The sequence below is a fragment of the Notolabrus celidotus genome, chromosome 9 (genome assembly GCF_009762535.1).
Source record: "Notolabrus celidotus isolate fNotCel1 chromosome 9, fNotCel1.pri, whole genome shotgun sequence".
Classification (NCBI taxonomy): Eukaryota; Metazoa; Chordata; class Actinopteri; order Labriformes; family Labridae; genus Notolabrus; species Notolabrus celidotus.
Genome location: NC_048280.1, coordinates 21,309,964 through 21,414,657, shown reverse-complemented (window position 1 = coordinate 21,414,657; position 104,694 = coordinate 21,309,964). Strand labels below are relative to the sequence as shown.

The following is a 104,694-nucleotide window of genomic DNA, read 5'->3' as shown; positions in this document are numbered from 1 at the left end:
CTCCAGTTTAATTACCGTGAACTACTCCCAGTGCTCCTTCTATCTCTCTAATAGCATTTCCACTGCTGTCTGAAATGGTTTGTGGGTACTACACAAGGCCTTCCATCATTTAAACTGTCTGTTTGGGGAACATTCACACCTGAGCTGGAATCACTCAGCCCCTCTGCAAAAATTAAGTATGCATTTGTCTGATGTAGGTGCAGTTGCACTAACAAGCTGAATGGCCTTCGGTAATCCTCAGGCCTTGGTCTTCTCTTTCTTCCTGAAAGTGCTTCTCTCTCTTTTTTTTCATCTGCTGTCAAGGCTGACAGCTCCACTGTGTATATCAGCATGTTCACCTGGGGGAGCAGAAGGGCAGATAGAGATAATATTGACAGAAGTTGTAGCCAGACGCAGATAAATGATGTCGCCAGGGAAAAGACAGAGGAGCGGAGGAAAATGTACGAGAAATGCAAGGCAGAAAAAGAAGGTGGAATTTGAGTAAGAAAAGAGGCCAAGGCAAGGTCTGAGTGCACAGAAGTAGGGCTTGAGCTCAGGCTATATTGATTCTTTTGGCTTTTTCTGTCACCACCTCGGAGGACGCAGTTGGCTTATGATGTATGGCTGCTTCATTCTCGGCTGCTGCAGCGGGGGACACAAGTCTGGAGTCGGGCACTACAGGGACCTCGTGTTATGCTGCTGCTGCCGGTACAGCACGAGCAGGACAGACCTTTCCCCCCCTTACATCACAACTCCAATGGGAGCTGGTTTATGCCACAGAGAGCAAGAGAGACATTCAACTGCTTGGTGACCCTTATGAGCGTGACTTGGTGTTAAACTTCACCAGACAACAGGCAACACAAACTTGTCATCAATTAATAAAAACCATACATAGATTTGAATCCTCCCTTGGCATGAATACATTCATTTTGTTCTAGCTGTTGCAAGAGCTGAGGTGAGGCTATGTGCAAACATAACACTCACACTCACAGATGCTCACACTTCAAAGCTGTGATGCCTGTCTCTCTCTGTGCAAGGCAATTTGCTCTCCCCAAGATCTCCCTCACCGGCAGCATATAAATAAGGCTGGCACCAAGCGGTCAGAGCCCACAGTAACTGCCTGCCTGTCAGGTTACATAAGGGCAATGAAGTTGTCTGTCTGTCCCACACACCTGATGAGTGGCACAAGTGTAGAGTGTGATATGCATTATTCTCCCAGGCTCTGAAGTTGTAGCTGAGACTCGCACACAAACACATAACAAGGGTTATTGGTATTGATTTAATGCCCTGTACTCAACTCCGCCAAGCCCTGGTTTGATGAAGCTTTAATTCATCAACACGCTCCTCCTGTTAAGGTGTCGGGGCGCAGATCCAGTGTGAGCACTGTCTTCAGTGAGGGAGGATTCAGATAAAGTATAAGGCCAAACACGTACACATCTGCTCATCAACATACATCTACATGCAGAAGTGAGAGGTCATTGACAGGACATGGATACTCACTGACTCTCCGTTTGGAGCTTCCAGCTGCTGTTTCCCTCATCTTACCTTTCAGACGAGATTTGCACGTAATCCTATTAAGTCATGGGGTTAATAGAGAAACTGTTGCTCATGATTTAAGTTCTTGATGCAGGGGTGTAGACTCCCAGAATGACTGCGCCCGTACACAGATGGATCACTGCCAAAGTCACCCTGATCCAGCCCCCCAGGTGTGTTGTGCATAATATAAATTTCACAAATTAAGTCATCCATCTCCCCTCTCTGGTTAACACTTCTCAGGCTAACAACAGTTAACTGCTTTCAGAAGTCTTAAGCATCTGCTAATAAGGATTATATGGAGTGTAACTGAGCTATAAATTGTTGAAAGGTGCACAGCCGTTCAGCGTGAGCGGAATAGCAGAACACGCCTAACACCACCTCCTCCCTTCAAAATGTGTTTGCTTCATAGAGCAGAGACAGATTATTTTAGAAGGAGATGGTTGTTGTAGTTTCTTTTATAGATTGAAGGCATAATATTTGTAAATTGTGTTCATGGCTAAGCTATAGCTGACTTTTAGGCCTCGTGCCAGCTCTCAACAAGTGTCTCAGTCGAATCATGAAAAGAGCGGTTTGTATGCCAGCAGTTATTACTTTACCAAGAGGCTCGGCTGGTAAAAAATGGCCCTCACTATCATATAATTAAGTCTGTGCGAACACTAGCACAGCACTAAACAAATGCGCTAATACTTGCTACACTGATTAAAACTGAGACCCTGCTGCACTAATGCACTTATAAAAACCCTGCTGTAGACATAATACCAGCGTGTGATTGCACTTTACTCACACTGTTATTTTATCCGTCCTTTATTCTGCACCACAAATGCTCATGAGCCGGTATCTTAAAATAACCAAACTTCACATAACCCATTTTCTTCAGCCTTTTTGTCAGTCCTGATCTTTCCTGATCACTTAATCCTTTTTAGCATGGCTAAAGTAACTAAGGTGTGTTGACAGTATGGGGCTGAACCGCACAAATCAGATTCTTAATGTATGAAAGAAAAAAAAATGTGGAGCCTTGGCAAATCTTTGGCTGTTGTGTCCCAAAATGTAGAGAAGTTGCTCATCTGCTTCACAAGGGGGCACTGTTGCCATTCACTTCATAAACCAAGGTATTCTCACACATTATTTCCATTTTCCCCTCCTTTTAGATGATATCATACATGAAAAAATTATGGTATTCCTTATAAGAAGGAGGGACATATTAGCAACAGCTTCCTCATTTCTCTCTTGGTTAAAATTAGCTGAGTGATCCAGGGGGCAGTTGCTGTATTGTGCTTGCAGCACACTGGGTCCCTGTTAATTTCCTATCTCAGTGGTGAAGCAGTCATTATCTGAGGATGGGCATCTACAATGCATAATTATCCTGGGAAAAGGATTTCAAACTGTGGGGAAAATACTGCTTTCAGCGCAGGAGCCTGAATAGACAAAAACACTGGTTAGCAGTTAGTCACTGCCATTATATCTTTCTATTTGCTGTTTTTTCAAATGCCCTGTTGTGATTTGGACCAACCATTAACAAAACAATTTAAAAATTGCTCTCTTCTCGCTATTTTCCCCATATAATTCTATATTTTATTGCTGTTTTAAATCTAATTTCCAAATGAGCTCGCTGGCTGGAGACACCAGATAAAAGGGTGTGTAATATGAGTAGACACTGGGCAGGACAGGTGAGTGGACACAAACACAAACACTTGGACACTGGTGAGCACAGGTACATACACAGACACACGCACATAAACAGAGAAAATAAGTTGAAGCTGTGCAGAAATGCGACACGTTTCACTCACTGTTCAGTCGATATCAGTAATTACTTTCTTTTGTTTCAAAGGCAGCTTTTTGGGGGGTTAGCGGATCGTTTTAATCATCTCTTCCTTGGTGAAAAAAGCCACGGTTAAGTCTAACATCAAACACTGTCTGAGACGGTCCATTTTATCAGCACAGGCACGCTCACTTTCATGCTCTGACTTATGATTTTGATGAATATGAGGGCTACTCGACCCTGATAAGAATCCTCTTCCATTGTCAATCATTTTATTACAAGTCGAAACATAAATTACTCAACATAATGTCACGTCAATGTTATCTCTACCTCTTACATGTCGATCAATACTGCGGTCAATACCTCTCCATTGTAATGTTTTAAAACCAGACCTAGCTGCCAAAAGTTTAAACATATCCTGAAAGAGAAGCAGTTTGACCCCGCGGTGCTAAGAGAAGTTATGTTCTCTTATGAACCCCATGAACTTGAGTGCTCTTTCATTTCTCTGCAGACTACCTATCTTCTTGTATAAATCCTGCAGAGATTGAATTGATGCCCAGCTGTTCTGTGCAGAAAACTCAAATAAACTCAATCATATCAAACCAAAAAGAACGTTATTAATGACTTGGAGCAGCTTCACTCACATACACACAGACACACACAGAGACACACAGAGACACACACACACACACACACACACACACACACACACACACACACACACACACACACACACACACACACACACACACACACACACACACACACACATTCTGCCTGTACTCTATTCCCTCTTCCCTGTTGCAGTGGTGATTGACCCTAGCGGGCAAGTGAGGAAGAGGCCAGATTTTGAAAATACATTACACCCTAATAAGGTTATCCTCCCTAAGCTGATAAAGGTTAAATAAAATAACAGAAATTCTCTCTGGATCGGGAATAAGCGGATGACAACACTGTGCTCTGATTTGTTTCTGGTGTACTGGTTTAGCTCAATATAATTGGCCATACGGTCTGTAGAACATAGGTGATTTGCAGATAAGTGGGTCTGCATGAGGCCTGGTTCAAGCTAATGCTTAGCCCGTAACGTCAGCCAACGTTCTCCTTTTTAGGTTCAACTCATTAGACTTGAGTGCTGCAGAAGGAGCAATCTGATAGAGGTATACTTGCAACTCCTATAACCTGCCCTGCATGTCTAGATCTAAGATGTCTCAAATGAAAGCACCAAAACTTCATAGAGAACTTAAGATTGTTATTAGAATTTGAACATGCGGGTGCTGGGAAAGTGAAAGAAAGAATACTCAGATAGAACAAATATCATGATACATTTTAGGCTTTGTTACTTCTAACCTGTCACTGTCACTTTGGTACCGTAGTTTGGTATTTTCCCTTATCTCTACCTCCTCACTTTCAATCCCTTCTCCAGAGCTGTATCATTATTCCAGTACCAGTGCATTGAGTGTCCCAGTTGGCTCAAGATTACAGCAAAGATAACAGGAGAGAAAATCCCAGCCAAAAGTTTTGAGCTCTGATCATGCATTATATAGTTTGCATCAAAACATTTACAGTCTCAATGCTTCAGTTCTGATCTTCAAAAAGACCTAAGCCATAGACTATATTTTCACTGCTTTTCTGCTATAATTATTCTGCCTCTTTTCTGAAGGCTATTCAGTCACTTAGATAAATCTTTTAGATCAGAAGGCCAACAAGAAGTATGAAAGAATTTGTTGAATGCCATGGCCTTGGATGCTGTGGTCTGCAGTGTATTAGCTGTTTGGATGTTAAACAGAAGGAGTCTTAAAGCTGCCTGCAAAATAACCCCTGAAACCTCAGTGCAAAAAGACAAGCAGAACAGCACTTCAGTTGACAGGAAGCATTTAAAGGAACCAATTCTTCTATGAGAACAAATCATCAGCTTCATGTTAGTCCATTATTGTCTTATTGTCTTCCCCCATTAGCTGTAAGCATCAGCATGCAGCTGTCTTCTCTTTCAGCGTACTTGACCTCCCTCAATTCTCTCTCCTCCCTCTTTCCATGTAGTTACCATCTTCCCGTTCACTCTACATCTACATCCCTTTATCATTTCTTTCCATCTTATGGAGTCTGCAGTGATCTTCGTGAAAGATGTAGCAGCCATCATGTCTGTGATGGAGTGCTTTAATTCGTTTATAATAGAGGCATGTAGATGTCATTGATAAGAAACACATTGATTGACCTCGTGAATCCAGCCTCACAGTATAGCTGGGTTAATCTCAATGAGTTGTTTTATATATCAGGAAATACACTTACTCGCTGTCTTTTGTGGAGTAAGATCACAGATACATCTGCTCTAATCACGAGACTTCCTCCAGCAGCTGTTAGCTTAGCATACACAGACTCAAACCAGAGGGAAACAGTTAGCCTGGCTTTCTCCAAAAATAAAATAATCCATCAAAGCACTTTACAAGCTCACTAACATCATTTGTGTCTCTTTAAATTCCATACCAAAATATAAAATAATTAAAAAATATCTGGGTTTCTACGAGGGGTAATCTGCCAGATTGCATTGCTTATAGCTATGTGACCTAGCCACAGCAACCTCATCTATTGATTTTTTCACTGCCTTTTCAAGTTCAAGCTCACATCTTTTCCATTTTTTTGTGGGAAACTGAAGTGACCACTTATAGTTGAAAGCACAGTACTGAAGAGGAGCAGAGGGTTGGTAAATGCCAGGTAATCAAAACTATGCACTGTACTGTAGCTAAGCAGCTATGTGGCTAAATAATTACTGGGCTAATGAGATAGTTAGCCACGTTTCCTTTTATGGGAGATTTTATTTGAGGTGTAACTGACCAGAGGTGTCTAATTATAAGGCTAGGTGTGAGGAGTGCTTGTGGGGAGCGAGCAGCAACCTCCGTTTTAAAAATATGAGTCCAATGTGGAAGTGCTACAAACTGCAGTTCATCGAGGATCCGCTTGAGGCTGGCTCCGGAAGTACCAGGAATCACATACACACCAATTCAAAAAAGCCTATATTTACAACAGAAATAAACATGTTTACAGCCTGGTACAAAAGACGAATGTAGTCTGGATAGCTCCTTTCTCGATTGGCACACACTGTACGGGGGGTGAATTTTATTCTAATGCGGCAAATTCGAAGATATTGAGATTACGAGTCTTCCAATGAGAGGCACAGCTTACTTGATTGACAGGCAGGAACACTGTAGCTGTTGGCTAGGAGGCTCAAAGCCCGCCTCTTTACTTCACAATCACTCAACAGCAGCAATGTTGCTGCGTCAGACGATTGGCCTTAACACAGCGCTTCAGAAACAGATGGGTGACGTCACGGATACTACGTCCATATTTTATACATAGTCTATGGTGGGGAGCCATCCTCAAGTGGTTATAGAAGTTTTTGTCACTTCACATTGCCTTAATTTTAGTTTCCAGAGGTTGTTGCTCAGTTGTCAATGGTAACTTCCTTGAAAGCAAATGTAGTTTTTTTGCTAAGCTCATTAATGACTGTGAATGGAAAATAAAAATGAGCGCTGGCTAAAGGATAGTTCAGCATTTTGAGAATTATTCTGATACTTTTTAACCTGCTACAGCTAGCAGCTTGTTTGGATAGCTTAGTATGAAGTCTGGAAACACAAAGGAAGACCTAGCTTGTTATGTGCTATGGTAAGAAAGTCTGCCAGTCCAGGAATAGGAAACAATAAGAACCACTTTATTGTCTCCATAGGGAAGTTTAAAGTAACAGCTATCAGCAGAACAGCTAATCTTTTGCTAAGATGAGATAAGCTAACTGGCTTTATATTCGGCAGAAATAAGAGGTATCAATCTTGTCATCTCACTTTCTGCCAGAGAGCCAATTGGCTTATTTTCCCCAAATGTTGCACAGTTTATTTTACAGGGTGCTGTAAATAAGCAGAGAATCTACTACAGTGATTTAGTGGAGATTTCAGTTTGCTAATTATCACAGAAAAAGAAACAGATCTGTTATAAAGAGTTTCTTGCCCTTCCATTCATCAGCCTGTCTTTACAGTATGCAGCTTTTTTCTTAAGCAAGCATGACTTGTTATTTAGCCCCATCTTCAGAACTTTATTGCCAGTTGTGTAGCTGCAAATGAAGCACTTATACGTCTGTGCTGCATCAGTATTCATCAGGAAGCTGCTGTAGTGGGAGAAAGAAAGCATTGAAAACTAAAATAAAAGAATCTTCAGCCAGGTTTCTGATTTCTCACTTTTTTTTGCGTCTTTTTTCCCCTCATGGTCTCTACTCCCCTCTTCATATCTATCCCCGTTGCTCTTTTCTCTCCATTACTCCACTACACTCACTCATAGACATCATCATCATCTTCAACACACCCATTCTCACTGTGTGTATATAGGCCTCCCCCTTCTCATCGCTATATGAAAGACATCCCTCCTCCTCTCTTCTCTTTATTCCTTCTGTTTCCCCAACTCTCTCGTTATTTCTCACTGTCCACATCTCCTCCTGCCTTCACTCCCCCCCTCCTTTTCTCTTGGTTTTCTCTTTCGCTTGTCTCTCTCAGCATCTCAGCCTCGCCTGATGTGTGGTTGTAAGAGGAGGTGTGTTGACCTGACATTGGGTTTGTTCAGCACGTCGGTCCACAGCTGCTGGAGGCCGTGTGGGGTCCTCTGGGGTCGGGGGTATTGGTTGTGGAGTGTGGTTCTCTAGCTGATACACTCACTCTGAATACAAACCTGCAGCTCACCTCTGAAGGGAGGGAAAAGATAGGGACAGGGATGAGAGAAAGGGGGAGGGGTTCAAAACTATCTCTACTTCTCTCCATTCATCCCTCCCACCTTCAGGTCCGTGTTGTCTCCCTCGCTCCATCCGCCTCCACCCATCCTCTTCTCTCTCTCTCTCTCTCTCTCTCTCTCTCTCTCTCTCTCTCTGCCTCAATGCATACATAAAGCACACAGACTCAGGGTACTACAACGGCCCTGGGCAAAGACCTAAAAATACAAGCTTCAACACACCCTTACGTGAGGCTACACACGCGCACACACACTCTTACACACACAATCTTACACACATACACACACACAGATCTGGCGATATCTCACTGAGATTCCCAGAGCAGCTCTCTACCTTTGCACTGAGCTTTCTATGATGCTCACCTTTACTCAGACTTTCTTTTCACTAAATAAATCTCTGTCCGCATTTCCACTGCAGTTTTTGATCTGGGCTTAACTCTTTTGCTTTTTTTAGATGGACTACAAATCAGACAGTAAGGTGTTTTGTTCTCCATTTACTTTAAGTTAACTAAAAAAATTTTAATACATACAACATAAATCTGTAATGAATTTACTGCTGATACTGCAAAAAGATAAATAATTTCATTAAAATAATGCATTCTTATCAATATTCTTTGATTTGCTGACACGTCATCTCGGTCCGTAATAAGTGACGTCCAGTAATGGACCCTCAAGTCTGACAACAAGTCTAGACCTATAAGTTTTCCAATTGTTTTTGACTGTGCAGCATATTTTTAATATTTATAATTCATTAATATTATTTGCAGTTGATTTTGAAACAACTGTTAACACCAAGAAATAAATAAGACCACCGCAACCGTTGCAGCAGATTTGCTTGAGCAGCGAAATACTCTGTTTTACGGTAATTGATGAAGCACCAGTGCACAGTATTTCATGTGCTGAGTAATTTTCTAATTGGTGGAGGGGTAGCAGGTTGTTGTGCAACCCTGCAGCACCCACTGAGAGGGGAAACACTTGCTCATCAGACAGAAAGAAAAGGGGCTGGGGGGATGGGATGGGGTTGGGGTGGGGGGACTCTGATAAATTTTGAATCTCTTTGAGATGTGCTGCCAGAGCTGAATGTCTGAATTTTCAATGAAAACCACTTTTTTTCCTGAACACTTTTTGACAGATACATCTTGCTGCACTGCTTGCTGTTTCACTTTTTTTGCTTATAATGGTGATGTTTTACTGAGGTTGGCCTTCAAAATCCTTCCCCAATGGTTTGATTTTCAAATAGCTCTCCTACTGGAATATGTACAGTTCATGTAAATGTGATTTCGGGTCTGGGGAGACACATCAGGTTACATGCTGTGTCTGTCTGCATGTCCACAGAGAATGCATCAAGAAACTCCTTTATTGGCCCCTTCAGCACAGAGGTTGGTATTGTATAAAGATATTTGCATAATGGATTTGCACACCTTACAGAGACTTGTAGGAGTGCGTTCGAATGTTGAAGATGGTTGGATTTGGTGGATTACAAATGGAATTGTGGAGATGCTAGATCATATTATATCTTGGAAAACTGGCAAAATATATTTACATCTGTATTGTGTTGAAATTATGAGGAGAAGAGTTTCAAAGATTATCTGTCAGTCAGAAATCAGTTCTTCTGCCTCTCATTTGGGAGAACACTAATCATTTAATCAAACCCTGACAAACAAATCCCATTTTCTAACACCAAACAAAAAGGAAAAATACCTGGTGTGGTTCTGTTGTTTTGTTTTATCTGCAGGAGGTGTGTTGATGGGTCATCTGCCCTGAATTCTAATCTTTCAGTAGTGAGAAAAACCAGGGCTTTTTTTTTAGAGCTCCTGTAATCCGAAAATCCACCCATGCCGTTTTAAATCACCACAGGCAGCGAGAATAATGAATCTTTTGCTATGTGTACGTCATAAACATGTAAACGCATTGGGCCGGGAGGTGCAAGAGTAATGAGAGGCAGTCTAAACAGTCTGTCATCATCTATGCCTTCAGAGTGGCTCCTTTACCCAGGCCTCTGCAAAGTATATTGGTAGCATTATAGCATAGCGGTCCTCAATTTATCAATAAAAGAACCAATGTGTCACTCCGGCAAACACACAGCCGGCATTTGCATCCCAGATAACGAGACCTGTCATGTGAATTTTATACTCTGTCTCCTCGCTCTGTTTGTGCCGTCCCTCTTTCTTGCTCTCTTGCCTTGCGTTTTTCTTCCCTTTGGAAATTCGGATGAAAGCTTCTCCCGTGGCCACTGCAGCTCTTCATGGACCTGAGTCCACTGTAATATTCTGATCCCATTCTAGTGCAATGCTGATAAATTATTCATAATTTTTCATTGCATTATATCATCTCTTTTACTCTATTCTTTTCAAATCTTTCTCTAGTTTATTCTACTCCTGCTCGTCCCTGAATGCCACTTGCACAACTCTTTCCACCAACCTCCCATTGTTGCAAGGCTGCCTGTAGCAACTGCTGATACTAACTCTGCTTCTAGTTTAGTTCCACTCCTTTTTTTTTCTTTGGGAGCCTATGTCCATTATATTTTCTTTCTACCATCTCCTTTTGCAAGAATAATACATTTTCTGAAAGCACAAACTAAATTTAACTCCTGTTTGAATTGCTGACATTCTTCTGAGAATGTGAAACAGTGTTAAAATACAGTAAAAATACACTGTTGATGGACCAATCCACAGAGGTAAACAATAGCTACAGTAGTGAGCAGCTCTATAATCCCTATGCGCAGGACTCCATACAGCCCTGTGTATTGTGTGTTTACAGCGTATATGTGCCTGCTGCCGCACAATAAAGGACAGGCTACAGCTGTGAGAGAGACAGAGATCCCATCGCCAAATCCAATAAGAACAGTAGAATTTCATTACAGATGTTCAGCCTGGATATGACGGCTCCATCAATAACAACCCCACATATGAGGCAGAGGGATGAGCATGACGCAGTCAAAGTCGCACAGCCATGGCAGAATCATATCGGATTGTTTCACAGTTCCACAAGCCTGAGTCCTCCTCTCCCTCCTTACGTCTTTCTCTCTGACCTCTTTGTTCTTGCTGATGCCCTCTTTCATTCCCTCTGTCCCCCTTCTCTGGCTTTCACCTTCACTTTTTCCACTCTTTGCAATAGAAATGTCCAGTCCTTCCTCAGTGGAGCAAGGAATTACATCTCAAGTGGTCTGGTTCAATACTGCCGTTCACTTCTTTCGCCAGACGAAAAAGATGTTTGCTTAAAAAGATATATAGCTCTTGTTTTGATTTCCAATTACAGCCTTTCTCTCTGTCTCTGTTGTTTCTCTCCTCTCCCCTGAAACAATTTTCACTTGTCTGTTGGGATGTCATAAGTAACACCATTTCCTTAGCAATAAAAGTGACACTTTAACAATTAAATTAAAAGAACAACATCATTAAAGGGAGAGAGAAAGTCTCTTTTGTTCTTTTTAGAGAGATATAAAAGACGACACAACCCTAATTGGCTCTTTTCCAATCGCACAAGATTTTGCCAGCCTTTCCCTCTAAAAAAAGTACTGCCTATTATTTCTAACACGTTATACTGACAGATAAATGAGTCAGTATTGTATTTATGTATGTATACCATAATGCTGCAGTCGATCAGAGATGCTTGGACTCAAGTGCACAAAGGTTTCATGAAGGTCAGACTAACTTCACAGGACACTGAATAGACAGAAAGGACAGCAGTGTCTGGCTGAGCTGTCATCCATTTAGAAAGTTTTTTTTTTTTTGAAAAGCCAGATAAAGTAATAGAAATGTTTGTCGAACTTTTACAGGTTTCAAACTATATAACTTTTTTTAAAAAGCATCAGACATTTGCTTTTTCTGACAAAAATGTTCCAAGGATACCTGCCACTTCTTTCTAAAAACAGGCTGCTGTCAATACATTGAGTTACTCCCAGGGCTTCAGAGCTCCGTATGTGTATATAGGATGCAGTTTTCATTCTACCGTGTTGTATGCAGTATGTCATGTATGACCCTTAACTTAACTTGACTTTGAATGTTTCTCTGTCATGACAAGGGCAGGCGTTAACCCTCCTGTTATGTTTGTTTCTCTGGAACAGCAATAATGTTCCTGGGTCAATTTGACCGGGGGCATATTCAATTATCCAAAAGTGTCAGAACTCCAAAAAATCCCAATACACATTTTTTAAATCAAATTTTAACTCCATTCCTAACCATTTAAATCAAGATTTAGTCCATTGGTGTCTTTAAATCTCACAGATCATAGTTCAATGAGGATAACTCACTCATGTTTCATTAAAATGAATGTAAAAACTTTTTTAATGCACATTGGAAAGCCCTGAATATAAATCCATTGGTTTTACATGACATACATTTTTGTTGATTTTATTTAACATTTTTAATTTTGTTTTTTTATGAAGTGATTTGATAAATTAACACGACACCTCTTCTGTCACATGCTAATTTTTATGCTGCATTTAGCTGGTTTGGAAGGCATATATTGCCTAAAATAGACTTTAAAAAGGGTCAATTTGACCCGCAACATAACAGGAGGGTTAAAACGACAAATGTTATATCGTTGATGACTGCTTCATCAAATGTGTTTCATACTAGGCTATGAATTAACTTAAGTTGATATGTAATAACATGCTGAATGGTGCAATTCAGTGGTGTGATACGATATCACCTGATGCCATAGCATGCAGTAGGATATGATGCAATACTAAACAACAGGATACAATATGTTGGGATTCAATACCATGTGGTGCAATACGATATGATACAATACTTAACCATGGGTTATGATATGATACAATAAGATATCATGTGATATATTGCACATGTAATAACATACAATACAGTGCAATATGATATTATTAAATGAGATCATTATAATAAGGTAAAATATGATACAATATAATAAAACATGTAAATATACTACATAATAGATATGACTCAACATGACACGGTTTGGTCCAGCATACCTGAGTCTTTGCATGAGTCCAGGTGGAAGGCAGAGCAGCCCAACCAGAAGAACAAAAAAAAGCAAGATGTGGCTTTCTTCTTCCAAACCCAGACTGAAATCCACTGGAGAGGCAGAAATATTTGTGCACCGCCATCATTTGAGTTGCATGAATGCAGGGTTTGAAGTTCATATTTTTCAATTACCCCTTGCTGCCGTGTGGAACTGGCACCACTTTGGCACTGCTTGACCAACCTTTGTTTTATTTAACTTGTTTGCAAAATACATTTAATTGGAAGCATGGGACAAGATGCAGAAATGCGTTTCAAATGTTCTCATTAGCAAGTTTTTGACATTTCAAAACACTGTAGCATCACTTGTTGAATGATTGAGACCGTTGATTTGCTCTTTTTTAATTTCAGTCATTATGTTCCTTCTAAAGTTAATTATTATAAGAGGAAAGAAACTGGTTGAAATACCAATTCTATGTTGCTGTGATGAGCTGATTTATCCAACTAATCTTCTTTCAGATCCAGCCTTTCTGTTTTTTTTATCACTGTCTAATCTGAGTTAACAAAAAAGCTGAAAGGCTCCTCAACAGAAACTAAGCTTTGCACATCATGTAGAGAAAGCTGGACTCACTGTTGCTGCATCTCTCTCTCATCGTGTTTAGTCCCTACAGCTGCTATTTATATTGTATTGCAAACCCATCAAGCAGAAAGGATTTCCAACATTATATAACACATTAACACCTTAAGTCAAACAAACAAAAGCATGAAAACAACTAGGCTCGCTGCTCAGAGGGATCTATACTACACACTACAACATGAGTAATACACTTCTTTGAATTTATTTGTCTTCTGCTCCTTCTCTCATCTTTTCCCCCGTGTGATTTATCTTCACAGTGTATTACAGTGCTAAGGAAACATGCTGTGGCTGGGATTTTTCTGCACCAGCATTGACAGAACTATCATTCTCAGCTCATATCGCAGAGGTTTTTGAGAGCCATTAGTGGAAGCCATACATATTTATCAAGAATCAACACATCCAGGCTGCGTATCAAACTTGATAAACTGGAGTTTATATCAAACATCCAGCTCTGTCAGGCGTGAAAGTGATATATTTTCAAGCACATCTGTAACTATTAACAGATACTTTAGTTGCAGATCTTCTCCGGCTGTCAGCAGGCAGTCTGCTGTACTTTCTCTTGCATGAAGCCACTTTAACAACTCATTACCAGCGTTTACATCACTTCCTTGTGGTAATCTCATAACAAAGACCATGGTACACACTGTGAACTCCACAGTAGCAGATGTATCTCAGACAAAACTCATTGGCACCTAACTTAATACAGGGTAAAGAGTTGATATTGCATCAGCTTCAAACTGCTGCAGAGAAGTGAAGAGGAGAGCCCCCTGCACAAAAACAGGTGGGTGAGCACAGAATGGAATGATGGGACGGCAACAGGAGCCGTCTGCGATTGGAGCGTTTCTAGCCCCAGTAAACCTTTCTTCTTCTGCGCCATGTGCAGAGTGTTGATAAGAGACATCCCACTGACTCATTAATCAACTGTGAAATGTACAGCTACCTGCCGCTTTCTTATTCCCTGTGCCCCCAAAACCCCTCCACTTCTCCTCTCCTACCCGTCTGTGAAGAGAGGAAAACAAACTGGACTCCACAAGGATTCCTATTGAAAAAAAATGCGCTGGTTGCAAATTTTTCCTTCTCAAGATTTTTTTATACTCCTTCCTAATCATTTCCACATGCACACAGCCGTGTATACAAACACATTCACTCACAGAGACAAGTGTAAAAACAAAGTCAGTTTTTAAAACACAGGAAGGCAAGGACACAGGGGCAAAAAACCCCACAAAAAACTCTCATGCCTTAAGTTGAGCAGCTGAGCACTTTGTTCTACACACAAAGACACAGGTCTGATGCATTTCTGTCTCTGTAGCTTAAATTATGATCGTGCACAAAGATAACCGTGTCATTTTGACTTTGCATCAAACATCCAAACCCAGCTGCCACTGCTCACTTTTCTGCTAAAAATGCTATATTCTGCCACTTCTCAAGCTGTGCCTCTGTTCCTGCACCAGTAATATCAGCCATTAAATTCTTGAAACATTTCCAAATTGTGCCTTGTTTGTATGTAGGTCTCTTGCATAATACAGTAATGCTGACCCCCCCCCCCCCCCCCAAAAAACAACAAAAAAACTCAGTGGAGGAGAAGAGGGAGGAGGGTTAAAAAGAAAGGGGGACTTTTGAATTTTGATGAGTTTATTTGCATTTCCTACTTGTCAAAACCCTTAATTTATCTGCCAGTTCTGATCATCTTTATGGGAAGCCGACTATATAATCCCTCTTTGCAAGTCATCAATTTTTCTGAAAAGTAAGCAACAAACTGACCAAATCAAATTTTGATTAATAGGCAGGGAGGTATGGACAGCATTGTTCTGTTGACAGCTGCACAAACTGGAAGCCCAGTGAGCTTTTAGCCATAAATTTTCTCTTGGAGCAGATTGTAAAATTATACTCAACAGGGCAGAAATTCATTTTCATTTTGCATTTGTAGAGCTGGAAATGGTGCTAACAGGAAAACGTTGGGATTTAGTGAGCCACAGAGACATGAAGGACTCTATTTGCTTCCACACAAAGAGTGAACACCAAGAAAAAAAATAAACATTTGAAGCTGTCAAAAGGGTTGAACATGAAGTGTCAGTCATTGACTTATCACAGTACATAACCCAGAAACATCACCAAATTCTTCTTATCATCCAAGCACAAATGCTGCAGTCAGTTTGCATTTTACCTTCTCCAGTAATAATCCTGCTCAAGACTCTACTGAGTTCTAAATTATTCAGGGACAATGTAAAATACGTAGAGTTGAAAGGAACAGCAGGTAAAATAAAGCCAGTGTGTTAAACTGGACAAATGCATGTTGCAATATCAGCTTAAATAAACTGTGTCTGTCATTACTTGTAAAAAATAATAATGTTTTCAAGCCTAAAAATGGACCTATGTCTGTGTCTGAGACTTGAGCTCTGGGTAGTGTCTGTGATGAGGTCTGCACTGTATTACTGCTGTATTGCATTATGGACTGCCGAGGCTGTTCTTGCCAGAGGTTTGGCAGCTCTGCTTCATCTTTGATGGATTTCTCCCTCTGAAATTGTTTAATGTTCATGGAAGTCTGTTTGATTCTCAAACGCAGAGCCTGAATTTTACAGTCAATGTTATAGACCCATGTTAGACAAATGATGATTTGTCTAATTTGAACTATTTTATACACTAGTCCCATTTCTGATTTGACTAACTTGGCAGACTTACTCTCCAAACCATGTATTCTCTACTTTAAGATTAGTTTCAAACAGCTTGTAAACTTTACCACCACTACAATATTATTCAAGCGACTGCAGTATTGCCAGGAGAAAAAATCTGATCAAAAAATAGTCCAAGAGTTGTTTGTGTGTGTTTTCAAGACAGCCAGCACACATTGCTGATACATTCAGGATCCTTTTATCGCTGAACATACTTTGGTGGTTTGAAATGATGACTGATGTTTCGAACGTTTGATAATTTCTTCGGAGACAGGTGGAAATTTCCCCAAACTGAAACTGAGTGCCGGTATCTTTTGACACACAAAATGATAACAAGACGGACCAAAAACATCAAACACTGTGTCGCTGTGCAACTGTGGAGCTTATATCAAGTTTTATACATATTACAAGTATTTGACATTGTTTATCCTCAGAGGCCCAGAGCTGTACGCTCACCAGTTTAGAAAACCTCTGTTATTCCTTCTAGACCTAACCACAGCCACTGTAAAAAAAAAAAGTTGAGCAGAGTTTAATTTGACATCTGTTACTGTGAAAGATTGTGAGTCTTTTTGAAAGCCGGAAACATGGAGCAGTTTGCTTCAGTAGCATGCAGCTCTGTGGCACAACATTATATTTGATCTTCTGCCTGAAGACTTAAACATTTTGGTGATAACACTGATCTGCAGAGATAGAAAACATCCATTCACTGTTCGGAAATAAATCTGAATACATAAACCTACTAAATAACATCTTTCATTTCCAAACATGCCATGTTTAGTTTGAATCTTTTTCAGATGATTTATGATTTGAGCGGAAAAGCAATGCATCAGGGTAAAGTATTATTCTGATTGTATAGATATAAAAAAAAGTTTTCTATTTTTTTCAGTTTCAATGTTCTTGCTTTCCATAAAATGTAGTGCAGAATAAATCTAATACATATTCTGAAGTATTTGTATAAAAGAAGACATCAGCTTGTCATTGATAACAGAGAAAACTTTCCACCAAACTTTCCTGTTTCTCTCAATGGTAATTCTACTTGTAGGTGAAGATTTTAAATATGAAACTCACATTCTTACATCATTTTAGTTGCTATCCATGAAGAGGTCTCTTCTAACACAAGGGGCAAAATTCCCAGGGCTTGTTCTGTGCATTTATTTAAGTAATCTCAGCTTTTGTCTTTAGGGTATGTAACACATTTGCTCTGTTTCTGTGCTGTAAGTATGTTAATCAGTTGAGAGGAGGGATAGTAACACATGGTAGAAAGCAAATAACTATGGAAAATAACTACTTGGCCCAACTTCTACTCTTTTGACTTCAACACTGTTTGTAATGGAGCCAAAGGGCAAATTGTGTTAACCTCTGTTTCTTAGGAGGAGGAAAAGAGAGGGACAGAGATTGATAAGTGATAAGCAGGAAAGGGCCTCAGAAAGGGGCCTCAGAAAGGGTGAGAACCACCAGGCCAAACTGGCACCCCAAGATGTCAATGGAATATTGTATGTATGTGTGGTAAATATGAATCCACCAACGGTTTTATTTTGCACAAAAAATGATGATCAGGGGATTTGTCCAAAGGCCAATATGCCTGCACGCTGCCCCTCCTCAAATGACCAGTATCATGTTCACACTGCCTCTCTAAAAAATTGTTTGAAAAAAAAAGGATATCAGAGCTTAATCAGAATGATTAGAGGATATATTTAAAAACTTAAGGCTGGACCGTTCAAGCTGTTCCCCCTTTTCACAGCTTGTATGCTAAGCTATGCTGATTGGCTAGCAAAAGCTTTAGCTTACAAGAGGTGTTATTGAACTTTGTATCAAAGTCTTTACCGGGAGCAAAGACACATATTTTCTAAAATGTTAACTTTTTTTTGACCACATTTATTTGAAGGCCAGCTTTACTAAACAGTGGTCAACTCTGACTTTTACAAGACAAATTCACATTTTTTATATGAAATTGTTTTCAGAAATATAAATGGAGATCTTTACAGGGCTAGTTTATTTATTTCTTCATTTTTCAAGTGGTTGTCTGGTATACTTGCCAATAGTCAGTGTATTGGCCACAGGGGATGCTGTCAGCTCAGCCCCTGTTTTGAGCAACTAGCCAGAGAACCAAAACAGAAGGTAGGCTATCAACCACGACAGACAAGCAAGTGGACCACGTAATTTAGCTCTGATGTGTGATTTTTTTTGGATGAATTTGTGATAAAAAATAAGTTTAAGAAGACTCGACAGAAGCGGCCGTGTCTGCTGACTGTAGCTGTAGCCGACGGCTTCTCTTTCCTTGAATTTTGACGGGCAGTTGGGCAGGACGAAGTTTCTACTGCCCCCGATGGTGTTTCCAGTTCTAGATCCAGTTCTTAGTACTTTGAGTGTTTTTCACGTTAAGCTAATTTAAATATGCCAGCATGGACGCGCTGTTTGTTGTAGAAGGCTCCGACGTTTTGACCATTGACAAAACTGTCAAAATAAGTGGAGATGGGCTTGGTTAAATGAAGATGGGCTTGGTTAAATGAAGTGGGGGAGAATTGACAGCCCGTCGGTACGTGGTTGCAGTCCTAATGCGCCATCAGTCAGAGGATGCACACAAGCCGCCGTTCGTACTCTGCAGCACACCTCCTCCCTGCCAAACGCTTTATTTAGCAGGGGTTCCCAAAGTGTGGGTCAGGACCCCCTACATGGTCGCGAGATACAAATAGGGGGTCGTGAGATTTCTTCCAAAATTATTTTTTTTGTAAGTTATCTAAAAATAGTACCTTTTACACATTATAGTAAAAAAGATCAACAAAAATAGTAGCTAACCTTGAAATAAAACCTTGAAAATAGAAAAATGTAATGATTTTTCTGCCTTTATTTGTTGCCAGATGACTCCTAAGTTTAGGGTTAGTGAACAGTGAATTATCAAAAGCATCAGTAGTAGTAGGTTAAGTCATAACGGCACAGGAAAACACAGACATATGCTCATATAGGTAGGCTAATTATCTGCAGACCAGCTAAATGAAGCCACATTAAATCACTTTGAGGGACAGTGGGGTCCCAAGTCTTTGGCATATATTTTGTATATTATATATATTTTGGGGGTCATGGGCTGAAAAGTTTGGGAACCCCTATGTTTGAGGACAGTACTGTGTACATGTCCTTGGGCTAAAGGCATGTACCAGTATACTCCTTTTTAGGTGAAAACCTAATTTCGTTTTTTGCTTTAATCCCTGCGAAAAACAACTTTTTTTCAAAACTCAATAAGTTTGAGCTTATCATTCTGCTATCAAGTCTCATAACGTATATCTTGTGTTGATCTATGACTGTTAATAAAAGACACTGAAACAGAAACATGCATCAATTGTCTAACAAAGTTTTTTGATTGAAATTTTATTCCAGCTAACAGGTGTTAAACCTGCCCAAAGACAGGGGTCGGCTGCTTGTGAGAATGGTTGAACGCTTGAAGAGGTCTAGAGTTTGGCAAAATGCAAAAACTCCAACTGTCTCAGGTTGAAAAAACTCTGCAGCTGCTGTTCTGCTGCTGTGGGAAAGTCATCCTCTTCTTCTGCTACCAAAGCAGCCGTGGTATGTCTCCCAAAATTTGTAGACCAAAAATAGTATTCCAATGTTGAAATCTGTGTTAAAATCGGATACATTTTGAAGAGGTATTAATATGTGGAATTTGTGATTAAATGCAAGTTTACTATGGACAATCATGTGATTTAATGTTTATTTAAAAAATGTAGTTAATTGACATCACTAGTCATGATGCAATAAAAAATCAACGAGAGCTTAACATTTAGTTTGAAGACGTACTTCTATTCTTTATGGTTTTCTGATTTAACCCCTGAATATCGAACAAAGATGATGACAGTTGCAATTGGTACAGGGAACTTTGGTTGGCCGAGTGTTTCATATGTGAGCTGCTGGTCCCCGCTGATTCATACAGGTTCTGAAGTATTGTTGTTACCAAGTCCCAGTCCTTGTTGCAGGTAGTTTTTTGGTTTGTAGGCATGAGCTCACAATTTACACAACTGCACCACCAGGTAACTTGGAATTGCTTCTTCTCTAGTGTTAGCAGAGAAGTTTCTCCTCTCTTTCCTTTGGTCCACTGAGCCTCATTCTTCCTTTGTAAACTCTGTAAAGTGTGTAACTTTGTAAAGGGGTCACTTGTGTCAGCAGCAAATGGCATGCCATTGTTGCTGACACAATCACTAATTTATCTTTTGTTGTAGTTTTGTCTCTTTGAAGCCTGCAGACCCAAAACAGCTGATCAGAGCACTGCAAGCAGAAGAACATGAACATGGCCGGCATCCCCTGTGGCCAATACACTTACTATTGGAAAGTATCTCAGACAAGTACACATTAAAGAGGAAGCTTTACCTTTAAATGTGTATCAAGAACATTTGTATATACTTACAATTTGTGCCTCTTAAAATATTCAGTAAAATGAGAAGTGGTAGAGTTTAAGTCTGGGTCACAACAAGCCCTCTCCAAATACCTTACAGTTAATTGCACTATGCATCATAACCTCTGCTCTCCGAGGGGGCAGAATGAACTCCCACTCTTGCAATTCCAGCTGCTCCTTATTAGCTACTTTCCTCCTGCATGTAAACACAGACACACCAGTGTTATAATAGCTGACCACACACAGTATGATAAACACACACACACGCACGCACACACACAAACGCGCACACACACACACACACACGCACGCACACACACACACACACACACACACATGCGCACACACACACGCACACACACACACACACACACCACACACACACACACACACACACACACACAGGTTATGGCTTTCCAAGCAGTTTGAGCTCATTTAATCTCATCCCTGTATACATTCTTTGTGATTGAACCTTTATAGACAAATATAAACGCAGATAATGGAGGCCTTTCTTTAGTACCAATACAGAGCCATCTCAGCGTACAGTAAAGTTCATTAAAGGTACTGATGATATTGTTTGGTTTAAATGAAAGAAAGTGAGGTTTATATACATAGAGACAGAAATGTACACATGTGCAGGTTGACGTTGATCCACAGATGTCAACAACAACATCTCAAATGACCAAGAACCATAAACGTGTAACTTCTGTAGTTCTTTCCTCCGCCTGCTAACAAGAGCTTACTATAGTACCCAAATGAAAGAGTTGTACGGTAGATTGATTATGGTCACGGATACTATACCAACACTTAGAACATTGAGTAGGTTTTACAATTTAGAGTTTACACTTGTGTTGAACAGACAGAATGTAATCATCCCCCCTCTTTTTCCAGCCTCTAAATTTGTGGTCTGCTCATCCAAGAGAAGATTAAGTCGAGAACCAATTCAAGACAAAAAAAGTGTGACTGAAAGCAGAAATATGTCTCTTCTTTCTCTCTCTCTCTTTGTACTGCATTTACCTCCTGCTCAATCTCTTTTCTCTCTGTAACAATTTCATTCCTGTCAACCTTGTCTTCATTTAATTATGTTGTTCATTCCCCGTCTCCCTCCTTCGGTGAGAGAAGTGCAGAAGTCTTTGACATGATCAGCTCCAGTCCTCAGTTTTTTGGTTCTCAGTCAAAGAGAGTCTTTCCCAAAAGTGGCCATCACAGTCCCTTGTAGGGTCCTTTAAAGTCATGTGATTCATCACAGTTGTAGTCCGCTCTAACATTACACCAAAATGGACAACAAATTCACAACTGTAAATTCTGAATATTTCCCGCATCTTTCCTTGGTTTTGTTTTTTTCCTCCTTCTTAAATGCCTTTTAATGTCAACTGCCCAGAGAGTCAGCCTTCTTAATATCAGTCTTAGAAATAACACCTTCTGCTTTCGGGATCAGCTTGTGGGTGGATGACCTCTTTTTTTTCTCCTCCTGGCACTTCTATAAGGCATGCTGGGCCGCCAGGACCAGAGCCAAAGTCAGGCCGGGAGGCAGAGCCCAGACGTTGGCACTCAGACAACCGGAGTGATCCTCTGGCAGGCCCCTGGTTTCACCCAGGCCACCGTCTCTTGGTTCAGGATACTGGGCAGAGAGAGAGGACACACAGAGGGAGAGAGATGTGTAAAGGTTAGACATGACTCAGTCACTCATGCTGCTTTCTTCTTCTGGCATTTGATGAGGAAGAGAAGCAGTAGAGGAGGGAGATGAGGCAAGACAGGATCAGAGTCAGGGAGAACAAGAGAAATTCGGAGTCAAAAAGTCAGAGAAAGAGTGAGAAATTACATGTATTCATGGCAGAGACACTTTGGCACTAACATTAAGTGTTTGATCCACCAAATGTTTTGATATGTGAAGTATAATTCAAGCCCCTGCTGCTCAGTATGCTCTCTGCTTCTTAAACAAGTTGGCAACAAAGAAAAGCTTCTTGTGAGGACTTTTTCTTTTTTCTGCAACTCTTTAAGGTTGTGCCAGCAAGTCTCTAAACACTTTTTAAAGCTATCATTACAGACTTTATTTACAAGAAAAACATGCTACCAAGCCAAAGACACACTACAGAAGCCAGCAGCAGCTGTGGTTTTCCTTCAATATTTCATGAGGCATAAATTACAGCAAGTAGAAAGCGAACAAAACCCTCTGTAGTCCTCTTGTATGCAGTTTGACTGTGCATTCAAACACATTAAAGTCTTGTTTCTTGTGTACAGGAGAAATAATAATATGTACAGTAGTAAATACAGTTGACCGAAATTTTCATATTGTAGCAGGAATCAATGGGAACACATCAGTACAGATATTAAATTCTTCGCCTCCAGACCACCACTTTTATTTCTAAACCACAATGGCCTTATTATGTGCTCTTCTTTAAAATTGTTAGCATTTGAATACTTTTTCAATTTGCTCGGATTCTTGTAGCACAAAGCAGAACCATATGCCTCCAAGTCAAAAGTAGTCTCGCTCAATTTGCAGAGGCACCATTTTCAGTCCAGCACAGCAATAAAGAAGCACATCATAAGGAACATGAAACATTTTCTCCTCCTCCTCTTCCTTCTCCTCCTCTACCTCCACCACCGCCATCCCCTCAACTCATCTTCACCGATGTAACCTTTGCAGAGATTGCTCTTTGGTCCATTTCCCTGTACACAGAAAAAACATCTATTCTGATGTTATCTACTCGCACCTCATCTTCCAACAGAACAAGGCAACATATAAACTGGAAAATAAATAACCAAAGGAAGAAAATGGTGTGAACTATAGTAACAGGAGAGTCATATTTTTCCTGTAAAGGGAAAAAGAAGGGAGAGGAAGGGAGTGAAAGGAGGGCATTTAAAATAGCTGCGCTTATTGCAGTACCTGGGAGCGAGCATTCACGCTTCAAATGCTACCAAGAAATGGTTAAATGACAGTTGCCAAAAAGAGGAAAAAAAAAATGGGTAGCTTGACAATGCACCAAACACACCCGCGACTAAAAGCCAATTAATTAGCAAGGGCAGTGATGTGTGGTAGCAGCCTGTTGACATGAGTCCAGATCTCTGGTTGCAGCCAATATCCACACATACACTCAGCTGGTGAGAAGGCACACACACATACACACACACACCCATAATCACATGGGACAAACACAGGCATACACTCGCATACGTGATAGAACACAGACAATGTCAAAACATGCACTCATTAACTCGTGCTTAAATACATGCACAGAGGGAGAGAGAGGATGGAAAACATTCACATGCATTTATTAACACTGATTATTAAAGTGTATGACATTTGTCAATGAACTAGTAACTATCTACACTCGAGGACAACAAGTATTTTCAATAGCAGTCAGGTTATTGTCAAATTTATAGTGCAGTAGAGCTGTTTTTCCCAGGGCTATACTTATCGAATAACCCTGAGTTACGTAGTTTCTGTCCACAATCAATTTTATCCAATTGAGCTGAAAATCAACACACAACAGTGTTACATGGGAACACAGGCAACACCAGTTTCCCAATGGTCATGCGACTGGGGGAAAGCGTTCTCCTACAGTATTTGTTTTATTCTGCAATGGAAATGAAACTCAATATGCTTTAAAATAAACTGTTGACATTCAAGAATTCCTTGCACAAGATTATATTGTGTGAGAACATTAAAATTCAAATCGGGATTACAGCTGTGAGACACACAAAATCCATCTTATCAGTGGGGCCCACACCAAATCTGTGAGTTTACAGAACACAACTCTGCGACAATTGGAGCCTAAAAACCCACCCACAGAAAACCTTAGATATTTACAGTGAGGATTGATTGCAGTGACCAGGATCAACAGATTTACAGCAGCATTTAAATATATGGAATTACAGCATTTTCAAGCACTGTAGACCTTTTTATTGACTTACTCTTCTTAGCTCAATATTTAAGCCCAGTAATTAAAATCCAAATCTGCTATATTTAAAATTAATGAATCAAAGCACAGTCTGCATATAGATAATAGAGGGTTCTTCAACATTCAGTACAACAAGCTGTACGTTGTTAGTTTATTCATAAATATTTTTATTTATTACATTAATCTTTTATTCATCCAGAAAATGTTTTGAAATTAAAATCTCTTTTAGAAAAAAAAACCTGACCGTATCAGCTCACCATGTAAAATTTACGATATAAAGAAATGATAACGTAATAAATACACAACAAAAGATTCAAACACCAAAGATTGACAGTGCACTGCAGAAATGGCCTTTTGCTTGCATTTCATTGGCAAAGAATCTCTTTGGGTGACACATTTCCCTCTTAAAATAAAGCAGGATGAGATACTTTGTGGACAACACCACTTACACATATACAGGACAACATAATTGAAGAGGTAAAGTTAGTGTTATGTCCACAGGGAACACCAGAAATGACGCAAAGCTCCTTACAGCACCTTTCAATATTTCTAATGCAATTGTTTAAAGCCCCAGTGAGGAGTTTTTGACTGGTTATGAAACTGACTGTAATGAACACTGATGCTTCTTTATGACCTACAAAAGCAAATAGGAACACCAACAAAGGACTGACATTTCCTATAATGTAATTTTGATGCCTGAAACCGCTGTGAGGGGTTAGGTGCCAGGTGTCTCAGCAGGCTGAGGAGATAGACTTTTTTTCTACTTTTCCAAAGCAAATATTCAAAGTGAGTGATACATTTCACTATTAAAGGACAGTATGATGAGACACTTTGTCATAAAACATTACATATTCATTTAAAGGAGAAAATCAGCGAAAATATAAGAGAAACCAAGTTGACCAAAAGCGCGCCAAAACAGACACAAAAAGAAAGTTCCTCACAGGAGCTTTAACACAGGAAATCAAGACTTGATTACTTAAAACTGGGGTTGGTAGCCAGATTTAGATTCACTGTTTGTTATACTGGTCAAAATGATCTTTATATCCCGATGGCAATCAATATATAATGTGTTCTTAAAAAAGAGTGAAAAAAAGCCGCTATCTACAGCCTGAGTAAACCTTGGAAAACACCAACTAGTCTCTGCCATCAGGAGCCAAATTATGAAACCAATCAAATCCTGTCCTGCCATTCTTTCCGCCTCCTGCACGTACATTTCATGTTTGTTTGTGTTTTCTTACCGCTGAATGAGACACGAGTTGACACAAAACACAAATGATGTGCTGAGGACCGGTTTTGAATCAATCACGATCATATGGTCGCGAATCAGCGGCGCTCATGCATGTGGGCAGGGGCGTCGTTTTGGAGGAGCTCCGAGGGGAGGGGTTAGACGAAGTCCTGAGGACATGCTACATTAAAATTCATGCTAGTTTTCCTTGACTACCAACCCTAACTTTAAATACTTGATCACTACGCTAATCCAAAGCTGCAGTCTAATTAGGCTTCATACTTTCCTTGGTGAACCACTGCAGAACCTTGTTATCATATTGGGAAACATATTGTATTTCTCCATATAAACAGAGCCTGACTTGTGAAGACTAACACTCTGACTACAGGGCTCTAAGGACCAAGCTTCAGCCCACATGTTTACACACTGAGTAAGGGATAAAAACCCACAACCACTGGCAATGACATTTAGAATAATTATGCATCTAAATAAGCTGAATATGTCTCTTCAGCTTACAAGCGATGTATGGTTGACATGAGCAGTTTATGAAACAGCTCGTCTAGAAATGTTCCTCATATCAAAGGTGAGTCTAAGTGTCACGGTCATCTGTCTTCCATTCATCCATCATCTTTCCCCACATGAACTTGCATATGTAGGTGTGATCCTGTAGGGCCTACACTGACCGTCATGAGATTTCAACTTGGACAGTCAGTCTTTTGCCAAGAGGACCCATACCAAAACAACACTCCCCTAATTTATCTGCCAGGGAAGTTTGACAAGTTTTAATTGCCAGCCATAGTTGTCTGAGAACGCTGGGCCACCCAAAATGTCCCTACCAGCTCCCTCTCTAATTATAAACTTCCTGCTTGAGTAATCACACGTCTTATTGTTTCCTAATTACCATTTTTACAATAAATTAAACACCACGCTGCAGTGAGACAGGCGCAGAGCGGTGCATCAATACTGACGTACACACACAGAAGCAATTCCATGATCCATTCCCTCACTTGCTCGCTCTCTCCCTCACCAATACCTTTCCAAAACATATACACTGTTATTGTTATCAGTGCTGCTTGTCCATTAATTAACTGCTTTGCAACATTTTTTAAGGTTTTAATTTGCCGTCTTCACAACAATGAGTGTTCCTCCATAAAAGGACAATGCTGCATGATTCGGCTGCACTGTGACCATTTAATGGCTGTGAAAGCCCCTGGAATTACTCAAAATAGACGTCTTAATGGGAATCATTCATTCAGCACGCAAATTTGCATTCATAAACACTGCATGCTGCTTGGATTTTTGTGTATGTCTGTTATAGTCATTAAAAAATTACATAAATCACAACATCAGCAGTGTCAGTGTCAGTGGGCAGAAGGTTTAACAGTACATATTTATACTATAGCGTCTAATACAGCAAAGCTTTGAAACTGGATCTCCTGCAGAGGTGAAAAACATCGTTAGTCTTACATCAGAGGGCTGCATGGCACATCTAAAATACATCTGTAAAGCTCAACAATATTTCATAGTGGAAACTAATCAACCTCAACAGCCAGATAAAAAAGAGAAAATAGTAAAACACCCCTCCTGGCCAAAATGCAGTGGAATATTTCAAGCATGTTCAAAAGAGACAGAGAGAGGGACAGTGTTTGGCTGACAATATGCTTCTGTCATTTTCACATTTAATTTGAAGAGGAAATGAAGTACAGTCCCATTAAAAGACAAACTCACATGTATTTTTGCAGCGCGGCAGAGTGATGTTTTCTGCTCCAGACGGTGAACTCGGTTAGAGCCGAGTTGACTGCAGTCTTCAGAGTAGACTGCATTCAGCAGAGAACAGGCCCTGGGCCAGTATTTTAGAACCTCTAATCCAGATTAAAACCCCCACCTCCCATTTCTTTCACTATTTCATTGTAGGGGAGAGAAATATAATATTTCAACCAAATGTCATCATCTTGGGTGTAGCATAAACTGTCTTATCATAGAGCGTCTGTTCTGAGTGCCAATTGCTTTAACAGGCATAAAGATTGAATGTGATGTGACTGTGAATGCCGCAGTGTGTTTGGCTTCGTGATTCCGTCTCTGTACAAAATCCCCCTTTCATGGGAGCATAGTGGGGGAGTGGTTTTGTGTACTTCTTCTTGTAAAGGTCATTTTAACAAATTATTGCTAAGTAAGTTGCTGGAACCTGCTGAACATGGATGGCTATATTTGGGCTCCATCAACATGAGAAAATCATCCTTGCATAAATCTCACACAATGAGGTGACCTATATATTATATATAGACTCCAGGATTAATAGTCTTGATTCAAAAAGCCTACCTGACTGACAAGCAGACAGTAGATTATGACTCTGCATTTTGTATGTGAATTGAATGTTTGTAACATCCAAAGCAATGAAAAAATCAACGCAAATCTGTTACCTTTGGGATGGTGACGAAGGGAGGTTCTGAGGTGCCTGCTGACCAATCCGATCCTGTCTTTGTGGCCACTGAGGAGCCTGGGACAGACACATTTTTGTTCTGCATGTTGTCTATCCCATAACCGAAGGCCTGGATGGCATTTCCTGCAGGGACAGATATAAAGTCATTTGTTTTTGACTGCCGTCCCAGCAAGAAGCCAGCTAGCAGACAGACAGCTCTAAGTCAACTTCTTGGTCCCTTGCCCAATCTTTGGCAACCGAGGGAGCGAGGGAGAGCGGAGAGGGACTGAGGGAAGGAAGGAGTAAAAAGAGCACAGAGAGCCAGTCTTTTTGCTTCGTCAGTAAGCTTGAGAGTTGTTTGCCAAACTAATCAAAGACAGCAATCGGAGGTTTGACTGTTAAATCTTTCATGGGGGCGGATGTAACAGAAATCTGAAAAAACAGCCAAACTGCTGCATGTTTAATATTTTAAGCCCTGCCTTGTTTTAAATGCCTGACATGTTTATTTTTTTAATTTGTCCAGCAATTATCCCTCTATAAGAAATCCAGCTGAGACACAATGAACACATTTATCAAACGCAAACAAGTCGGGTTCATGTCCTCAGCTCATTACAAAGATCCTTTTAAGTTGCAACAGCCGTTCTCGAGTTGCAAAGAGCTGACCAAATAGTGGCATAATGTCTGCACTCGAGATGATGAACACCAATTTGTTTGTCGGCAGTTCTACACTCAGAAAGGGAATCTTTTAAAAGTAGCGAATCAATCAGCTCAAACAGAAGACAGCAGACTGCATGCTTATGAGTGCTTGTGTATCTGCCTGCACATGCCTTGTAAACGTGTGTAACTTCTGTGTCTGGGTGCATGTGCGAGTCCCTGCAAAAATGTGATAAATCCTTGTTCAGTCAGCTTTTCAGCCAGATATGGTAAAATCAGGGCTGAGTACCTTTTCACCGCTCATCCATTTAAAACACTGGGCTTGTTTCTCTTTGTTCAGCCAGAGAAAAGGCAAGGCATGTAATTGCTTGGCAACCACCTCCATTATAAGGTCAGCATGCAGAGATGACTTTGAATAGATTTGCGACTGATCAAATTCAAAACAATCCCAACAAAGGAGAAATGGCGTTTCCCCTCCAACACCCAAAGGACAAATGGGATACTTGTAAAGTGAACATGCATAATAGGATGAACACATATGCACACACAGTCTTTCGCACTCATGATGCACGACCCCATAGATTTGTCTGTCTTTTCCTCCTTCTACCCACACAGTGCTGAACACACCCACGCAAGTCCATATACTGTAAAGTAAAAGCATGCACCTGCACACTTTACTTGTACAAAAGCAGCCTTCATGTTCCTCATTCTGTTCAACACACCGATAATTTGGGCTGCTGCTGGAAAAATAAAAGCACAGAGAGGAACAGAGCTCTCCAGTGAAGCCTAACAACTCTAATGCCAGCAGTGAAGAGCCTATGTAGTACTGCTGAGACAAGAAATGTTACGCATCTGTTTGTCAGGGTCGGCTATTGCTAGCTTTGCCCCTACAGATGCTGTAAGATGGGGAAATAGTCATAAATCAAACCAGTTGGCTTGAAGGCCTCTACGCTGGATGTTTTACTGCACCCAAATGTTCCACTGAGTGATTAAGCTCATCGCCAATAGCAATTCAATTTTTTAATGACTTTGGATAAGTTTTCCTCTAACCCCTGGACATAGCTTACCTGCAGGGACAGATGGAGTAGATAAGGGATGAGAGAACAAGAGGAGCAGACATGGAGGGAAAAAGGAATCGGGGTTCAGACTGTGTTTGGACTACAATTATAATATCCTTTCTGCTGGGCTGTTTTCTGCTTGTCCTGACACACATTTGAATAAATACTGAAATTATTCTTGTCTCCCTCTCTTGTCTCGCTTGGAAAAAAAAAAGTTTTGGTTTGTCAATCAATGTAAAACAGGATTTACTCTGTGGTGACAAACAGAGAAAACAAAAAATTGATAGGGGTGCTATCGGGGGATTTATGAGGGTCATTGGAAGCTGGAGGATAATTTGTTTACATGTATAAATATATGTATGCATAGCTCTGTATAGTAGGTGTGCATTTGTGTATATTCTCTGCTCTGGTGTGTGGAAGTTTATCGCCTGTTCCCCTTGACTGCGGAGAGGAGATGCTGCATTTTGTGTTATTTTTCAAGACGCCTCCTCAGCTCCCAGCTTCATCCCTCATCCTGCACACTCAGCTAAAACGGTACCCCAGCAATCTATTGAAATGGTCTGAAAGCATTACCCACACAATGGAACATGTTAAAGGCAATGGTGTCTTGTAGCAGTGATGACACCGCTCGCTCTGCCACAGCAATGAAGCTGCACGCTGCTGTATTTTACTTCTCAGTGAAAAAAACCCAGAGGATGTTTGAGGTAACCACTCTGTCATGCTGCACCTTGTGTGTTATGCATGAGATGTACAGATGATGTGTATTTAGCATCTCTTATTATTTCATTTGTGCAAGATATGTTCCTTCATGACATTTTTCCCCCATAAGGGATAAGCCCTTTAACTTTTCCAGATTGAATGTGGAAATTACATGCAAATGGTTTCTTTTGTATTAAAGTCTGGGCAGATCTAGCCCAGAGGAGGGATGAGAAGTGATAAGAAATGACTAGTTTCTGAGAAACTAAGACGATTTAATTCCGACTTAATCAGCAGGCGAAGGAGTGTACATGGATAAGTTGTATCAAACTATGTAGCAGACAAGTTTTCAATAGGACTCTGCGGAAGTTTTCATCTATGTATCATTTATTATTTATTACTCTGCACATGCACACATCCGTCTATATTTCTACTCAGTTCTTGATGCTTTATTTCCTGTTTTGTCATACCCATGCTCAATGAATAATTCATTATTTTCTGTTAAATTTATGAAAAATTAAAATCCAACCTTGTTGTTGACAAGCATAACTAACCCCACCCGTCATTATCTCTACATTCAGCTCCCCCATGACCACTGTCATCCACTCCTCAACAACAACACTTCCACAGCCATCTATCAGCAGAGCGGTGGGACATAGGAAAAAGAAGCTGACATGAAACATTAAAGTTGCATTCAATCGAAGTTCATGGCTCACTCTACCCTTACATGGCAGCAGTAAGAGTAACTACAGCATGACACGCTTGTGCTCTTATCAATAATACATGACTGTTAGACCCATATCAGTTTCACAAGCATGCGGAGTTTGTGTGTGTGTGTGTGTGTGTGTGTGTGTGGTGTGTGTGTGTGTGTGTCGGAATGGCTCACTTAGGCATGTGTTATCTGTGAAGTAGCCCAGGAAGTTCAAACACTCCTCCTCTTGATTTCCGCTGCCCTTACAGGTGCACCATGGGGAGATAGTCCAGTTGGAGTAGCTGCTGTCGACGTAGTTGGGAGTCATTTCTGTCCCTGTGAGGGCAATAATAAATAAACACAGACACAAACACACATACATACATTAGGACAAACAGTTTCGGGTCACTAATGGACAATAATGGACCACATTTATAGCAGATAGTATAGAAAATGGACAACAAAATGTTAGTCATAGGAATGGGTTTGCACTGTTTGAGTTTATAGCAAGGTGAAGCATTTTGTAATGCTTTATTTTAGATGTAAAGAGGCCATTATGTTAGGTTTATTTTGCAAAGTAGGTGCTTTAGGAAGTGTGTGTGTTTGTGTGTGTGTTGTGTGAATATAGCACTGCGCTACAAAAACATTTTACTTTTTAAATGTCTCTCTGTACCGATGCTTTCAGCCAGAGTCAGGGGCGTTAGATGCACTTTGTGCAGCATTTTCCAGAGAAATCCCGGAAGCACCGTGGCATATTATCACTTCATACTGCTCGATTTATGACACACAGTGGGGAAGCAGTGAGTGATACTGAAATATGGACCACTCCAGTAACCACTGTGTCGGATATAAAAAAGAAAAAGGTGATTTCATGAAAATTTGCATTTGAGTTGGAGTTCTGTGAAGCTCTGGGATTGAAAAATATGGCCCATGCTAGTCCTCTCATAGTGTTTGAACAACATTTACTATGAGCAAACAGATGGCCATCAGGTGTTTAATTAAGTAAACGCTCCCCCTGCTCTCTACTCCCTAACTATCTCTAGCAGTGATCTGATGTCCAGTGTACCCTGGGAGAAGCAAGGCCAGGAGGGAAAAAAGTCTCATTCCCCTGCTTTTCTATAACTATGGCACTTTATCTGAAATTTGAGGAAAATATGTGGAATTTGGAGTTAAATGTGTACTTTTTTCTTTCAAACTCTAAGCCATGCCTGCACTGACCGATGAGCCTTGCGTAGGAGGCCAGGCAGGCCTGGTGATTGTCTTGGTTGGGACAGGTGCTCACTGTGTGGGGAGTCATCCAGCAGTTCACCCTGTAGTCAGCCCGCCTTGACCTGCAAGCAAACATCGAGCAAAGCATAGCACAAACAGAAAGAGAAAGAGGCAGAGAGTCAGTCATAAGCCATGACATATGACCATTCACATACACCGATTCAAAGCACATGGTCCAATTTTTGGCACCATTAGTCCCCTAGAGCAGCTGCCAATTGTGACCAACATCAAACTGGGAAAGTATATGCAACATCTGCTTCCGAGCCACAACAACAGGTGGCCTGAATAGCAACCAGGTCTCACTCGCCCCTCTGTGCCAACAAGCTATTACTACATTCACAGCATGCGATGTGGAGCCAGCAGTCGCGCATTTGTGTAAGGATGAGAAAGATATGATATGACTTTTTTGGCTGTTAACTCCATATTAAACCGGACATCTCCATTGTCTCCCAAAGTCGCTTTGCCCACAAACCAAGGGACCTTATAAAAATAGTATGTTTTGTTTCGGTGTGTGTTTTGTGATAAGAGCTTAAGTCTGTGGAGGCCCCCAGGGTGGCATGCTAATCCACTTAAGTAGGTTTATTGGGAGTAGCGTGTGCAAAGTTGCTCTGTCTGTACTGTTCACATCACAGCTGCCCACTAAGTGAATCACAATCCATTGCACATTTCTCTCTCTCTCTCTCTCTTCTCTCTCTCTCTCTCTCTCTCTCTCTCTCTCTCTCTCTCTCTCTCTCTCTCTCTCTCTCTCTCTCTGTGCCATGACTCATTTACTCTGACCTGGTGTGACCACTTTTTGCAGCCTTAAGTTCAAAGGTACTGTAATGTCCCTCAGGCTGTTTAGTGTCCCCCCCCCCCCCACACACACACACACAGACAAACAAAGTGACAGCTCATTTGGCTGAATGTGTTTCCTGGCTGGTCTGCAGTTGGTTGCTAATATTTGGGCGAGTAGTGCCTGATAAACAACAGCACACTTGACTAATTTATGATAGCTGCTCTTAAGCCTCATCTTCTTTATTTAATCTGTTTCACAGCATAGTCATTTGTTTTTAAAGGGTGCTATGGGATGGGTGTCTGATGGCAAAAAACGTCATGGTCAGGTTATTCATTACTTTAAAAAAAATTGAATACCATCCTGATGCTAGCACGCATGCCAGCCTTTATCTTAACCCATGGGCGTTGGTATGTCCGGTTTGTCACAAATACTGTAAGCAATTATTTCTACTGTTTGGAAATATGAGGCAGGAGTTTGTTAGTGTAACAGAGTTAAAAATGCACTTTATGATTGAGCTGGTCTTTATTAATACTAGTGGATGTTATCAAATGATTTACTTTCATTTACCTTAAGTCTGCTTTGATTTAATTCTCGAGCATTAAGTTTGTACACTTTTGGCTTCTGTACCTCTTGGGTCTCCGTAGCTCCTCCTGTCTGTCCCTCACAGTGCTATTATGCTACACTGAGGGAGCAGAGGTGCAGAAAGCCCAGAAAAAGACAATTTGTGTGTTGTTATTGTCTTCTACAGAGCGAATAAATGCTGGAAACCAGTTCTCGTTTCAGCTCCTGATATGCCCCAATCACATCTGTTACATTAGCTTAGCTTAACATGAACACTAGATACATTCAAAAATAAATATCCCTATTCTAGTTGGTGAGGTTTTTATTGGTGCGTTTAAAGTGCTTGAGAAACAGATTTATTCTTCACAGTTGGACAGTATCAGGCGTTTCCACTCTTTGTGCTAAGCTAAGCCATCTTACCCAGATGTGTTAAATACGTGATCCAAATTGGTCAAAACCCCATAACAACACAGGGTCAACTCGATAACACAAGTCACAAACTTAGTCTCCATTGGCATTCTGAATAGGAAAACATTGAGGCAAAAAGCATCAGTTCCCATTTTAGGCTGGTCTTGAGAGTTGGAGAAATAATGACAGTTACTGGGCACAGTTCGGAAAGCAGCCTGAGGAGCTACTGAGCTCCAACCATCTCCAATAGGGAAAATTGGAGTAAGATCCTGTCCTGCAATCCAGGCAACTGCAGCAGAGCTGGTGAGAGCATCTCTGAGTTGCCAGTTGCTACAAAGTAATTTGAACCACAAGCAGGGATAATAGCAACAATGCTGTGACATTTGCCTCATTTATGTTCAAAGGTGTGTCAACCGCAAAGCTCAAAGAAGAAGAAGAGCTGAACGAGAACAGAAATGTCAACGTGAATAATCTTCTGAAGTCTGATTCATCTTGTCTAACGTTATCTTCAATTGAAATGTTCAGTTTGATGGGAATTATAACAAAAAAGCAGGCTGATGTTTAACATGACCGTAAATTGAAATCTTCATTTTAATGTTAATATGGAAATAGGAAACTTATAAGAATCTGTTGTTATGGGAGCATCAACGACCACATAAGCGTGACCACCTGCTTACTATGCATTATCCATTAGATATAGACATATAGATAGATATATCTTTTTTTTCTATCTGGTGAATAATAAGGCTTTTAGTTTGTTCTCCTGTCCCCAACACATGTATGCAAGGTCAGACATTTGCTAACCAGGTTTTATTATTATTGTTATTCTTGTATCACCGGCTCAGTTAAAGCTCATTCATTTATTGTGAAGCCTAAGCAGACAAGATGCAAGATATGTAAGTAATAAACGCAGCACGTTACGATGGATGTGATTTTAATCACAGAACTTCAAGTACACATTTTTTCAAATAGAAACAGTCCTTGACAAAGTATTTGAGTTCTGTCTTTGCGTTAGATTCAAATTCACTTCACATATCCCTTTACAGAAAATAAAACCTGTAAAGGATTCATTAACTCGTTGACTATTTATATAAATGCTGAATTGAATTATATTTAATGAGAAGCCCTGACAGATGCACAGCATTGATGCACTGGTCAAGAGATTCATATTAAAAAAACACCAAAGTGCTGATGTTGCACACTGCTGCATGCCACAGCAGCCTAAACAGGTGAATGTTAATGTCACACAAATTTACATACTGCCTCGTCTTTTAATATGCATTGCAGCCATATCACTTATCATACGTTCTTCAGTGGCGACACTTGATCACTTATTCATCATTTGAGCCTTTTTCATAAGATTCTGGAGTAATTGGATTCGATGAGATGCATTGTAATGAAACAGAACTTCTACCTGCATGTTTAACTGCAGGAAGTTGATCTGCTTCTTCCAGCAGGAGGGACACTGACATCCAGGAAACTCGGAGTGGAGGGTTCATGCAGTCATAACACAATGTACCAGACACAGAGTCCTTCTTTTGTTGCAGTGAGTTGTGCTTACTGTTATGCCCCATCTCCACTCTGAGAATAAGGAGAGCGCAGACAGGCAGATTCGGCTGAGGGGGAATATGGGGTGATGAGGTCACAATCCCTGTCTCTGCCTGCCTGTCTGTCTTTCCGCCTGTGTGTGTGTGTGTCTCTCTCACCACAGCAGAGATGCGGTCAGTGTTGTGTGATAGGCTCAAGCCTGCAGCAGCAAACCCCACTCAGACTCACTTCATTACTTCAACTCCATCTCCATCCGCCCTCCTATCAATCACCCGGAGAGCCTCTCGATGTGACATGCTGCTAACATCACATCTACAGCCATGCTTCAGAAAACTGAACATATGGGCGCTCTAGCAATGGCTGGAAAGACTCAAATGATTGCACACGCACACAAACACAAATAGCAGTGAACATTACATAATGTTAAATCACAGAGGAGAGACCACACATACACAAATCTATCCCTCTCCGCACCTGTCCTCCTCACTCAAAGCCCTCTCTCATCCTTTCCTGTTCCCTCTTGAAAGAAGCCACTTGTTCCCACAATCATGGCAGGGATGATAAAAAAAGACACAACAAACAGCGGGGAGAGAAAACAACTCTTTTGTGCCTGTATAAAGCAACCTGTGGAACCACATTTTTATTTTTGTATCCCTCATGAGCAAAGGTATTTTTCTGCCGACCAAAAAATGTGAATGTCAGATTTCTGTAGGTAAAGAGCGCAAAAGATTAAAGAAAGCGAACAAGCGGTGTGTTTCTTTTAGATGCAGAGCTCTTTCAGACAATGACGGCTTAAAAACAGTAATTTAAAGTTTAGAGAGGTGTCCTGAGTGTTCAGACAATGGTGTTCCAACACCGGGATGCAGCAAATTTCATGGCTTCCACTGGCTTTCCATTATACCTCGGCAAAGCGCCACTCGCTGCTGAAATTACAGGCTGTCTAGCTCAACAGAGTTTTATGGTCATTCAGCCACTCAGCCCCCAGGGAAGTGGCAGGGGAGCCCCCACTGAGGTAGACTTCTTTCAACCAACCTGACACTTTAAACACAGTTATTCGGCTGAGCACTGAGTGCCTGTCTATCCAGCTTGGCAGTAATAGAAAACTAATGGCTTTTTATATGGATTCTTATTCCTATCACTTGATGCCCGTGACAACAATGTGACTCAAATCAGATGAGTGTCAGTCTTGGAAAGCATTTTCTCATGAAAGAGGAGGCGGGGCAGGAAGAAAAACAGCTATCAGAAAGCAGAGTCCTCTAATACAGCTTCCTCTCTATGTTAAAAAACAACGGTCTATGAGAGTCCTATCTGGTTAAGAGACTTCCCCTCCCCACTCCGTTTGCAAATATGAGTTCTTCTATGGATGATAATTTCTGTTAAATGTGAAATTACAGCTCTTCACTGTTATCACTTATCACTCCTTCAGTCTTCAGCCCAGAGAGGCTTTAAAAACCATATCTCAGAAAGCAACAATAACCCATGACCAATAGCTGCCAACATGATGGAAATTACAAGAAGCAAATGAGAGAAACAAAGGATGTTTCTCAAGCATTTTCCTCCTTCTCTTTTCTTTTCTTTTGTGTTCTTATGACCTTATCTCCTCCTCCTCTCCTCTCTCATTAAAGTCCTGTTGTCACTCTCGTATGAGCTCCGGCTGCCCGTGTTCAAGTACAAGCTCACAGCCAGGTACTTGACCCTGGTTCAATCAACAAGAGTACATTGCTGTGTCCTTTTTGTCACTTCATGTTGAATGCTAAAGCAAAGAATACTACTTTCTAAAGCTAAGATTTGGCTTCACTCATTTTGGAAACTATTCAGCATGGTGCAGCAGAGCTCATTATGTCACATCAATTATTATAAAAGCTGAACAATAGAGCACTGACCTTGTGGGTGGAGTGCTGTGAATATATTTTGATTAAGGGGCATAACATCTTTCAAACTTATTTTCTTTCCACTTAAGCAGACTTCATTGTTTTAGAATTTGGTTGGCTACAGTGCATTCTGCTCCTGCTTTCCCTCCTAAATCTCTGCCAGTGACCCTGACTCTGTCTCTGTGTTGCTCCGGTCAGAGGTGATTATCCGTTCCAGCCACAGCTATTTCTGCTTTTTTCTCTTAAATGTGCCTTGACAGCGGCCTGCCTTTTCTCTGGCAGCACTGTACTCATTGGGATTCCCGCTCAATACTCTAAAAGGGCAACGTGGACAGATGGCATTCAGTCAAAACACAAGGCAGTTTAGCTTAGCTGTCACATGACACAACCTTTCGCCCTCTTACTCAGCAGAGAATTGAAACGAGCAAAAACTGTCTGGTGCCCTAACCTCCTCTGCATGAATAAGCAGAAAAGTAATAAAAAACAGCAAAGAAGTGAGCTTGCATTTTAATTTTATTATCCAACCTTTTTTTGTTTTTTTTAAAGGTGATTGGATTATTCTTTATTTGGTGACCAGCAAAAATGGTCTTGCATTTTAGTGATTATTCTATTTTTGTAGGTCTCTATCTGTGAAAAAGCCATCCTCTGCAGATGTCTTTCAACCCCTTCCTGAATGTTATTTAATCGGGATAACGGCTAAACCAAGCGTGGCACACGCAGAACCCAAAACTGTCTATTTAGTGAGGGGTGAGTAGATTATTCAAGGTTATCTAAACTCCCTAAATACTCTGGGAACAAGGCAAACAGCCATCCCACAGACAGAGTGTGCATGCCAAACAAATGGATGAACTATCCCTGAAAAAGTGACAGTTAGCAGCACACTGCAGAACAGATATTTCCTCTTATTAAATACCTATCAGTCTTATATCAAACAGTTCTGCAGTGAAATAAGTTTACATGCTGCAGCGATCAGAGAGAAACTTTAAGTACAGAGGGCAGTTTGGAGTAAGAGTGATAAAAGTAAAAGATGAGGCCCTAATTGATACATTGAAAACCACACATCGACCATTGTGGAGATAAGTCTGAAGTCTTATTGATAAGTTTGCATTAATAATAGATTTGGTGCAGTTAGAGGAGGAGATTGTGATGGAAGGATGAAGCCTATAGTCTGTAATGACTGCAGTTTTCCGCTATACCATGTTCCCTCAGAGATTACGGTTAGGAAAGTAAATGGACATATACTAATCCATGTATTGGAATTAAATGCACAACGCTTTCTTTCCAGCTCCTGCCCCATCGTTCTCATTACTTCCATTCCTTTCTCTCTTTCTTACTTTCCTCTCGCTGTGTTTTTCCGCTCTCATGTGTAGTGGGAAAAGCTGAGCACGTCCTCCGCTGAAGCTGAGGCCTGATTAAAGCCGCACACTGCAGCAAACTGTACTATGTATGAGGAAAAGGTCACCAATTGACACATGCTTAGCTTGCAAAACCAGAGCTTAACAATATCAGAAAAGACACTTCTCCTTTATTCCATGTATTGTAACTAAAGGAGATAGAAACAGTGGAGATATTACTTTGAGCACAGACTCTTAAAAGTAAGCACAGGGAAATCTTTCCTGTGTGTGTGCCTGCTTTTATACTGCCTTGTAAGGACCCTGAAGAGTGAGGACATTTTTGGAGATGAGCTCTGTTTTTTTAAGTTTTTGCTTCTTGGGCAGGGTTTTTTCAGAGTTATAGTACATGTAGATTTTGTGCTTACCAGTCAATATTTGTGTCAACAATGTGTGTCTAAAAATAGCAGGGGTTTCAAGAGCATTCCTCATTTGTCAATCTCATGTGGCTTTCTCAATGCATTTTAGTCAACTGTCTATACATGCCAAGAAACAGCTCGAGTTTCACCTCTGCTATGTGCCTTTGAACACAATTTGAAGCATATTTGTCTACTAAAGCTGTTTCTTGGCATGCACACAGAAACATTTTTGGAGCTCTTCCCTCAAAATTGTCCTTAGTTGACTGCTCACATATGTCCTCTGACAGCGTGAAGTCTTCTCTGTCGGACAGAGGAGTCTCAGGAGGCTGGACATCACGTAAGAAGGACACTCTAGTGCATTCCAGTTGCATTGCTTAACAGTGAAATGTTTACAACATAAGCCAGACTAAAACAGCTGACCTCTATTATCTTGCTCTTCCATATGTTTTACTTTATTTCTTATTCTCTTCATTTTAGTTTCTCCCTCAACCCCCTGGTATCTCTTTAGGTTTGAAAATTCAATACTGTTATCGTCAGTGATTGCCATGAAGTTCATTTTAAAAAGCTGGCAGACGAACAAACAGTCTTAGGCTTTCACAACAGTTTTGCCTTTATATCAATGCTACAAGTAACTGAATAATCCAAAGTATCAAAAAATGAGGAAAAAAGATAATGTCGCTCTTCTGGGGTTCAAAGCAGTGTTCCCGCATCAGGTACTTCCTATCAAGATGTGCTATTGAACCAATCTGCACATGTGTAGAGCCAGAATCCTGGGCACTTGTCAACACCATGACCATTATTTGATAGAGTATATCAGTCTATTGAGATACGCTCCTCCTCAAATCTTAATTAGCAATTTTGTAATAGAAATCATACTGACAATACAAATGGAGAGAGTAGTGGTGTGATATAAAGTGACCCTGTCCTACCGAACTATGCTCAGATTCTGACATTATATTTACCCCTGTTTGTAATCAAAAAAAATTAACATATAATTCGATTTAACAGCCTCTTTTATTGATTTGAGTTATGGTAGCAATTTTTGATAAGCAGCAAAATTTGACAAAACACCAGTGGCATGATGTAAATGTCATTGCCCTCTTCAACTCACTTGAGGTAGATGTTCTCAGATATTTTCTACATCAGCTAACCCTGACTTCATACACAAATTTTACGAGGGGGCTGGCAGGAAAGATTTTGAGCGCAATCAGGGTGAAAAATGTTTGCTGCTTCCATTCACACATGCAGCTCACCTGGAAAAATTCTGGAAATTTTACGAGTTTTTTAAATGTGTGAAAGCACTGTATGTTTTCTCTATTAACTTTGACCAAAGTGAAGTTGACCTACACTTAATGCCCCAACAGGTCTGTGTGGAACCCCCCTCCCTCCACATCTCACCAGCTTTATAGACTGTTTTCAGTGTCTTCCAGCTCATTTTTGCTTGACAACAACATAAGCGCCTTGTGTTATTCAATCTTTTCATTATGAAGTAAGATGTTTTAAGGGAAAAATGTATCTAGATGCCCAGTACTGAACAGCAGATTCTGTACATTTATGTGTATCTGGGGAGAATTTAAAAGTGAGTTGAGACCAAACCAGAACTGAGAGGAGAATTAATATTTAATTAATTTTGTTGGGTGGCCAAAGCTGTCACAACCAAGGGTTTCCACAATGTCTTCCTGATGCTAATGTTTTTGCTAATTCAAATTTGAAAGGTAAAAACAATGCCAACATTTTGCTTCAAATAACCAAACAGAAGAAAGGCATATGATGAATCAATTTTAAGGTATAATAAGATGAACGTTTCATGTTGTGGTAGTTAACGCACTTTTCACATATACAGTACACATTTCAAGTCTTTCCATTGCCTTAATGAATCCTTTGGGTCATATTTGAGTTTAGCATACCCTCAAACTTACACAGGCCACGGTTACATGATGTTTTTAAATTTCGAATTAATTATTCAGAATTAAATAATTCGGAATTAAAGTATTCTCCTTCGCCTTAACATGGAAATAGTAATTCTGAATTGAGGTTTACATGGAAAACATGATTAATCGTTTTTATTCAATTCTGTTCAAGGTCTGGTGGTTGGGAAGGGTTCTTATTGGACGGGGTGTGACATATTTACGTCTACCGGAAGAAAACAGACTCCAGTTCCTGCTTCTTTTATTTTTGGTTACAACATGGAAGACCACACAAAAAGTACAATTTTCCCTTTGATTTTGATTATAGTTTTGAATAAGCAGCTGGACACAAAGATACTGCTTCACTTTCGTCAGCTGAGGAGGAGAAGAGAGATAGAGGACCAGAGAAGGGAGGCGGAAGACCATACTTTGGTGAATCAAAGCCAACGGTTAGCCAACGGCTGCTCTACCTCAGCCCACTGCCACATCCCTCTCTTTTCATGATATCCATTTCTTCTAAGGCCTATTAATTAAATAAATAGTCTCGGCTTGAGTCCAACGTTTGATCCGGGCAGCCATCCTGGAATATGTGCCCGCCAGCACGGAATATTGCGTAATTGCGACAGGAAAAGGGAACGAGCATGCGCAGAACGACCGGAAATTAATTTAAAGCGGAATTAACGCATACATGATCGAGGAATTATTCAATTTGGATTTAAAATATGAATAAACCAGCCAGTTACTTCGGATTTAAGTTTAACCCGGAATGGTCATTTTCATTCAGAATTAGGTGTTTAAAAGGTCATTTTAATCTTTTTAAAGAGGATTTAATTTTTATTCCGAGTTAAAGGGGAATTAAAAGTCTCATGTAAACGAGCCAGAGTCAGCTCTGATATTTTACCTTCTCTGTTGCAATCATAACCTTGTGCAAAGACGTAGGTCATTCACTGAGAAATTGAGAAATGCATTTCCACATGGTCTAGTCTTGGTTGTTCATTAAAGTCTATCAGAGTGAACTGACCAATGTGTTCACGGGAGGTATGAGAAGGGTTATTGGACAGGGAATGCACTGAGTGTGCTCACAAGTACAAGAGCCAAAAGTGTACTTTGTGTGTAAAGAAGTGAGAGACAGAAAGTGAGAAAAACTGATGATAAAAGTACAACAGCATCCTGATTTCTTTCAGCCTTGTCTCTGGTGCTACACGGTAATGCCATCTGGGCCAGTCATTCTCCCAACACAGTTCTCCCTCAGTGGAGGCTTGAGTTGTCAGATACAGAAGCGCGGACTGTTGATTTAGGCCAGTGTGTGTGTGTGTGTGTGTGTGGTGTGTGTGTGTGCGTGCGTGTAAAATGTGTGTTAAAGCGAAGTGCAGTACTTTGTGAGTTTTCTGCAAGCAAAGGCGACCTATTAAAGCATATCTCCAAAAGTGGGTCAGGTTACCTGTACAGTGATCGATTGTCTCCCAGCTTCCCACTTTGATAACTAGTGGCCAAAGAACTCAATCAAAGAGCACCAAGAGAGCTTAGAGACCAGGGGATATAAATCAAAGATAGAAGTGTTGCATTGATTGTTTTGGCAATCAATACTCTACACATATACTATGGATAGGGAGTTTCTCTGCCTGCATACATGCATGCACACATGTGCTAACACACACTACACCACCCAAAACAGCTCATCCAAATATAGCTCTATGGTCCCACATGAATAGATGTTGGATCTATTGGAAGGAGGGTGAGAACACAAGGTGGGGAGGCGAGGGGAAGAGAAGTAACAAACAAGGGGATGCTGTTTGTGTCAGTCAGTGCAGAAATATGGAAGGAAATACGTAATAACTGCAGCAAAAGAACAACCAGGCGTGAGAAATAAGAGCTGCTCCATTAAGTGCTTGTTCTCTGTCCATCTACAGTCCCAACATCTCCAGAGTATGTCAGCAATTTCCTCCACAGAGACCAAGGGGAGAATGAAATCTTTCTGTGCAATATGGCACCCAAGCTGAAGCCAAAATTGTACATTTGAAAGCCTTTCAAATAATTATTTTTTGTTTGATTGAGCTCTGGGCTCCACCTGGAACAATCTGAATAGTCTCCAAAGGTGCTTTCACAGCCAATCTGGCATCCACTGCTCAAGGTAAAGCTTGAAAAAGAAAGCAAATGTGAGACTTTTTCCATAGCTACTGTAAAGTTAAGAAAGTGCTGGTCTTTCCAGGCCTTAAATAAATAATATAACTGTTAAGTATACATTTTTAAACTTATTTTGACTTGGGAGTGTTTTGGGCCATGACCCTTTCTTTGTCAGAGTGTGTTGTAGGGTGTTGAGCCCGTGTTTGCCATGGCCTGCAGGGTCCTCAGCAGAGATCCATAGCTGTGTGACCAAACCACTGACCTCCAACCCACTGCAGTAGCTTTACAGCCCATATCGATTCTGTAACTCTACCTTGCTTTCCCTTTCCTCCCTCCCATTATCTCTCCCTTATTGTCTTTGTCCTTCCATTGCCTTCTCCTCTCTCAATCCGGCTCCAGTATTAAATCAAATAGACTTGGAATACTTGTATTTCCCTCCTATTTGTAGTCAGACAGGGCATCCTTCTGGGAGACAGGCTTGTTGTTGAAGGGTTCTCCCCTGCTTTTACCATCATATCTCTTGGAGGGTGAAAAGAAAGTTTCTTCTTGTAGCGGCATATGTGTGAAACTTCTGTGTTTAAAAAGTTCTTTGGTTGCTTTTCACAAAGCCAATTCAATTGCTTTCTTCCCAGAGGTGCATAAGCATTGTGCTTGTTAATTTACTGCGGACTCAAGGCATGCACCTTGTTCAGGCTTTTTCAAGGTCTGTCCAGGACATAAGACTGTCATGGAATACAGATGAGGGACCTGGACACAGATAGAGGACAAATATAGAGTATCTCACAAGATGGTGGTGATAATGGACACCTTAAGGCAGGATAAAAATCACCTATCAGAGAACATTGTCAAGCCCGCCTCTAACCAATGACATCTCACTTTAATTGAATTGTTTGGAGAATCTCTTGCATGGCAGCACTTTGTCTCTGCAGGAGAACGCAGCGTGCTCCTGAACACATTATAAGTGACATGTTCAAGCTCAAAGTGGTTGTGTGTGAATGTGTGTGTTTCTATATGTGTGTGTTACTGCTGAATGGTTGCTGGTGCAGGCCAGCATGTGTCCATAATGTACGTGTGCGTGTGCGTGTGTGTTGTCTGTGTGGTGTGTGTGTGTGTGTGTGTGTCTGTCTGTCTGTCTGTCTGTCTGTCTGTCTGTCTGTCTGTCTGTCTGTCTGTCTGTCTGTCTGTCTGTCTGTCTGTCTGTCTGTCTGTCTGTCTGTCTGTCTGTCTGTCTGTGTGTGTGTGTGTGTGTGTGTGTGTGTGTGTGTGTGTGTGTGTGTTGTGTGTGTGTGTGTGTTCATCGAGCTGTTGACCTCAGCGGGCATAACGCAGCCACAGATAATGAGCTTTAACGTTCTATTTCATCTTTCTCACTAAGGAGGTGCACAGCAGACACCTGCAGGCCCAAAGGTCACAGAAAGCAACTCAGCCTGAAAACAGATTACACAATGCAGGCAAGCAGGTAATTATTAAGACAATCATAAATCGGAGAGGAGGCGATGGAGTTTCCCAGCTTAGCAGCGTGGCGATCAGATTTAGTGTCAGAGAAGAGGAATTGGGTTTTTTGCCATTAACGCTCAGCCTCTAAGGCTCTGTGGAAGAGGATAAATCTGACGCAGCATTGATAAACTTCTCACGAGGAATTCTTATGCATGGCTAGCAAGGCTAATTCGAATTTCATGTGACTGTAAATCCTTCCTATTTCATACAGAAACAATTGATTCTGGCTGTTATTCAAAAGAGAGCAAAACAACATTGAACACAGATGTGGCTCAACATTTTTCAACACATAGATAAGCTCCTTCATTCTTTTTTTTGTATTGTCCCAAATATATACAAAATGCAATATAGTTCAAATACGCTTCAAGTAATTTTCTCCAGTGTGTTCGTTGTCAAATGTTTCCACAACTTGTCTTATTAAAAGCAGTCCCTGACAATAATTCAAAGTGGTTTTCTGAAGAAGTGGCTGCTGTCTTATTTTCTTGCAATTAGATGCTATCATCTCCCATGACTATTAAACTTCGACAGCAACTCACAGACTGAACCCAGAAACTCTGACTACACAAGTCATTGTTTGTTACTGAATTGAAACGCTGACTAATAATCTGTCACACTGGGACATGAAAAAAGTTTCCCTTCTGATAGTTCTCATCATGAGTATTAATTTTAGCAGTGAGAACACTTTGGTCAAACCCATTAAGCTCATAAATGGGATTTTAAATGCTTAGAATTATTAAGATGTCCCACATTTCTTATGCTTCTGACTAATGACACAGAGCAGATCCCCTTTAACTGGCTGGATGTGATGACCAGACATACAGTACATGTTTCTTGGGAGTTAAAGGATCTTGGACAGCTGATTGGGCTGATGTACAACCGCTGTGTTTCACCTGCTCTCAGCAGCACTAACACAGGGAAACATGTCACGGCTGGGTAGGTGTGAATTGAATCCGGCCGCTTGAATCCAATAGCGGCCCCATACTGGCAACGTGATCCGCTAATGTTTTTTCAGCTTAATTGAGCGTTGCCCTTCAACTTAGCTCACATCTTCATCCTGCGTCTAATAGCTGCAGCATCCCTGGAAGTCTAATTACTTTGCTGGCAAAGTTACAGAAGAGAAATATACAACTTCAGGATGTCACAGGAGGGAGGACTCTGCTGTCAAACAGGAATGTGTTTGTTTTCAATTTCCTTGTTCCTTATTTTCCATGAATATAAGAAGATAATGACTCTTCAGATGTGTTTGGCGGTAGCTTGTCTCATAGACAAAGCACTTCAATCTGTCTGTAAAATAATGAAACATGCATGCACATAATAAAAATGTCTGTCCTGCTGACCCCCATGCTACACACATACAGAACAGAAAACATTTTTCATTGCCTTTGCTCCTCACTTTCCAAAACCTCCCACCCCCTTACCATATCCCATTACTTTACCTGCAGAGAGAGTCTTGGCGGCAGACCCTACGAAGCTCCAGACAGTTGGGTTTCTCCTTATCTTTATATGAGCAATCAGGAACAATCGTCTGCCTGCGACGCTCCGCGCAGCCTTCACTCTGGCAGGGGCAGAAGAGGAGCCGGTGGCTGAACTCAGTTGGCACACGGTCCAGGAACAACCTCAGAGCTTTGTGGCAGCGCTTCTGCTGCAGGTTTCACCCTTGTTCGGGTCCTCCTTGCTGCAGGTGGCGATGTAGGCCGAGCGTTGTCTTTTGCAGCTACCGTTGAGGTTGCAGGCTTTGGCTGCGTCAAGACAGGGGTTGCAGTTTTTCTCTGGATCGAGACATTGGAAACCTTTCGGGGCCACAGTGAGCATCCCTGACAGAGGTAACAAAGAGAACCTATTAGGGAAATGAGTTAGAGGTCCAATGTTTAAATTACTTCACACATCTAGATAAATGTCCTTTTTTTGTGGTATTTTTAAGCTTTGATCAACAACTGGACCTCATTCTTAAATCTCCACCAGCAATTAATTTAAGATATTACACTGAAGCGCTTAGGAGATGATACAGCAGATTTTTCATGTAACCTTTATTTTACCAGAGATATTCCCATGTGGATATAAAATCCCTCCATTAGGCAGCAGAAAAGTTTAACCTGAAGAACATTCAACACACTGAAACCAATAGAAACAAGATAAAACTTGCAATGTTCAGCTATGAGACATGTCCAGTCACAAGTCCAGCAATCTTTTGTCCTGTTTTTTAAACTTTCCCAGCTAATAAAATACTGCAGTTTGAGGTGACCCAGTAGTTCAGACTAAGAAATGGAATTAAAAGCAAGCACCACATCAGACTTTTAGGAGGAGAGAAGGTACAGAGGAAGGCAGTTCATGTAGTATGTATGGCCTTGAAAGAAAAAATCTACAATGATGATCTACATTTCGCTGTTTCTACCAACAGTATGCCAGTGGAGGGATGCCTGTAGCCCACATCCACTCTACCTGAATTATTGATTCAGTCTGTTTCAAACCTTGAGTGAACTATAAATGAATTAGGCTGTGCTTCCAAATTGGATGTGCATATTTTATTCATGTACAGGTAATTCTACGGTAATGTTGCTAGAATGTCTAGTTACCTTGATGTACCCCAAATAATATTTCGATTTTTGGGGGATAATGATGAAAGTATTATAATGGATTATTATAATGGAAATAAGAAAAAACTCAGAACATATTAACAAGAAGCTCAGTGATATGAGTTCTGGTGGGAGGGAGACATCCTTAAATACTGTAACAGCTTCTACAATGCATGCTAGGCTCAAGGACCCTGTAAACGCTGTATTTCTCATGTTATGTTATTTTGTATGATCCACGCATTGCATGGTTCAAGTACAAGATCGAGATCTCTTTTTTCAGTGTACATTACAATTAACCCTCAGGCTGTACATCATGTTTGTGGAAAACATATTATATCATTAGATGGTCCGTATATACCACAGTATTAGTACAAAAATATGACTATTCCTGAGATATAGCGTTAATAAAGCTGAATGGTGTTAACTTCTGGTACCCCTCTCTTGTATTCAGGCTATATTAGAGACGTTAACCTCCCTCCCCTGTAGATAATGATATTTCAGAGGTCGTAGCAGCATGGTGACACCCAGTGAGATTCATCTCTTATTCAACAGAACCAATCTCACTCTGTGTCTATCAGACAGCCCCGAGCAGGAAGAGGAGCACTTATTTTAGTGGGGGTGTGCTAGAGATACTGTATTTTTCCCAAGTTCTGCGTTGTATGTTATCAATCCTAGAAATGGGGTTACATGAACACGTCACATCCGAAAAAAATGAGGAAAAAAATAACCAAATAGATGATTTCAAGCTTTTAGATCATGTCAGATAAAAAACTGCCAGTGAATAAAGGTAAAAGCATAACATCAGAGTTCGTCACAAGAAGAAGAAAGCACACTTTATCTAGCTTTTACCATCGCTTTCATTGAGATGTATCAAGGTTAAATATTTCAGGCACTTTGATAAACATGCAAGGTGTTAAGAGATGTGTCCTGAGTTCAGCAGATGTGGGTGGTGAAAAAAGTGCTGTCTTCTTCAGTGTTTGTCACAGTGCCACCAGGGAGAAAGCTTCCTTCTTTGTTTGAATGTTTAGACCATTAACTTTTATGACTCTTATTAGAATAAGACTTCATTGTAGTATCGAACACAACATGTTCATCCTTGCTCTCTCTGAGGGGAGAGGATAAATGCAGCACAACAGATGTCTGGCAGCATCAAAAACTCTTGTTAGTGTGAGAGACTGACGGAGCAGATGGATCTGTGCTCAAATCACTTACTTATGTTGCAGTTAAGAACTTTCAATCTTTTAGGCAGAAAGTGAGATAATTAGCTAAGCTAGGAGCACTTTGGTTTATGTGTGATTACGTTAAGAATTCAAAAGAGAGATGACTTTTTGCACTGTGCAGGAAGAGACCGAAGCAGGGCCAAAGTTTTACTTAAGTGGGCCAAGCCGGGCTGTGGCGGGCCTGAAGGGGGGCGGTACAGTCCAGCTGGAAGGAGAGGTTAGCGGAGCAGGCTGTCCAGCGGTTCAGGAAACATCACATTGATGGATTGCAGCTCCTAAATCTCCCTTGGCCATCTGCAGGCTCTAATGTGGGCCACAGGGGGGTCTGGGATGAAAAGAGAATAGGCGAAGGATGAGCTACTAAGATTTATCTGACCAAGCATGGCTGAATGCGCTTCTGAGGCTACAGCGATTGACGAGATTTTACTACCTCTGATTGGGAGGCTGAGATTGAATCTGCTGCTCAACCCCAAAAATATGTCCTAGGGCAAACACAAGACACAAAGTCCATTTGATGCCTTGTGACGTGCTTACAAACAAACAGGAGGATGCTGTAAGAGCAAGAGGGGGAATAGGAGGTGGAGGCAGGAAGCAAAGACATGGAGCTGGGAGTGGAAATGTGCCGTATTGTGTTACAGAGTTATAATTGATTTTCCAAGAGCATTACAATGAAGGTTTCAGCAAACATATTGTGCTATAATGCGAGGAGAAAGGGGTTGATAAGCTAATGATACAAGACGTACATGTAAAAATGGAAAAAGCTTTAAGAGGGGCGAGGAGTCTAAAGCGGTTGATTACAGTGGCTTATCATGACAGAGAGAGAGATGAAAATGAGAGGACTCAGACTACCAGATTGGACGGACAATTACAGAGACATGCTGGAGAGCTTTTAATTAATCCAGCCTATAATTCAGGAAAGATGTGCACCTTTGGCTCAGAATAATCAACCCAGTCCATCAGCGATGCAATCAACAGCTCTCAGCATCACAAGAGTTTGCACATGTCTATTAAAGCACCTTTCTGGATGTTGTACTATACATTAAGGAGCGGAATAAGTGAATGGAGTTCTATATGGCTGGATGGGTTTATTGATTGACTAATGGCTGAAATAAACACAGTACAGTGTCCATGAGTGCAGAGAAAGGAAAAAAGGGTTGGTTTTTTCTACGACATGCTGGTACCTGTTAGCAGCAGAATATGAATTCAGAGAAGTTTTACGTGTGCATGGAGTACAATGTGGCTATTAAATGAATTTGGAGTGTTTGAATTTGTCTTTCACTGTTTACTCACAATTGTGTAGTGTACCTCAGCCTCCTAATGTTTATTTGAAGTCAACTACAGTTAAAGCACCGTCATTGCTTTCCTTGATCCGACCGTTTGACTGTAAATGGGCTTTTAATAGGGCGCACTCCACTCTATGGGCGCCATAAATTAGACCCCACTGATGGTAATGTAGTGGAAATAACCATCTATTCTTTCCACACATACAGTAAAGCCCTCAGAGGGAGAGAAAGAAGGACAGAATGAAGAGAGAGAAGAGAGGGGGAGAGAGTTAAGATGTGAGATAGGGGACACCTATAGGGAGACAGACAAGGAGAAAACAGAAAATTACCTTAGACCTGTGCTCTAGTGTGAAATAAAATAGGGGGATAATAAAGAGAAAGAAAGAGGTGAGGGAGGTGGCCAAAGCACAAATGAATGAGAAGGAGTGGATAAAACATTCACGTATGCTGTCTCAGGATCTGTATGCTTTTTTCCCAAAGAGTAAGGGATCTTCCTTTTCACGGTAATTGCTCTCCGTCAGCCTAATTTGAATTCTGCATTTCATATATCATCCCATACTCAAGGGACGCTGCGCTGCAGAGGGGAGTTCAGCCCAGGTTAGGAAGAGTCTCTTGGCTCCGGGTTTGTTCTCAGTAATTAGGAAAGGTGCCAAAGTTTGGATTTAATACGACCCTGGGTGAGCGTGCAAGAGCTTGTTAGGGAAGTCTTTAGTTCAGACCCCGAGGAGCATGTCAAGCATTTCCGTGTCAAAGGCCTCCTCAGTCATTAGCTCTGTACTCTGTGTTTGCAGCGGGGTCTCCAGAGGGGAGGTAGAAGGGGGGCACTGGATCTACAACATCATATCCCCAAGCCTTACCGGGCAACTTGGAAGCAAAGACGTCATCATAGAAAGAGCAGAGGAGTTCATGAAATCTTCTGTTCCCAGGGATAAACTGAGTTTTTACCTCGGAGCAAGAAATTATTGCTGCAAAAAGAAGCGGTGTGCAGATGAGAGGGAGTAATGGGAGATGGAAATGATGAGAGGAGAAGACTAAATATTTGTATGTGAGGATGAATGTATGAGTGTGTGTGTGTGTGTGTGTGTGTGTGTGTGTGTGTGTGTGTGTGTGTGTGTGTGTGTGTGTGTGTGTGTGTGTTTGTGTGGATGTGTGGGAATGCATGTCCAAAGGAATTTTAAATCATTGTAAACACACTTTTAAATACTTGAGCTGTTTATGAGAATCTGCCTTCGAGTTCCTCTGGTGAAATTCAAAGAGGAAGCATCCTCAGCGGCCCCCTCAGTCTTAATATGCATGCTGTTTAGCTCCTTCAGCCGTCACGGGAAATGCATAATGTACTGAAGTAATCTAACAAGATGTGTGTGTCAGGTGAACCAACATAATATTGTATCAATATCATTGTTCTTAACTGACTTGCAAGTTGGGATGACTAACAAACTCAAATATTTCTCTTTTGTTTAATTCAAACTTGTTAGAAAATCGCTGACTGTAACAAAGAGTCTCTGATAAGCCAGCTTCGTGCAACAGCTCTCATTACTGACCCACAGAGAGACATGCAAATGCTGGGCTGAGGGTAACTGATAAGAAAATTCACAAGGAATAATGAAGCATATAAACAAAGTCAAATGAACACACACAGCCAAAATCACAAGAAAAACAAGCCAATCTTGCACAACCAACACTTGCACAGATACACTTAGACCCCTGCAGAAAAAGATCTGAGTGTTTGCCTAAGTAATAGTTATTGTTCTGAAGACAATGTGAAAATGTCAACATTTCAACAGCATGCTGAGCACGGCTGTTGCACCGGTCCTTTCAGCCCCCCTCCTGGCTGCAGAAACAGCTTTCTAGATTTAATTGGATGGTGGGCACACTGAGTGAAGAGGTGAGAGGCTTACTGCTTTAGAGTTAGAAGGTCTAAACTAAAGGATGTTAAACTTAATTCCTGGAGGGAATGCAGGATTCAACACTGCCCTCTGCTCCTAATAAGTTAATTAGCTGAGTGCTGGGTCAGGAGGACAGAATACATTTCATACAGAGCATATTAACAAACGCAGTCAATGATATCTGCATGCTCTGTGTAATACAGCATTTATCTGGCCTTTGATAAGGGTCCTGGTGCATTGTGTAGGAGGACTCTCTGCAACATCCTTCATACATGATGACTTATTGATTTGAGCAGAGGGTTATTGACTCATACACCAGTTGTGCCTTTACACCATAAAAACAAGGGTTTTTAATGTAACTCTTGATCCAGATTCATTCAGTGGGGTTCTGCTTTCAAGCAAAAATGATCTTTTTCAAGATCATCAAATATGAAACTCTCTTTTGCATAAAACAAACAATATCTGGTCATTTGGGACTGCTATTGTGATATACCATCAATCTGATGACATCAGCTTGCATTCTTGCTGACTGAAAAAATGCATTTTAAGTGTTTCCAGAAATCCAGAGAAAATAATTGATCAACCATGACAACTAGTTGCTCTACCACTATATAAGCAACAACTTTTTGTGCAATAAAAACACAAGCATCATGTAAACTCTGTGGGCTGAGGAGATGTCTTCCATTGGGCAGGCTTGGGGCTGTAAATAAGACAAATATGCCGTCCTGTAACCTCTCCATACTTCATCTTTTTGGTTGATTTTGTTACACTCCCACTGGTGTTTAGTCCAATTTGGTTAGAACAGGGAAAATATGCATCAATATTACTTACTTCACTGAATTCTTTGAACTAAATGGTTTTGGAGCAGAGCACTGATTATCAATAGATTTCCTTTGGGAAGAAATCACTCAGCACTCACTATATTTGATGATGATGAAGATTCTTCCAGGGGGGAAAAAGTACGTGCACCTTTCTATTTGCTGAATGCTCTCTTTAGCTTTACACTGAAGAAAATAGAGTAACTGTAAAGACATGGCAAGATGGGTTTTAAGTTATGTCAGAATTCATGGCTGTTAACTTTAGTGAGTAGTAAACATATTAAAATTAGGGATGCACCGATCCTACTTTTTAGGTCCTGATACCAATATCGATACCTGGGCTTTGGTATCTGCCGATACCGATACTAGCCAATCTGATCCCGGAAATGATTTTTAACAATCTCTATTCCTTAATGTGAGGATAGAATCATGTTTTTGCAACTTCAGGCTTTTCTGACTTTGTCTGAACAATTAAATCCAAAAACCTGTCAGTTTTTTTCACACTTCCATTAATCCATTAATAGAAGGTTTTCTTCCTTCTTTGTAGTAGGCTACAGCTGACGTAAACTTCCTCCTTTGGGCTTCCATTATATTTTTCAGCGCGACTGCCATCCGTCAAAACATTAGCACTGCACATGTTGCAAGTTTCCAGCAAAGTTGTTAGCAAAAGAACCAAACTGCAGAGTCTCTGTAGTTATCCTCCATCATGCTCCACCGGGCAAAAATGCACAGGCGGCCGGCGCTGATGACTTAGGAGACGCACCTGGCTGTTGTAAACACAGAAAAGCATAGAACTGAGACGAATAGATCTGCCATATGGATCAGCACTATATATCGGCCCCTTGTCACCAATATCCAATCTAGCTTTTTGAGTCCGATCTAGCCGATATCCTTTACCAGGATCGCATCGGTGCATCCTTAATTAAAATATGAAGTACTGGATTGGACCTGCAGCAAGCAGGTTTCTCATATAAGAAATAATACTGCAGCATGCCAAAAAGAGAGCACCTGAGAAGTAGTTTTCTGGTATTCTTTGAACTGTTGCAATGTTATTCGCCTCAGTCAATGTGAAGTACCGCAGCTTACACACTGATAATGGGAGCCACAGCTTTCAAAGCTCTTTCTTTCATTTTCTGTCTCTTGCCACGGAACTATCTGCTGTTTTGGTGAATCTCTTAATTTCTGCAGCATTTTACATTCCATGTAGTGCTGTCTGGGTTTTGTGGCGTTGAGGTGTCAAATTTTGCATGATCTCTTTCTCCACATGTCACTCACTTGGTGTCAGATGCAAGTGAAAGGCATGTTTAAAGTGACAGTGAGGCTTGCACATCCTGTTTTTAACACATTGCTGGGATCTGACAGGGATTATTGTTGCTTTGGGATTAGTGTTGCTTTAAATTTTATAGAGAATGACTTGCTACATGGCCCTGCAAGAAAACAACAGGTTCACTACATTTCAACACCACTGATTTCAGACAAAGGCTTAGTATTACTAGTGAGGGTGCTGACAATGTTTTGGGCCCTTTTGGTGTCAGCAACTCTTCCAAAGAAGACACTTTGAACAACATTCCCACTTGCTCATACCAGGGTGGCTCTCCCTCTTTCAGGCAGCTGTCAGAACTGTCCTCCACACATTACTAACCTGCCTTCTATTTTCTTATCGATTATCATCTTCATCATGAGAAGACCATACCCTTTGACCTCAAACAGACAGCATGATAAAGCAACATGTACAGTGTCACAGGTCAAAGGAGTGAACAACAACTAACAATAACCAGCCTGGTGAGCAGGTGTGCAACATCATACCATTGACAGTAGGTCAAAATGTGTCAGAATGTATCTGAAAAAACACTGCAGCACACTCTCTTCTGGCTAAAACGAAATCATTCTGTGTATCTAGTGCTGTGCCAACTGAATTGTGTCCTTTTAAGCAGTTATTAAAATGTCTATGAAAATTGTGAGTGGCTCTACGCCAACAATACTGTTCCTTTCTGTGATAAATTGTATAGACCCATTTACAGTTTGTAAACAATGTTGATGTTGTAAGTGTGGACACAGTTTGGCAACAGAAGAATGGTGAAGTACAATAGTTTGTCAAGATACATGAGGGGATTAACCTCCAAAGATTGAGATTGGTACTCTAACAAATGATAAATGACTTCCAGATCTGTGTTATATCCGTGAGTGGATAGAAGACATTAACAAATGGAAAAAATAAAAATATTCAGTGGCCACACATTTTGGATGGAGAAACACAGTGTGTACACCAGAGAAAAATTAAGCACAAAGTCACTCAATACTTCTGACTAAATAATCTGTGGTCAGGTGCAGATTCTACCTCCACATTTCCTGAGGGTCTGCCGTGAGCAGTCAGTGTGGACAGTAAGAATGAGCGAATAGAGCTCTCTGAATATGTGCATCATCGTACGAGAGTGCGACTCTCGTGGTTGGTTTATTGTGCTTCAGCCAGTTGCTGCATTCCTGCCCACCATCTACAAAGTAAGATGTCATTATGTTCCTCACATTCGCAGCAGCTGTTTACTCGCTGCTTCTTAATTGACATAAGACAGCATTATCGCCAGGTGAAATGGACAGAAAAGAAAAGGAAAGGTGGAGCAGAGAGGGGGAGAATTAAAAAGAGGAAGGCCCTTGCTGCAGATGTAGCAAATGCAACAAAGTAAGTGACATGTTTGCCACTAAAGGGCCAGGTTAGTCTACACACACCCATCATGGCTAGCCAAGTAGCCGGGCTAATAACAGTCTGACACATCGGCCAGTAGGCTACACAGTGAGCATGTCATTATGTGGAGGAATGAAATCATAACAAAAATGAGTGCAACAGAGCAATCATACAAAATTGAAAGTATGTGTGTTTCTAACCTAGCGGCAACCTCTGGCCGCGAGAATGGAAGCCAATGCGGAAGTGTTAAAACTGCAGTTCATGGAGTGTCCACTTGAGGCTGGCTCCAGAAGTACCGGAAACCATATACACACCAATACAAAAAAGGCGATATTACAGCAGAAATAAACATGTTTACAGCCTGGTACAAAAGACGAGTGTAGTCTGGATAGCTCATTTCTCGATCGGCACACACTGTACAGGGGCCGGTTTTTTTTCATAACGCGGTGATTTAGAAGATATTAAGATTACGAGTTTTCCATTACGAGAGGCACAGCTGATTGATTGACAGGCAGTAACACTGTAGCTGTTAGCCAGGAGGCTCAAAGTTCGCCTCTTTACATCACACTCGATCAACAACAGTTATGTTGAGTTCACATTTCCAATATGGCTCCCGCCTACGATTGGTTCAAAAACAGCGCTTCAGAAACTGATGGGTGACGTCACAGATACTACAACCATTATTTATACAGTCTATGTTTCTAACCAGTCAAAAACAGCAAATGCTAATAAAGTGCATACCCAAGTGGAGAAAGACATGCACATAGAACCACTATGAACGAGACCTATGTCATGATAGAAAGCTACGTCCAACAGCGCATATCACTTTTGTACAATTTGTGGTTTTGGCTTGATAGCTAGCATATTCATACTTGATGATATAGTTGTAATATGAACATGAATTTGCTTCCGTTGATAATTGTTCCAGTGTTTCACTTAGAACTTGTCTCTCAACTTCAAGTCCTAATATCTTGCTACTGTGAGTTAGTCTAACATGGTTAAAAAACAGCAGTTTCATTCATGCAACAACAGTTGTTTTGGTTTTGATGAATTAAAAGGTTAATTTCGGTCGGAACAGTCATGATTCTGTGCCCAGCGGGACAATAAGACTCTGCAAGTTAGGAACTTCAGAACAGTGAGAGGGGTTGATTATTATAATAATCATTCCCAATCGAAAGCAGACCCAACACTTCTTAGCATATATGAGAGAGAGAGAGAGAGAGAGAGAGAGAGAGAGAGAGAGAGAGGGAGAGAGAGAGAGATGAGAGAGAGAGGAGAGAGAGAGAGGAGAGAGAGAGAGGAGGAGAGAGAGAGAGACAACCCCTGACACATTTGGCTGAAAGTCACTAGTTAACAGGGTTATTTATTTAAACTGGTTAAACAACGATTTCTCTATAACAGTTGTGGGAATGCTGTTCAAGTCAATGTTTGGAATACTGATTTAACAAATCAGCTCTCAACATCCAGACATCTTGATGCTGGCATCAGTTTTAATTGAGTGTTTAGCTTTCACGCATTCTAAAGCTCTCTAACTCATCAGGTTGAATAGAGCAAAACGTCGCTTCTGTTGCCAACATATATTTGATGACATCACCTATGATGACATTGTCTATACTATACTGCACATTTTGTATGTTTTTAATGTTCTCTTTTCGTACTTTACTTTGATTATTTTGAAAAGCCCAAACCAATTTCTAATGTGGACAATGAAGCCAATCTATTGTAATCTAAAACATATATTTCTCATGTGTGAATGAGTGAAACATAACATTATGCTTCATCACACAGCCACATCCAAGAGCTTCTCAAACATAGCCAACTCTGAATGCATGTTGCAAAATGACAGAGGGACAATGCCTCTTTTGTCATGACACAAACTACACCTGCTTTCACCCTCACTTTACTAGTGAAAGACCTGGCACTCAGAGATGAGGACCCACACTGTGTTTCATTGCCACCAGAGCCACAAAGAGATCAGTGGGAAAGGTCTCCCCATTTCAATGAGGACACTGTGGCCCTGGATTCCACCAAGGTGAGAAAACAATGCTGATGGAGATGCACAAAGCCAGCCATGGCAGGATAGGACAAGCTGGGTTCAGTGCTGTCTTTCTTACAAACCATACTTGGCTTTAGTTGAGTCACAGAATGGGCCTTATTTTGCACTTATTTGAGAGACAGTCTCCACAGGGTTAAATATTGTCATTGACTTTTTTCTTGTGTTTGTACAGCGCATGCAAATTTCCAGTTTGAAGATGTGGAAATGACTACAACGGTCCCATTAGTAGGAGAAGCCAGTGTGAAATATTTTTGGCAGGTATCACCTGAGGCGATACAGAAACAGAGTCTCCATGTTTTCTTTTTAATTTTAACTCGAGAGTGTGAGTGCATACAGTAGTATAGAATTTAATTTCTATCACAAGTCCTGCCCCCTTATCTTCCTCCCAGACAAAAACTTTTAAAACAGCAGAGATTATTTTTCAATTTCCCACCTTTCCTCTCTGAGAGTATACATTCCCCTGTCCTCATCACCACCTAGATATCCAACACTCCCAGGTCTCTGTGCAGCTCAACATTTATAGACGTGATTATGAATACTTTTGTGTGGTTTTGTAATCGAAGTGAGGAGTATTTCCATAAAACACTGTGTAATTACTTATCTGTTTGCCTGTGGTTTCCTCTCAGTGCCACAATCAATTACTCTGTCCTCAGAAATGATAAATAATGAGGAAAGCTTGCGGCTAAACAGGTTTCATAGAGCAAATCCAATATTTCACCCTCAGAGAGAATAAGGGAAACAGCTGCAGTAAACTGGATAGTAATAAGTCCCCGGCTGTATCTTAATATGTCAAGGTCGACACACATTGGCTTAGAACAGCTCCTGTACTCTTACAGCGCTGGGCCAGAAGCATCTGCTCTCTTTAATTATTTTCTGGCTTGCAAACATTATTCAGCTTTAAAACAATGTGGTACACAACACAGGAGAAATTTTGTTTCTTACTTTAGATATTGCATTCATTGTTGTTATGCCTATGTGTGTGTACACAATCCTATACATGCTGTTACAATACTTGACAGAATTTACCTTCATGTTGGAGCTGCATGGTCAAGATCAATTGAAATGACTAACAGTCAGAAGTGGACTCAAGTCTCACTCACTTTTAAGTGAAAACTGGTACAAATTCCTTATATAAGTATCTTAAATCAGCCTGACTGATTATGACTATAATATTTGCTGTTTTTCTCAAATCCAGATGCGACTACTGAAGATTTACTTACACTGAAATAACAAGTTTGAAAGATTCTGCAGCCTTGGCAGAGTTATGAGCTGTCTGAATGCTTTCTACATGAATATGCACTTAAATCAAGAAAGGCAGTTCCCATCATTTCAAAACCCAAAAGTAATCAAAGCCTGCACTTTTTTAAGATTCATTCTGCACTCTCTCCTTCTTTAACCTATCAAACAAGCACATTTTCAAAATAAGTGACACACTGCGGATTTGGAACTAAGGAGATTATGCAAAAAAGCGTGTCTTTTTGTACCTTTAGTTATAAAACAAAGCTGATACACAGCTGAACCAAAAGGAGAATGTTCTGTCTTCAGTGTTGTAAATTGCTTTGGCAAAAAAAAAAAAAAAAGGGCAAAAAAAAAAAAGAATTGAAAAGAACATCCGCAGGAAATTTCTGTCAGATGTGGATGAAAAAGGCGATTGAATTATCAGGAGACGGTCGCCTGCAGCTCTGGCAATGGACAGGCATCAGCCCTGTGTCCAATCACACCTATTGTACAACTAGCTTCTCCGCTCTGCATTAAACACTGTAGCCGTGTCTTATAATAAGATCTGCATTGATTAGTGATACCATGACAGTAATACCAGTAAATTAAATAGCAGGCTATAAGTCCCCTGCTGAGTGCTCGGCGTGTTTAATTAGAAGCCCAAAGAGGAAATCAAACTGAAACCTAATCAATAACTGGAGAAAATGTAGGGTATTACACTGATGGTATATAGTTTACCTCACAAGAACACAACAGCGGTCGTATGTCACAAGGATGGACAGAATATTCTAGCACCTAATTATTCAGGGACCAAGGACAGTGACTGGAGGAACGCCAAGTTCATACAGGCTCTCAGCTGATTGTAATTTAACCTAAAGGAACCTCCACTCCAGCTCCTCTAGAACAAATGTTTACACTAAACCAGAATGATAAAGCACCAACTGTTAGCTTTGATCAAACCTGTGATACCTGAAGAGATGGAGGCCAAGCGGAACACATCAGGCTGCCGGTTTGGAGCCACAGGTTCATAAGGGGAGGAGTCGTCCATGTCTCCACCTGAAACAACAGAAAAGATGACAAAGATATATTATCAGTCACACGGATGAACTGCGCTGCATTTTTTACTCCCATCAGAGCATTTGAGCTTCAAACACAACCAAGCCTAAGTGATTAATAATCACTGGAGAGACATGTAGGAATGTAATTTATCTCCAGTAACATGTGACCTGAAAAAAGGAGAACTCAATTTATGGTTCCAGTTTTGGAATGAACAACGCACATCTAATAGATACAGTATGTGTCATAATGTTGCTTTCAATCTTCTATGTGATGGACTGAGTGCATGTTCAGATTAATGCATTCATTTTGTCATTTCAAAGTATCAAATGGCTGATTATTCACGGAGGCAACAAAGTATGAGAATTTAGTTATTTTCACCAGAAAGGAAACATGGATGTTCTGGACAATCTCTTTTTTCTGGGGTAAAAAAATTTGTTGTTCCAGTTGATTTGAGCATCTGAGGGACCGCAGTACCAACAATGCACCCTTTCTTCTTAACAATGTGTAGCCAAGGCTATTGTAAAAAAAAAAATCAAAAATCCAATTAGCACTCAACTGACTGAGTCCGTCCCATGTGCCTGCTTCTCTGTGGGCTTAATCCTGCATTTAAAATTCATAGCCATTCAGTGTGATTGAGACAAACCCTCAGTGTGTAATAGCTTGCATTCTGATCCCCACAGAAACATGGTGAGGGTGTTGTGAGGCTGGCTCGAAGGACCCCCCCTGCAACAATTGAGAAAATATGAAACCTGTTGTACACGGCTGCGCTACCAAGACAACCAATCAGCAGATCCAATCAATAGATAGAGAACATTTTGTTTATCTACATCCTTCCCGAATGCTTTCAAAAAGAGGATGCAAGCTGATAAAATGTAGCTTGTAGCTGCACTGATAACAGGTAAGGCTATTGTGGGAAGTGTTTCTGTGTGTGTATGTATTTACCAGCACATTAAATGTGTGTTTTATGTCTTCTGTGAACACAATCCTCCAATCAGAGTCAGGAGTTAGAAATCAAAGTCTTGATTTTGTGTTGATTCTTCACCCGAGAAATGTAAGTTGGGCAGTTAGAATTTCTGCATTGAAACTAATTAAAAGCACAGTAATGTACAGTATATGCATGCAGACTGAAACTGAAACACTGAAATAATTAATAGACAGTAGAATTGCTAAAGAGAATGTTCCATAATATGTCCACAGAGTAAAGAAAGGGTAGCCTCAGAGCATCCTCAGAGTCTTTGCTTTAGGTGTAGCTCTACATTTTCACCTCTCCATCAGTATTGACTATCATAACAAGATGTAGCAGCTCAGCCGGCCATTCTCTGAGCACATATAGCTTATTGACATCTGACTCAGTTGAGGATTGCAAGAGTGTTTGAGTAAGAAAGGGCCAGAGAGAATCGGACCACAGACACAAAGGACAGAAAAGACAAGTCAGACAAAGACACAGAAAATTGGAGGAGTAACACCAAGAGGTCGACAGGGAGACTTGAGATAATTACATAAATCTATCAAGTTTTGAGTGCATTGGTTTTGATGTTCTTGTTTTTATGAAAGATATGCATGCACATTTATCTAAAAGTAGATCCATCTCTATTTTTCCCAGATGCCTTTGCATTAATCATATCTCCATTTATGTTGTCTCTACCATTTCTCTTAAGACAGAGTGACTTGAAAGGGCCAGGATCTGTAAGTGTATATAATTACAACAATTATCTTCTATAGTGCTTTGGAAGCATCTAAGGGTTCAAGAAATCCACTTACTCAGCAAACAACCACCTTAATCCTTCTTCCATGTTGGCAGTAGGAAAAGTTACTGTGTATTTCAAAGAAAAGGCAAAATTTCCACATGAAAAGTTCAACGCCTCTTCTGAGCACTGAGAACACTTTGTGCTGTGCAGAGAAACATGCACTAAAGGATGCCCCTTTCTATTGCCAAAAGCAAAACATCTTGTAATGAGGTTTCTAACCATTTTGTTCAGGCAGCTTCTTACAGAGATGGGAAGCTTCACTGCACAATCAGCCGGGAATTCAAACAGTGTATGCACACTAAATGTCCTGTGAAGAAACGTACAGGGTGTACTGCTCCGATGCAACAACAATGCTACATCACAGCCGCAGCTGTAGTAAATTAATTTTAAAAGCTTATTTACATGGATTATAAAGTGGTGCTGAAACATAAAAAATGCAAAATACATTATAATAACACATGCCCCAAGGAGGTTAAAAAAACACTGCAGGAGGCCTTGTTGTACTTAAAAAAAACTTGTCTCTTTGACAGTCACCATGGACCCAATTATGCATTTATAATAGAAATTCTTCCCAGCTGTTTAGTGATAAGATGTTTTTAGCCACAGGGCAACAACTTATCGCTGTAATTAAGCCTACGTTTGACTTCATTTGCTCCGACAGTATGGAGCATAACCGGCACGGCTCAGACAGACAATTAGGCCTCTCCCTCAGCTTCAGCATGAGAGGAATGCTGCTTTTAAGTGGATTCAGGCCTTCCCTTTGCCATAAGGGTTTTATGAAGCTGTTAGGCACCATCACTCATCCTTTTCATATGCATTATCGATGAAGCTAAACTCCTGAGGTGATGGAAACTGTCCTATGGATTTTTTAGTGACATTCTTGGCAACCCGTTTATGGCTGGAAGCACAGTCAATTTTAATAACTGTCATTCACCTTGTTTTGTTTTTTAAAGGTGCCCTGTGCTGATTGTGTTCCTGTTTAATATTGATTTTTTATTGCTCTCCATTTTTGCTGCAGGCGATGCTGTAAGAAGAATCAACCCTTCTGCAACATACAGTATAACTTCTCTTATGAAAACAATATATTGCAACACTGCTTCATGTTCTTACATTAATCACAACACAACGAAAGCTTAGCACAGACTGAGCAGCCTGGAGCACAGCCGGAGGTCCTCTGCAGAGCCTTGCTGCTTGTAGCACGAACTCCCTTGTAACAAAAGGTGACCGTCAAGAGCTCCAAAAGTTTGCAAATGAGCTGTCAGTGGAGATAAGGTTAGCCAGGACACTTTCCTTTGCTACAGCTAAACGCACCCTTGTATCCCAAAGACATTTCTCAGAGGAAATGCTGGAATATGGGAAATCACATTTTATTACATTAACATAAATGCTCTAATCTTTCCTCTCAACCTCCTCCTATAATGCTTTTCTTTCAACACAGAAAGATAAAGTAAAGAGATACCACAAATGCATCTTTTATCAAATTGTGCAGAGCAGAACACAAGTCAAGGCATACATCTAGTTAACAGCCTGGCTTTTGAAGTAATATTGACATTTTCAACTCAATTTAAACTTTACAAATAGAATATTGGATTAGCTCAGACTAATATTTCAAGTCACAATTCCAATCCAGCCTGGTGTGGTGGGCAAACACAGCTGAGAAAATGAGTGCAGAATTTTCAGCCTTCCCTGCAGCTATGCAACTGTAATGTTAATATGAATAGTTACACACTCGCTTCCCTAAATCACTGTTTTAACACCTGGTGTCAGGTGCTAAATGTTAAATGTGGTGTAAATCCTGCAAAAACTGAAGTAAAAACGACTATCATCTTTATGGCATCATATTGGGGAGGACATTAAAAACAGGCAGCAGCAGTTCAGTCCAATATATCAGCTTCTCCTGATGGTTCTACATTAAAAGTCATAGAAAGAAACCCATAGTTTCAGATGTAACAGTTTTAATAGCTGTTATTAAGCTACTTAAATATTTACTGTAAACAGGATTAGTACCGCTGCACTGTTAACTGAGGGATGACGTCCTAAAGGATTAATCTAACTGTATAAATTGTGTTAGACTCAGTTGTGCTTTGAATTCCTCCATATGGAAGAAAGCAAACTTGGCAGACTTGTTTCAACAAGCAGCTATTTCAATTAATGATGCGGAGAGTGAACCAGAGTGACAGAGAGAGAGAGAGAGAGAGGGAGAGAAATAACCATGCTGTGATGACAGCCGCCGGGCCTGCTAGTTGACTTCCGCACTGCACATTCATTGAGCGGCGCCGTGAACCTTTCTGCCAGGAGTGAGTCTTAATGCCCACATCATGACAGTATTCACTGAGCAGAATGGCCCGTCACTCACTCCCTCCTCTGATAGAAAGCCTGAGAACTCACTCTGCTATAAAAGACCAATCTAAAGCCTGCTACCTGCCCCTCATTTCAGCCAAACTGTCATACTCTATACCTGCTTCATAGTGAATGGGAGTCATCTCAGGCAGTTCACCTTACAGTAGAAAATCATTAGATTGATTTATGAGGACAAACATCGCCGCTTATGTCGTCATATTTCACTGATTCTTTTCACATTTTGGGATGAAAGATGAAAGTGGAGAAGAAAGTACAGAAAGGACGAGGAGGGGAAAGCTCTGAAGGACCTTATTGATCACATCCAGGCGCTATCGACAGGTCCCTTCCTCTGATGATGAAGTAGCCACCTAGCGTGTACCGACTGGGTTTCCCATGCACGCAGGGTGAGAGAGAGAGAGGAGAGAGGACATATTCAGCATGCAGGAGCCTACTTCCCCTCTCCACTGACACGTAGGGCAGCAAGGAAAAATGTTCTGCTTATGACAGTGGATGGCTAAGGTAATGGCCAGTGACTGCTACCATTGCTCATAGTAATGATGGTTTCACCCAGGAATACTGTGTACCTTTGTACCCCCACCTCCTCCTCCTCTGTGGTTTCCCCTCACCACTTTCTCTCTTTCCTCCCTTTTCTCCCTTATTTTTTGGTTTTTCCTTAAATTTTCACCACGTTCATCATCTATCCACGGCCCTGTCTTAACCTCCCGCCGTCACCCTCTGTCCTCTCTCTTGCTCTCGCCATTTTTCTTCCTATCCACCTTAATCCATCATAATGTGTGCAGCATTTATTCCACTGTCTGTTTCATGTAACTTCCTGCAGTACTAAGGAGAGCAACTTGTGGTATTAGCATGATGTTGTGACATATTCAGAGGGTGACCTTTGCAGCACTGACATTCATGAAAATGGGGAGAATAAATCATCCCCCAAAAATGACTGGTATTCTCGTCATTTCAGGCACAAAACAGAGTCTCTTCTCACAATAAAGTGGAGCAGACTGGTGTGAAGAACAGGGGGAAACTATGCTCTGCTAATTAAAGTCCCATGAAAGGTCCCTAGAAAAAAAAAGATTCAATTCATACCTTTAGACCAAGACTGGTTTCATATGGCTATGAAATAAGGTATGGTGAAGGCTGGGAAACATATCGTTTAAATTACCGGTTCTACTCCATAGCTACAAGGCTCTATCCACATGAGGCCCAGGGCACAGTTGAAACCGCAGTCACCCATACAATATCCCTTTTGTGTAGCAGCCAATGTTTCTTAGTAATTACTTCTTTTATAGATTCAAACTGCTAGAGCTCATTGCTTCGCTCCAACTCAGGCCCATTCAGAGCAGAAACCAACCATTATCCATCAGGGACGGCTGCATTGACACATTGAATTTAGCTGCCATTTGCCGTTAGAAAGGGCAATTAACAGGTCACCATTAGCACCATTACTGACGGCTCAAAGCTGAGGGTTTGAGGCGAAATAGAATGGAAAGAAATATGATCCCACATTATAGCTGCAGCATCCTGTGCTCAAATCAGTAAGTATTGTCTTTGAAATTCAAAATACTGCAGCAAGGTAGCCGTCACCACCTGCTGAAATGTGTCCAAATGCTTTCAGCTGACATTATGATAAGTAACACTTGCTGATGGTATTGAGTCATGGTGCTGACCCACTGATGTGCCCTGTGTCGTGAGGTGTTTTCTCAGGAGAGATCCACTATTTTATTACACAAATTGTCAACTTTTAAATCTCCTTTTCGAAGATTCAAGCCTCAAACTGGATTTACATAATTAGACACCAATTCTTCAAAGTGTCAGGACCTTATCCCATACAAATGTAATCTACAGTCACATCTCATGGACAAAAGGACTCTACAGCTGGAGGGCTAACTCACCAGAGATTTTATGGGGTTTGACCAGGCTGAAGATTGAATAATTACATTTTCAGTCTCAGGGTGGACTCTTGAGTTTGCTTTCAAATAAGTATGACATTTTCAGTTATCAGACTGATGAAGCTGTGAACTCTCACAAGAAGACAAATTTAGACAGCTGTGCATCACTCACTTTGAAACAACAAATCAAAGCCTCTGCACAAACAATGCCTTCTTTTCTATTTAATTGAATACTAGCTGCAAATGCAAGCACCAGAAACAAAATTTATTTAACTTAGCTAATCTGATAAAGTCACAAGTTAGTGTCAGTTGCTGTTGCTTTAGCTTGTTGGCCGCTGATGCAACTATTTGGTAGGTGAATGACATAAATCTGAGAAAAAGACAAACACCAAAGTAAGGAAGCAGATCTCTCTGAAGTGAATAAATGGTGCTTAAAAGCAGTGTCCGTTTGATCCAGAAAAGAGCCCTTCTTGATAAGGTTAGGTGCAGATTTCAAATACAACCATCTCTTGTAAAGTAAATAGCATCTTGACTTGAACTTCAATATCTTGAACTTTGATTCCTACTTTTACAACCCTGATTCCAATAAAAATGTATAAAAGTTTCAGAAAAGCTAGTGTAAATGTTTGGGAAGCACAGGGACCAGTTTCTGGAGCTGTGAAAGCGAAATCTTGTCCCATTCTAGCCTGATATAGGATTTCAGCTGCTCAGCAGTTCAGGGTCTACCTTTTTGTTTCGTAATACATCAAGCATTTTCAGTGGTGATAAATCCACGTTGCAGGCAGGTCAGTTTAGTACCTGAACTCTTCTACTATAGAGACATGTTAATGTTATAACTGCAGAATGTGGTTGGGTATTGTTTTTCTGAAATATGTAAGGTCACCTTGAAGAAGGCATTTGTCTGGATGGCAGCATGATCCAAATCCTCTATATACTGTTGGCATTAATGGTGCCTTCCAAGATGTGTAAGCTAGCCATGTCATTGGCACTTATGGACCCTAATATAATTTCCCCTGGCTTTTACAGTCCAAGACATGACGTCGAGAGTTTTCCACTTTATCTCTGTCCATCTTGAATCAACTTGAATCAGGGGAGTTGCCTGTGCCCCTGGGTCATGTTTATATATGGTTTCCTCTTACATGGTGCAGTTTTACCTTGAATTTGAGGATGCAGTGAGGTACTGTATTCTCAGATAATGGATGTTGGTAGGGATTTTGAGCCTATGCAGTGATTTCGACTACAGAGCCATGTCTACTTTTAATGCAGTGCTGTCTGAGGGCTTGAAGATCAAGTGCATCAAGGGCCTGATCTACTAAGATCCCAAATAACGAACGCTAATTTGCGTGTGCAAATAATCATTTTGAACGTGCTATTTCTGGGCGTGTTGCGGGTGATCTACTGAGACTGCGTGCGCAAATGATAACGAGTGCAAAAGTGGTGCGGACCGCCCTATTTTACGAGGATTTTTGTGCTATCGGCTGTCACCATGGAGAGTTTGAGAGAGCAGAGTGGCCTTAAGCGATAAATGAAGTTTGAAGACGTGGAGTTGGAGGTTTTAGTGGAGGAGGGAAATAAACACATCGTTGAACTCCAGCAGAGACATCTCAGCGTTAGAAACGCGATTTGGGAGGCCATCTGTGAAAAGGTGAATGATGTGAGAAAAAACAAAAGATCTGCCAATGAAATAAACGCATCTACTCTACTCCAAAACGCAATCAGTGTTTTGATGGAGTTTAGAAAGCGATTTGATGAGGCTAAGTCTGCCACTCTTGCTCTAGAAAAGTTAGGCGTCACTTGGATGAAGACAGTCGCCTCACTGACGCAGAGAGCAACTTTCGGGTGAACGTTTTTAATGCCTGATATCATCATCCAGCAACTGTCCCAAAGATTCACCAGCTTAAATGGAACTGTGAACATATTTGAGTCAATTCACCCCAACACACTGCTGCAAGCATGAGATGAGGAGTTACGCAGAGCTGCCTGGCGCAGCTCAGTGAGCGCTCATTCACGTTAAAACTAACTAAAAACCCCTTGATGAGCACGATGGGACAGAATAGACTGAGTGGACATGTCATGATATCTATTGAGAATGACAGATCAAAGAAAATGGACATATAGCGCATCGTGGACAAGTCCGCGGAGCTTAAAGCTGCTGTGAGGAACTTTTGTTTTATATCGATTCTGGCACCCCTTGTGGACAAAGCGATACCTCTTATCTCTTGTCCTATACATGCAAAAAGTAGTGTTTTCAACAAAAACCTCGTCCTTTTGTCTTTAACTGTCAACTTTATCAGGCAATGTGATTATTTGCCATGAAAAACAGTCAAATAAAGGCTGTTTCTGAAGCGAGATGTCCATCATCTGGTCTGACACCTACCCCCCCAGGGTGGTTTCAGGCATTAAAAATGACAACAGAGAAGGTGTCAGTGTTGCTGCTGATGGACTTGTTTGCTATTGAAGGTCATAAAGAGGCATCAGTATCATTTTCAGTCTGTTTCTCAGCCAGTTCAAAACTCCTCACAGGGCCTTTAAGGCACGTCCAAACAGTGGTGAGTAGGCCGAGTACTTCAAATAGTTTTTTCTGTTTGTATGTGAACATGTGGGCCGCTGTGCCAATTTTACTAAACTTTATATCTGTTGATACAGTGTCCTACTGTGCTCTCATTATATGAAAAAGTTAAAGTGGGTGTCTGAATGATGCGGTCGCTATCCTTGGTGCTGAACTGCTTTGAATTTGTGTTGTTTTATTATTATTGTTATTATTTTGTTGTCTTGGTTTGATTGACTAAAACATTTAGTAATGCTTGTAAGCCCAGCTGTTGCGGGCATGTTGTAAAGCAATGTTATGATGAGCTTTACAGTGACCGCAGCCATGTGTGCGTAAAGCTGTGCCAGTTTGAATATAGACGCAAATACAGCGCACGCTATCTGCTTCAGGTTTGATGGATCACATTGCGTATGCTAAATGATTACATTTGCATCTCCTCCTCCCAGTATTTTGCGCGGTCTGATGATCTACATGTATTCTGCATATTCATGAAGGCAAACACACTAAATGATTTGCGAGTGCCATTTTGCTCACTTGAAATACGCAATCCTTGGTGCTCCCGGTTAGTACGTCAGCTTTGCGTGCGATATCAATTTTGCACGTGTTTCTTAAACACGCAAACCTTTAGTAGATCGGCCCCAATGTGTTGGTTTTTATCCCTTTTTTACATAGACTTCTTCAGATGTTGTTATTTACTGTGGGCGATACAATTCCCAAATTCCTTTGCAATTTTATGCAGAGGACCATCATTTTCAACAATTTGCTTATGCAGTCTGTCACAGAGTTGTGAACCTCTTCCCATCATTACTCCTGACAGACTGGAGTGCCCTTTTTATACCAGTCATGTTACTGACCTGTTGCAAATTAACCTGATTAGCTGAGAGATGTACTTCCAGCTGTTCTATTTTAGCATTACACAACTTTTCAAGTGTTTTGTTTTCCCTGTCGACAAAATGTTTCAACATTTGATATCTTGTCTTTGCACTATTTTCAATCAGATACAGGATTTAAACGATTTCAAACATCAAACTCTGTCTTAATCAACATTTTACATAGCAACCAAACGTTTTTGGAATTGGGGATGTATTAAGAAAGTGTTACCTCTCAATATAAGCAAATCTCTATATTGTACAAAAATGCTATCTTGTAAAAATTATGTAGAAATGATAGAGGAGCTAATGTTTAGTGATAAAGCTAGAAGGCACAAATTGTTAACAGTTCACAGAGAATCAAACTACAATGCTGTCAACATAAAGGGAAAACTGGTTGACAATGTGAGGCTCAAAAGGGTCTAGAGAAAAAAAATGCTTATTTATATGTTTTTCTACTCGTCACTCGTGAAGACAGAGAGTGAAATTAGATCATTGATTTCATATTCTGTATCTTTCAAAATGTATCGAAATGTGTAGGCATTTCTTTTTCCCTGTATACTTTGTTTGACCACAGACTCTGGGCTAGAGAGTTTATTGTTTATTGTTAAACCATTAATTTGTTAAGTTCTGTTTTTAAGATACATATTCAGACAAAAAAAATCTTATTAAGGCATTGTGGTAACCTTGCCCTGGGCAGTGCAGTATCTGCCTACTGTTTGTTTAGAGCTGGTCCAGAAACAGAGCATTGTTTCACTCCGAGCCTATCCCTGGTTGACATCAGTTTTCTCTTCACAGACGGTTCAGCCCTCAAGCTTACAGGCCAGATACCTGCCCCTGGTCAGCATGGGTTATAAGCTTCTCAATAATTTACAGCTGGAGCCTGATCCTATATGGCTTTATAAACTTTACAGTGGCTTTAGGCTTAAAGAAAGTAACCATATGTGCAAAGTGGCTAAATGTGTTTTCCTCAAGCCTTCACACTCTACTTTCCATATGAAACTTATCACATCAGTTACCCTTTTCTATCTGTCAGCTTGTCATCTTTTTCCTTTTCACCTTCTCAAGCTCTACGCTTCTTCTATTAATCCCTTGTTTCTTGTCATTTTCTCTTACATACTTTTTAATACTCTTCATCTTTCCACATTAACATGGACAAACTAAAACTTTAAAAGGTAAAGCACCAAAATCAAAACCTTCAAACTCTTTTTGTCCATAAAAGATTTGAGATGTTAGAAAAAGTGGTTCAGCACCGTTTCCAGCGGGTCTGTTGGGATTTTGCCCCTCATGTTTGTTTCCAGAGATGGATGTTGTACATAGATTGTTTCCAGTTAACAAAAGCCTGCTTGACTTCACAATGGATCATGATTAGATTAAAGCTGCACTGTAAGAGCTTTTCGTTTGTGTTAAAGCAGGTTTTATCTCCGAGGGTGACATGGGCCAAAACGGGACACTGCTGAGAGGCATTTATCCGAAAAAGAAACACACACTCAGTGAAGGGCAATACTGCAGGCACAGGAGGTCTCTTTTCATGACAGCCTGACAACCTGCATGATTCTTTTAAACCCAAACACTTTGACCAAAAAAGATATTTGTTGGGGAAAGAGAGAGCATGTGAAAGAAAAAGTAGATGGAGAAAGAAAGAAGGAGAGAAAGATGGGGTGGGAGACAGAAGGCCTGCGGAGCATCCATGTCATTACAGTTCCCTTGAACTCATGTCAGGGACCCTCTGCTGCCATCAGTCTGATGAAGTGTAGCTGGTGCTATGAGCAGTCAGCCCAGCGAATCACTTCATGGATCATGACACAAAAGCCCAGAATGCTTAAAGCACTGAGACTTTTCCACCATTAGCCCACGTGTCAAAACAGCTGAGCACATAATGTCCCCTGTGTTTACATGGCACGCCACTTGACATCAGACGGGACATGTATGAGCATAGAGAAATGTCACTCTTGGGTTAAGGTCCCCCTTTAGCTTGATCCCTGGGGCATGGCGTCTCTATCAGCTCTGGCTCACTCAGACTTGTGTTAATATGAAACACTGTGTGTGTTTGAGCCTTAGGGTGGACCAAGAATGATGTCAGTACGAGAGGCTGCCTGATGCTCTCAAAATTTACAAACAAAAAGCGTTTCACTGGAACAATATGAGTGCTTTTTTACTTATGTCCAGCGTAAGTGGACACACAAGGGCCACTGAGCCATACCACTGCAACCTAATTACGTGGAAATATGGAACACTTTAGGTGGAAACCAATAAGTCCACCATAACAGGTCTACGTAATGTAATCCCATTATAGATCCATTACCTTTCAGAGGGCGAGGAAAGTAGGAAAGCATATATTTTTCATCAAGGGCTTCTGGGTATCTCTGTAAGAGGGCATCAGGGAATTGGGCATCAACAAAGGGTGTGGTACAGATCCTTCTAGTGTTTGCCCGGAAAGTGCACTTGTACTTGGGATTGGAGGATTAATTTAGAATAAATGTAATAATGCTGAAGAATGTGCTAAGTCATACTCATTAATAACATTGGAGGTGAGTGCCACATCCGCAGACTCAGTTTTTTACTGCAGCATATCTCATGCATCTTCTTGGATGCAGTATACATATTCAAACAAGAAAGCCATTGAAAATGTCTTATGCTGAATTCAGTCAAAGAGAAAGTTACAGACGGGTAATTATGGTGCTAAAAAAACTAGATCAAGATGACTGTAGAAAAGGTGAATAAAAGAACATTTGTGCATGATTGAAAACGGGTGTTATTAAATTAAATGCTCTTGACACACAGTTAAACATGATGTATCATGAGCTTTGTGAGACAGAGACTCATACAACCATCTGCCTCCTACCTTCAGTGAGTCCCATGTGGATGGTCCAGTAGTTCTGCAGACACTGCAGCTCCTTCTTCATGCCCCTCTTGCAGCGGCAGTCATACAGAGGACTAACCAGCAGCACTTCCAGAGCAGCCTGGCACTCCCTGTTGTTGTCCAGCATGGCTTCCTTCTCTTTGCCCACAAGGCACTGGCGCATCACCCGGTACCGAGAGCTGCAGTACGGGTTCTGGTTGCACATATCACTTGCCTGGATGCAGTCCACCCACTCTGGCTGTGCTCCAGGCCCGGACCCGGCACCTTGAGATCCTGGAGAACCACTGGCCAAAGACATGGACAGAGCAGAGGGACCACCCCAGGAACTGGCTGCCTCATCTAGGTGGGGACCAGGAAAGGGGGTTCAAGGGTGACAAGAGACAGTGGGCTCAGCATTATAATTAATGTGATTGTGTGATTGTAGGTTTGCCAGTGAATGCAAGCCAATAAACCTTATTTCTATTTTTCAATTTCCTTCTTAATGTGAGACTTATAAACCGGTTTTGTGGCCTATAACAAGCACCTACATGCCAAGACATCATTTCGTAAGAGAGTCACATTCTTCACGGTTCACATGAGTCTTGTCCTGTTCTCACCTATAATCATCTAATGCCTGAGAAAAACAAATGCTAAGCTGCAGCTTTCATTTTGCCATTAGACCTAATCAAAAGGAGGCTTGATCACCGAAGATTGTCTAATTATCTCATATCAAAGTAGCACCTACATGATTTTAAGTGCGCTTCATTCACATCCAGATAAGCAGAAAATGAGTTTGAAATGAGTAAACAGTGATCCACAGATCAGAGGCTCAGGTGCTGCAGTTTGACAGGAGTCAAGATTCAAACGCACCTTCACCCAAACCAAAGCACAACCAGACAAATGACAAGAGAGACCCCTTGTGGTGATGTCGAGCATTAAATAAAGAGGGAGGAGGCACTGCATCAGTGTGAGAGAGCAACGGGTGAGGAGAGTCAGCTGAAGTTAATTGTGAAAAATATTTCATTGGTTAAAGGAAATTAGCTGAAGTACTGACTTGTGAGGAAGGCGCTTGTAATAGACGTAGTGTTGTTGTTTATGAGAAATATGATAATTATGATGAACATGATGATTGTCTTATATTCAACCAAACACAAGTGTGTTAGTGAATAAAATCTGAGATTTTTTTCCTCATTCTCAGTTAGAACTGGACTGTACTGCTACAATTACAATCTATATATTAATGGTATTTGGATTGTCACACGACAGTATTCGTGGTTATTCAATGCATACAATATGTTATTTATTCACATACACCAAGTTCGGTAAGCAAGTCTGGGTGACACTTGTACTTAATTAAATCAGAGTATCCAATTGCAATATGACGCCCTTCATCGTTTTGCAACATTTAGAAAAAAGCTGAATAACTTGTGCTCTAAAACAACTCCTGCAAGACAAAAGTAGCCAAATACAAGAAAATGTTTCCTTATAAAAATGATTGACGTCAGAACATATCTATACAGGCTAGAAAGGTCAGAATCTGGACATAACTGCACGATGTTGTTCCATATTTCACTTCTCACCAAAGAGCAGAAGGAAGCTGTAGACGCACATCCACACGGTGACAGACTTCATGTTGGACTCAGCGGCAGCAGAGATGAGTTAGGGTCCTGGAGAAAAACTAATAATATTTCCACCTGGTGAAAGATTAGATCCCCTCTTCAGATCCGCAACCCAGGCGTAGGCTAAATGTAAAAATCAATATCCTCATTAAAGACGCGCCTTCAATGCAAAAAAGAAATCCTCGACTCCAAATATTAATCCACGATATTTTCTTTAAATTACACTCTACGACAGGGAAATCCTCTGTTCTTGGAAAATAAACAATCAAATGCCAATCAATCAGTCTGTCAGTCAGTCAATCCATGAAAGCAGTTTCTCAGGGTCCGTCTGCGCTGCGTTCATACCGACAAACTACTGAGACTTGATCTCTCCGCATTATAAGGGCTCAGACTACGCGCTCCAAATGCCCTTTGGAGACAATGTCTCCCTAAAACATCCTTCAAACTGATCTGTCAGCTACAGAAATGTGTCTAACGTGGCAGAGGAAGTCATCTGAAAGTGCTACAAAACGCTCTCTGCAGGATCTTTGCTTTTCCCACCACTGGTTCCTTCAAAAATCTGTGCGCTCCTGTGGAGGGAGTGAACGCTTCTTTTGCACTGACTGCATGTGAGTGTGTCGAGGCATCACAGCACTTTATACAGAGGAGTTTGTGTGCGCCAGCAGAGGGCGCTGTGAACGGTGGATGCTCCCATTGGAAAACGTGGGACTCGCTCACACCGAGGGCCCAATAATAAATGTTACCCTATAGAAGAATCAGCAGAACATTCCTGTAATTTTCCTGCAGGGAGCTGAGGAGAGATGCACCTGTGGTGCTCAGCAGTGAAATTATAGTGAGTTTACCCGGCCTGTAAGGTATTTCTTTGATCTCCTCGGGTATTGCAGTAGGATTTTCTATGAAAGCCTATACATTCTGTAAAACAATTTCTGTGATTCATGTGTAAAATCCATCTTATGCGATTGCTATCTTTTTCATAAGGGAGTCTTTACAGTCTTGCTCAGGTTACAGTAAGAGCAAGAACAACGACACATCCAGGAAGGAATTAGGAATAGTAAAAGTCTTGTCTATTTTCACTCATTGCATAGAATCCAGTCCCTTAGCACAAAGTGAGCCTTCTATTCAAGTATTTAGCAAGGCCACCAGCGCCTTTAATTTGTGGCTGACATCAGCCCTTTATTCCCACAACTTATTGAAATCTGCAAATGGTTTTTAGGGACAGAGTTCAAGGGTGGTGACTCAACAATCATGATGAGAATGCTATCATTCATTCAGGCATACCCCAACACTTCACACCACATCTGTGTTTCCCCAGATTGAAATAAAGATTTTAAAAAATGAGCACAATGCTTTGCATTATATGTGTGCTCAGAGGAAATAATCCCACAGCCTGCAGAATCTCACCATTTTTCAAAGTAGCTTCACATTAAACAAAATGACTTTGTTGCGCATCACTGCTTAAATAGTGCCTGGAATGTCATAAATCTTTGCAAATCTTGAAAACAAAGTCTCTATTTAGAGGCTGTGACAGTGACAAAGTACAAGGCCACTGGCTCATAATGATGTTTGACTGTCAGCCCAGGCTTCCATCCAAGAGGGAAAAGAGCCTTCCGTTATAATGGCAAAATCAGCCTCATTCTGCCTATATTGGCCCGGGCTTATTCTCATCTCCCCCCAGAGTTTGAAGTCATTATGAGGGCGCTGAAAAGACTCACCCACCACTATGAATGTATCCTGCTTCTGTCCTGCATTAGAGCTGCAGTGACTGAAGCAGCCTTTTCTTCTACTGTCTTTAAGCAAAAATGTTTTTATATAAGGTAGAATATCCTTTGGGGCAACTGTTTCCAAAGCCACAACCAACTTCCCCCCTTTATTTTAGCAGATAACAAAGAAGACACTTAGTTATTCAAGTAATTTCCCTCTGAAGAGCAGTTGCATAAACTGTATAAAGTTTACAGTTGCTTGCGCAGGAGGCTCAGGAGGAAGAAGACATTTCTAATAACACAATAAGACACGAGGAAACATTAGCTGCAAACACTGAATAAAACAGCTACATTTGCATTGTGGATTTTTATTCAGGCGCTGCATTATTTCCTTCGATGATTGTGCAATATGGAAAAATCCTCTCCTCACAGTTCCTTCTTGAGCCACACTGTCAGGTCCATGGTGGGAGTTTATTCATGTTGACAGTGCACGATTCACCCCCTCTGCGGGTATTTAATTGCTCTGTCCTGACTTCATAAAGCTTCTGCTGTTTTTTTTTAATGTACAATTAGAGAGAGAAAGCCCACAGAGAAACACTAACAAACACATGCATGCATGCATGGCTCTGCAGTAATGCTTTCATAAATAAACATATAGTTTATGTGCACTGGAAAAAGTGCTTGCATTCACACACATCCAGATGCACATATTTCAGATAAGCGTCCTCACACAAGACCGTGAAGACAGGGAGTGACAAATCTGGATCTGGAGGACATTGTTCTCACTATTGAGAGAAATCTCTTCCTTTGAGAAGTGTATATAATCTTGTGAATATAGATGATGTCATTATGAATTCATAGGATATAAAATAACGATACAGATAACAGTCAAAGTAAAGATTCAGGGCAGTAACATGTGCCTGGAGAGAGAGCAGCAGGGGAGTGTTAGAGTGAGCTCATGCTTTCTCTCAGGGGTCAAATAAGAGCTTAGACAGTCTGAAACTGTCACCTTGAAAGCAGGACGCACAAACTTGCATACAAATGCTGTGTGTGCAAGTTATTGGTGCTATAGAGTGTACAGGTACTTACGTTTTAAGACTGACTGAAGCAGTTAGCGTGCTTAGACATCATTAAAGCTCGACCCAGCTGAACCTGACACATCCAGCTGTCAAAGCGCTAACTATCTACAATAACACATTGAAATCACCATTGATCCTTGTGCTTAATGTCTCATTCGATAATACTTCAAATTAAAAGGCTGTTTGGCGGCATTGATAAGGCTCTGCTTCGCCTCACAGCTTTGCAAACACATAATTTAGCTGGAGATTTATCTTAGGTCAAAGGTCACTGTATCTCTTTGCTGGTTATGCTTGTTGGAGAGAGTACTAATGAACCTGAGCTTACAGTATGTACACACACACACACACACACACACACACACACACACACACACACACACACACACACACACACACACACACACACACACACACACACACACACACACACACACACACACACACACACACAGGGGTTAAGCATGACTGATTAGATTAGGAATTATGAGCTAATTAATGTGTATCTTCAGAGACCTGTGCAGCATGCTTATTAGAAACAGCAGAGTTCAGCAGAGAACATGACAAAAAACACAAGTGTTGTTAAACCCCACTATTCATTTAATAGAAACAGTACGCTTAAGATATATTCCCTCCTGTTTTATTCACTCCAGTGTAATAAGAGAAGCCATAGATGCTGCTTATGTGTACTGTAGGATATGCAATAAATGTAAAACATCCCTTCTGTAACTCATGACTAAAAGTCAATTTTGAAGTATTAAAAAAGGCAAAAATGACGAGGATCATTATGTATTTGAGACCTCTCCGCATTCACAGAGCAATAATCTGGTATAAGACAGGCACAGAAGCCAGAGTCAGTTCAGATCAATCTGTCTTGATCTGTGTGAGAAAATACCCGAAAAATAAGCATCAGGTAAGTCAGCTGTGGATATGTTGGAGTGATGAGTGCAACTCAAGGCTACCTCACATTGTTCTGTTCAAATCACAGATAATCACATTAATAAAGACAACAAACCGCTCTCGTTCAAACTCAGGCTCCTACATGTCCGTGTTTATGTGTGTGTCAACTTTGTTTTGGGTTGTTTTGAGCGAATAAACAGCGCCACGTTTGAGATGTGACCTCTGCTAGACTCTCTGGAGGCTATCGACCAGTCAGATCCATTTGTTTTCCAGGCTTTTCAGACGTCGTCCATTTCTATCACATTACTTTGACAGAAATTGAATTTCCTCTGATGCATTTTTATGTATCCTAAGTGCTGCGTGGTTCTCACTGGGAGTATAGCGTTTCCAGTGGTATGATAGTGCTAAAACACTTTTGGTTTAAACAGAAAAAAAGAGGGAAATGGATTTTTATTTTAAAGTGAGTATTGACTTTCATGTTTTTGGGTTGTTGTTTTTTTTCTTCAGGTGTAAAGAATCACTCCTTCCAAATAAGCACCATCTGCATGGCGTTGAGGTCTGAAAGCTATTTCATTAAAATCTTTAAAGAGGAAACAAGAACACACAGAGGACAAGCTATCAGTGTGCAGATGCTGTACCAGCTTTCAGTCTCCAAAAGATTGCCATCTATCTGACTGTAAATTCAGCACACAGTGAGGACACGCACCTTTTCCTATCAAAGAAGGACAAACAAAAAAAGCACGAGTCAGCTGTTTTTTTCTCTTCTTTTTTCTTTTCTGCTTTCTTTTTGCAATTCAGGAATTTTTGCAGACATTGGCTACAACAGAGATTTTCTATACTGTGGATAAAGCTTGCAGGTTGCTGGTTCAGTTTAAGCAATTTTCCGCAGAGCAGAGACACATCTAGCCCATCCTGTTAAACACTCCGTGGGTCCCGTATGGGATGTTGACAGGGACCTCTGCTCTGCCCAGCTCTGTGAAAGTTTTAGCATCCAGAACGAGCAGGAAAGTACTTTTCTCCTGGAAACAGAAAAAGAGGAGATTAAATCTGTTATGTAAATGAAAAGGTCACCTTTCTCACAGTCGTGAAAGGGAATGTATCAAACCATCTGTCTTCTGTGGAACATACTAAATTTATACAAAGTCTGCTTTGCCACCTGTAATACTGACCATGTTTTTTATCCTTTTTTTTTTAGCTTTAAGTCTAATTATCACAGGGTAATGCTTGTGTTTTTCTGGGTGCTATTTTAAAAAATACACATTTGAGGTCTTAAATTAATAAAAAGTACAAAAACAAGTAGTAATGGCTGCAGCGTAATCTCGAGGGGCAAAGGACGTCCACTAAAGTCGTTGGTTTTTACACTGACAGGCTGCTTGTTAAACTAAGATCCCTTTTTAAACCAGTAACATCCTTTTCCTCACTCTTTTTAAAGCCACCACACTCCATTGACAGAAACAGTCATTTTAATTGACTCTTTGTCGATTTTAGTCAAAGTGATTTTAAAGTGAACATTGCTTTTCAACATTGTTTTTGTGTGCTTTCTTTGTTGTGGTCGACTTACTTCCTTGGGTGTGATGATGACAGACAACACCACTCCATCATCTTCCTCAGTAGCGTCAGGGGAAGCAACAAAGACGGGCTCAGACGGGAACAAGCCGGGATAACGCCACACCTAGGCAGGGGGAGATTACACAAACACCCCGCTTTACTCTGAGCTCTTTCATGTCAGAAAACCAACCCTTCACATCCTGCCCTCAGTGCTCGAGAAAGAGCAGTGGAAATAACTTTGATGTGGCTCTACCCAGCCTAGTTAACAATGAGCTTTTTTCCTTAGAAGATAGAAACCTTTAGCTCCTTGGTGCGGACGTCCATCTTGAGCAGAGAGTCGCTGAAGACATGTCCAAAGCCACAGGAGTAGAAGTAGCGGTAAGGCCTGCCATTGTACTTGTCATAGTTGATCTGGGGGAACTCAAGGCCACCGTATTGCAGCAGCTGGTCGTCGTGGAGTTCCTCGTGGGTCATGTATACCTGTGGGGTCAAGGGGTAAAAGTCTGGATTTTTCTATGTACGGTGAAACTTTTACATTCAAACCAAAAAATGTCGACAGTTAAAGCTTTCCAGACAGATTTACTGCTCCCCTTTGTGCTGTTTGGGCTAGGATCAATACTGCATTATTCTCTGAAACAGGTAAATGGATACCTACATAAGAGGAGTGGCATTCATTTGAAAGTCTAGATAAGAACACATCAATTTAATTTAATTTTTCTTTTCAAATCTATGTACTTTTTATCACAGTTACAGACCTTTATGTTTCTATTTGTCTGACTTAAGTTTCCAGCAGCTCTGTCGCTGCACTTTTTCACTGCTGCATGTACGTACATAACACCACATTCAACAAGATCCAAAACTGAGGACAGTGTCACTTGGGTAGTCATGGCAACTGAAACATCACTCTATTTCTTCACAATGCAACATTTCTGCTTTATTCTCCCATAAGGACATGTCAGACACAGTATGAATATGTGTTTTAAATTTGTGTGCATAAGCTGTTAAATGGCCACTGTTCCATCACATGATGGACACTCATATTGACATCACATACATCTGCTAGAAGTCATGAAATTACTATCTTGCAGAAAGCACCTTGAGTGTGTCACTATGTTGGATAATTGCACAGAGTGCGTGGGAGTGAATTGGCTGTATTCATCATGATTATAGGCCTTATTCTGTGCTTTATCCCACTAAAAACAGGCAGAGAGTAATGTACTTTAAACATATATTACATACACTATGAGAGCATACTGCACTCTATTTAGTCCTACCTGTCCTGGTTTTGTCTGCTTTGCTGTGGCTCTGCAGAAAGGTACAGTGACAAGGTTTTGGTCCAGAGGAGTTTTTTCATCCACATTCAGGGGCAGGACATATCTCCGTGGGAGGTTTCTGCACAATGCGTTGTAAAACTGCCGAAGAATATCAGAAAGACATCTGAAAAATGCAAGTTTGGATCCTTTGACATAAGAGTTCAGTGCTACCTCATGGACAATAAGACCAAGACAGAGTAAAGTAAAAGCGAAGAAGGAAAAAAAAGAGACACAATTGAACTGTGTCTGCCTGAGAGACAGATTTCTAAAGACTGTAACTGAGAGAAAGTTGGAGACAGCCTTGGTTAACAAAGGAAGAATCTCTTCAAATCTCAGCTGATTCATAGTTGTTTGATGCTTTGTAGACATTGTGAAGAGTAAGTTACAAATGAATGGATGAATTTATGGAAATGTTAAATGATAGTTCATTTTTTAAGTGGGGTTGTATGAGTTACTTGTCAATATTAAGTGAAAACACGAGATCCCAGTCAGCTTGACCCCCTGATGAGAAACCGGCCTGAGAACTGAAATGAACACTAGACTATCAATCGCTGCAGACGGTGTCAACTCTACTACATATAATAATATAGATCATTTTAAAAAATTCTGACCCAGTGTCACTCTTTACATTTTCAGCACTGTACTTTGCCATCAGGAAGCCTACTCACTGCTGTCAGAATCACATGTTTTTTAGTCTGGTTATATTTTTGTCTCGTTTGAAGCCGGCAGATCCAAACTGTTGATCAGTGTAGAGGATCACTGCAGGCCGAGGAACACATACTGTATGTGTCAAAAACAAAAGGGCGTCCTGATGGTAAAGTAAAGCAAAGCACTAGAAAAAAATAAAATAGAGCATACATTTTCACCAACATTAATGTTTGGGTCACAGTTATTTAGAATTAGATGAATTATGTGGTAGAGTTGATCCCTATTTGCAACAGTCGTTCTCTGGCCAGTCCCGATAGAGGAGCAGAGCTGACCGAGATCCCCTGGGTAATTCAATTACTATTGACAAGTTCCTTATACAACCCAGCCGCTTCAAAGAACAATACAAAACAAAAAAACAAGGAAGAATTATCCCTTTAAGAACTAACAGACTATCTAATAGAAACTCCACAAAAGGACACCAAACTTCTATTGAAATAGTTGAGCAGAAGCCATCTCTTCTTCTTAACTGCACACTCATGAGGAACTTACTATTAAACTAAATTACTATTACTAAATACTATTCATTTGTGAATTTGTGATAGGCCATTTGCACATGATTAGGTTACCTTGTCCATTTCCTCCCCTGAGTCTCTGCGCAAATTCTCCAGTGTGAAGTCTCCTATGACCTCACCATCATCCCCGCAGCACATGTCCATCACCAAGCACCCGTTGTCTTCATAAGCATTGATCTGATGCAGCGTGAACATGGGTGCTGCAAGATACTTCACTTCACTCTCCTGAAGCAGGAGAAAGTCAAAGCAGCCAATTAGGATACAATGCCAAAATAATAAAGTTTTAAAAAGGATTTAGTACAAACAGGGCAGATTTTTCTGTTTTGGTTTTAATGTTTGAGGACAGAAGCTCAGGCTTGCTGTTATTGTGTTGTACCTTCATATTATGAAAGTTTGATATTGTATGCTTAATGGGTACGCTGTGTAATGAGATGGGAAAATTGAGAGTAACAGCGTATGAGAAACGACTACTCCATAAGAGTGTGACTCCATCAAAATAAATAAGGGAAAGGCTCAACCATGCATGAAGAGATTAGCTTGCAGTTTTGCTCCTTTTTTTTGACTTGGGCATGTGGTGTTCTGTTGTATTTCACACTTTAATATTGCATGAAGAAGCTCTGTTGCAGTGCAGTAAACTAATCTTAGCCCACCTTGCCTGTGTGCCTGTCGACCAAGTGGAAGACAGTTTCGTACTGAGGCTCCCAGGTCATGACTTTATGAAAGCTCTTCCCCTGGATTCTGTACAGCATGAACTTCAGCAGGTCCAGCTTGATCGGCTGCTCAATGAACACAATGTAGTTCTCCGACATGACTTTAAAGAGAGGACACACAAAGGAAATGTTAATATTACATACATATATTTTTTTGATATATGACATTATATCATCATTCCAAAAATTTGTTTTCAAGTGGACAGTGGTTTGCCAATCAAGATGGCATCGAACTCTTAGGCCTGTGTCCGCTAATGATTCTTTTTTAGCTGGTAGCGCCCACAACCTTAACTACTCACCAGCATTGACACTTCTGTTGTCCTCTGTAAGGACCATTGAGCAAGTTTGTTATTTGTTACTGTTCTGTATGCTCAGAATGCGCTTTTTTTCGCAAAGAAAACTTTAATACAATGAAAAGGAATCTTTCCCCGGCATTAGAAGCAGCTTTTCACATGGAAATGATCTCAGCATATTAATAAGTCTGATTAGCTTTTCCTCCGTCATTGTTGTTGACAAAGTTGATATCAATGTCTTCATTATGATTGGTCACTGAGAGAGAGATGTGACAGTGATGAGTGCAGCAGTGTTTAAAAAGTTGAACTATTTTCAATTGAGAGTGCTGTGAGCACAGGGAAGGTGTTTTTGTGCCTGGGACACTGAGCACTGAAAATGCTGAACCTCATGGGTTGGTATTAAAAAAATAGGCCCTGCCAGTACAAGAGACACCATAAGTGAACACAGACGCTTATTTTGAAGTCACGTTGTGCAAAAGGCTACATCTGCTGCCACCCACTTCTGGCTGGTCAGCCTGCAAAATAAACACCTGTCAGAACCAACCTTTCCTGACAAATGAGACAAAATATTATGCCAGCAGGTAAACATGTGAGATGGGGGCTGAACATAACCCCTCTACACTAACTGTACAGCAGTAATTACGTGGTGATGGTATAACCATGTAGTGTTTCATCACTTGAGAGATTACTTGGTGCCAGACAGTCTGGCAGAGCTACGGTGGTCTGGAGAAAATATAAATATAGAACTAAATAAAGCCATTTGGTGTTAGGGAAACATGAAGTTGTGCTTGCATCAGCAAACTGGCATCAATTTAATGCATCATTGTCAGTGGTGTCAACCAATTGATTATCAATCTGCTAGTACCATCTGATCAATTCAAATGTACTGTACAATTGTTGTTACCAGACTTTTATTACTTAACTCCACTGTAACGCAAATGTCAACACTGCTCTCCAGAGCTCCACATTATTGTAGATTTGGATGTTGACTTTACTGAGATCTTATACGAGTGTTTTAGTTTATTGTGAGGATAATTTCCCCCAACAGAACTCTCTCTCCTGCTGTGTTTCTTTAACAGCTCTTTAAAAAAGCAGCACCAAATCTAACTGCATAACCATTCTCTAAAAAGATCATTTCTTGACAGAAGTGTCTTGCGCTGAAATGTAGACATAACACTGAAGACTGGAACAACAAAACATCAACACAATGTGCATCCTCTCCACAGTGCTCCCAGAGTTAAGCCAGAAAAGAAACTAGGGCAAAATGTTGATTGTGTGTCTTTTTAATGGATTTTATATTTTTTATGAGAGAAACAGAGTGAAGGAGAAAATATGTACTTCAGTGTGTGAGTCAGAGGCAGAGTTATGAACTGAGACAGATAGTGAAAGCTGAGCAGAGAGACAAAGGAGCTGTGATTGACGAAAAGAAGAAAGACGAGGCGAGAATTTAAATTAGCAATTAATAAGAGCACAAAAACTGCGGAGTAGACTCACCCTGTCATTTCTGGCAAAAAGCTAAATCTCTTACAAATTACTTGGCAATGTAAACATCCAGTGTGTAAGATACTTAAAAGCTACTGTGAGGAACTTTCATTTGGTGTAGATTTTGGTGCCCCCTGCAGACAAAGTTGTATGTCTTGTGTTTTGCTGATCTAGTCCTGTACATGAGTAAGAAGAATCTCCTTGTCAATTGTAAATCATATCACCCACCACTAATCTAAACCAAGGAAAATGTAAAGAAGGGCTGTTTTCATCTCAATGTAATGTAATTTGCTTCAAATGTGACCAGCCTGGTAGCAGTGGCAAGAGGCTGTGAAGGTCAGCTCAAGTCAAGACAACTTTATTTATATATCACATTTAAAGGTAACGGTAGAAATAGCAGTTCATGTTGCTGATGGTCTCATTTGCTTCTAAAGCTCCTTTAGAGACATTAGTATTAGTTTCAGTCTGTTTCAAACCAACCTCCTCAGCTTTGAAGAAGCAGCAGCCTCATTTTCATACTGTGTTTTGTGTCTCACCAAAGCTGTGATAATAGGAAGGCTTCCTGGGCTCAGCTGCTTTGATGGAGCAGATCACTTTGGCTCCATTCAAGTCTGCAGAGTCCTCTGTCGCTGCCTTCTCCTCTGCAGCAGGAGGCACACGGATGATGTTGTAGAAGAAACCTGAGGAGGACCAGAAAAATTATTGGAATTCATGGATCATATTAGGACATCTGAGAGAGCTGATTGGTCGACAGATTACCTCCTTTGCCGTAGGAGTTGCCCATGTTGTACGTTGCCCCCTCGCTATCATAGTGTGGGTGAGCTGTGGCCGAGTTGACAGCAATGTATTGACTCCAGTCCACCTTAAATCGACAGCATCTTTATCAATATTGCTCCATCACCATTTGCTACAGTCACCTACCTTCCTCATTTCCACCCTCTGACTTTTTTTTTTTTTTTTAACAACATTAGCATTCAAAATACACTTTTTCAGTTGCACCAGTGACTCACCTTCTCCTTGGTCTCCAGGCTCTGAGGATCCACTCGTCTCATGTAGTTGGTTTCAGTGCTGACATAATAGTCTCCCTTGTACTTGACAAAGTTCACACTGGCGTTATCTGTAGCCTCTGTTCGCACATGCATCAGGAAGTTATTTAAAAATAGTACTGAAGAAATCTGTGCTCTCACAGACAACACAAGGAACTGTTTTTCCACCAATTTGTTCCTGCCTAGTTTTTTTTAGAAGCTTTATGTCATACTTTAGATTGATCCTCTCCTTGCACACAAGACACAGAGACACAAATATTGACTTGTATCCCTCAATAAAAACATAACATACTGCAACACTAGCTTTCATGCTTTCAGGCTGAAAAGAAACATATAGTTCAACACAGTCAAGGGCATGTTGCAGTAAAGAAAAAATGTATAGGGCTGTTTTTTTCATCTCCAGTAATCTAGCACAGCTGCCTGGTTATATTAGACTACTTTGTTAGTTTAATAATGCATCTAGAAGTGCTGGATCTACCCTATGCTAGGTTACACAAGGAATAGGGAATGTGTGAAGGAGAAACACATACTGGGAACCTGGAAGCGTGAAAAGAAGCGTGCAAAGATGTTCTTGCATGGATCAGGCATGGCCAGCGTCCCGAACTCTGACACTACGATGCGGTTCTTCTCAGAGTTTTTAACAAATGAGTCACTCCTCAGGAACCTGCTGCTGTATGTGACACTTCCATTACTGATGTGGAAGCGGTGCATCATAGCCATGCCGTCAAACCAGTGGGTGTACCTGAAACAGAAAAAAATATATAACTGAGTTTTACTCAGGGTGTCTGAGTACAACAAAGTGTTGTTAAGACTCTGTATAAAGCTCAATATTTGTTCTGATATAGACAGAGGAAACCTTAATTTCCTCATCAACAAAGGATTAAAAAATAAGACCTTTTCATTGGGGAAAGAAATAACCCCTTTTGTCAAAGTATATTACTAACTCCAAGGTATGAAGAAGTCTGTTGTCTTCTTACTTGATATTTTCTCACTGCACATTCTGAACAAGTCTTCTACATTATGGATAAACAAACACAAGTTAAACAAATAAGCTTGAAACTACTGTGTGTTGTTGGCATTTATTGGATGGCTCATGTTTTCCAGCTTTTTTCCTGTTGAGTGAAAGTAATGTTATGTGAATATAAATATTATTCTTATTGCCTGTCACATTTATTTCACCATGTTGATTGCTGGGTATGAAAGAAGTTCATAGTTTGGGGAGTGATATTGTCCTTCAGTCGTAGACTGTATTAAAGAAAGTAATAATGAAGTAATGAACCAAAAGGATACATGAGGTCATTTTTGCATTTGATTTAATACAGTTGCACTTTATTTTGCAATCCTGCTGGTCCAGTTGTATAAATAGAGTACACATAAATAGTTTTGAACATGTTCCTGGAATACAATAAGTTATTGAAGTTGTCCCTTTGTAAACTGCAATGCCGGTAATGCTCTTTCAAATAGAGTGTTGTGTATTTTGTAAAAGTTTGGTCAAGTTTTTTCCATGTTGTTTCTGAAGTACCTGTCTTTTCCAAATTCAAACTTCCCAGGACCATTCCTCAGAAAGCTCCCATTGATCCAGCTTGGAACAGATCCCTTGATGGTGGTTGGGATGGGGTCAGGTGTTTCCTCCACAGAACTCACCAGAGGAGCCACACTCAACAGCCCATTGGCCTGTGGACATCTCTGCCTGCTGGATACTGAGAAAGCAGAGGTTGAGAGGAGGAGAAGAGAGGAAAGGAGGCGAAGAATAGAGGAGGAGAAGAGTGTCACTGAATGTATTTATTATTATCACGGTACACTGTGTAATCTATGAGATAAAGCAGAGAGCAGAGAAGAATCACAGATACAATCATGGTATCACACAGTATAGTTGAAAAAGAGCTGAACTCTTGACACTACACCTTTCCTACCTCTCGCCCTTCAACACAAATATACCCATGCACACACATAAAGACAGGTACATCAGCACAGGCATTCACACAGACAAGGTGTCGTGCTGTGAACCATTTACAGCTTTTGAACTTTGAACAAGCGAGAATGAGGAAGTGATGTAAAATTCCTCTAAAAAAGTTATTTTGCATAAAAAGATGATCATGGATATGAAAACATATTCTACTCATGTTGTCTGGCATCTTCATTGTGGGATAAAATGTCAACACAATCAGTAACAAAAGGTTCTCAGGAGCTCTATTTTATTTTCATCTGAACCAGTTGAATATGTTGACAACTGTGAATAAACAAACAGTGTGTCATTCCTTCACACCTTCTATACATCATTTGTCAGTTCCTCACACCTCAGCAGCTGCTAATCAAGCTATCAACACTCAATTCATGCAATAATGTGCAATTAATAATATACCAGTGAAAAAACAGTACCACCTGTATAGTGTGAGACATTGTGTTCTGTAGCAGCTCCATATGAGGGAGCTCATGATTATGTGGGGGTCATGCACTGTGAATGACACATGCACTATCTGCTGTCTTATCTGTTAGCCAATAACCAATTTACTTTCATTACCTCATATCTGCACGCAAAATGGTGATTGTAAAATATATAAGAGAGTAACGTGATTAGCAGAAGGAAAGAAGAGCAGTTCAATACGCTGTCTCATGCTGAGTTTATAGGTTACACCATCAGAGTTTGACTGTGTGAATGGTTATTGCAGCCAATCATAAGGGTCGCAATTTGGTTCATTCCCATGACACCAGTACAACAGACAATAAAAACCAGAATGTGCAATGGAGAGATAACCGCTGAGGGCTTTAACAGTCTCCTACAATGTTGACTTTGTGGGTTTTGATTGTGATTACTGCAGCATTGCAAATGACGCCTGAATGTGGGCTGTCATCTTTTAGGGGGGAATTTTATGGTGTTTCCAACTGCTGCATTTGAAATTCTCCAAAAAACAAAGCAGTGACACAGACAAGCCAAGAACTGCTCGGATTTATATCTTAAAGCAGTTTATATTACCTTTCTTTTTTTTGTATAATCACAATTGCATCAGTAGATTATTTGTTATCGTCACTGCTTTATTGAATTGTTTACTAGCGGTATGTAGGTATAGAAGTAAACAGCCTTGTTGGAATGAGCTGTCATATTGCTGCACATCTTTTTAATTTCTGTGCTTTTTATTTTCCCATGTAGGGACCTGCCAGACAGTTGTCTTCTTTGAGTTATCAGCTGTGAAAGACTAAAAGCTCTCAATGAGACATTGTGCATGTTCTTTCAGCTCTGATTCAACAGGAGACACTGGAGAAGGAACAATAGGAAATGCCCGCTTGATCTTTGGTAACTATAGTTCTGGTTTTGAAATGCAATGTAATGGCAATATGACTAAACTAAATTATCTACATGCACAACTTTGTGTGCGTATGTGTTTTTCTGTTAGACTCTAAATAATTAGTTCAGTGGATGTGTTATGTCCTTGATTTAAATGGTAAAACACCCAAAAGAGGATCATTCTTAAGTCAAATGAGAAAAGCAATCAATTTATATCAAATACAACAATCTAAACATCTTGACATTTGCCTCTAAAAATATGAATAAATGATTGTAACCAATCTGCACGACAAAGTATGAAATATTTAGCTTAATCCCTGTTTATATTGTAATTTAATTAAGCAACATATTTCAAAGCAGTGTCTACTCACTGGTCTGTGTCTGTGGCTCTGTGGTCTTGGACATGGCTACTGCTTGTTCTGCTGATGCTATCAGGCAAGCATGGAGGATTTAAAGACACACTGAAGAAAACCTTTGAACCTCTGGTCCCTGGCCAATTTAATCTCCAGCACTAAACAGTAGTTTATTGCAGTGTTGGCCATGTCATTAAGTCTGTGATAGAAGTAAAAGAAAGGCGTGCAGTGTTTGATAATGCAGGTCAATGTTTGCATAATGTGACATAATCAATAGTGTACATTTCTGAAAGACTCCTAACAACAACTCTATCATCTGACTTCTCCCACCCCTGTCAGAGAGAAATGTGGAGAACACAAAGGCTTAACACAAGAATACATCAAGTTTTAGTACTAAAATGAAAAGATGAGGATGAACTTTACATTACCTCTAAGTCCATGTTGTCTTTGCAGGTTTGCTGCTTTTATCTTATCTCAATATATTATGTGTATCTTCACAAAGTATAAGATTGTGTGTGTCACACTGTAATAACTGTTCATACACATTTGTACTGAATGAGATTATATAACCATTTCTATACATAAACTGTTGCATTGTCCTTGAGCCACATACAACCGTTTTCAGCCCTATGCAGCCTTAAAAAGTCATCATTGAGGACAGGTGATCAAAGGAAGGTTTGTAATAGACATGACTACTGTGAATACACTCTATATTTGTATGTTTTATTTTTTAATATTTAGGTACACATAAACAAAGGAAGTAAGGATTTCATTTCCACACATCATACAGCGTTAAATGGCCATGAAATGGTGTGTCGCTGTTTCCAAATCTGGTTATCATTATACAGAGGTTACACTGCACTGCACGCTCCATCACACCCCTAAAAACACTGCACATAGGGACAATAGGCCTCCCACATCTAACATTGTTGTGGTTGTTCCATAAACAAGTAATTATGAATACCTCTGGTGATAGGTGTGTACTTCTAAAGACATGTTAGTTCTAGAGAACAAACTCATATTAAGAACACTCAAATGTAGAAAAAAAACAAGTAGTTATGCAAAATAGGGTAACAGACAACTGTTTTTTGTGTACAATGTCAGACAAACAGGATATATAAATATACTATGTAGGTGTCTATGCTTGAGATGATGACTTTTGAGGCAGAGTAATGCTCTGGAAAAAAATCTAAGAATCAGTGTAAAAACATAAGAAAGGGAATTACATTAACAGGAAATGTATGGTTCATCAAAAGCACAATAGACTCGTCCAGGGAAAAGAGAAACACAAAGTGACGGTGAAGTTCTGGCATAGAGAAAAGTAAGCTGTAAAAGATAATACAGCACTGTTCTCTGTGCGGGGAGACAGGCTGCACCCAGTATCACTGCTCCCCTGTCTCTCTCCCACTCAGCATGAAAGAAGTAGAAACCTGGCAAGTATGCACACGATCTGCAGGAAGACCAGTCAGGTCATGATGAGATTTAATTACATCAGTAGTTTCCAACCTGGGAGATTCTCAGGAGTGATGTGCTGAAAATATGCAGGGGAGCTTTGTATTAAAACAAAAGTAAAAATAAAAATACATCAATGTGAGACAATCACACATTGTCAAAAAATGGAAAAGCCAAGGTAAGAAAAGTCCTCTGTTAACGTCAGAAGGAAGGATGGTGATAAAAGCAAATCAGCAGCAGACAGCCGATGTTTGGATTTACTTCAGCCCTGCAGCTTGAAACACACTGCCTGTGGCAAATAAGACAGCAACTTGAAAAAAGCAGCTGTATATTTTTGAAAAAGCCAACAGTATGGATGTTCATGGACTGAGTAAAACATGAAACTACCCCTGGAAATCAAACGATCCAGCAATGTCCACAGCAGTGCTACAGAGCAGTGGTTGTATAGTTGGATACAAGGAGGTATGCAAGGGAAATATTTAAAAACCACAGAGCCTGCGGCAGCCAATAGCACCAACCTGCCACAATAATATTTATACTTAACTGCAAAATCTTTCTCCCTTAATCTGAAAAATGAACCGCAGTGTCCTGTTCAGTGTTTACCGGCCCACAGTGATGTAAACTGACCATAAAGCTCCCACAGAGTGTCACTCAGGGTTCAGCTGCTGCTGTGATAGGGAGTGCAGGCTGAAGAGTACCTGTTACAAACCCCCCCCCCCTCCCGAAGGAGGGCTTCCTGATAATGAAGCGATCTGCTTTTAACAGCCAAGAAACATCCCACAACATGACAGCCTGCATCTGTGTGCATACAAACTTGTTTCAGTGGTGTGAGGAAGATTTTGGAGATCAGAGATTTGAAGCACTGATGAAGTTTCAGGTTGGTTTTACATGCCTTTCTGCAAAAACTGCATCAACTTAGATTTTTTCCTTATCTATTCTTAACTATTTTCCATGTCAAATAAAGTCACTGGTGCCTCAGTTCATTAACTTGTGACATCTGACCACCATCAAACTAATGAATACAAGAGGTTTAATCAGAAAATAGGATATCACAAAGAGGCATCCATTCCAGACACACTGGCCTGTGATAAGTTGAACACTGTTTTACAAATCTGAAAACTAATTTTAATTATCTCTCAATTAATTGTGTATCACAGCTGTAGAGAGAAGGTCACACACACACAACAGGAATCTACCAAACACACACACACACGCACACATGCACATGGTGACACAAGCCGAGATCGTCTGAGCTTGTTTTGTTGCCATGGCTGCCTTTCAAGTCTCTATGCTTTCAAGTATTTTCTCCAGACTGAAGACTGAAGATGGGCAGCTCTAAACATCTCTGTAAGAAAACTTTGACAACAATATTGCTCTGTAGATAAAGCTTTTATAAATTGAAGGTCTGTTGTTGTCATTGTTGAAGTGAAACTTTTCTCTTGACCCCTTTTCAGATGCTGCAACCAAGTTATAATGAAGATTGATTTTCATATCTTTGCAAAGTTTAATGTGGTCCATTTCTGAAAAAACAAAATACAGCATTTAAAATAAATACAGCTCACATTGTGGTCTGAACAGATAAATTGTCCCATCTAGTGGTGAACTAGAAAACTAAGACATATAATCAAATAGTCCAGCCTTCCCTCTGAAGAAATGTTTTTTTTTTAGTTTTCTGACATACTTTGTATTCCAGCACAATGTTTATTCGAAGAGGTCACAGAGCAGAAATAAAACTCCTGTACCAATCTCAACCATTCTTGGCCCTTAATGACCTGATTCTGTCTAATCTCATGCACATTCTGAGGAAGATCATTACACTGAAAACATTTTGTGTTTGTATACAGACCTTTCCTCACCTGATTCTACTTGTTTACTGAACCGTAACATCCAACCTTTATTGTGCCAGGCATTATTACCACGGCGGTCTCTGACAGATTTACGATGTCTGCATGCCGAGTCACCTCAGGCCTGCATACTCTGGCATTTACACACCTCAGGAGCTGCTTCTGTGTCCTCCAGGCCTCATAACATATTCATTCAAGTCATTATAAAACCCCAATGTTACACTGGGTCAGGGTTTGATACAGAAAATCCACTGCATAGAAGAACACTAAGAGGAGAGTTGGAGTAAGGAACATGTTGAGCGATATCTTTGGTCAAACATATGGACATACGATATGGTGCTCACACTACTGGCTCTGCAGAATTCACTGCACAACTGTGTTTCCTATTAGATGTCAAAAAAGATTGTAGTATAGCTGTCGGTATTTTCTGCACCAGTGGCGCCATCTGCTCCTCATTGTCCTTGTTATTTGTCACAGTGATGCCTCTGAGTTTGTGTTTTTTGTTTCACACTTTGGAGAAAACAGGCCAACAGCAGGGATCCAGATGTTAGCTTCTCATGCCATTCTCATGTTATGTAAGCGTTTAAATATGGGTTTCAGGGAGGGGGATTAGCTTTGAAAAGGAGAAAAATTAGGGGTTAAAAAATAAACAAAACATGGAGGTATTGGTAGAGGATTTCTGGGAAGTCTAACAGTGTGACAAAGATACACAAACTATGCATGTATACATTTCTTTCTAAAAACACTCATTCTTTGCATACATTTTAAGTATTTCTGAAGGTCATGGGAAATGTTCCCAAAAGAACACCTGTGTGATTTGTCTGCCACTTTAGACACACTGACCCTCATTTCCATTGGTCCATCCTCGTCCCTGGTTGCCTTGATGAACCAATAAGAGTGTGTGTTGCTGTGTTTAGAGCGGGTGTTGCCAGTGGTGGAAAGTTTAAAACAGACTGTGTCCTGCTCACCCTCAGCAGAAGCATCCATCAACATGATCCCCATTGTACTGGCCTCAGTGCTCATTGCTAGCGGTAAGAACATCTGGCATTCTCTAATTCTAGAGGCAATTGTTTTAAAGTTTGTGTGTGTGTGTGTGTGTGTGTCTGTGTGTGTGTGTGTGTGTGTGTGTATGTGTGTGTGTGTGTGTGTGTGTGTGTGTGTGTGTGTGTGTGTGTGTGTGTGTGTGTGCATGATACCACACAAGGACCTGGCACAGTGCAATTCTTTAATGAAAAGAAAAATGATGTCCCTTCACTCCCTGTCTCTACTCAATTACATTCTTGTCTCTCCGCCTTCTCCAGCCCTCGGGTGTGGCACCCCACCCATCGAACCTCTGACTTCCCGTGTGGTCAACGGAGAAGATGCTACGCCCCACAGCTGGCCCTGGCAGGTATGCTAATATCTACACATCTTTCTATGTTCTTGTATTTACTTGCAAATCGCATGGGTCCAACATGTGCTTATTAGATCTTTAGCCACAGTTCTGCAATCAAATGAATAAAATCTGCACACTCTGTAATTCATCCACACTTCTAGATCATTCCTCATATTCTATCTTGTTCAATTTTTCATACGTTGTCCTTTTCTTTCTCCAGATCTCTCTGCAATATGAGAGGGACGGTGAATGGAGGCACACTTGTGGAGGATCTCTGATTGCTGCCAACTGGGTCATGACTGCTGCTCACTGCATCAAGTATGGGGCAGCAGGGAAAAATAAATACACCAAAACACAACCACCAATGCACAAATCTACAAGTTGAAACACATACTGATCTGCTGTTGAATGTACTGTACTTACACTACATCATACTATGAGTAATCCTGTGATTACTACCCTCCTAAATATAGTGAGTCTCTAACCAAAAACTCAGCCAAATAATTCCCTCATTTGTCACCTGTACCCCTGTCTCTTCATATCCACATCTTGGCCAGCATGTTCCAACATCATTTTGAGCTTATTTAAACATAAGGCTGTGCTCTGAGTCTATCTGGTTTAATATGAGCCTGGTCTTTCTGTTTCTTCTGCCCCAGCTCCAAGCTCTCCTACAGGGTGTTTGTGGGCAAACACAACCTGGTGGAGGAGGAAGCTGGCTCCAAGGCTATCTTGCCTGAGAAGTTTATCGTGCATGAGAAATGGAACCCCATCTTCGTGGCCTTCGGGTAAGAAAGGCAACCGGGTACATTACAAAGAGAAGTCTGAGTCTCCTGCTAGGACATACAGTTCATCATCATTATATCATCTGTTACTAAGCTCAGGTGAAAAAGTGAGCTGAGGCTCATATTTCTTTTAGTCCACCTTTGTTCAGATTATACTTTACCTTGACTCGAGCTCTCTATCTTTGGAGCAGCAAATGAAAGCCAATAAAAATTAAAACCGCAAGCGAATATGTGCGGGCCCTCGTTCAAGGATCGCCTGATGTGCGCGACCGCCTGATGTGCACTACCGCCTGATTTAAGCCACCGCCTGATGTAAGCCACCGCCTCAAGTACGCCACTGTGCTGTAGGTGATGCTGTAAAAACTGTAGAACATGTGATTTTCTGCCGCCAGTAGGGGGCACTATATGATATTGGTGAATATTTGCCTATAGAGACGTTCAGGCTGGGGCACTTATCATGCATGACCGGCCTGGGCCTGATCCATTATTGTATGTGAGTGATATTACTGTTTAGAGTTTGCCAAAATTTCCGCCAAATGTAGCGAGGTGCCACGCCCACACCAATTGCCTTAGAGAAATTCTGTCTGATAACTTTTGATCGTCAATGTGTCTACTTCAAAATGTGCATGGTTGGGAGTTGATCGGAGTAAAATTGTAGGAGGAGTTTACATAAACACATACCCTAAATAATGGGGTGAAAAATAGGAAAATCAAAATGGCCGAATTCTTGTTGGGATTTCACTACGACGTCAAGAGGATTTTTTGTAGGTCTTGGCATGATACCTATCCAAGAAAAATTTCGTGCATGTATGTTGAACCGTATTATGGGGCTGGCCTTTTCAAATTTTCAATAATAATCCTGTTACTGGGTTGTTTACCCTTAAGTAAGCAGCTGGACTTTTTCCACTGAGGGAAATTAGATAAATGGCAAAAAGACTGATCCCACTTGCTCTAATTACCTTGCCTTTCTTTCTCTCCGCTCCTTTTTTTTTGGCTCAGTTGGAGGATTTTAAATTGCTTGTCAGTCTGCACTTAAGTCTCTTTGTCTCTCTCTGTGTCTATCTTGCAGTAACGATATTGCCATGATCAAGCTGTCAGAGCCCGTGACTTTGAGTGACCAGGTGCAGTTGGCATGTATCCCTGCTGCTGGCACTCTGCTGTCCAACCTCTACCCCTGCTACATCACCGGCTGGGGCAGACTGTACAGTAAGTCACTCTTAAAAGAAGGCTGAAATGTGTTTATTCCTTCTTTTTTTTTAAGATTAGCTTCTCTGAAATGTCATAATTCTTTCCTTCAGGGTGTCCAGCTGGTTTGTTGTGTTAGAACCAGCTGTGTGTGAGAGTGTGTGATTGGGGTTACCCAGAGAAACCTCCAAAGTTTGGATGAAAAATCTCATGCATGAGATTTTAGCTGAAACTTTTTTTCAGAGGAGGAGGATTACTCCTAAATTGAAAATTTTAGGCCGGACTGTGAATTCAGCGCTTGGGGAAATGCTGTGGAGCAGATTTGACAGACTGCGTGTGTATGTGCGTGATGGTAATAGACTCTGCCTGTGTGTTTTAGCCGGAGGCCCCATAGCTGATAAGCTGCAGCAGGCTTTGATGCCTGTGGCTGACCAAGCCACCTGCTCCCAGCCTGACTGGTGGGGCATCGCTGTCAGGACCACCATGGTGTGTGCCGGCGGGGATGGAATCGTGGGTGGATGCAATGTAAGTTTCTACTGTGTGGTTGTTTGTGTGTGTTTGTACACAAGTTATTTTTATTTACAGGTTTTCTCAAAATTAACCGGAAATACTTAAAGAGTACATCTTGTACAACTTGTTTAGGTAATAATGTACAGTGTGCACACTATTTGATAGAAAAGCAGTTTTGAAATTGAGTGCAATGAGTGTGTCCAAATAAAATGTCAGGAGGGAACACACCTGTGTTGTTTAGCTGCTCCAGAATATGAAAACATTTCTTGTGTTTCAGTATACTCATGAGGCGTAACAATGACCCTGATTGTGATTCTCATAGTTGTGCCTTGCCAGTCTACCAGTACCTCCACTATATGAATGAAACATGAGGCCCTACTCTCTCCCTCTCTCTCTCTATGTCCAGGGTGACTCTGGTGGCCCTCTGAACTGTAAGAACTCAGAGGGAGCCTGGGAGGTCCATGGCATCGCCAGCTTTGTCTCTGGACTGGGCTGCAACTTTGTGAAGAAACCCACCGTCTTCACCAGAGTGTCTGCTTTCAACGACTGGGTCGACCAGGTAACAAAGACACAAACAGACACAAAACATGTTCACTTATTTCATTCATTTGCTAATGGTCGACTGTTTTTATTTTTCAGGTTATGATGAACAACTAAAGAAGCTGACATTTCAATAAAGAATATACGGGTCACTTCATTTCTTTTGTGTGTTAGTATATGTTTTTGCATATACTGTAATCTAAATGAAGCATGCTTCTATCCCTTATCATCATATGAATTGATTCTTCCCCCTCTTTTAGCCTAACAGTTGAAACAACGTCACCAAATGTCCAGCAGGTGTCCTCATACACACATGATAAAAAACTGCTTTTGACAGCTTTCCAGAGCAGGATGTTGTGGGGTATAAAAAGCCCAGAAAACAAGCACTAACAAATAGACATCATAAATTGACCAAAGCACAGATAAAACGCAAAAGTGTCCATCCAGAGTACTTGTATATTAGATGATTACACTGAGTGGTTTGTGTGCCTCAGTAAAGTAGACCCTCCGTATAAAATATGAATGTAATATCCGTTCTTTAAACTGACCCAGTTTGTCCCCTTGCCCTCCCAGCAGGAGGTCTTTATGAGAACCATAATATTCATCAGGGGAGTCTGTCTGTGCGTGTGATAACAGCGCACTGAAAATGAGGAAGGCTACAAAGGCAGTCTAGATTAATACTTCAGTCTTTTTTCCCCTTGCTGGGATGAGATGTGGATGAGAGAGGGTGGGGAAGGATGAGATGGGGTGGGGTGGAATTAAGAGAGAAATTAAATTGCTTCTCACTTCTCTCTTTTTTTTAATCTCCGTCCTTCTCCTTTTCTCTCTGTCACATTTGTACTCACTCACATACTGGCACACTCACTGATAAGTTTTGACAGGCTAATGGAGGTGGGTGAGCGTCTTTACTGACATCAGAGGCAGTGATCAGACATGACACGTCCTGCAAATAGGAGTTATAATGACTCTGTGTGCACGGGCCTGTTCATCTGTGTGTGTGTGTGTGTGTGTGTGCGTGTGCATGTGTGTGGGTGTCTGCATATGAAGAGATGGCAAAGAGAGAGAGGCAGGGACACCATGGTTCTCTTATGCTATCTTTGAGTTCATTTCTCTCATATAATGAATCAGTCTTGTGAAGCAGCTTCCTCTGGAGTATCAGCCTGTGATCAGTGATAACTATCTCATCTAAGCGCTTGTGCGGGCTGCAGCCCAAGAGCTGCTTCCTTACTAATCCAGTCTCATCCTTTTCTTGGAAGAAAAATTAAAGTTTCCTCAAATACTACTGAAGTGGGATGCTGGTGGCCTAGCGGTACATGCAGCCAACATACAGAGGCTACAGTCCTCGTTGTAGAGGTCTGACTCCCGGCCGCGACCAGCATGTCCTCCCCCGCTCCCCACTCCCCAGATTCCCTGTCTCTCATCAGCTGAAAAAAAAACTACTGAAGTGCATCCATAAAAATAAATCTAAAGATGACTTTTTTTCAAGCACTCTGTGTTGTTGCAGCCAACAATTCTGACAATCTTAAACTAAATATGAGTCTAAAATATCATGCCTGATCATGTAATGACATACCCCCCAGATAGAAAGAAAATCAAACATAATCTTTTCAACCAGTCCCTGAAACTGAAAAATGCAATAGTAGTGTGAAAACTGTTTGCAATTAAATAATGTTACGACTGTAGCTATTACCAAATAATTAATAAATATATAAATTAAAACAACGTGATACATGTTACATCGTGAACTGATGTTTAGCATTCACTTAGCTCCAGGGGCGATTCTAGGATCGGATGTTTAGGGGTGCTGAGCACCCAGAGAGCTGCCCAAGTTACATTTCACTGTTTTGTACGTTTTAAGACAATTTCATTCCCACATTTGTGAAAGAAAAGTATAATACTTTTTGGGAAAGTCTGTGACTAAACCATCAAATCTGATAAAGGTTATTTAAATGCAGAAAAAAAAGAAATATGGATTGGAATCATAAAAGAAACATATGGTAACCCCAATTTCTGGGGAAAGACAACTCTTTTTGATACAGCAGCTCCTCAACATATACATTAACAGTATGTATGTATGTTTCTGGAGTAAACCAGCCCCCTATAGTGAGTAACAAAAATACCAAAAATTGACATTGGAGTTATTTTTTGGACTTTCATTTGAAATGCAATGCACAACATGTAAAACGCGGTGGAGCTGTTGTATTTTTGTTGTTAAAATGTTATGTTTCAACAAAGTACTGTATGGTTTTGAAACTCTTGCTTGTTGAAAAGGACATACAGTAAAAAAAAAAAGTAAAAATCACTCAAATTTTAGGGGTGTTGGGATTCCATTTAGAGGTGCTTCAGCACCCCCAAATGGGCTAGAAACGCCTATGCTTAGCTCTACATTTCATTAACTTCATCAAGCTTATACAACAACATGCTGTTCAAATTTACAGCCACTTCATCTATGCTTCATTCAGACACTGCACTCCTTAAAGTATCTGCACCAGTGCTGCATCGTCATTAAAACGCCTCTTTCTGGATCTCAGCCTCTACAACACTTTTTTTTTCTAAATCCGGTGGAGAATGAGGCCTCAAAAGAATTCTTTGTCCCAGCTTGAACTCTGTGGGTCAGGGTACCCCATGCCTGCACCCACCACACACACACACACACACACACACACACACACACACACACACACACACACACACACACACACACACATGAACAAAGCGAGGGAGACAGAGAGGGCTGCACAGAATCCCCCGGGACACCCTGCTGCTGGACTGAATACCAATGAGGAGACAACAAGTTTGTCAGTTGGTGCAGCTGCTATTCATGCCACTTCATGTGACTTATTTAAGGCATTCTATGAAAGAAAGTTATTCTAGTTATTCAATTTAGCTTTATCTGTATTAAATCCAGAATACTCCTAAGGCTAAGCACTTCGACATGAAACCTTCTGCATTTCAGGATTTTCAGAAAACTGGGGCATCTAACTGGAGGGAAGAGGGGACGAAGTGGATCCTCATGTTAGAAGGGACCACAAATAAGACAATACAAAAAAGTGGTTAACAATGGGGGCCGCTTGGGAATGCATGTGCATGGGGACCAGTATTTAACGTAGTCTAAATCCTCAGTTGCAAAGATCACTTTGTTGTTACTTTTTATTGTTGCACAACGCACTCACTTTATTGTTTTCTCTATTTTTTATCTTTCTCTTTAATGCTGACAACACCATTTTTCTGCATGGTTCTCTTTTACTGTACTGTTCTGTACTTTTACTTATTGGGTCAATGACCCTCTGCACTGAGATCTTCAGGCGTGAGAAGTTCAAGCCCTTGTTGGGTTGTTCCAAAAGCGTCTTAGCATAAACAGCTCAGTAGTGAAAGACTTGAGGAGGGATAGAGAAAGAGAGAGAGGCAGGGATGGGTGACGGAGGGGGAGGGACTGTGGGGATGAGGAGCAGCCATTCTGACAGCAGCATCTCCGCTCTGTCGCTCTGCGCCTGTCAACGGTGACTCTAAACTGCATTCACAGTCTGCGCGCGCTGCTGAGCCACAACGAAATACGCTCGGACAGAGTTTGTTGGCCTACTTCAAGAAAAAAGTAACAACTTCGCAAACAATTTGGTGAAGTTGCTGGACCTCGGTGTTTACCCAGAAGAATTTGCATCAATGATTTTTGAAGCTTGGGGTGTGAGCGGAGGAGAGGAAACAAACGTATGGACACCGGACATCAGAGGGAACAATTAGGTAGGCTGTTGTGTGAGACGTTCAAGTGCTTGAAGTGACCGTAGTTTTAGGAGTTGTCCTCGTCAAGAAAAGGTGCCTCACAGAAAAAAACAAACGTTTGTTTTTATTAATAATTGTATTTCACTCTTAAAACAACTTAAATGTATCCGACAACACCTGAGTTAAGTGCAACATGAGGCCAAATGAATGCAATGGAAGGCACATGTTATATGTATGCATTTAAAAAAATATGACCAATTATATACAACAAGTTCACCATCTCTCTGACATAGCTTCATTTAAAGTGTAGGCTCTTAAAAACTTATCCTGACCTTACAGTAAAGTTGTATCCATGCAACTGGTGTTCTCATATGAGCTGAAGAGAGAGGGTAGATGTTCAGTCACATGAGATGGAGCTCTTGCCCACTGAAAGGTAATGCATTATGCAAAAGTGTTCACCTGTTTTCCATGTCGTTGGTACAAGCAGCTGTCTGTGTATTGAGTCTGTATTCTTGCATGCACTGCTTATTCAGCTTCCACTGAAACAAAGCATTCTTTGGTACAAGTGGGCAAGTATTTGCATCTATTTACATTAGATAGCTTGAACAAGGGGGCTTTATACTTATCAATGGCAGTATTCACAAGCACATGCTCACTCTATTTATCATTTCATGACTACAGTTTCAACCTGAGGCTAAACCATTTCCAGGTATTACATAACTTGAACACTAGTTGCTTGTGTATTGATGGTCGCCTCAAGGAGTGTCTGCGTGTGTTTTATAGTTTGAGTGTGGAGGGTCAGTCATGTGCTCTTGTGATCTTTGAACCTCTGACTCTAACAAAACAAATATTTAAACTTCTGAGACAGTCAACGGACTTACTAGCACATTATTTCACACGTAATTCATTTTTGTGTTGTTTGATTGGGCCCCTTCAAAAACAGGGAAATTTGTGTTTACTGTTTACCAGATGTTCTATGCACCAAGTAATGCATCAAATCTGCTAGACTCTGAGTGCACAAAGTTGAGCAATGCCTTGAAGTGTTTTGCAAACAATCACAGTTTCCATTAATAGGAATTGTGTTAGGTATGTTCAGTTTTACTTTTAATTACATGTTTCTTTTTTCTCTGCAGTCACTAACTGCAGCAGGGCTGTGTGCAAAGAAATTGCATTTATCTCACAAATGAGAACAAATGATCCTTGTGGTTTTTAAACACAAACCAAATCATCAACTTTGGGAGCTACAGCTATGGCCTCCTTATGAAAGTATGTTACAATGAGTGATGATGAGGGAGTAGTGTGGCTGCTGTGTATTTGTTTGTTTTATGCACCACAGATTATCTGAAATCCTTATTCTCTGGCAAACTGTCCTCCTTGGATCCATTGCTCACACTCATGTAATAAGCGTCTTGAGCAGACACACACTGATTCCTCCCTGTCACATCTCTGTGTCAGCTCAGAGCCTACTCAGCCCTCTCCTTCTCTCTAATTGGAAACTGTATAATACACGCTACATCAGCTATCACCTGACTCCCTCAAAAAGTTCCCCAGGGTGTTTTGGAAATATTCTACAAAACTCTGAGGGCAGTTTATTGACAGTAGTCCCAGTTGGGGATTATGAGGGTAATTTTCCCCACAGTGATGCCACCAGCATCCTTAGAGGAACCCATCTGCTACAAACACAGACCGACTTCATGAGATGATCAAATGCATCACTGCCACTGACTCAGAGCTATCCTTATTCGGCTTGGTCATAAAATGGCTTTGAAGGAATGGAAACTGTTGAAATAAGTTCTCAATAGCAAGCTTTGACTGTTGTGGCATTGCTCTCAGTTGGAGAGGAGAGGAAATATTGGGTCTCATTAGAAATGCATTAGACGGAAGAGAGAGAGGTAGAAGTGAGGAGATGAGCTCGAGTTTTTATCTATACAACTCTTAAAAGGGAAAATATTCACAGTCCAAGTCAGACTGGCCAATCTCAACCAATCTCTCTCTCTCTCTCTCTCTCTCTCTCTCTCTCTCTATTGCTCTCTAATACTCACACTCACCAGTGCACCTCAGTGACCCATTTAATTTCAGCCACAAAATTGGCAACAATATTCCCACGTGATTCTCCTGACAACACATTAGTGCTGAATCTCGTCAAAACAATTCAGCTCGAAAAAGTGCACCTATTTGCACCTTCTTTATCATTTTAATAAGTATCTCACTGTCTGACTGTATAAAAGAAACAAGCATATGAAAAAGGGATGTACTTTCAACACAGAGCTGTAGCCAAAAGGCACATTCTTGCCTCTTAATACTTTCCTTTCACCCACAAACTACTAACAATAGTAAGTTTCCTACAATGAATTTTCTCTTCAGCCAAGTGAAACTTTTCTTGTGCATTCAAAATGCTGAGATTAATTAATTCTCCTCTGTGTTCACTGCAGATGCTGCATGTACGTAGGTTGTTCCATATATAGCATCTGCGGGGATAAAGCCACTTTGGCCCAGTGACTGTCGTGTCAGACAAAGTAATCTTTTCTGAGCTGACCTCACCGCAGTACTGTGCAGCTCCATGTGACAAGCAGGTTAACTCTGGACAACATGTGTGTGTTCACTGCACATGTAGGGGTGTGTTCAAGTGATCCAATTGTCTGTTTTTGCAGGGAGAATCCGTGGAGTTGAAGTGAACGACGGGAAACCAGTTCTAGACCTGAACACCTCTGAGGTGTGATGTGACTGAAGTGAGTCCGGTGTCTATATACTCAAGCATGGAGCACGAGATGAGGATGGGTCTGTCTGTGTGGGCCATCGTGGCAATCGTTTGCAACTCTGTGGTGGGTGTCCTCATCCTTGTCCTCTTCGTCATCCTCTACAAGGCTTGCAAGGTGCCCTCACATCCAGAGAAAATTCCAGTTTTCACAGCAGAGCCGGAGCAGAAGAAGGCTGAACAGAAGTATCTGCTGACTGCAGCGTGATCATGGATATACGGATATACGGATACTTTTCATTCATTTATTCCAAAGGAGGTCAAAGGTCGAGTTACAACGTGCTCAAAAAACAGCTTTACTGTGAACTTTGAGTGATCCTTTACACTTTCTTCCTCCGTCATTTTTTCCACTTACCGTTTATTACCATCAGCCCCTCATCTGTGCCATTTGTTGGAGCTCAGAATGAGCTAACTGAATTAAGAGGTATGGCAAGACCCACAACAACAAGCAGCAGCTTCAATCCTCTTATCTCCTCTGTGCGTCTCTGGGACTGTCCATCTGTCAGTGTGTTTGCTTTGCTCTACAGAAGCAGACCATGATCTCCTCCTCTTCTCCTCCACTATTCCTCCTCCTTCCATCTGAGAAAACTGATCGGATGTGGAGGAGGAACAGGCAGCAAGCAGTCAATTGTAAAGAGAGAGTTTTTGGAGATAGGGTCAGCTGAGAGGCCAAATAACTTGTTAGAGGTAAAGGGGAAATGTAGCCATGTAGCTTACAGGCAGCTTCAGCACTAATGATGGCACTGAAAAAGCTGCAAAACAGGCAAAAGGTAGACACTAAAAGCCTGCAAGAGTCAGGAGGAGGAAAATGTATGAGTCGAGAGTACAGGACACAGGGTAAGAAAGAATGATACAAAAGGCAGATCTTTGTTGGGGGAGGGGGTAGAGTGCAGGGTTGGAAACAGAAAGGATGCTGATGTTAGCAAAAAGGGAGCCTGAGGCCTCTGACAGCATCCTTATTTCATCAACAAGTCACTGCCTCCACCTTCCCGACTCCCATGGGATTAAGGCAACAGTAAAAATGTTACTGGTGTCCCTGTGTGCCTCGCTTTTATTTGAATGAGGCTGAATGAGATATTTATAGGCAGCCTTCACCAGAAATGACTCAGCGAGATGTAACATCTCAAAGTTACATGTGAATATTGAGTTGATCATGGTTCTTCAAAAAACGTGCTGACAGAAGGTTATAAATACGGTCTACAGGGCTCTGAAGAGGGATGAGGTTTACCACTGTGGCACGTAATCATCACAATAATAAGAGATGCATACTTGTATATATGTTTTTTAAGGGAAGTTACAATTTGTACTGATGAAAGGGCTTTTTAATGAAATTTGCTACGTCTGATGTTTGAGTGAATGTGTTGTAATCTGACCTCAAGTATGGATTCACTTTATTAAAGTAAGCTGATTTATTTTTCAGTGCAGCACTTTCTGTTCTGTGTAATTTATGGAATATTTCTGGTATGTTATGATGAATAGTAACCTGCACTGAAATGACTGGTTGTTAAAATAACTCGTCACTTTAAATAAAATCAACTGAAGATGTGTTTGGGATTTGATGAATCATTCACAATTAAGATGTAGATTCTCAGAGAGCTCTCCCTTTACAAAGTGTTTACAAGACCAAAGTTGGACTACCGACAAGAGGCTCTCAGAATTTTACATTTTTGTACGGATTATTTAGTAAATAAAACAAAGTATGAACAAAATAACTGGTCTTGAAAATACTGTAGGATGTAGAGTTTCAATTTGGTAATATAATTTGTGCTCTGTCCCTTTTCAAAAATTGGTAGTTAATTTAAAATATTCTGAAACTATTTTTCTATGTAGTCCACATAAATGTTTCTTTCCGCTCTAGCTTTAATGGACTTCTTAAGCATTTAGAAATGAGAGCTTGAATTAAATTAACATCTCGTTTGAGCTTCCTGCACTGAAA

The 104,694-nt window shown here is 40.7% G+C and overlaps 3 protein-coding genes and 1 long non-coding RNA gene across 4 annotated transcripts; 2 read left to right on the top strand and 2 right to left on the bottom strand.

Annotated features, from left to right (window-relative positions):
- Positions 1 to 21,068: 21,068 nt before the first annotated feature.
- On the bottom strand, positions 21,069 to 74,264 carry LOC117819594 (GDNF family receptor alpha-2-like). Its single transcript, XM_034693043.1, is given in 9 exon segments — positions 21,069 to 22,280; positions 28,207 to 28,349; positions 31,500 to 31,640; positions 32,523 to 32,635; positions 46,451 to 46,655; positions 46,658 to 46,828; positions 59,718 to 59,804; positions 72,059 to 72,415; positions 73,636 to 74,264. Coding segments are annotated over 9 exon segments (1,410 nt in total). The 5' UTR covers positions 73,688 to 74,264; the 3' UTR covers positions 21,069 to 22,139.
- Positions 74,265 to 78,100: 3,836 nt separating this feature from the next.
- Positions 78,101 to 88,664, bottom strand: bco2l (beta-carotene 15, 15-dioxygenase 2, like). Its single transcript, XM_034691073.1, has 12 exons — positions 88,617 to 88,664; positions 86,485 to 86,662; positions 85,493 to 85,704; positions 84,927 to 85,042; positions 84,676 to 84,778; positions 84,453 to 84,596; positions 82,082 to 82,242; positions 81,486 to 81,656; positions 80,173 to 80,310; positions 79,196 to 79,378; positions 78,912 to 79,022; positions 78,101 to 78,369 (listed from the first exon to the last, which is right to left on the bottom strand). The coding sequence occupies exons 1-12, from the start codon at positions 88,648 to 88,650 to the stop codon at positions 78,253 to 78,255; spliced, it is 1,668 nt and encodes a 555-aa protein (XP_034546964.1). The 5' UTR covers positions 88,651 to 88,664; the 3' UTR covers positions 78,101 to 78,252.
- Positions 88,665 to 92,834: 4,170 nt separating this feature from the next.
- On the top strand, positions 92,835 to 96,443 carry ela3l (elastase 3 like). Its single transcript, XM_034691074.1, has 8 exons — positions 92,835 to 92,925; positions 93,196 to 93,284; positions 93,490 to 93,587; positions 93,926 to 94,054; positions 95,121 to 95,257; positions 95,616 to 95,761; positions 96,153 to 96,305; positions 96,386 to 96,443. The coding sequence occupies exons 1-8, from the start codon at positions 92,886 to 92,888 to the stop codon at positions 96,401 to 96,403; spliced, it is 810 nt and encodes a 269-aa protein (XP_034546965.1). The 5' UTR covers positions 92,835 to 92,885; the 3' UTR covers positions 96,404 to 96,443.
- Positions 96,444 to 99,743: 3,300 nt separating this feature from the next.
- LOC117819183 lies at positions 99,744 to 104,303 on the top strand. The gene is made up of 2 exons (XR_004632473.1): positions 99,744 to 100,024; positions 102,655 to 104,303. It is a non-coding gene; the product is annotated as an uncharacterized LOC117819183 (long non-coding RNA).
- The last annotated feature ends 391 nt before the right edge of the window (positions 104,304 to 104,694 follow it).

Excerpts from the sequence above, each read along its gene's own strand:
- bco2l (XM_034691073.1), bottom strand. The coding sequence starts at position 88,650 with ATGTCCAAGACCACAGAGCCACAGACACAGACCA. Across the intron at positions 81,657-82,081 it reads TCGACAGGCACACAGGCAAG|GAGAGTGAAGTGAAGTATCT; the intron begins GTGGGCTAAGAT and ends CTCCTGCTTCAG. Across the intron at positions 79,379-80,172 it reads AGCAGACAAAACCAGGACAG|GTATACATGACCCACGAGGA; the intron begins GTAGGACTAAAT and ends TTGACCCCACAG.
- ela3l (XM_034691074.1), top strand. The coding sequence starts at position 92,886 with ATGATCCCCATTGTACTGGCCTCAGTGCTCATTGCTAGCG. Across the intron at positions 92,926-93,195 it reads CTCAGTGCTCATTGCTAGCG|CCCTCGGGTGTGGCACCCCA; the intron begins GTAAGAACATCT and ends CGCCTTCTCCAG. Across the intron at positions 93,588-93,925 it reads ACTGCTGCTCACTGCATCAA|CTCCAAGCTCTCCTACAGGG; the intron begins GTATGGGGCAGC and ends CTTCTGCCCCAG.